The sequence below is a fragment of the Mesocricetus auratus genome, unplaced genomic scaffold (genome assembly GCF_017639785.1).
Source record: "Mesocricetus auratus isolate SY011 unplaced genomic scaffold, BCM_Maur_2.0 Super-Scaffold_100038, whole genome shotgun sequence".
In the NCBI taxonomy this organism is placed as follows: Eukaryota; Metazoa; Chordata; class Mammalia; order Rodentia; family Cricetidae; genus Mesocricetus; species Mesocricetus auratus.
This window is the reverse complement of record NW_024429216.1, coordinates 2,910,041-3,043,741: the sequence shown is the minus strand read 5'-3', so window position 1 is coordinate 3,043,741 and position 133,701 is coordinate 2,910,041. Positions and strand designations below refer to the sequence as shown.

The following is a 133,701-nucleotide window of genomic DNA, read 5'->3' as shown; positions in this document are numbered from 1 at the left end:
CATTCAGACACCATCAAACAGCTAGGAACTTGTGGCTGTGCTGGGCACTGGCCCATGAGAAAGATAATGTCTTTCTAATTTCTGAACTTAGCCAACCAAGTCTGGGGCTCACAACTCCTTTCTTCATGTAGAAAGTACTTGAGGTTGCAGGGGAGGCCTCGGCAATTGAGGGTGCTGGTTACTCTTCTAAGAAACTGGATTTGATTCCCAGCACCCACATGATCGCTTACAAACTCCTGTAATTCCAGTCCCAGGGGATCTGACACCTTCTGATCTCAGTGGATTCCAGGTATGCATATATGCTTGGTATACACATGTGCATGAAGGGAAAACCCCCTTCTGTATTGAAAAGACAGGCTTTTTAAAAAGAAAAGAGTACTTAAGTATGTTTGCACTTGGAAGATGCTTGCATCTACCTTTGCTATGAACTAGGTTGTGGCTTCCTGCCATTGAGCAATCTTGTTGCTTTTCATGGGTCCTGCTTTTCCCTTTTACAGTGTGAAGGATCGTGGTAACACGTCACTCCCCATTTTCATGTTAGAAATTGTTGTGTTTTCTCTTTGGTTTCTAAGAAATAATATTTTAGTAACATTTTATTTTAATTCCTGAAAGAAAATTGCCACTTGTTTTCTTCAGTTTCAAGTCATGTTTCTTAGATCCCCTCCTGATGTAGAAGAAATTTCTCATTTTAAAACGCATGATCTTTGCCAGACAGGCCAGCACCATTTGAGCATGGGCCTCCCCAGTGGGGTTTTGGTGCTCGGCAATGGCATGAACTCGCAAGGAGCAGCTAGCCATGGGAGACACCTGTGATGATGGGTAGCAACTGACTGCTTGCTGACTTGCTGCCGTTGTGACCACAGATGTTTAAAAATAATTTGTAGGCAAAAGCAGTGGTGATGTTTGTGTCTATGCAGCACTCTGTTATCAGTGATAGACTTGAGAGATCACAGTCATTGAGAAAAGAGGAAGGCATTACCATCCAGGGAAGAGGGGTAATCGATCCTCCAGCAGCCTCAGTGATGAGAAGCCAGGTGCTTTGCGCAGGAAAACAGGCCAGAGGCTGGGTGGTTTATGAAGCCGGAGTCATGGTGTGTCCTAGTCGTCCCTGGTGGCATGCTTCAGTGACTGTTATCTTCATTTCCACACAAGGGCAGATTGCATTCCATTCTCACAGAGAAGTCTGAGTCTGAATGGCTGGCTGCTGTCAGAGTAAACTGAGCAAAGCTGTATCCCCAGTACCTGTTTAAGCATCACCTCGAAAGCACTGACTCTGTTTGGTGGCCCTGATTGTGAGACCGAATGCTGCCAATGGAAGGAACCATTCTTTTTTTTTTAAGATTTATTTATTTATTACATATACAGTGTTCTATCTACGTATCAGAAGAGGGCACCAGATTGAATTGTAGATGGTTGTGAGCCACCATGTGGTTGCTGGGAATTGAACTCAGGACCTCTAGAAGAGCAGTCAGTGCTCTTAACCACTGAGCCATCTCTCCAGCCCAGGAACCATTCTTTTATCTGATCGTGAGGAACTCTGGGATCTTGTCTTACTAGCTTTCAAAGATGGGGAAATGGAGAGCCTCCACAGTCAGATGCAGTAATAATGAGCCACACTGTCAGCCACTGCCTTGTTTTTTCTTTGCAGGTCATGTCCCCTGCCCCCACTTCCAGCATCTGCCTGCGCGCTGTTGACAAGCCCCGGTCCCAGCTGCAGTCCTTGTTAGGGCCTCACATCTTCCCTCTGACTGTCAGATAGCAGTCACGGGAATGTCCTGTGCCATCTTCCCTCTCCAGTGTGGTTGGCAGAGAGCAGCAGATGCCCAGATTCAAGGCCACGTGCCACTCAAGTGCTGGGCTGGAGAAAAGACTCCCTTTCCCTGCTGCTTGTGACCAGGCAGAGCGGGAGGAGTGTGGAGGCCTGTCATGGTAGTTGTGTGACTGCCGTGCACTGGCCAGGCTGTACGTAGCCCACACTGCTCCCCTTTGTGAGTCGCCTCCTTTTGTTTTTCTTCATTAATTACAATCTTCTTACACTAGTTAGAATGTCCCCGTGAGAGGTAAGAGTCACTCGCGCATCATTTATAGAGGGAAAATAAACTTGCTGGCAGAGACTGGAATCTGAATGGGAGTGTCAGATTTTAATCTAATTGATGAAAAAAAAGTGACTACAAATTTACAGATAACATGGTGGTGAGCATTAGTGCGTAAGCAGTCAAGGGCTACATGACCTTGGGTGAAGAATCTGACTGGCCAGGGCCTCACTGTAGGTAGGCCTCTAGCTTGTAATGACCCTAGCGCTTAAGAGTAGATGTTTATTAGCATGTTTTGTGTGAGTCACTGAGCTTTCCTGCCCCTACTGAGCACTAGATGGGGTGCAGGTCCTCTGCTTTTGCTTGAGTAATCTCAGTGTAATTTGATAGGCAAAAAGGGCATCTTATTTTGAGTCATTTCTGAGAATCGGACTTCTCCTTAAACCATCAACAGCTTTCATGTGGCTGTCTGGGAGTTTTTCAAAAGCAAGTGAGAAACTGACAAGAGAAGCAGTGTCTTTCCCTCTTTTGAGCTGATTCATCCTAAGGTCATTGATGAAGTTTTATTGAAGAGATGAAAGGGTGAAGCGGTAGCTTCTGTCATTATAACACATAACTTGAGGCAGTAGATTGTTTATAGAGAAAAAGACCCCAATATGGTGGCACAGGGGAGGTATAGGCAGGAGGGTAGCTGCAAATTCTGGGCCAGTATGGCATGCATAGCCAGTTGGAGACCACCAGGGCCGCATGATGTAATCATCTCACAAGGAACAGGTTTATATGTGTGGGGGCGGGGATCCAGTCTCTTAGAACTGACCATCATGGGTGTACATAGTGAGCAAAGCCATTCACATGTCATAGCCAGAAGCAAAGGAAGGGAGATTTGGATTCCGTACTCCCTACCAGGTATACCCTTAAAACCTACAGACCCCCCTAGTCGTGTAAGCTAGGAGCCAAGACTTTGTCATGTGAGCACTTACAAAAGTTGTGGGCAGGACTTGGAGGTCACACAGGGCATCCGAGAGTCTTCAGGGAGACCACTGTGCTCTGTCTTCCAGCAGGGGCTTGTGAGTATGTTATTTGTGGATTGTAGGGTCCCATCCAGGCCAGGGGTAGAGACCTGGGCCCGAGGAGTGTCGTGAAATAAATACACATATGTATGGGCTGACGCTGCTGAGACTGGACTTGAAGTCCGTAGGAGAGCACTGGGCACTGATCTGAGCAGGTAGAGATGCCGTGAGTCGTAAGAGTCAGAGCGAGCTCATGGTAGCCTCCAGGGGCCCCGTCCTCCCCCTGCCTCTAAGCTTCAAGTACAACATTGGCCTCACGGGACGTGTTTTTGAGTTATCTGAAACAGGGTCTCCTGTCATCTATGATCCTCTGGGAGGGAGGTGGAACACTCCGTTTGCTCTTCTGCCCAGCACTGGCCTGAGCACCACTCAGTACACATGAACTGAACGGGGGTTGACTCAATGTCAGGCCTGCTGGAGGAAACCCAGTGTGGTAGTATAGCCCGCATTCCTAGTTACTTGCAGGATGAATTAGGACCGGAGGTCCAGGCCAGCCTGGGCTGGGCTGCGTAGTAAAATCCCATAGGAAGACAGATAGAATATCAGTCAGCCTACTGGAAATGTGTGCTTGCTTCCCAGCACAGAGAGGAGGCTGAGGCAGGGGAATCACTGGTAGATGAGTTTAAGACCGTCCTGGGTAATAATATATTGACACCAGTTGGGGGTGGATGAGTGTCTTATCTCAGAGAGCACTAAGAGAATGAGGCCAAGCCGGGCGTTGATGGCGCACGCCTTTAATCCAGCACTCGGGAGGCAGAGGCAGGTGGATCTCTGTGAGTTCGAGGCCAGCCTGGTCTACAAAGTGAGTTCCAGGACAGCCTCCAAAGCTACAGAGAAACCCTGTCTCGAAAAACCAAAAAGAAAAAGAAAAAAAGAGAATGAGGCCACCGTTTCTGCCCAGAAAAGCCTGGGGCATCGGTCAAAAGATTTGGGGTATCAGTTCGATGTAAGTTCAGCTCCCCGCCCTCAGCTGAGCTAATTTTGAAGGCTATGCTTGTGTCGGGGCTAATTCATGGCGTGTGTCTTGTATTGAATATTTGTGTGAGTACTGCTTTGTTTTGAGTGGCTTTGGTGCTAACATTAAATACCACAATGTTTGACTTACTGGGTCTGATTCTGTGGTGGGGATGGAAACCTTGCCCCTGCTGGATAAATACGCCATTAATGGGTGTATTCCTAGCCCCTGTCATAATAACACTGTATTCATTTTTGACTTTTGAGACAGCGCCTTACTAGGTAGCCCAGGCTAGACTTGAATGCAGACCTATCAGTGATTTCTGCCTGTGTCCCCACAGCTGCTGGTAGCACTGAGCTGATGTTCTGAATTCAGATGGGTTTTGAGTAGCTTTAGATATTTTTGCAGGGGTTATGCTATGTTCATTGTACACAGGTTTTCTTTGAAATAAAAGGAAAATTTTTTTGTTTTGTTTTCGAGACAGGGTGTCTCTGTAGCTTTTGGAGCCTGTCCTAGGACTTGCCCTATATAGACCAAGCAGGCTTTGAACTCACCTGCCTTTGCCTCCCAAGTTCTGGGATTAAAGGCGTGTACTGCCTGGCTTGTTTTGTTTTTTCTGAACAGGGTTTCTCGGTGTAGCCCTGACTGTCCTGGAACTCACTCTATAGACCAGGCTGGGCTCAAACTCAGAAATTGCCCATCTCTGCCTCCCTAGTGGTGGGATTAAAGGGGTGCGCCACCACTGCCAGGCGGATACTTGTTTTACAAAGTTTATCTTTTCCATTATATCGACTAGTCCTAAACTTAAGCAGAGACATCAGTCCATCTCCATTGGTAGATGTCATTATCCCGCTGGACTTGGGCCACCTGAAATAGTTCAGATGAAGTTAATCAAGTTTGGAACTCTGATTTTTGTAGTGTTTTGATATTATCCTATGAGTCATCTTTTGGCAAAGCAGTTCTCCATCACAGTGTTTGATCTGAGCGATTATGACCCAAACTGGTGAGGAGGTACATTTCAGAAATGCAGAGTCAACAGCCGTGCTCGTGTGTGGCTGGCTGTTTAAAAGCAGCAGAAAGCAGAACAAAGAGCAGAGTGTAATCAGAACTAGTCAGGGACTGGGGTCAGTCCCCGAGGCCACTGCCTTTCTGGAACATGAGTTTCTTCCCACCCCCTTCACCCCCGCTAATGAGTGCTGACATTCGAAAAAGAGGGAAAAGACAGCTTCTGTTTGCTTTGCTGTAAGTAAGTGGCCCTACCGCTGGCCGCCTTCCCAGTGGCCCTGAGAGTACCTCAGATGTGGTCAGTGAGGTATGTGCACGGTGCCAGCCTGCTGGCGTCACCCAGGCACCCTGCACCCGAACGGCCAGGCCGCTGCCCGCCGTGTGCCTTTGCTCTTCCTCTTGGTACCACCTGGTTGCTTTCTGAGGTGACGCTGATGCCACTCTGAAGACACGTGAGCGAGGGTTTCTGCTTCCTCTCTTGCCCTCGGATGTAACTGCTTGCAGTGGATGTTACCTTGTGAGCATTCAGGACCATCTGGGAAATGCAACTTGTAAAATGTAATCCAGTGCGGCAAAGGGCCAGACCACGGGGCACCATTCGTGCTAGGTTCCTTCAGGGTTCTGCCACTTTTGGACTCCAGAGTCGGCCTGTGTTTACACTTCTGCTCCTTTCCCCCAGCAGTTAAGAGAGCCTTCTCTAACTGGGTGTTTCTTCCTCCGAAAGTGATGGTTCTCACCATTCTCTCGGGTCATTCTTGGGAAGATGATGTTCATACGTGTAACATGTTTGATGGCTCCTTACACGTAGCAGGGTCTGTCACTGTTTAACCTTTTTCCCAGAGCTGTCTTTTGTAACATTCATGGTGAAGACTGAAAAATGACTGATACTTCCTGGACACTTGTCAAGTTGGTATCCCGGTGTGACAGAGGAAGGAGAGGCCTGTGCGCTTGGCCACCACTGCAGGACTGCTTGCTTCTCCAGGAACCTGCAGGCTGGCTTTCCCCTGCTGCCATGAGCCACTGGGCCTCAGCTAACTAACTATCTGTCATCACGTCCAGCCTCGGTGCCACTCTGGGTGCTGGTGCCCTGTCTTCTCAGGAGTCACTGGCATTGTCCAAGGGCCACCCAGAGAAATTGCTGTGACTAGAGTGGCGTGTGTCTGGGTTTCATGGGGTCTTGGGGAAGAGGCTTTCTGCACACCAGAGTACAGCTGCCACTCCCAGTTCCCAGATGCCAACTCCAGTGCCTCCATGACTCATCTGGTGTGCAGTTAGTTAGGAGCTGAGCTCGCTCACGTGGTGGCAGTGCGTGGGGACTGGCCTCTAGCTTAAGTGCTCAGACAGCGCTAAGGGGTCACTTAGAGAGGCTGACTTACCAGACCACAAACAATACCCTGAGCAAGTGATAATTGGGACAAATAAGAGTTGTCAGAGAGCTAGCCAGTGGTGCAGGCCTTTAATTGGGGGGGGAGGGATAGAGGCAGGTGGATCTCTGTGAGTTCTAAGACAGCCAGGGCTGCTAACACAGAGAAACCCCATCTCAAGAAAAAACAAAACCACTCCCCCAAAAATTGCCAGAGACATGGAGACTCAATATTTTCTTAAGCAAAGACACTCCAGAAATCAGTCTTCTACCTGTGCTCTGTGGTTTGTGATTTTCTTGGAAAGCCCAATGGCCTCGTGAATTTTCTGTCATGAATGTTGCCCCAACCATGAGCTTTGCAGATGCAGAAGTCAAGACCACCTGCTAGTGGTGTACTTTCAGACCGTTTGCCTAGCACCAAGTAAGTTCCTCTGGGGCCGGTCAAATACGGAGTTTGTGCTGCTTGGAACCTGGGGCTCGTTCTTGGGTGCTCATTTACCAAGTTATTTGTCAGTCTCAGAGTAATAGGATGTGCTTTAAAAAAGAAAAACCAAAAACTTGGGGCTGCAGAGACAGCTCAGGGGGTTAAGAGTACTTGCTATTCCCCCAGATGACCGGGGTTAGGTTCCCACCACCCAATTCAGGTGCCTCAGCCATCTGTAGCTCCAGGGGGTCTGACACCTGGCTTCCCCAGGAGCCTGCACTCACTGTACACACCTGCATGCAGGTGCACACACCTACCATAATTTTACGTCTTAATTTTGAAAACAGGAATATTAAGAGCCAGGAGCAACTGGCGATGCTCAGCTTTCCTGCCTCCGTTAGTCCTAGGGAAGAGCCTCTGCCCTGCGGGGCTAACTCACTGACCACGTCCTCTTCCTCCCTTGGTGTGCGGAGGCTAAGACTTAATGAGCATGCTTAGCAAACAGTAAAGTGCCCGTCCAGGTAAGTGCTGCCTAGAGCACCCAGAGCTGAGGCTAAGAAGCCAATTCCTGTGTCTCTGCCTCCACTCGGAAATACCCTGTGTGGTGTAGGCAAACTGAGACGCCCGATCGTCTCTCCAGGAACAGCAGCAGCAGAAAGCGTTCGTGTCGCTTCTGTTTCATCTGGACTTAGTTCTAGCCGTGTTGGGGTCTCCTTACATAAGCCTGGTGCCAAGATGTGGTTGGAACTTTTCCCTACTTCCTTGGTTCTTGGAGGTTGACATAGTTCTTGTATTGAGGGAGGTTTGTTTGCAGTGACCTGCCTTTCTGGTGAGTGAGTATTTGCTTATCGTTTCTGGCTGAAGCAGCCCTTTGAACTGATGCCTAGAATGTGGGCCTCCCACCCCAGCCTCTCCTCCAGGTCCCAACAGGGCCTTCTGCTGTCCTTTTCTGCCCACAGACGTTTTACTTGTCTCCTGTGGCCTGGGTCAGATCCACCACCACCACACTTGTCACGGAAATTTTAGTTGTTGTCCTTCTGTACTTGCCTTTCTGACTGCGTTTGTTGGATAAATGAGGAGTGTATTACCTTTCACTTGGCCCGCGTTTTGATTAATGTATTGTTTCCTAGAGGTGAATACAAGAAAAAAGACACTTTGGGTTTTCCTTGTATTTGAAGTGAGATCAGAGCCTTCATTATAGGAGAGTGGCTCTCTAACCTCCCTCTTCCTCTTCCCAGTGCTGCTGAAATTCCGCACAGATAAAGGGAGAGATCCCAGTTGTGATAGCTACAGCGAGGACGTGGAGCTGCTGCTGCAGATAAGAAATGATGTGCTTGACTCACTGGGCGTCGGTCCTGACCTGCTTCCCGATGACTTTGTCAGGTTGGTATCTGCGCAGACAGACTTCTGGTTTTGGTGTTTGTCTTCATGGAGGCCCAAAGCCTCAAAGGGGACTCCTGTGCCACATCTGCTAGCTGCGTAGCCACCCCCTGCCTGTGCTATAAGCAGCATTATGAAGGAAGTGAAGGCTTGTAGGTTTGGCTTTCGTGTGGTTGAAATGTAAGGTGCCGTGTGGTCTGTTAACATGATGTGTCCTTTCTGTCTCACCTCAGTCCTGAGGGTTAGTCCATGCATCGTTGCCTCTCCTGTCGCAGGTGGAGGACCCCAGCATAGGGAGCACTACATAAGCTTTCTGCAGCCCGTGCTCGCTGGCCTCGTGTTCAGTCTTAGCAGTGTAATGCGGTAGTGTGTCTCCTGGGGTCGTATGCTATCCAGATTCAGCCACAGGATGAATGAGCAAGTTGGGAGTTGCTGGGTCTAAAGGTATGATTGGTCACTTGATAGATATTGCAGTCGTTATTTGTCATCCGGCGGCAGATAGATATCAGCAGAGACCACAGATCCAGTCCCCGGGCTCTGGGAAGCTAGCGTTGGCAGTCTCCTGCTCCTGCACAGTCAGACGTGAGGTGTGTGCAGACCAGTGGCCCTGAGTTGCTTCCAAGTATAGCCTAGGAGTTGCGAGCCGTTGAGCTCATGATGTGCCTTAGTCCTCAAAGCGCTGCAGTTGTAAGTGAAGCACGGAGAAGCGCGGTGACTAGTCCCACGCCAGAGGGCTTTCTCTTCAGCGCTGTTTGTCACGGAGCTCTCTTGATTGTATATTATTTCCTCATTATTTAAGTGAAGATCTAGAGAGATTCAGTCACATGCATCCCTTCTGGTACCCTCTCTTCCTGGGCTCCTCATAGCCACCAAGCCAGCATCACTCAGGTAGGAGCACCATTGCTCTTCAACTCCCTGGGTAGGCATGAACTAAAAGGCTCCGAGACAATCTTCGAGGTACTTTTGCAAGGGTGACATTATCAGAACAGGCCTGGCAGTATTGCCAGGAGGAGCAGGTATCGCTTGCTCTGTACCTCGCAGCCTGAGGAGCACCCAAGCCCACCAAAGTGGTCAGCAGCAAGTTTGCTGGGCCGTGAACGCACAACCAACTGACTAATCTGAGCGTTTAGGGTGATGGACTGGCAGCAGAATTAAAGGCCCTTCTTCCCAGAAGGGACATGACCTAGTGGACTGCTGGCTGTCTCTTCTCTTCCCTGCTGTCCCCTGGGGAAATCACATCCCCTGTTTAGGTGCGGTGTGTTCAGCTGCTTCTCCTATTGGCTTCTAAGTAAGAGGTGTTCAGAGGCCTCTTGAAGCTGTCTGCTGGCAGGCTGGAGAATGGGACAGGGCTGCGAGGGAGGAAATGAGTCTCCCACTCTGGGCCGAGCTACCTCCTACAAATTGCCTGATACTGCTGCTGAGCAGGGACAGCTGTGCTTGCATCTCTGCCCTTCATCTGGCCTGCGCAGCTCAGCGTCTTGTTTGAGTGCTGGTTCTCAGACAGCCTTGTTTCTTTTCTGATGGGAAAAGAGCCGCCGCCGCCGCTAACGTCTTTTGGTCTGCAATCACAGGTGTTTTTTCTACTGTTTAACTATTAGGGTGGATAGTCTTCAGTTGTCTCTTTGCAGTATACCATGCAGTCATTCTCCACCTTATGTTCCTGAGACAGGGTCTCTCCCTGAACCTGGAGCTTGCTGATTGGGTTAAGCTAGCTGACTGGAAAACTCTGGGTGCCCAGCTTTCACATGGGTGCTGGGGATTAAACTCAGGTCTTCATGTTTGTATGCTGACTGTTAGAGAGCCACCTGCCTCTGCCTCCCAGTGCGGGCGCTACAGACAGCCACCACAGTCAGCCTGAAGCAGCACTACTTAAAGAGGAAAAAGCAAAGCAGTATGGAAGAATGTAGGTGTGAGTGGTTTTTTTTTAACAAGCGGGGTGGTAGCCCATCCTGTAACATCAGTTACTCAGGAGGCAAAGGCAGGAAGATCACAAGTTCAAGACCAGTTTGGACAACTTAGTAAGCTCTTGTCTCACAAAGTAAAAATAGCCTGGCAGTGGTGGCCACGCCTTCAATCCCAACAGTTGGGAGTTTGAGACCAGCCTGGGCTACACAGAGAAACCCTGGGGGGGGGGGGGGGGATAAAAAGACATGTGTCTCAGTGGTAGAGCTCCTGTGGCATGCCCCAGACCTTGGTTTAGTGCCCCGCACATAGAAACAAAGAAGAAGGCTGGAAGTGTATTCATACTCACTGTCAATCTCTAGTTCTCCTGAGGCTGAAGTGGGAGGAGTCTAAGGCTTGGGCCAGCCTGAGCTACACAGTCTTGTTTGTTTCCTTTTGTCAAAAAAGGAACATTGTTACAGCACCTAGTCATCAGGTTTACCTTATTATCCTCTGTGTGCTGCAGACCCTTCTGGAAGAAAATTTAGCAATGTATACACAATATGTAATCGTGTTCTTTTAGGAGACACCTGAAGCTCAGTTACAAGGTGAATGGTTCATGCATGGGCACATTGGGAGCCGATGCTGAATGTGTTTTGGACTCAGGATGGTGATTTGAGGGTTGACTGGGTCTCCTCTGAGAGCCCAAGCCAGGCCCAGAAGGAAGGAGCTCTTCCTAGGAGGTCATGCAGACTGCTGCACGCCATACTTCCCGTCTTGCCTGTGTTAACACAGCCTGCTTGCCCATGGTTCTGGGAATAGCATACAGAAGCTCGAGGCCCGTGCTAGAGGAGAATTGCGAGAATGTCCTGGGGCACTCAACATCTGGTATGTGTAGGGCCTTATTTTTAGGAAGCACAGATATAGCCGTTCCTTGAACTTTAAAAATCATGCGAAGGAATTCTTGCTTTCCAAAGTGAAAGGTCTTTCCCACCCATTTAGGAGCCCTGGGGTCAGATTTGATTTTCACGCCTGGACGCCAGGTCTAGCACTGTCCTCGCTGACTAGGACTTTCCTACAGGATGGCCTCCAGTTAACCTTCCCGTTGCCCCTCCCCCAAAGAAGTGCACTGGTACTATGTTTTACTTTTCTGTCTTCTAGGTACTGCTTCTCTGAGATGGCCCCCGTATGTGCTGTGGTTGGAGGGATCTTGGCACAGGAAATTGTGAAGGTAAAAATGAACGTGGAACCCATCGCCAGCTCCCTGACTACACACTAACCGAGCCAAGGGCTGGCTTGGACCTTCCTGATCTCTTCCCAGCTTTCTTCCTGTCCCATCCACGGGCCGGCCAGCCAGCGGCCTCAGAAGTTTCCTCCAGTTGCCACTTTTCTGCTCTACCAGCTGTGTGGGTAGATGGAGATTCTAGATGGAGGGAAACATAGGAAACTCCCAACACCTGTGCTCTTAACCTGCCTCCATCCCGGTGGTGTCATTGTGTCCCGTTTGGTCCAAATGCTGTCGGCATCTGTAGAGAAGGTCTTGGGGGCATATGGTCTGCCAGCAGCTGCATGACGTTCTACAGTGACCTGCGACTTCCTGCTGTGGGCAGTTAATGTCTTACAGACAATGACTATTGGAGACTTGGATATTTGTCCAACTTTGTTAAATTTGTTTTACGTAGGGCTGGAGTGTAGCTCTGGGGTAAAGTATGTGCTTAGCATGCTCAAGGCCCTCAGCCAGTCCCTAGAAACTTGAGGGGGGGTCTCAGTCTATAACCCAGGCTGACCTTGAACTCAAAGTCCTTGTGGCTCAGCCTCCTGAGTGCTGGAATTACAAGCATGAGCCCCCATGGCAGCTCCTCTCTGTAGAAATCTCTTAGCCTTGTCCTTGTCTGCTGTGGACAGAGGTTCCCACATCTCTGCAAGTAAAGTTCCGACCACAGAGATGTTGCTCCTTCACTCCCGCTGACTGCTGACTGGCTCCCTGTCCTACAGTACTCATTTGCCCAAGCCTCACTGCCCCTGCACTGCAGACCTGGGCATCTCTTCAGATGGTATCCTGCAGGTGGCGCCCTAGCACAGCCGTCCCGAGACTGGTGTGGCACTGTTTGTCCTGGGGGTGGAGAACGGAGCTTGGGGCAGGTGGCCCGGAGCCATTGTTGGTGATGGCTTCTGCGCACCCCTGTCTTAGCGCTGCCCCCTCCTTCCTGCCTGTTGGCACAGCTGTTGCTCAGCGTCTTGTTTCTGTTTACCCCAGACAGTCAGCGCACTCCACATTCTTGGTTGCTGGGTGTGTTTGGAATCTCGTACCCCATCTTGTTGGGAGGCGCTTTACCTTTTGCCCCGGGTTCACCCTGTGCCCCTTCATCCCCTTCATCCCCTCCACTCCCTCTGCTTGCAGCACTGGCCAGCTGGCAGGATGGCCTGCATCTGAGGCCTGCTCTCCGAGCACCTATTAAAAGTACATAGGAGGAGCCAGAGTGAGGGGGCGAGTGTGAAAGTCCTACAGATCAGCTTTCCTTCCTCCCCCTCCCCCCTTCCCCCTCCACCACTGTCCTGGAAGGCTTCAGTCCTCCCGGTGGTCCATGGCTTTCTGCACACAGAGGTAGAGGCAATCGTGCAAACTGTGTGTTAGAACACGGGCATCTGCAGGAGACTGGACCTCTGAGCACAGGATTCCGAGGCTGCTGCCTAGACATGGGTTACCTCTACCTTAGGCTCTAGGAGTGTTCTGTCTGTGGCATCCTCAGACAGTGCTCCCGCTCTCCCCATGGGTAACACACTCCTGATGCTCAGAATATGCCCTGAGGAGAGGACAGGAAAGGGGTGGCAGTCAGAAGCACTTCCAGACATGCCAGTGGCTCCTGGAACAAAGGTTGCCTGGCCCCAGTTGAGGAACACTGGGTTAAATCACTTGTCTATAGTTTGGTTTGGACTGTGTAGGCCTAGCTGGCCTTGAACTCACAGAACTGAGTTCTGAGGTTTGAAGCCTGTGCCATCACCCTGACTATTGAACTCTGTGTGTGTGTGTGTGTGTGTGTGTGTGTGTGTGTGTGTGTGTGTGTGTGTGTGTGTGTGTGTGTGTGTGTGTGTGTGGACTGCATGCAGGAGTTTTGATTCTCTCTTTGTCATGGGGGGAGGGCACCAGGAATTGAATTCAGGGTGTCAGGCTCCTCTTGGCCCTTATTTTGTGATTTTTGTTTATTTTTCCCAGTTCACTTTTAGAAGGCCTGTCAGTTTGTTGTTGTTGCTCTGGTGTCTCAACACTGAAGTTGAGCCCTCTTGTGTCTTCGTAGGCCCTGTCTCAACGGGACCCTCCTCACAACAACTTCTTCTTTTTCGATGGCATGAAAGGGAGTGGAATTGTGGAGTGCCTAGGTCCCAAGTGAGCCTGAGGTACGGCAGCCCAGAGGTGTGTGCCGGCGTGCACGCTCCAAGCCCACCTGTCACCTGCCATCTTCCCAAGAAGGCATGTTTGGATTACAGATATTCCTAGAGCAAGTAGGCCGGACCGACCTCATCCTGCTTCTGTCCTAGCCACTGTCGGGGACCTGCCAGCTCTGGAGTACGACCATCGCCTGTGCCTAGACCCCTCTGGCATTGCTCACTGTGCTGCCTTTGGGGACTGACAGTGTCTGCCAAGAGCTGCGTCCGTGCTTGATGGTGTTGGAGTTTCTTGCACCCATTTGGACTTACTCCCTTCCGTAGTCAGCAGAAAGGAGCAGGTCTGCAGCAGGGGTACAAGGGCACTTCTGCCAAAGCCCGAAGGACCAAGACCAACCCACAGTTACTGGGCCTCCATCAGGCTGTAGCCTGGGCTGTGGAATGGCAGAGACTGCCGCCCAACTATGTTGCAAGTTAAACCTTAGTGTGGAAGTGTTCAGATCTTTTTTGGCTGTGGACCTATTAGCTTAACCTTTAATGGCGGAGCCGTCTGTCACCCCAAACTTTTTTTTTCCCCTGAGACAGGGTTTCTCTGTGTATCAGTCCTGACTGTCCTGGAACTCGCTCTGTAGACCAAGATGGCCTCGAACTCACAGAGATCCACCTGCCTTTGCCTCCGGAGTGCTGGGATTAAAGGCATACGACACCACTGCCATCTGGCCCCACATTTTTATTTCTGAAAAAGCAGATCCAATGCCAGAGACCATGGTGTGGGCCTGTGATCCTAAAAATTGGGATGCAGGGTCAGGAGGATTGCTGTGAATGTGAAGGCCACACTGGTCTACATAATGTACCAAGAACCTGTCTCAAAATACAAAAGGTGTGTTCCAGAGTTGGGGTGACAGCTCTCCCGGTTCATGGTCCTGGGCACCTAGGTCCTCGGGTGAGAGGGCTGGGTTGGGTTGGATCTTTTTTTGGGGTGGGACAGCTTGTCTTCTCTAGTTCGTAGATTCCCTTGGTTGTTTGTGAGGAGTGATAATAAAGTAATCATACTTGAGTCTCAAGCTTGCCTGTCTCTCTGTTGTAGAAACTTGTGGTTGGCTGGTCTCCCCTTTTCCCCAAACCTGAAGAATCTCTCTCTCGTGCTTCAGCACGCGCAGATGGTGATGTTCTGCCTGTGTGAGGAGCTCAGCTGTGTGGTGGCTGCTCTCGGCGGGAACAGCTGGATGAGGGAGTGGAGAGCAGAGTCCTGTGGCTCCTAAGGTGCCACCTTCCCTGCAGCCATCTCTTGCGGTTCCTAGCCCTTTGTGTTCTGGTTGGTGCAAACACACAGTTCCCGCCCTGTCCCCACACCCGTGCCAGGTGCAGCGAGGCCCTGTTGGAGAGGACTCCCCTTTCTGGGCACCATTAGTACAGCGCAGGTGCTGGGCTGGGGTCAGCAGTCATGAGTTTCAGGGAGTACGAAAAGGACAAATGACACCTTTTCAGTTGCAGTGTAAAGCCTTGGTCGCTAGGGGGAGCAGATACTGGAGCACGTAGAGAAACAAACTTCACCCAAGAGGACCTCTGGGGAATTGAAGCTGCCAGCCCCAGGCAAAAAATGTCACTAAGCTTTCAAATTCTCCATGCAGACTTCAAACTACAAGAAGTGGATATCATCTTTACGTCTCTGGGGAAGTTCTCAGTAAAGTGGTGGCTTCTAGAACCTCTGGAAGGTGCACAATTCTCTTGGGACAGAAGACCTGATTGTGGGGGTGAGAGGGGGCAAACTGGCCAGAACCACACAGTGTCGGCACCTTCCTACCCATCCTTCTCAAAGCATGCTGGACCACAGGCTACAGAAAAGACAAACCCACAGGGCTGGGCATGGCAGTGTGTACCTACACTCCCAGAGCCCAGGAAGTGGAAGAAGGGGACCATGAGTTCCAGAACCACACAGAGATACCTTGTCTCCAAAGAAACCAAAAGTCATAATAAAGCGAAAACTATCATTCGTAACGCCCAGACTTAGCATCTCTTTTGGCTTTTTTTTTTTTTAATACTCTGCATTTTACTGAATATGCGTGGTAAATGTGTAGGCACACACACCACAGCACTCATTCTAAGGTCAGAAAACAGATTTATAATGCGGCTGAGTGGTGGCGCACACCTTCAATCCCAGCACTCAGGAGGCGGAGAGAGCTAGGTTTCCGTGAGTTCGAATTCAACCTGATTGACAGTTTCACAGCAGTCAGCTACCCACTGAGACCCTGTATCCAAAAATAAATAAATGTATGCTTTTGCGGTTGTCTGAGGCTATAGTTATGTTCAGTGCAATTATAACATGGTTATTGTTTTCTTTTGGGTTGTGTGTCACGTTGACAAGGGATGAACTTGTCATGGCTGTTCTTGCGTGTCAACTTGGCTACATCTGGAGTTAGCTAAAACCCAAGCAACTAGGTATACCTGTGAGGTGTTTTACTTAAATCATTTGAGATGGGAAGGTCCGCCTTTATCTGGGCCACCCCTTCTACGGTCAATTGTGGGTCCATTCGTCCACCTTGTGAGTCAAAGGAATCAACTCAGATCATCAGGATTGGCAGCAAGCAGCTTATTTCGAGTCATTTCACAAGCTCTGCTGTCTTCAAAATCTTTCGACTAAAGCCTATATTTCCAGCTGCTCCTGAGGCAGGAGGATGGGAGTTCAAAGTCAGCTGGGGCTACACAGTGAGAACCCATCTCAAAGAATAAACAACAAAAATCCTCATTGCATCAGGCAGGCAGCCTGTCAGCCTGTCAGCCTGTTGGGCTCACTCATAAATCCAACAGCTGTCCTCAGGGCTAAACTCAGGATTTTGGAGAGAAACGTGAGATGCTTTTTGGATGTGTTGACGATACCCTCCCCCAGGTCACCCTCATAACTGTTGAGAGGGAAGCCTTCCAGATGGCCAAGTTCCATTTAGAATCGACCCTGCAGCTGTATGACCATGGGCAAAAGTTTTCGTGCCTCAGTCACTCAGTTTGTGTGATGAGCTTAAGAATAGTATGTTATCCCAGCACTCGGGAGGCAGAGGCAGGCGGATCTCTGTGAGGTCGAGGCCAGCCTGGTCTACAAAGTGAGTTCCAGAACAGCGTCCAAAGCCACAGAGAAACCCTGTCTCGAAAAACCAAAAAAAAAAAAAAAAAAAAGAATAGTATGTTAGTTTTGGGGCTGGAGAGATGGTTCAAAGGACCTGGGTTTGATTCCCAGCACCCACATGGTGGCTCATAACCATCTGTAACTCCAGTTCCAGGGGATCCGAGCCCTGCCTGATGCTCAAGTACCAGGCATTCGTGTGATACAGGGACAGACATGTAGGCAAAACATGTTTAAAATATATACACTCTGCCGGGCGGTGGTGGCGCACACCTTTAATCCCAGCACTCGGGAGGCAGAGGCAGGCGGATCTCTGTGAGTTCGAGGCCGGGCTGGACCGACAGCCTCCAAAACAATACAGAGAAACCCTGTCTTGAAAAACAAAACAAAACAAAAAAAATATATATATATATATATGTGTGTATATATATATATATATACACATATATATATTTTAAAAATAGATAAAATTTTGGTTGGGTGGTGGTGGAGCATACCTTTAATCCCAGGCACTCTCTCTACAGCCCAGGCTGGCCTCAGAATCACAGAGACCTGCCTGCCTGTGCTTCTCCAATGCTGGGATTAAAGGCGTGTACCACCACCGCCCAGCAAATACAAACTTTTTGAAGGGAATTAGAACTCAAAATCTATTCCCAAAGCCCACATTTGGTGCTAATGCCTGTACCTCCAGCTCCAGGGGGACCTGATTCCTTTGGCCTCTTTGGTCCCCTGCTCTCAGGAGGGTACACACACACACACACTAAAACTATATGTATCAGAGCAGCAAGGATATGCCAGCAGGTAAAGTGCTTAGCCAAGTCTGATGAGTTGGGTCCCTGTGTCAGGTATCAAAGAGTGCTTGTGGGAGCCAGGCGTTGGTGGCACACACCTTTAATCCCAGAACTCGAGAGGCAGAGGCAGGCGGATCTCTGAGTTTGAGGCCAGCCTGGTCTACAAAGCGAGTTCCAGGACAGCCCCCAAAACAATACAGAGAAACCCTGTCTCTAAAATAAATAAAAATAAAACAAAACAAAAAAGAGTACTTACGGGGGTCAGAGGACACTGCAGAAAATTATCTCCTACCATGGGGGTTCCAGGAATCTTATCTGCTGAGCCATCTCAATGGTCCCAGTTCAGTGATTTTATTTTGGATTTGTAAATTTTGTGTCTATGCTTGTTTTGCATATGTGTGTATCTCACATTTGTGTCTGGTGCTTACAGAGGTCAGGATGGGTCATCCGATCGACTGGACTTTGGGTCTCTGAAAGGTAACATGTGTGTGCTGGGATCCGAACTCAGGCCCTCTGCCGAAGCAACAAGTGCTCTTGTTGGTTTGGGAGGGTGGAGGGCACAACACAAGATTTGCTTTGTAGACCAGACTGGCCTCGAACTCTGGAACTCTGGAACTAAAGGCGTGCACCACCAACACCCGGCTAAAAATAAATCTTTTTTTTTTTTTTTTTTTTGAGACAGGGTTTCTCTGTGGCTTTGGAGGCTGTCCTGGAACTTGCTTGGTAGTCCAGGCTGGTCTCGAACTCACAGAGATCCGCCTGCCTCTGCCTCCCGAGTGCTGGGATTAAAGGCGTGCGCCACCACCGCCCGGCCTAAAAATAAATCTTTAACAAAAGTAGGCTGAACAGAGGCAGAGGTAGGGCAGATCACTGCTACATAACGTTGAAGGTCAGCCTGGAGTACGTGAGAACATTTTATTATTATTATTTATGTATTTATTATGTATACAGTGTTCTGCCTCCATGCATCCCTGCACACCAGAAGAGGGCATCAGATCCCGTTATAGATGGTTGTGAACCACCATGTGGTTGTTGGGAATTGAACTCATGACCTCTGGAAGAGCAGTCAGTGCTCTTAACCTCTGAGCCATCTCTCCAGCCCCCCAAAGACCCTTTTCTAATTATTATTATTTATTTGCCTTATTGATTTGCCTGCTTGTATGTCTGTGTGAGGGTGTCAACTCTTCTAGTTTCAAACAGTTGTGAACTGCCATGTGGGTACTGGAAATTGAACCCAGGTCCATCTGGAAGAAGAGTCAGTGCTCTTAACCACTGAGCCATCTCTCCAGCCTGAGACTCTTAGAAACAAAAGTAAAAAGAAGACGTACCTGGTATCAGCAACACATGGTATAAAAGAACCAAATAGCTGGGTGTTGGTGGCGCACACCATTAACCCCAGCACTCGGGAGGCAGAGGCAGGGGGATCTCTGTGAGTTCAAGACCAGCCTGGTCTACAGAGCGAGTTCCAGGACAGGCTCCAAAACAATACAGAGAAACCCTGTCTCGAAAAACCAAATTAATATTCTAGGGCTACAAAGCTGTACTCAGTAGACCTAATAGGATGGAGGTGAGAATCATTGAGTTGAAAACAGTAAGAAACTTTGTAGCCCGAAAAAGTAGGAAAAGGGTCAGCAAGATGGCTCAACCAGTAAAGGAGCTTGCGGCCAAGCTTAAAGAACAGAATTTGTTCCCCAAGACTCCATGATAGAACACAAAACCACCTGAATCTGTGGCGCGCTCTCTCTCTCCTGTCTCTCCTGTCTCTCCTGTCTCTCTCTCTCTCTCTCTCTCTCTCTCTCTCTCTCTCTCTCTCTCTCTCTCTCACACACACACACACACACACACACACACACACACACGAAAAAGAACTTCAGGCAGGTGGATCTCTGTGAGTTCTAGGCCAGCCTGGTCTACAGAGCGAGTTCCAGGACAGCCTCCAACCTCCACAGCTACAGAGAAACCCTGTCTGGGGGTGGGGGTGGGGTAGTTTTAAAGGCACAGTGCTTCAGTGCAGGTCAGAGAACAACTTGTGGATTGGCTCTTTCCTTCCACCATGTGAATCTGGGAGCTGAACTCAGGTCCTCAAGCCTGGTGGCAAGTTTCTTTATCTGCCGAGCCATCTAGCCGGCGCTGAACTTACCATGTTACATTTTCAGACTGGTTGGACTTTCCCGGAATGATGGAGCTAACTGTGCTATTCTCCCATGTGACTAGATCAGACTGGGTACTTTCGTGTGACGGCCACGCTTGGACTCTAGCGCACACACTTTCCTCTGATGGAGGTGCCCGGAAAGGGCAGTGGGTGTGGCTTCATCGGATCCCCACTCTGGGAGCCCACAGCCCCCAAGAAGCTGGTTTCCCGTTTCCCATGCGCTTCCTTTACTATATCTCTGGTCACCAGAAAGGGGCAGGGCCAGCAGCCGAATTCGGTGACTTTATGCTTTGCACATCTGCTTCTCCCTGGGGTCATTGCGAAGCTGACACAGGAGACAGCTCAAGGACAGCACTGGGCCAGTCAGGTCTCAGGAAGTTAGCGGGGGTTGGAGGGGGACGACGACTCTCCTTCTTCATAATAACTCTCCTTCTTCATAATAACGCCAAGTGGACTCTAAGGGCCAGGCTGGCGGTGGCCTTGGCTTTAGGGCAGAGATACAAGCTGAGATCTCTTTGATCTTAGCTCAAGGTGCCACAGAGGAAGCTTGGGTGTGATCACAGGGCCAGGCTTGGTGTCTTGTCACCTAGGACAGGGTCTGGGGGATTCTAGGCAGAGGCTCTACCACTGAGCCACACCGCCAACCCCTCACTGGGAGATTCTAGGCAGGGCCTCTACCACGGACTGAACCACCCCCCTAACCTTCCTATCACTTTAAAAGAACTTACTTATTTTTATGTGTATGGAGACTCCTGGAACTCGCTTTGTAGACCAGACTGGGGTCTACAGAGATCCACCTGCCTCTGCCTCTGCCTCCCGAGTGCTGGGATTAAACATGCGCCACCACCGCCCGGTTCCCATTACTTTTTTCAGGACTTGGCTTCTCTGAGTTGCTCAGGCCTCCCAAGTAGCCGCCAGATTGCCTTTTAGTAGGCCTACCCCTGAGGAGCCCCAAGAGTCCTGACCGTGCCCTCACAGGCCACCGCCCTGTCACTGGTAAGGTTGACAAAGAGTGTCCACTGTTCAATCTGATTTTATTGAAAAGGAAACATACAAAAATCATGTACAAAAAAAATTAACCAAACATGTACAGAAAATCCATTCCGGTATATGTACAGCAGTGCATGTACAGTATTTTACAGGCTGGGCCGTCCCTCCCCGCTCCCAGACTCCTCCCGTTTCTGAGATTTCCCCCCTCCCTGACTCCCCATCTTCCCCCCCCCCAGCGCTTTGCCCTGGGGACTAAGGCTGAGGTGGCTTCCGCCAATATCTCCCACCCCCCAAATGAATGCCAGTGGTCACACGTGCTCTCTCTAAACCTATGCAATGGGATGGATGGGGACTGGGGGGGTGGTCCCGGGGCAGAGCACAGGATTCACAGTCTGGACCCCTCCTGGACACCCCCGGATGAAGGTGAGGCAGGCATCGGTCACCGCCCGCGGCGGTTCAGGGAAGATGGCACTGGGTTGAGAAGGCCGTCACAAGCCCCCTCATTCTCTGGCTCCAGGAGGCTAGTGGTCAGGTTTGGCTCATCTGCTCTTCACAGACCCCCTCCCCGGGAGGAGGGGGGGAAGCACCAGGGGCCTGAGGCGAGGCCAGGCCCAAAGTGAAGGCTCACTGGGGACACCCCCAGCGTCCCCCCTGCAGCTGGAACGGGCAGCCAGCACCAGCAGCCTTTCCTGAGATGGTGGTGGGCGGCAGAGGCAGGCGGCTGGTTCCCCACCCCCTCGGTCACCATGAGTCCGTCAGCCCTCCCTCCCCTGGCTTTCGGGAGGCCAGGGTCCTCCAAGTCCTTGTCTCCGTCAGTGCACCCAGGCTGCCTGGGCTCGAGTGGCTTTCCTTGCGCGCCCCTGGGACAGGCAAGGCTGGCAGTCCAGTATGCTACATGGTGCAGAAAAAGTCCCCCGCGCTGGCCAGGGTGTCAGAAGGCGGAGGGGGTCCTGCCCCCCAAGTCCCCGACGTCCCCCGGGCGGGTGTAGGCACCTAGTTGGGCTCCATTTCTGGGGCTCCAGGATCCCTGGGTAAGGGGAGGAGTCCCATGAAGAGATTGTACATGACCCTCCAGGGCGACGGGCGGTGTCGATGTTGCTCTTCTTGTCTCTGGGGAGAGAGAGAAGCGGGACTTAGCTTGGGCCTGCAAACAGTAGGTGAGGGGGCAAAAGGTGTGGATTTGCGACTGGTCCCCAAAACGGATCGCAACCCTCTTGCCAGCCTTGTTCCAGACTCCCATTCACCTGGACACACTTTCCCAGGACGGGAGGGAAAGGACAGTGGGCAGAATCATCACAGCCTAGCACAAAGCAGCCAATAGCTCTGGCTTGCTGTCACATCTGCACCCATTCACCTCCTGTTGCCCAGATAAAGTCACCCGCAAATCACAAGGGCTCTAAGGGGCGGGCTGAATTGCAGCCCGTTGGAGGGGAGAGACAGGTATGGAGGCTCACACTCCTACATCCTAGCCCCTTCACAGGCTGAGGCTGGAGGGCCACTAAGTTTGGGCTAGATTTCAGGACCCTTTCTGGGAAAAAAACAACCAAACAAAAAGGCTGTTGGGACATGGAAGGGAACAAAGGGGCCCACAGCTTTAGCATTCCTAGAACAGCCTAGACCAGCGAAGAACAGCCTGCCATCTTGAAAGGCTGAGAGCAAGGGTCTTTTGGTTGTGCTGGGTTCAGTGAGACCTTGTTCTCTCCCTGGTGGCAGAATAAAAATGTGACACTGCTTTTAGAATCCTCTGCGATGGCACAGGCCTGTGATCTCAGCCACTCAGGAGGCTTAGGCAGGTGGGTAGAAAGCTCAAGGCATACCTGGGCTACAGAGTGATTTAGTTTAAAGCCAATCTGGACAATTTAGTAAGACCCAGTCTCAAATGGAGGAAGAGAGGGAGAGGAAGGGAGGGGGGAAGGGAGGGGAGAAGGAAGGAAGGAAGGAAGGAAGGAAGGAAGGAAGGAAGGAAGGAAGGAAGGAAAGGAGGAAGGAAGGGAGAGAAAGAAAGAGAAAACAAGCTGGGCGTTGGTGGTGCACATCTTTAATCCCAGAACTTGGGAGGCAGAGGCAAGCGGATCTCTGAGAGTTCAAGGCTAGCTTGGTCTACAGAGTGAATTCTAGGACAGCCAAAGCTACATAGTGAGACCCTGTCTCAAAAAAGGAAAAGAAAGAAAACAAAAAGCTGCTTTTAAACCAGGCGTTGGTGAGCCCGCCTTTAACCCCAGCACTCGGGAGGCAGAGGCAGGCGGATCTCTGTGAGTTCGAGGCCAGCCTGGTCTACTGAACAACTTCCAGGACAGCTTCCAAAACAATACAGAGAAACCCTGTTTTGAAAAACAAAAAACCAAACCAAACCAAAAAAAAGCTGCTTTTATTTGGTTCCTCTACCTGGTCCACGGCAAAGCAGATTCACCTGGCTCACCCTCTCGGCTGCAGAGGCTATAAGCCACTTGACAGATGTCAGGTTAATGACTCAATTGGAGTCCATGCCCAGAGCTAGCTGGGGCTTCCTGAGCCCTCCTCCTCTTCACCCTTGCAGCCGGGAGAGGGTGAGATTGGTGGGCACCACCTTCGAGGCCAGCCTGGTCTACAGGGTGACAACCCTGTCTTGAGAAATCAAAAACAAAACCACAACAAAAACCATCACACAAAACTTTATATTTGAGACAAAGCTGCCAGCACACTCTGGACTGGGGAAGGAGCTTAGTGTCTGCTGGGCAAGGACTCTACCAACTGAGCTACAAACTCCTAAACTTAAACAAAGCTTTATTGAACGGTCTCCCTCGGAGACCACAGGGAGTCTGATCCCCTACCTCCCCAAATGGATCCATAGGCAGTTGTGAGTTGGGAACTAGGCCATGGCCCTCTGCAAGAGTGCTCTTAACCACTGAGCCCCACCCCCACCGAGCCCTATATATTTGTACATATATAATATCACATGTAGATATACACATGTTTTATATGTATTGTGTGTGCCATGTTTATTATGTGTGAGCAGCGCTGCGCAGGAGTTGACTCCATCATTCAACTGTGCGGTCCTAAGGATTGAACTCGGTTCATCAGTTTTGGTAGCAAGAGTTTTTCCCCTCTGAGTCATCCCAAAGTCTCTTTCTTCTTCGTTTCTGAGGCAGGGTATCACTAGGTTGCCCAGGCAGGCCTTGAACTTCCTTTCTCCCTCCCTGAGTAGGTGGGAGTACAGGAAGCTGCCACCAGGCCACGCTACTTGACTTCCTGTCCTCAGTGGTAACCAGTGAAGGGGATGGAGGACTTTAGAAAAGCTGCAGTTGGAAGACGCCAGAGCCAGGATGGAAGCTAAAAACAATGCCCCTGACCGTGCAAGCAAGCGGGTGCAAAAAACAAAAAAAAATAAAACACCTGCTGAGAGCGAGCCCCTTTACAAGGAGGTTGGAGACCGGGGAGCAGAGCCTCCTCCATCCAACAACAGCCAGCGGGCTCGCTCTCTCTCCTCGCTTTTCCTCCCTGTTGCCATCAGCAAACAATGCAAGGGCCATGTGCAGAGTGCACAGCGCTGGGGGGGCCGCGGGTGGCTGGAGGGGCGTTCCATGGGGGACTGAGACCTAGGGGGGGACCGAGCGGCGGGCCTGGCCCGGAAGGTGCAGGCGCGGAGCAGCCGGCGGGGGGCGCTGCGGGGCGCAGCTCGGCGGGGGCGGGCGCGGCGCGCTGCTGACTCACCGGCTATAAATAGCCTGGGATATAGGAGCCGCCGCGCCGAGCGCCACGCTCAGTCCCCGCGGCCGCGGACTCCGGGCTGCACCGCAGCTCCGACCGGGCCTGGGGATCCCTCCGGTCCCGATCGGGCTCATCCCGGATCCCAGCTTCTGGCCGATTCCTCCCGCGCACACCCCCATCTGCCTGTCCCCGGCGCGACCTCGCGCGCGCTGGGCCAGCAGCTGCGGCGCATCTGGCGGAGGGGCGGGGGGCGCGCGGGCCCCCCCTCCCTCCCCACCTGCCCGCCGCCCTGCACTCACCCGCCGCTCGTACTGCGCGTTGAGGTCGTCCGCCATCCGCCGCAGCTGAGCCCCGATCTCCCGGGCCCACTCCTCCTCCTCCCCGCGCACTCCCGGGGCTGCTTGGGTGGGGCCGCCCGCCAGGGCCTCCGGGGCGCTGGGCACGGGCGACTCTAGGTGCTGCTGGGCCGGTGACAGCGAGGGCTGAGGACCTGGTAGAGGGGAAGGGGCGTGGTCACCACCCACCCAGGCGGCCGGGAGGCGTCCCGGAGGCACCCGAGGCCTCGCTGCTTTCCTCCGCTCCGCCGACCCGCTCTAGACATCTCTGACACTCGGAAAGGGGCCTTGAGGAAGTGGCTCTGGGGTCTCCTGGCCAGCCGGCCGGCTACCCACTGAAGCCCGTTTATCAGTGTGGAAGTTCCTCAACTAATCCGACCTAAGTACCCCTCCCTCTTGTGATACGCGGTGCTTCGGTGGACGGACAGGGAAACTGAGGCCCCACCCCGAGAGGAGGCCAAGGTCACCCGGGGACACGGCCACTGACCCCACCCAGGCAACTACTCTCAGGTCTCCAGCTCACTCCTGCCCAACCACAGCGCGGGCCCCGCCTCCGGATGTGGCATTGGCCTGATGACCAGAAGGCCAGGCCGGGGCTGCCCTGGAGGACCGGGGGTGGGGTGGAGGTGGCAGAGGTACTAGACTAAGTCTCCCTGCCCCACCCCCTCGGGCCTGCCATCCCAGGTCCTCCCGGGGCCCCGGTTTTCCTCCTCTCTGAATCTAGTCCCGAAACCCGGGGAAAGTTGTAAAGTTTTCCTCTCTTTAGTCCTGGGTTCAGGAGGCTGGGGGTGGGAGGGAGATGGAAAGGGAACCCCAGATGGTCACACACACACACACACACACACACACACACACACACACTCACTCACTAGCCGGGCACCACAGGGTTAACAGCCCATCAGGCAGGGGACCTTTAACCCTTCCCTCCCTGAGCCTCACCCTCTCCCCGAGGGGGACTTTCCCAACACAATGGCCCCTCCCCCCTCCCCTTCCTCCCCGGGGACTGCGGGCCAGCCCCGCTAGTGCCAGGGAGAAGCAAATAAAAGGGAAAGGCCCTCGACCCCTCCCCGAAGTCCGGAGGTGACAATCCTCCCGCTAGCCGCACTCCTTCCGACTGCGATCCTCGCAGGGGGTGGGGGTGGGGGGGGCCGCCCAGGGACCCGGGCCGGGGGAGGGGAGCTGAGAAACAGCTGTTGCCCGAGGCCCGGGAAGGGACGTGGGCTGCAACTCGGGGGACTGCAGTCAGATTCCGAGAGGGACTTCCCACTCGACCCGGCCCCTCCAGCCCTGTCTCCCACTCGGTCTTCCTGCTTCTTGCTACACAAAGACCACACTGGCCACACCCTCCCGGTGGCCCCACTCCGCTGCGCTCCCGCTTCAGCTTCCCCGGGTGCGGGGTGGGCACTCACCGTCCGGGCGTGGGCCTCGGGGTCGGCTGCGGGGACCCCCAGGCCAGCGGGGGCCCCCCCAGGGCGGCGGTGACGGCGGGCGGGGCGGTGGGGGCGCAGAGGTAGGCGGCCGGCAGCAGGGCGGGGGCAGCAGGGGCGGCGGGCAGGCCGGGCTCGCAGAGGCCGCAGGACACAGCGGAGGGCACCAGGCGGCCGAGCGGGAAGGGGCGCGGACTGTCGCGGGCCAAGCCCTCTACGGGCTCCGGAGAGCTGCCCTCCTGGCGTGCGCGGGCCATGGCGCTCCCTGGAGCCTGCGGGACACGGCGGCGGGGAGGTCAGCGGGGCGACTGCAGGGGGGCTGCAGGACCCCACCCTGCAGACACCCCGCCTGGCGGTCACTCACGCCCACGAGGGGGTGACCCCAGGGGGCAGCCTGGCCGGGACACCTGGTGATGGGCGCACGGGGTGGAGGGCACAGACTGCGTCTGGGGCTTGTGGCAAGCCCTCCAGGCAAACTGCCTAGGACTCAGGGCTTGGGCCAGGGAGAACTTTCCCAACACAGAGGAGCGCAGCAGGGGTGCTGGGGCTTCCAGGACACACTGGGCTGTCGCAGGACCCGAGTGTGTGCGTGCGTGTGTGTGTGTGTGTGTGTGTGTGTGTGTTGGGCACACGACTCAGACACCAAAGAACTCACAGAACTGCTCAACTTGACCTCCACCCCACCAGACCAGTTAGGTGGTCCACTCAGAAACACGAGGAGACACATTGAGACATGCACACACAGCCATCCAGAGACCTCCTCCTGCCCTAGACACACATTTACATCAGTCCCACACCGACCCAATGCTGACATGCCCGCGCTCATCCATCCACAATGCAGCCTTCACACAGAAACACAACAGACACAAGTCTTCAGCGTGTTTCTCCTGCATACATACACACAGCCATCCCAAGATACAAGATACCCCTACTACACCGTAGCGCGCGCGCGCACACACCATTCCAAAACACACCTGAATGTGCAACACCCCCCTCAAACTCTGAGCTCCCAGGACGCAGCGGCTACACAGACACATGTCATCACAACCGGATGCATCATCCCCTCGCATGCGGGGCAGCAACACCGGGAGGCACCAGACACAGCTGGGAGAAGCCATCGGTCCAGTCTCTTCTCCCAGCCCCAAAACACCAGAGCCAGTTGTCAGCCCGAGAACATGCAAGCACACACCACACACACACCCCACACACCTAAAGCAGAGACAGAAAACACTGGCCTCACGTGACTGGTATAAACACTACAGAGAGGGGGAGACAGAGCGAGCCACATGACACATATGAGCCAGGGATCGCAGTGACAAGCCCCTCAGACCCAGCACACACACACACACACACACACACACACACACACACACACGGCATGCAGACAGGCTGCCACTGCACCGCCTAGATCCTCCCCCTAGCGCTCTATCATCAGCGCGGAAATAGCCTTGTGTCCCCTTGCCACTCAGAAGTCACCCAGGGAGCGAACAGGCACTGGGTGGCACCCCATCCCAAATGCTGGGTGCAGCAGATGAATGTCTTGGAGACACCCAGAGACAGCGCGCGCGCGCGCGAGAGCACACACACACACACACACACACTCGAGCGAGACCCCAGTACACCAACACAGCTCACTCAAACGACACACAAACACACAGCTCAAGTGTCGCCCCCACCTCCCATTGCCCGCACCACCACCAAAAACACCAGGCAGGCGACAGATTCCCCTCCCCGTCACCCCTCAAGAGCACACAACTCTGGTGCGTGTGGGGGGTGGCCACCCACACCCGTAAACGGACAGGTGCACCCCACCCCGCAGACACACGGGCAAGGACTCACGCAGACACCCCTCCGGGTGACAAACGCCAACATCTCGGTGTGGGGACACAAACTCGGGAGCCAGACACGAGCACACACACCCAGGCGAGACACCTGCAGATCCACAGCCCCGCACGCGCGGTCCCCGCCGCCCCTCCGCTGTCACAGCCCACCCCCCCCCGCCCCACGCCGCCACGTGCGCCCGCCCCGCCCGCTCAGCGCGCGCGGGGCCAATAACCGGCTGTTGCTGGGGCGCAGCCCCCGCCCGCGGGAGCCGCAGCCTCCGCCGCCCCCTGTCGCCGCCCCCGGCGGGCGCGCGCCCTGGGTGTGGCCGATCCTCGGTGCCACCCCCCCACCCCGACCCTCCCGTGGTGGGACTCGGGGGACTCGAGCGAGCCCGGGGCCACGCTCCTCCCCGACCGCACTGGCCACCAGGGGGCGCGGGCGAGCGCGAACCCCATTGTTTGTAAACAAACCCGCCAGACCGCTGTGGCACCTGTGCGCCCAGACCGGGCGCCCCGAGTCCCAGGTGCTTCCTTCCGGCCCAGCCGGCCCAGTCCTGGTCCCAGTGATGAAAGCTGGGGCACAGGCAGCGGGAACGCCAGGAGACCGCTCGCTCTGCCCGTGCATCCCGTCACCTCCTCCGGGGAGCCCTCCCGGCCTGGCCGCTCGTGAGCAGCGCCGGGAATCCGGGGTGCGCACTCACCCCGGGGACATGAACACGCCAGAGGAGGGCGGCGATGGGGTGGCGGGCGGGCCGCTGCCTTCTGGAAGGCGCGCCCGCGGAGTCGCTTGCTACCGAGGCTCCTGGCTGCTGCCGCCGCTCTAACTGCAGTGGCTGCTGCTGCTGCGACTGGCGCGTCCGCCGTCTGCGGCCGGATCACCACCGCTGCTCACTCTCTGGTGTCCCCGTCGCCTCCCGGGTGCCCCGCTCGCATGTGGCTCCGCGCCGCTGTCTCAGGCCGCCCGGCGATATCCCCGGCCCCCGGCTCGCTCGGCGGCAGCCCCGCCCCGCCCCGCCTCTCGCTGGCTCCCACGCCCCGCCCCCGCGTGACGCCAGGGCCCCGCCCGCGGCCGGGGACAAGTCGGGGCTTGCAGGCGGGCGCCGCGCCCCCTACCTCCGCGTGGGGGGGTTTCCCTGCAGCCGAGTGGGCGGGCCGGGGCCTGGCCAGGGCAGGAGGAGCACGGTGGGGACAGCCTAGACCCGGGGTGGCCTGACACACTGACACACTGACTGGCACCCACACCCACACCCGAGGAGTAAGCTCTCAGACCGACCCACGGGCGCACCAGGGTGCAGCGAGCCACAGGGACGGGGGGAGTCAGATAGACAGACACCTTGCCACAGGCACAGACGCGCACTCCGGGACAAGGGCATGGATGCACAAGCTCACCCCCACCCCACCCCAACATACCCTGACGGGGGTCACAGGGACACACACGGAGAGTGACAGTCCCACACACAGTTACACAAACAGCATCCAGGCAGGCTCAGACTCACAAACCCTGTCCCCAGGTGCCCACAACATTCGCACCACACTTGAGAACAGCTTCCTGCCAGGTCCCGTCAGACACCCCCATCCCAACGGCACCCCGAGACTGACACCCCTAAACACACCCACGAGATTGCCCTAGCTGGATTGGAAAGGGACCCTCCAAACCAGACCAAAGCCGACACAGAAGAACCTGACCCCTGACCTGTGCTCACAAAGTCACTCCTGTGACGGGGTCCTGCCAAGTGGCCCGATGGTGGGACACGCTCATGAACCCGCACACCTGGCCCGGCGTCCCACCAATCTGGCCCTGGCCCCGTGGGGAGGAGGCAGCGGTGAGCTGCTGGCACTGACATGCCCGGGCAGCCCCCCGGTACCCTATTCCATCCTGTCTGCTGTTTCTGTTCCCTTTCCCTTTTCTGTTTCTAGCTGCCATTTCCCTCCCCTTATAAAACAGAGTGACCTTTGGTCTGCCTGCCACCTGACAGGCTCTCAGGGTCTCACCCAAACCCGGTCACCTCACCAAGTATATGACTCACCTGTGCCCAGCACTGGGATGACCCACAAAGAATGTCACACCCACACGGGAGAAAAGACACTTGTAAACACGGACCTGGGGGCCTGAAGCAGGAGGTTGGAGCCAGCCTGAGACGTGCAGTGAGTTCCAGGCCAGCCTTGAGCACTGAGCACAGGTCTTTTTCCCAAAGTGAACCAGGTGCTGGAGAGATGGCATTGGTGGTGAACACCTTTAATCCCAGTAGTCCCAGCACTTGGGGAGCCGAGGCAGACAGATCTCTGAGTTCAAGGTCAGCATGGCAGGTGACTCCAAAGACACAGTGTCTTCCAGACCCAGCAGGACTGTGACGCCACCCACACAGGTTCACAACACCAAGTAGGGGAAGTAGACACAAGCTCCCACTTCTAGCCAAGAAACTGTTTGCAACTGACACATTCGGGAAGAGGGAAAACAGTTGTCTTCGGCGGAGTGTCACTGGGCTGGTCCTAAGGCCCAGAAGTAGTGGCCAACACCAAACAGGCTGCATGGTCTTTTGTGTGTGTGCTTTAAAAAAAAATAATTTATTTATTCTTATTTTATATACACTGGTGTTTTGCCTACATGTATGTCTGTGTGAGAGTGTCAGATCTTAGAGTTACAGACAGTTGTGAGCTGCCACGTGGGTGCTGGGAATTAAATCGGGGTCCTCTGAAAGAGCAGTCAGTGCTCTTAACCACTGAACCTCGAACTCATAGATCTGCCTGCCTCTGCCTCCCGAGTGCTGGGATTAAAGGCGTGCGCCACCAACGCCCGGCTGAATTTAGTTTAGTTTTGCGGTTTTATTTTTTATTTTTTTGTCTTATTGGTTTTTTGTTTGTTTGGATTTTCATTTGTTGGGTTTGGTTTGGTTTTGCTAAGACAGAGAAAGAAAGAATTGGGGGTGGGGAGAAGGATATAATGAAAACATACCAAATAAAAAAAGAAATAAATAAAAATAGCTAGGTATGGTGATGCACACCTTTAGTCCCAACGCTAGAGGCTGAGGCAGGAGGAGCTCTGTGAATTTGAGGCCAGCCTTATCTATATAACAACTTCTAGGCCAGACAGCTATATAAAGAAATCCTGTGGTAGAATAATAACAGCCTGGGGAAAAAAAAAGCAAAACAATAGAAAAAAGGAGGAAAGGAGAGAGAGACATACAGAGAGACAGAAAGGCCAGATTCTCAGACAAAACTACCCCAGCACTAGGAACTTAAATCTGGCAAACAGGGTTCAGAATCTCAGAGAGACAGAGCTTCCTACTTCCAATATCTGAGACTGTTACCGACTTCTAGACCCCTCCTCTCCTCTCCTTCCTGCTTGGTCCTTTCTTTCTCCCAGGGTTTTCTGTTTTGGGCGTGTGGACTAGTGCAGGGTGCAGAGCCGGGGGTGGGGGTGGGGACGTCACTCCAATCCTTTATCACCGAACAGCTCCCAACCCCAGCCCCCCACACCTCACCAACTTATACTGCAACTCATTGATAAACATTTGCAGGCAATAAAAGGCACTCTTTGGGGGACAACAGGTTTGATGAGTAGGAGTCTACACTTCACTGGGTGTGGTGTCTGAACCTGTCATCCCAGCCCTGGGGCTGCAAAGGAGGGGGGCTCCAGAGTCCAAGGTGAGGCCTGCAAGGTGAGGCCACGCTTCAAAAACAAAGACAACACGTGCCTAGCAGACACAGGGCCCTGGGGTCTATCCCCAGCACCACACATACACAAAATAGCCAAATTAATTAACTCAACTAATTGATTAAACTCGTTAATAAATTAATAACTGAACAAATTAAACAAAAAGCCCCAAATGTATGTGGCTGAGGATACAGCTCAGCTGGTGGAGTGCCTCGGTAACATAAATAAAGTCTTAGGTTCCATCCTCAGCAACAGCATTAAACCAGACGGTGGTGGCAGTGTATACCTGTAATCGCAGCCCTTGCGAGATTAAGCCAGGAGGATATGGCCATTAGCAGCTACATAGGAAATTTGAGTCATGCCTAGGATATATGAGACCCCTCCCCACACAAACCAGCAAACCATAATGAATGGTAGTAGATGCAAATCTTTTCTTCCTTCCTTCCTTCCTTTCTTTCCTTCCTCCCTCCCTCCCTCCCTCCCTCCCTCCCTCCCTCCCTCCCTCCCTCCCTCCCTCCCTCCCTCCCTCCCTCTCTCTCTCTCTCTCTCTCTCTCTCTCCAGTTTGTTTTTCAAGAAAGGGTTTCTCTGTAGCTTTGGAGCCTGTCCTGGAACTGACTGTGTAGAGCAGGCTGGCCTCGAACTCACAGAGATCTTCCTGCCTCTGCCTCCTGAGTGCTGGGATTAAAAGCATGCACCACCGCCACTGCCTGGCTTCTTTCATCCTTTTTTGTTTCTATTTTTGAGAGAGGGTTTCTCTGTGTAGCCCTGACTGCCCTGGAACTCACTCTGTAGACCAGGCTGGCCTCGAACTCAGAGATCCACCTGCCTCTGCCAAGGGAGTGCTGGGATTAAAGACATGTTCCACCTTGTGTCGGCTGTGAAGGGACATTTCTAACGGTAGGTCATGCTTAGAGGCGTCAGCGCAGCCCTGCTTTCAACTTATCAAATGAGCTGTTTCTAGGAAGTCATTAAATGCAGCGTCTGACACGAAGGCCTAATCAGTATTTGCTGTTGTCATTAGTAGGACTAATTAGCTACAGTGTTTGCTCTGGGCCTCAGAGTGAAGTAACTGGGAAGGGGGCAGGCAGGCCCTTGCCTTTGCCTGTTTTTCTGCCCTGAGCCCTTCTGTCACCTCGGGCTACCAATATGTGACCCAGCAGCAGACTAGACTGGCCGGAATTAAGTATGGAAGGGATGGGAATCTGACTAGGTAGAGATACTGTGTAGAGCCAAGCCTCAGCACCTCTGTGAGTTCGAGGCCAGCCTGGTCTACAGAGCGAGATTCAATACAGACTCCAAAACAATACAGAGAAACCTTGTCTCGCAAAACAAAACAGAAATAATAATTATAATAAAATTAAAAATTGAAATGAGGGGCTGGATAGATGGCCCCACAGTTGAGAGCGCCGACTGCTCTTCCTGAGGACCTTAGTTCAATTCCCAGCACCCTCATGGCAGTTTACAACTGGCTTTAGTTCTAATCCGAAGGGATCCGACACCTTCACACAGACATGCATACAAGCAAAACATCAATGAGATTAAAATAAAAAGTGAAATGAGAACTGGAGATAAAACTCAGCTGGGGCCATCAACTTAGCTGCTCAGAGGAGGGTGGGGATGGCCTGTGCCTTCTCTTTTTCTCTGGAGACAGGGCTTCTCTGTGTAGCTCTGGCTGTCCTGGAAGGCACTCTGTAGACCAGGCTGGTCTTGAACTCCCAGACTTCCGCCTGCCTCTGCCTACCGAGTGCTGGGCTTAAAGGTGTGCATCACCACCACCTGGTTTAAGACAAGGTCTCTCACTGAGCTTGAAGGTTACATATTGGCTACACTAGCTGGCTACTGAGCCTGGGGTCCTCTTGTCTCCGCCGCTCAATGCTAGAGTTGCAGACCCACACCACAGCGCCCGCCTTTATGCGCATGTGCTGGGACTGAACTCTCCGGTCCTCATGCTTATGTGGTAAATACTTTACCCACTGAGCCGTCTCCCCAGCTCTGAAGGGCTTCGTTCTGAGACTGCTTTACTCTCGGACAGTGCCTCTCAACCTGTGGATTGCAACCCCTTTTGGGGGTCCAATGGCCCTTTCACAGGGGTCACCTAAGACCATCGGGGAAAACACAGATGCTTACATTACGATTCACAGCAGTAGCAAGATTAGTTACGAAGTAGCAACGAAAATAAATTTATGGTTGGTGAGTCACCGTAACACGAGGAACTGTATTAAAGGGCCGTATATCATTAGCAAGGTTGAGAACCACTAGGGTGACAGAGAGTGAGTATAGATGCCACCCCCATTTTCGTGTTGAGGCTGTCTTCACGCATCCTAACAGGACTCCCTCCCCGAGCATCTCCAGGGAGGTTCAGAAGCTTGAAGGAGTCACAGATGAGAGACAGAGGTGAGGTGCCTACCCAGCCGACAGAAAGAGTCCAGTGCCACGAGAGTGGAGGGAACCTAGGAGGCCAAATGGGAAGAAATAAGAGAAGGCTGGAGGTAGAGTACTTGGGCAGAGAGTTATTCCAGGCTCAGGCTTCTTCTCCTCAGCTCCATGGATTTTACGACTGAATACATTTTTGTTGTGGGGCATTGCAGCATGCTGAGTGATATCTGACCTCTCCGCCCACAGGATGCCACAGTACCTCTCCAAACAAGGCAGAATGTTCCCTGGAGGAAGTGGAGGTGTGGCCCAGTGGTAGAGTCCCTGCCTAGAATCCCCCAGTGAGGGGCTGGGGATATGGCTCAGTGGTAGAGTCCCTGCCTAGAATCCCCCAGTTAGGGGCTAGGGGCATGGCTCTGTGGTAGAGCCCCTGCCTAGAATTCCCCAGTGAGGGGCAGGGGTGTGGCTCTGTGGTAGAGCCCCTGCCTAGAATCCCCCAGTGAGGGGCTGGGGGCATGGCTCAGTGGTAGAGTCCCTGCCTAGAATCCCCCAGTGAGGGGCAGGGGTGTGGCTCAGTGGTAGAGTCCCTGCCTAGAATCCCCCAGTGAGGGGCAGGGGTGTGGCTCAGTGGTAGATTACCTGCCTAGAATGCTGCAGTAAGTTAAACTGAAAAGCTAGTGCAGCCCCTGGTGCAGCTCTGTAATTTCAGCACTGAGGAAGCTGAGACAGGACACTCAGGAGGTCAAGGTTGGCCTGATCCCCCTGCATCCCTTTGTGTCCTTCTGGAGACTGAAGTCAGGGCTATGGGTGCACTCGTCTCCACACTCCATTAGGCAGCTATATCCCCAGCCCTTATTCCTACTGTTTGTTTATTTGGCTTTATTCTCCGAGACTGGGGTCCCACTTTGTAATCCAGCCTTCAGGCTGCCCTGGAACTTGTCCCAATTCACCTGCTCAGCCTCCTAAGAACTAGTATGATGAAAGTGAGCCACCGTGTCCAGCTTGCTTTTTTTTTTTAATGTGTGTCCAGCTTGCTTTTTTTTTAATGTTCATTGGCGTTTTGCCTGCATGTATGTCTATGTGAGGGCATTGGATCCTTGCGACAGTTATTGACCTGCTGGGAATTGAGCCTGCTCCTCTGGAAGAGCAGCTAAGTGCTCTCTCTCTCTCCCTCCCTCCCTCTCTCTCTCTCTCTCTCTCTCTCTCTCTCTCTCTCTCTCTCTCTCTATCTCTATCTCTGTGTGTGTGTGTGTGTGTCTGTCTGTCTGTCTATCTGTCTGTCTGAGGCAGACTTTCTCTGTGCAACCCTGGCAGTCCTAGAACTCACTTTGTAGACCAGGCTGGTCTCAAACTCACAGAGATCCGCCTGCCTCTGCCTCCAGAGATCTGGGATCAAAGGCGTGAGCCACCACAGGCAGTGCTCTTAACTGCTAAGCCATCTCTCCAGCTCCCCATACCTAAATTGTTTAATTTTATTTTGCTTTTTGTTTTTGAAAAACAGTCTCTTATGTAGTCCAGGCTGGCCAGGATCTTGAGACACTCCCTCTGCCCCCACCTCCCAAATGCTATGATTACAGCCACACTCTACTGAACTGGTCATGGTTCTCATTCTGAATGTTAAGGCTCCTTCAAGGGCCTCCTGCATAGAGCAGTGGACGAGGCCCCAGACTCTGAAGCCAGCTTCCCAAAACACTTAACAAAGCAGGCGTTGGTGGCCACATGCTTAATCCCAGCACTCGGGAGGCAGAGGTAGGCGGATCTCTGTGAGTGAGTTCCAGGCCAGCCTGGTCTAGGGATGGAGTTCCAGGAGAGCCAGGATTATGCAGAGGAACAAAGTATTCCTGCCTCTCTTTTTGTCTTTCTTTCCTCATCTGTCCCGACGTGGAACAAAGGTCTGTGTGGACTTTGGAGTGCTCTCCACATGTTGAGAACTCATCCAGCAGTCACACATTCCCCGTGAGATGCTGGCTCTAAAATTCAGATGTCAGTGCTGGGAGGCAGCTCTGGGTTCAGTTTCGAGCATCCCATAAGACTGGATGTGACGGGGCTTGTCTGTAGTCCCAGCACCTGGGAGAGGGAAGAAGGCGGGTCAGAAGCTCAAGGTCATCTTGGACCATGGAGCAAGTTCTAGGCCACTCTGGGCCACATGACACCCTGTCTCAAGAAAAATCTATCTTAAATGAAATAAACAGACGTCAACCCAGCATGTCGCTTCCACCCTGTCATCCGGGCACTTGTCAGGCTGAGGCAGGAGAACTGTTGTAAATTAAGAGGCCAGCCTTGGGTTGTATGAGAGCGTCTCAAGAATAAAGTCGAACAAGCCGGCTTTGATGGCGAAGTTCTTTAAACTCAACACTCAAGAGGCTGAGGAGGGCAGATCTCTGTCAGTTTGAGGGCGAGCTGGTTGACACGGTGAGGTTCAGGTCTGCCAGGGCTAACGGAGTGAGCCTCTGTCTCACAAAAACAATAAAAAGTAAGAATAAAACAAGCAGTTGTTAGCTCAGTGTGGTGCACCCTTGTCATCCCAGCACTTGAGAGACTGCGGCTGGGGGATTGTTGTGAGTTGGAAGCCAGCCTGGGCTGCATAGTGAGAGCTTGGCTAGAAAATAAAGATGAAAAACATTTTGTAAAAGCAGGAAACTACAGCTCAGGAGTTGGGAAGGACTTAACTTTCCACCGCAGGGCCCTGGTCCGGGTGGGGAGCGACATCCTGGGTCCCCAAGTGGGGGATTCATGGGGCGGCAGGGCGTCCCAGCGTCCGCAGGGTCCGGGCTGCGCCTGTGAAGGTTACAGCTCCGCGCGGGGCGGGGGCCGCGCTGTTGCTGGGGTCTGCGGGGCCTGCCTGCCTGGGCCCTGCCTCCATCTCGGCCAGCCAGTGAGCGGTACCCGCCGCCGTTGCCAGGGGGAAACTCGCCGCCCCGTTACCCAGCAACAAGCCTGGCCCAACCAGGCGCGAGGAGCCCCCAGGCCCCGCCCGCCGCTGCCCATCGCGTGCCCAATGCCAGGCGGGCAGAGCCGGCCCGGCTCCCGGAGACGGCGAGAGCTCTCATTGGCCGCCGCCAAAGTCCTCCCGGATCTGGGGGAGCCCTCGGTGCAGGGCGGGGGGGGGGGATTGGTGGTGGTGCGGGGGAGCCGGACCCCGGGGAACTGCGCGCTGCGCGGGGCCTGCGAGCCAATGACCGGTTGGGGTGAGACCTCTGGCTCTCCATGCTGTCCTGCGCCTTTGCAGAAGAAGGATGTAGGATGCTCAGTTAAGATGGAGTGGAGACAGGGGATGTGCAAAGTGTCCCCCCCCACCCCACTGCTGGAAGGTCCCATGGAGTTGGTCTCAGAAAAACCTCCAGCAAGTATGCCCCTTCCATAAAAAGACCTTTGCGTGGCGCCCCCCACCCCACCCCGTAAGGCGCAGGCAGGGAGTGACTCAATCCATGCTCTTAACAGAGTTCAGAGTCGTGGCCGTGGAAAACAAGTTGGGAGATTTTCCAGAAAAGAAACCCAACTGTGGCCTCACAAAAACAGTGCCATGCAGGATAGGGTGAGGCTCCCCTCTCATCCCAGCACTGCACAAGCTGAGGCAGGAGGATTGCCAGGAGTTTGAGGCCACCTAACTACACGATCACAAACAGAAAGGCAACACCCCCCCCCACCCCAACACACACAACGGACTCAGCTATGTCTGGAATCATAAAAACAGGGACATTGCTGGGCACGGTGGCACCTACCTTATTCCAACCCTCCCCAGATGAGGCAGAGCCAGAGGCAGGAAGATCTCTCTGCAAGTTCAAGGCCAGCATGGTCTGCATTGAGAGTTACAGGACTGCCTGGGCTGCATATTGAGCTCTCCTTTCAAGACCCAAAACAAACAACACGGGGCGGGGGGCAAAAGAAACAAACACGGACATGAACCTGAAATGGCAGTGTTTGGAAGGAGAAGGCTGGAGGATTCGAGGCCAGCATGGTCTAAGTAGGAAGGTTCAAGCATAGCCTGTGCTACACACAAAGCAAGTATACAATCCCCAGGGAGTCCAAGCCCCAGGAGGTAAGGCTTGAGTTCCATCTAAAAGGGAGCCAGGCCTGGTGGGGAGTGGGAGAATGAGCCTCAGCTCAGAGAGGGCTTGCGGGTGTGCATGAAGTCCTGAGTTCCATCCACGGCACCCCGTGAAGCTGAGTATAGTGGTCCATCCCTGAAATACCCAAAACAGGGAGGTGGAGGCAGGACGGTCATGCGTTCAAGGTTTTTTTTTTTTTGGCTACATAGTAAGTTTTTGGGGCCTGCCCGGATCTTATGAGAGAGACCCTGGTAGGAAAAATTGGGGGGCGATGAGGGGGTTAGGACGAAGACTCTCACCTCATCCCACAGGACATAGAGACTAGGGTGTTTGGGAAGTAGACCTTAGGAAGCTCGAAGCCTGATTTATCACACTGGTGCTGACAGCCATGCCCCCCCCCAGGTCTCCAGACTCTCAGGGGGCTAGTTCATCCATCTGGTCACGGGCCTTTTCTCTCCCGAGAGCACTTGTTCCAAGGGTCCGGCTTGCTGATCTCCCAGAAGCAGGGCTCCTGACCTCCTATCTGTGGAATACTCCTTAGCACCCACCCCATCCTGTGCCTAGGGTCCCAGGCCTCAGAACACCAAGGACCCTGTACAGTCTCTGCCCTCAAACGTGGGTCAGAGAGAGCAAATCCAACCCTTAAAGTGGACGTGGGGGGGGGGCTTCTTGGAGTCCTCAAGGCCTTAGAAGTGAATGGATGTAATTCTAACACCCAGGAGGCTGAGGCAGGAGGATTGCTAAGAGTTCCAGGTCACACTGGGCTACAGAGTGAGACCACATTTTCATGAAAACACAATGATACAGGTCTGTTATTCCCAGCTACTTGGGAAGCTGAGGCAGGAGGATAGAAAGTTTATAGTGTGTATGGACTATAGAATGATTGCAAGGCCAGCCTGGTGACTTAAGCGACGATTCCATCCTTAGGGGGCAATTCTGTCTCAGAAAAAAGAAAAATGTGTGGGGGCAGTCGTGGATGTGGATGCGGCTTAATGGTGGATACCTTGGTGACGCTCTGACCCCGTCCCCAGCATTGATAAATAAATGAACAAATAAATAAACAGAAAGCAAAAAAAAAAAATCACATCAGACACAAAGCAGCAGGAAATGAGTGAGCATTAACAAAAAGACCCCAGGCCTAGAAGCTCCGGAAGTCTGTCACCACCGTTGTAGGGCTGGAAGCCCCCAGTCTCCAGGGACCCTGATACGCGTTCTTAAGACACTTTAGAGAGGCCTAGATTCCTCAGTCCCCACCCCAGGGACACCCAAGGCGCCGAGCTTTTAGCTCCGGACCCCGGCTCCAGTCCTCCGTGGAGCCCAGGTGCAGTCCGCCCCTTCCCTGGTACCTGGGGGGAGGGGGGCGGAGACTAGGATTACTCAGCCTCCAGAATGAGGCGATGACATCATCCTGGGGGGGGGTGACTAATGGCCGCACTGGGGGGGGAGGCGGGAAGTTTACCCGGTAACAGCCGCAGCCGCTTGGCCCCGCCCCCAGGAAGTGCAGGAAGGAGGAGGAACTGCACACAAATACACAAACACACGTCCTCTCTGCGGCTCTCCCCCAGCATCCCACGTGCACTTAGCTTCCAGGGACCAGGGCAGGGATGCTGCGTGTGTTTGTGTGAATGACAGTGTCCTCTAGGTGTGTGGCCAGTGTGTCAGGGGGTTGTGTCAGGGGGTTAGTGTGTCAGCGTGGTGGTTCCTGTGGTCTGCGTGCTAAGCATGGCGATACGTGTTTGTCAGGCTGTTTTTGAGTCCTTGAGCTATTATGGGATGCTGCCCTGTGACAAGTGTGCAGATACAGGCAACGGGGCCAGCATATATATATATATATATATATATATATATATATATATATATATATATATATATATATGTCAATGCGATAGCACCTGTGTGGGGCTGTGTTTGTGTGACACTGGAATTGTGTCACAGCCACGTGTGCGGGAAGGTTTGTGGATACGTTGTACCCCTGTACTGATGTCCGGGTGGTGGTTGTGTGTGTCACTCTGATGGTGTCTGCCATGCAAAACACCGGTAGGATTGTGCGTGCGTGCGTGTGTGCGTGCATGCGTGTCATAGTGATGAGGTGTGTTTACGTGTTACACACTGCCACCAGGCACACATGCTATCTATACCGTGACACAGGCCATTGTGATTATGTCACTGTGGTTGTATATGTAGGTAGGCTTGTGTGTCCCCGGGACTTTGCACACATTAGTGAGGCTGCGTAGATTATTATGTCTCCCTCGTGTGCATGGTTGTGATAGTGTGGGTGGGGGTTTATGGCTGTGTCAGTTGCTTGTGGCGAGGACGTTGTGTGTCAGTGTAGAGGTGTGTGTGTGTGTGTGTGTGTGTGTGTGGACTGTGCATTGCTTCACTGACCTCGGAACGCTGTGTGTAGTGCTGAGTATTCCTGGTTGTGTGTGTCTGTGTCTTGACCACTGCGCATGCCCGTAGGTGTGTGTGTTAATGTGTATACGTGTGTGATTGTGTATATATATTTATATATATGCATGTGTGGTGTGTGTGTGTGTATGTGCATGTGTGCATTGTGTATGTGCATGTGGACCTGTATACAGGTGCACGCGTGTGTATATGTGTGCACGTGTGCGTTTATATGTGCGGGGGCCTGTATGTGTGCATGCTTGTGTGTGTGCGTAAGTGCATATCTGTGTGCACGTGCGAGTATGAATGCGTGTGCATGCGTGTGTGGATGTGCATGCGTGTGTGTGTGCGTGTGTGTGTCTGGGCGGTCTCCGTGTGCGGGCCACCGTGGCGGGGAACTCGGCGCGGCCGCGGGACAGCGGAGGCGCGCGCCACCGAGCCTGTGTCAGCGGCTTCCTGGGTGTGGGAAGGTGCGCGTGTCTCCAGGCCTCCAGCCCGAGAACAGCGGCCCCGCTCGCTGATTGGCTGCGGCCTCGCCAGTCAGAAGCTCCGGAATCCTGCGGTAATTTGGTAACTTGGTAACTGGCCCGCGCCGCCGCGGGGCTGGGGGGCTGGGCGGGCCCACGACGCGCCCCGTGCTGCAGGGCCTGTTCCCTGCCGTCCCCAGCGCGCCCACAGCCCGTCCTGCCTCAGCACCCCGGCCACTCGCTCGGTCCCTGTCGCCGGGGTCTCTCCCTAGTTCTGTCTCCTGCGGGCGTCTCGCCTCTCCTCTATCTCTGTTTTCCCTGCTGTCTCCCCCACCTCTGCCTCAGTTTCCCTATCTTTGTCGCTCCCAAGTCTCTCCCATCCGTGTCCGTCTCTCCTCTCCTTCCCTTCCTCCCCTCCGCTTTCTCTCCATCCCGCAGCTAGGCTCAGAATTCACTTTCTTTTTGATTAGGCTGCAGAGACAGCCAGGGGACCGTTCCCCACGTCTTCCCTCTGCCCTCCCCGCAGTGCCCTGACTCCTGGCAGCAGGTCCCATACAAGGCAGACTTCAGGAAGGACTTCCCGCCCTCGTTCCAAACTAGAGCGTTATCGCTCGGGCCAGACGGCCCCGTGGCTTCCGGAGGCGCCCGGGCGGGATGAGCTCACTGCAAGTTGGCTAGGATTTCATCAGCTTCCTCCGCCTGAGTTGCCCCAGTGCTGGTCCCGCGCCGCGAATCCGGCGTGCGGCTGCTGCCCCCTAGCGGCGTGAGGCGGAAGCGCAGGCACCTCCTGGCTACGCAGGGGAACTTGAGTCCTCAAAGTAACCCCGGGATTTAGACTTGGTTCCGTGGTGCTGGGACTCGAACCCAGAACCTCTACCACTGTGATGCACTACCAGCCCTGAACTGACTGCGTATGTGGTTGAAGGTGTGTGTGTGTGTGTGTATTTAGAACTTCATACATCCTGGATAAGTCCTCATACACTTAGAACTGCATCCCTAACCCATTACAAATAAATAAATAAATACATAAATAAATAAAATTGTGCTTAGGGGCTAGAAAGACACCTCAGTGGGTAAGGCAATGGCTGATCTTTCAGGGTTGGTTTCCTAGGACCCACAAAGGTGTTCATTTATTACTCCAGTCTTGGTGATCTGACGCCCTCTTCTGGCCTCTGCCAGTACTGCACACAGGCAAAACCACAGACAAAATACTAAAACACTTTTTAAAATCTAAAAGGTGTGTGTGTGTGTGTGTGTGTGTGTGTGTGTGTGTGTGTGTGTGTGTGTGTGTGCATATGGCCAGGAGAAGGGATTGCAATTCCCTTGTGCTGGAGTTACAGGTTGTAGGTGCTGGGAACCAAACTCAGGTCAGTGGAGGAGCGGTACTCATTTTTGACCCAGGAACCATCCCTGCTGCTCATTTTCAGCTTATTTGTAACTTTTGTGTTTACGGAAAAGAGAAATGCCTAAGCTGCTGCAAACTCACACTGTAGCCCAGGGAGGCCTTGGATTTCCCGCCTTCCTTTCCCAATTGCTTTCCACTCTATTTATTTATCTTTCTTAACATTAACATGTGTTCACACAATCAAACTTGGGGATGCCAAGGCGTGTGTGTAAGTGTGAGCACAAATCAAGAACAACTTCTAGGGCTGGGTGTTGGTGGCGCATGCCTTTAATCCCAGCACTTGGGAGGCAGAGGCAGGCGGATCCCTGTGAGTTCCAGGCCAGCCTGGTCTACAAGAGCTAGTTCCAGGACAGCCTCCAAAGCCACAGAGAAACCCTGTCTCGAAAAACAAAAAAACAAACAAACAAAAAAAAAGAGAACAACTTCTAGAAATAGCTTCCTGCACTCGTGACCCAGGCCTCCAACTCAGGTTATCGGTCTTGGTGACAAGAGCTTTTACTCACAGAGCCACCTAACTTGTTTTGTTTGTTTTTCGCGACAGGGTTTCTTTTTTTTAATATTTATTTATTTATTACATATACACCAGATTGAATTGTAGATGGTTGTGAGCCACCATGTGGCTGCTGGGAATTGAACTCAAGACCTCTGGAAGAACAGTCAGTGCTCTTAACCTCTGAGCCATCTCTCCAGCCCCGCAACAGGGTTTCTTTGTGGCTTTGGAGCCTGTCCTGGAAGTAGCTCTTGTAGACCAGGCTGGTCTCGAACTCACATAGATCTGCCTGCCTCTGCCTCTGCCATCACCACCCGGCTAACCTAACTTTTTCATCAAAGTTGGCTAGTGAGCTCTCCAGGGACCTACCTGTCTCTGCCTTCCTAGTTTGGGGACTACAGACATGTGATGTAGTGTTTGGCTTTTACCTTTTACCAGGGTCGTGGGGATCTGAACTTTACTGACTGAACCATCTCCTAGGACCCTAATTTTTATTTTTTGTTTCTTTGCTTTGTTTTTGACACGGGGTGTGTCTGTGTAGCCCTGGCTGTCCTGGAACTCACGAGGTTTATTGGAAGGGGGGAAAGAGGGAAAGAGCGAAAAGCCATGGAGGAAGGAGGACATGAGAGAGGCGGGCAGACAGACAGACAGACAGGGAAAAAACCAGAGGAAGAAGACGCAAGAAAGGAAAGGCGAAGCAAAACCCCTATTTTTTTTTTGTTTTTGTTTTTGTTTTTGTTTTTCGAGACAGGGTTTCTCTGTGGCTTTGGAGGCTGTCCTGGAACTAGCTCTTGTAGACCAGGCTGGCCTCGCAAAACCCCTATTTTTAATTTTAGTGTTTGAGACAGGGTCTCATGTAGCTCAGGCTGGCCTTGCACTCATTATGTGGCCAAAGTCAATCTTGAAGCTCAGATCCTCCAGTCTCTGACCTGGGACCATGTGCCAGGCTTCCAGAATTATTTGTTGAATGAGAGTCTGGTTTCTAACTGCAGACACCGCCCCCTGGTGGTGAGTGAGGAGCATCACAGTTGCAAGGTTCTCAAAGTTTCGGCGGCGGCATCTTGTCAACCTGTTGGCAAGTGTGCAAACTAACCGAACTAACTCTTCCTTCCGCAAAGAATTCCCTATGATTTTTTTCTTGAACATTGTGTGTGTGTGTGTGTGTGTGTGTGTGTGTGTGTGTGTGTGTGTGTGTGTATGTGTGTGTGGTGTTGAGGACTGATCATAGGGCATGCACTCTAGCACGGAGTTGAGTTACAGCTCAGCTCTTTCTTCTTTTTCTTTTCGAGACAGGGTTTCTCTGTGTAGCTTGACTGTCCCGGAACTCTCTCTGCAGACCAGGCTGGCCTTGACTCACAGAGATCCACCTGCTTCTGCCTCCGGAATGCTGGGCTTAAAGACGTGCGTCACCACCGCCTGGCCTCAGCCCTTTTTTTACTTTTTATTTTATAGCAGGGTCTCAGAATGTAGCCCAGGCTGCCTCAGCCTGCCTCCACCAGTGTCTGAGATCCCAGTACTACTTTGTCACTGTTTTGTTTTAAAATGTTTTTATTAATTTAATTTGTACATTCCAATCCCAGTTCCCCCTCCCTCTTCTCTTCCCCCTCCCCCCACTCCCTTGCTCCTCCTCCCTGCCCATCTCCTATCTGTTCCTCGAAGAGTTGTTTTTGTTTTTTTGAGATAGGATTTCTCTGCGTAACAGTCCTGGCTGTCCTGGAGCTCTCTTTGTAGACCAGGCTGGCCTTGAACTCAGAGATCTGCCTGCCTCTGCTTCAGGAGTGCTGGGACTAAAGGTGTGGGTCACCACTGCCTGGCATTTTTGTTTCTTTTCTTTTTTAAAGATTTATTTATTCATGTGAATGTTCTATTTGCATATGTGCCTGCATTACAGAAGAGGACATTCGATTCCATTATATTGTGAGTCACTATGTGGCTGCTGGGAATTGAACTCCTGTTCTCTGGAAGAGCAGCCAGTGATCTTAACCACAATGCCATCTTTCCAGACCCACTTTGTGACTTTTTTTTTTTTGTTTGTTTTTTTTCGAGACAGGGTTTCTCTGTGGCTTTGGAGGCTGTCCTGGAACTCGCTCAGTAGACCAGGCTGGTCTCGAACTCACAGTGATCCGCCTGCCTCTGCCTCCCGAGTGCTGGGATTAAAGGCATGTGCCACCAACGCCCGGCACTTTGTGACTTTTTTATATATAACTTTTTCCTTTCCCTTTTTTTTTTTTTTTGTTTGATTTTTGGTTTTTTTCGAGACAGGGTTTCTCTGTGTAGTTTTGGAGGCTGTCCTGGCACTCGCTCTGTAGACCAGGCTGGCCTCGAACTCACAGAGATCCTCCTGCCTCTGCCTCCCGAGTGCTGGGATTAAAGGCATGCGCCACCAATGCCCGGCTTGCCTTGGGTCATCTTAATGTCAAGTAAATGATATAGAAATCTGTGTGCTTGGGAATAATAATAATGATGTTCGCCCATTGAGAATTTGTAGTTTGCTTTTCTTTTCTTTCTTTCTTTCTTTCTTTTTTCCTTTTTTTGAGACAGGGTTTCTCTGTATTGTTTTGGAGCCTGTCCTGGAACTTACTCTGTAGACCAGGCTGGCCTCCAACTCACAGAGATTCCCCTGCTTCTGCCTCCCAAGTGCTGGGAGTAAAGGAGTGTGACACCAATGCCCGACTGTCATTTGTTTATCTATTTCTTTTTCTTTTTTTTTTTTTTTGAGCTAGGGTCTCACTATGTATCCCTGGCAGGCCTGGAAGTCCGTATGTAGATGAGGCTAGTTTTGAACTCACAGAGAAATGCCTGCTTCTGCTTCCTATGTGTTGGGATCATAGGTGTTTACCACTATTCCCTGCCTGTGTGTTCTTTGGAGCAGGCTTACAGATTATTTACGGTAAAACATGTGTGTCTAATAAAAACATTGCATAGTTCAGGTAGTTAATAGAGAAAAATGTGAATAATCCTAGAGGGGGTGGTGGTAGTGGTGGTGGTGGTGGTGGTGGTAGTGGTGGTGGTGGTGGTGGTGTCGGCGGCGGCGGCGGCGGCCGCGGCGGCGCACACCTTTAATCCCAGCACTCGGGAGGCAGAGGCAGGCAGATCTCTGAGTTCAAGGCCAGCCTGGTCTACAAAGAGAGTTCCAGGACAGCCAAGGTTACACAGTGAAGCCCTGTTTCTAAAAAAAGGATATGTCAATTACCGTGATCTGATCATTGCACATTGTTTATTAGAATCAAAATATTATCATATGCCACAACTGTGCACAATTATGTGTCAACTAAAACAAAACAAATCCTTAGGCTGGGCATGGTGACCACTACCAATAATCCCAGAACTCAGCAGGCAGAGGCAGTTGGATCTCTATGGGTTTGAGGACAGCTTGGCTTAAGATAGCGAGTTCCAGACGAGTCAGTGTTACACTGTGAGAATAGATCTCAAAAATAATTAAAATAGTTTATCCCTGCATCCCACCCCCACAAAACAAAAACAAAAAAGCAAACAGGCAAGTGGAATGATTTGGTGTCTACAGGAGCCTACTGCCCAGCCTCTATGTCTGAATTTAATCCTTCGACCCCATGTTGTCGGGAGAACCAATTTCTGCAGGTCGTTCTCTGATTTCCACATATGTGTCATGGCATGCATGCTTCCTTCCTATCCCAAAATTCAAACAATGAATAGCTCACATCTGTAAATCCCAGCACTCAGGAGACAGAGACAGGGGAATCGCCTGGAGTCCGAGGGCAGCTTAGAAACACAGGAAGAGCCTGTCTCAAAAAAACTAAACCAACAAATGAAAAAAAAAGTTGCGTATTGGGACTGGAGAGATAGATTATCGGTTAAGAGCACTGGCTGCTCTTCCAGACCTCCTGAGTATTCCCAGCAACCACATGGTGGCTCACAACCATCTATAAAGAGATCTGGTGCCCTCTTCTGGCCTGTAGGGTTACATGCAGGCAGAATGCTGTATACATAATAAATATATCTTTTTTAAAAAGCTGCATATTGGGCTGGGCATTGGTGGCACACGCCTTTAACCCCAGCACTCGGGAGGCAGAGACAGGGGGATCTCTGTGAATTCGAGGCCAGCCTGGTCTACAAAGCAAATTCTAGGACAGCCTCCAAAACAATATAGAGAAACCCTGTATAGACCCCCCCAAAAAAAGTTGCATATTGGCTTAGTGGTTAAGAGTGCTTGATACTTTTGCAGAGAAACCGGGTTCAGCTCTGAGCACCTACACAGTGATTCACAACTACATGGGATTCCAGTTCTTGGGGACCATCTGCCCTTTGGTCTCTGAGGGTTTCAGGCACTCATGTGGTGCACAGGCAAACAACTCCATACACATAAAATTATACATACACACATACATACAGAGCAAATTCCAGCACAGGCTCCAAAGCTACTCAGAGAAAACTTTTGAAAAACAAAAACAAAAAAGACCAGGTAGGACAAATTGTGGCCATCTATCTGATGGGCTACCTCACAGCAGTTTGAGATGGTCAATTTGGTGATCATAGCCATTGAAGGTCTGTAATCCTACCTCAGTACTGAAGAGGCTGGGGCAGGAGAATCAGGAGTTTAGGGACAATCTCAACAGAGATTTTTGTTTATTTGTTTACAGGGTTTCTCTGTATAGCTTTGTAGCCTATCCTGGCACTTGCTTTGTAGACCAGGCTGGCCTCGAACTCACATAGATCCGTCTGCCTCTGCCTCCCGAGGGCTGGGGTTAAAGGTGTGCGCCACCACCGCCTGCTCAACAGAGACCTTTAAAAAAGAAAGTGTTAATAAAATTCAAATGCCAGCAAGTTGCTTAATAGAAGGGGTCAAACTGAGGTCATCAGGATTGGCCTCAAGTACTTTTTTTTTTTAAGCCAGGAGCTACTTAGTCCTGACTGGCCTGGAACTGTATATATCGATATTGATATCGATATAGATATAAATCTCTTGCTGTTCTTAACCTTGAGGCAATCCTGCTTCAGCCTCCCAAGTGCTCAAATTAGGGCCATGTGCCACCACACCGCCCAGCTTTGGTTACACTGCTGCTTCCTAAAAATTTCAAGTGTCTTTTTTATGAATCAGTTACAGTTTCTAAAACTAAGGTTTCATTGGCAAGGTGAGGTGCTGGAACCAGTTACGTTTCCAAGGGTCACTGTATGATCATGATATCTGGCTCTTAATTACTAAAATAGAGAACCAGTGGCTAAAGAAGTCTGAGCAAAAAAAAAGGAGGAGTACAGAGATTGGGGGACACTCGTCCGTTTGCTGGAAGGACACGGAGGAAACAAACGTGCCTCGGCCACCACAACCCTGCAAAGCCTGGGGGGGTGGGGTGGGGGGTGCGGTCCCTTTAAGGCAACCGGAAATGGGCTGTCAGGACCGGACGTGGCCCTCTTTATTTCCTCTTTTCACGTGGAGCGGACCAGAAGTGACGTGTGAGGCCCGGGAGCTGCGGACGCGGAGGCGGACGGAGTCCGAGTCGCAGACGCCGCGGGGTCTCCGGGACAGGTGACCGGGGGGGAGGGGGCCGGGAGCGCGCCCGGGGAGGGCGGGGCCTGTCCGCCCACGTGGGGGGGGGCGCGAGAGCGCGCGCGCGCAGACGGGGAGGCGAGCCGCCGGCGGGGGCGGGGTCAGGCTCCTCCGTGGGGGGCGGGGACAGGACGCCCACGTGGGTCGCCGGAGGGGCGCCGCGGGGCGGACCGTGAGCCTGTGGGCGGGGCCGGACGGGCGTGCGTGCGCGCGTGTGGGCGGGTCCTGAGCCCTGGGGGCTGCCCGGGCGGGGCGGGGCTTCAGAGTTGAGTCCGGGCTGGGGCGGGGCCAGAGTCTTGGCGGGAGGACTGGGCGGGTCGAGCAGCCCCGGGACGTTGGGAGGGGGTGCTGGGGGCGGGACCAAGTGTCGTGGGGCGGGGATAAAGGGCGGGGTCTGGGCGTTGGCAGGAGGAGCCGGGGGCCGGGGCTGGAGTGTTGCCGGGGCGGGGCCGAAGGGGGTGGGGTTGGGGCGGTGGGCGGGAGAGCGGGGGCAGGGCCAAAGCGGAGTGGGGGCGGGATAAAGGAGGTGGGTGGAGCTCCTGGGGGCGGAGAGCCGGGGTATTTCCAGGGGCCTTGAGGGTCAGGGTCTGTAGTCAGTGAGGAGAGCCCCGGGGGCGTGTCTGTGAGAGCCAGGCGCGGAGCCGAGACCGGGTGGAACTGCTTTTGGCGGAGCCAAAGTTTGGAGAGGTGTGGGAAAGGGGCAGGGTCTGGGCGTTGGCTGGGTGAAGAGGTGAAGAGGCCGCGCCGGGACTGGGGCTTTGTGCCGGGTTGTGCCAAGGTGCTGGGGGCGGGGCCAGAGCGTCGCTCTCCGTAGGGGGCGTGGTTTGGGGGCAACTTGATAGTCTTGTTGGGGCGTGGTTAATTTAGGGGGTGGGGCCAGGGCGGAGACACCTTGGGCAAGCCGGGAAAGTTTCTTGGTTTTGGAAATGGGTCCTGATCATTGCCCAGGAGCTAGGGACGGGTCCAGGAGCTGTCTGGAAGCGGGGCCAAAATGTCAGGCAGTTTTCGGGTGGGGTTAGGAAGCTGGGGAGGATAATGGTGGGAGTGGAGCCAAAAGTTTTTCCTTCGACATGAACGCCTCGGAAGCTGGAGGAGGGGGCGTGACTCAGAGGCGGGGCCAGAATGGTGACCCGCACGTTGGGAGCGAGGCTATAGGGTTAAATTGGAGGCGGAGCCGTATTATGTGATTTTTTTTATGGGCGGGTCCTGCAGTTTCATCCAGGTCAGGGGTGGGACCAGGGAAGTTTGTGGAGGCCAGGGGCGCGGCTGTGTGTGGCTGTCAGTTTTCTCTTATACGCCTCTGTAGAAGTTCTGTCTTCGGCACTGAGTATCACTATGGAAGTCAAGTCCGGTCCAGGAAACCCGCTGAAGTGGATCCTGGGCCTGCTTGCAGAATCTTTTCAGGCTTGGTAGGAGATGATGAGTGCCTTTTCAGGATGCTGGGGTCCGGGCTGACCTAGCGTTAGGGGAGCCATGGGTTAAACTTCTCGGAGTGTTGGAACTGCTTTTCATTATGTTTTATTTATTGTGTGCACGTCTGTGTGAGCACACGGAGGTCAGAGGTCAGCTGGTTGAAGTCAGTGTTCATATTCAGGCATCTGTACTGACCTGTCCTTGAGGTTCTGACAGGATGTACCCTCAGCTGCAGCCACTAAGAGCATCTCCTGTGCACATTTACTATATTCTCTTTTAAAAGGGCCGTGCTCACCTCCTCCCTCCCTCCCTCCCTCCCTCCCTCCCTCCCTCCCTCCCTCCCTCCCTCCCTCCCTCTCTCTCTCTCTCTCTCTCTCTCTCTCTGATCTGTCCCCCGCCTCTTTTCTGCTGCTCCTGTCTCCGGAGGCCTGTATCCCCCCTCCCCTTCCCCCTTTTCCCATTCCCTTTCTCCTAATTAGAAAACCCCCGTCATGTGAGCTCTTTCCCATGCTGTCTTTCTCTAGCGCGCCACTTTTTTGTTTGTGTGTTTTTCGAGACAGGGTTTCTCTATGGTTTTGGAGGCTGTCCTGGAATTAGCCCTTGTAGACCAGACTGGCCTCGAACTCACAGAGATCCACCTGCCTCTGCCTCCCGAGTGCTGGGATTGCAAGTCAGTAAGTCAGTTCTCTCCTTCCACTTTGTGGGTCCTGAGAATTGACCTCAGGTTCTCAGGCTTGGCGGCAAGTACCTGTATCCCCGGAGCCACCCCCTTGGCTCTCTAGAAGTTACTTTTACTGGTTGTAGCTGATCTTCTGAGATCCCGGTCCTGACTAAAATTATAGGTTGTGGAATCTGGGCTGACATCTTTGTTTGGAGGAATTAGTATTAGGTACTGAGGTGGGGTGGGAATTTTCCCAGGGCGCATCTGACTAATTGCATGGGTGGATCTAAGACTGAAGGGCAGGGTTTTTATTTCTTCAGGAAAGAGGCGAGACTAGTACTTGAGAATTCCCTTGATGAAGCAGAAAGCAGAAGTGTTTTTTTTTTTTTTTTTTCCTTCAAGACAGGGTTTCTCTGTGTTGTTTTGGAACCTGTCCTGGAACTTGCTTGGTAGACCAGGCTGGTCTCGAACTCACAGAGATCCGCCTGCCTCTGCCTCCCGAGTGCTGGGATTAAAGGCGTGTGCTGGCAGCAGAAGTGTGTTTGCAGTAGAGGAGAGGAGCCAGCATTTCAGAATGCCGTTGGTCTTAACCTACTCTGCTGCTCTCTCTGCTCCCAGGTTCCCCCGGTGCTACATTTAGCGTCTGTGAGGGAGACCGCAGCTGATGAGATGGTAAGCTGCACAGTGGAGAAGTGGGCTGGGGAGGTGGGGTCCTGACACCCAGCACTCAGATCCTGGGGGAAATGCCCTTCATGGGAAGATCATTCTCCCCAACCCCTCGACTGCCTCCCCACCACAGGCTACCACACTAGATTTGAAATCAAAGGAGGAGAAGGATGCTGAGTTGGACAAGAGGATCGAGGCTCTTCGTCGGAAGAATGAGGCCCTCATACGGCGCTACCAGGTGCCCTAGCCCTGCCCTGGGAGACCCCATCCCCTCTCCCCGCAGTGAGTTTTTCCCACCTCTCCCTTCAAGCTTTCTCATGTTTCCTCTTCATTCACAGGACAAAAGCCGGAGGCCTTAGTCTGGCCTCCCTTCATCCCATCATCCATCCATTCATTTATTCATAATCTGCTCCATGAAGTCTCCAGAGTCCTAGCTCTGTGTTGTGTGGTGTTAGGGATATATTCCCTAGACTTCTCTTAGGATTCACTGTCCAGTTTGGGACATAGTTGTCCTCCATGATGGCACAGACTAGACAGGCTGGGAATTAATAGGTCTGTGGGAGTCTAGAGTTCTCCCTCTAGCCTGAGGATATTAAGGAGGGCTTTCTGGTAGAGGGGATTCTGAGAACTAAACTGTGCCTAGATATTAGCTAATTGGGAAGGAGATGGGTTATGTTTCACACAAGATGGACAAATGTTTGGATGCAGAGAGGACTTGGAAAGTCAGTTGGTAGAGAACTGATCTAGAGAGGTCATCAGGGGCCAGCCGTGTAGATTAGGACCTAGTGAGGCCATGGAGGGCTTTGAATAGTAGTGAAACCTGGCCAGAATAGCTCTTTGCAGGGACACTCATTTTTTCTGTTTGGCGTGGATGAGAGGAAGCCCAGACAGTAAGAAGACAACTGGGGTCGCTGCTCTAGTTGGAGGGGACAGGCCTGGTTCAGGACCAGGTTGTTGACAGAGTCTTAGTGACCAAGGGCATTGGGGCTGTTGTGGGAGGGGGAGGAATTGTCCAGAGCAGGGCCCAAGAGGAGGTTGTGGGGCTGGGCTGTCTTTATGAAGGGACCTGGGAGGAGGGCGGCCTCATTGACTCATTGTTCGTGCATTCATTCATTAAAAATAAATAAGTAAATAAAGCTGGGTTTGATTGTATGCCAGGCAGCACTGTAGGCTGGGGTGGGGGTGTGCATCAGTAAACCTCCTGACAGGTATCCTCATGTTTTACCAAGCAGGGGATGAGACCAGAAAAGAAAGAGTGGCAGGGAGATGGTGAGACATTTGGAACCTGAGGAGTTACAGGGTCACGGGACTCACTCTGGCAGAGGAGTGGCTGGTACTGAAACCCTGGGGTGGGAGCCCAGGACAGGTATGAAGCCTGGGGAATAGCAAGAAGGCCAGAGTGGGTGCAGGAGAGGCCCCACGTCAGGGAAGCGTTTGGCTCTTACGGGGCGCTTTGGAGCAGCAGCACATGTGGGCTTTAGTGGAAGGTGCTGTGACCGGTGTCTGAAGCTCTGGAGAGAAGCCTGAGTGGAAGCGTAGGGAGAGTGTAGAGGACTGTGGGAGTCAAGCTGGGCCACAGGGACCCTAACACCCCATCCGCATGGATACTTGCTCCTAGGAGATCGAGGAGGACCGGAAAAAAGCTGAATCGGAGGGCGTGGCAGTGACAGCCCCTCGGAAGAGCCGCTCCATGGAGAAGGAGAATGTGGCCGTGGAGGTGGAGAGTCCAGCATGTCTCAATTCTCAGGATGGGGAGGGCGGAGAGGCCTCAGGCCTGGGACCCACAGCTGCCAGCTGCATGCATCTGGGCCTGGGATGCTCCAGTCTGCCCTTCCGTTGACTGGCTTCTCTCCCTTTCCCTTTTCAGGAGAAGGGCCTGGGTCCCTCTCGGAGGACTCCTGGGACCCCCCGGCCCCCAGGGACCAGCAGAGGGGGCCGGACACACCCTCAGCAGGGAGGCAGGGCAGGTGGAGGCCGGACATCCCGAGGCTGGGAGGATTGTGCTGGGGAGCAGCTTCGAGGAGGAACTGGGGGTCGGGGCCGGAGAGGCCGGGGTCGGGGATCCCCTCATCTCCTAGGGGCAGGAGACAACCCAACCTCTGACCGCAAATCCAAGGTAGGCCATGAAGCTTGAGCCAAGTTTTTTCTGTCCCCTGGTATTCATTCATTCATTCATTCATCATTCATTATTCATTCATTCATCCATCATCAGCTTTCTGGCCTTGTGTGTGTTAGATGAAAGCTTTAGCACTGAACTGCATCCTCAGCCCTTAGCTTTTACTCAGACTGGAGCTCATTCACTAGGTTACTCAGGCTGGCCGTGAACTTGGCGCCCTCCTGCTCAGCCTGCTTGGGAAAACAGGCCTGCACTGCTGTGCCCAGCTAGTTCGTTTCTTTCCCTCTGCCTTTTCTGCATTCTTGCTTGGGCGGGCTCCTCCCTGATCCTTGGTCCTTGTGTTCCTCACCCTCACCTCCAGCTGGGCCCCCTGAGGGCTTCTCCCCCCCCCCCCCAGCGCTCTGCGTCTGTCTCAGGTTCGAACATTCCAGCTCCTCTCGTGCCCTGTGCTCACGCCGTGTGTGTCTGTATGCCCAGATTTGGGGGGGAGGGTTGGCCTTACTGTGACCCCTGCACTAGCAGCAGGCAGCTGCAGGGCTGTGGCTCACAGCTTTGGATGCACTTGGGTCCAAGCTGGTTCCATGAGGTGGCTTTCTCCCTGGGAGTTAAGTTCTTGCTCTTTTTTTTTTTTTTTTTTTTTGGTTTTTCGAGACAGGGTTTCTCTGTGTTGTTTTGGAGACTGTCCTATCCTGGAACTCGCTCTGTAGACCAGCCTGGCCTTGAACTCACAGAGATCCTCCTGTCTCTACCTCCCGAGGGCTGGGATTAAGGGCCACCACTGCCAGCCTCTCAGTTGGCTGTTCTTCATCAATTCTGTTAGTGTTGCAGATGGGTGGGGTAAAGATCGTGGTGGTCACTAGTTGCTTGCCAAGTTACTGTTCCCATGCACCATTTCTGTAGTGGCTGAGGTGTGCCAGGGTCCCCTGCATCCAGACAAGCTCCAGGCCAGGCATCCCTTGTCACCTGCCTGTCCTGGAGAATTTGGGCTGCCCTGTCTTTCCTGCACAGCTAAGTGTGTCGTTCTCTCTGACAGTCACATGCCATCTTGTCTCCCCAGGAGTGGGAGGAGCGACGCAGGCAGAACATCGAGAAGATGAACGAGGAGATGGAGAAGATCGCTGAGTACGAGCGCAACCAGCGGGTCAGCAGCGGGCAGCCTGGGGGTGGGCTGAGTGGAAAGGCACCCCCGTGCCTCCCAGCCTGCCCACCTGCCAGCTCTTCTGCTGCAGGAAGGGGTGCTGGAGCCCAACCCCGTGCGCAATTTCCTGGATGACCCCCGGCGTCGGGGTGGACCCCTGGAAGAGCCCGAGAGGGATCGCCGGGAGGGCAGCCGCCGGCATGGCCGCAACTGGGGAGGCTCTGACTTCGAGCGGGTGCGCTCTGGCTTGGAACACGAGAGACAGGTGGGCGCTGCAGCTTCCCAAGAGCTGTGCTTTGGACTGGCCGGGTGCTGCTTGATTTGGGGGCTTTTGAGATAGGGACTCAGGCTGGTTTGGATCTTGCTATGTAGTTTGGGTTACCATGCTTGGCCAGTGTTTCCTGTTTTTTTTTTTTTGAGATGAGGGTCTCACTGTCTAGCCCTGGTGACCTTGAGCTCCAGGCCAGCCCGGTTTATGTGGAGTTCCAGCTTTAAGCCCAGCACACAGATGCGCCTGCTTCTACCCCGAGAGCTGATCTTAGAGCTGTGCACCACCAAGCCCTGTTGCCAGTGTCCTCATGTTAGGCCTTTTTTTCTTTTTGTCGTGCTGGGACACTGTACAGGGGCTTACACTTGCTGTGTAAACTATCTACCAGTGAACTACAGCCTCAGTCCTTTTATCTTTATTAAGTTGCTCAGGCGGTCTTGAACTTTTGAACCTCCTGCTTCAGCCTCCCAAATGCTGGGATTATAGGCCAGGGAAAAATAACTTGTAAGACAGAGCTGTACTGTAATCCAATACAACTGAACGGGTAAACATCTAATTAAAGACTGGGTATTATAAAATGTCATCACCTCAAAGAGCGAGGAACCGTCAGGGATGTTTCTTAAGAAAGATGAGGAGACCAGGCGGTGGTGGCCCACGCCTTTAATCCCAGCACTCCTGAGGCAGAGGCAGGCAGAACTCTGTGAGTTCGAGGCCAGCCTGGTCTACAAGAGCTAGTTCCAGAACAGCCTCTAAAGCTACACAGAGAAACCCTGTCTCAAAAAACCAAAACCAGCCAAACAAACCAAGAAAGATGAGGAGAGGGCTGGAGAGATGCTTCAGTGATTAAGAGTGCCTGAGTGATGCTGGATGGTGGTGGTACACGTTTTAATCCCAGCACTCAGGAGGCAGAAGCAGGCAGATCTCAGAGTTTGAGGCCAGCCTGGTCTATAAAGTGAGTTCCAGGATAGTCATGGCTACAAAGAGAAACCCTGTCTCAGAAAACACAAAAAGAGTAGTCTAAATGCTTTTCCATACTTTGGCATATACAGAAAGATAATGAGAATATATCTAAAAAAAAGGAAAGACGGGGGGATGGGTGAGTGGGTAAGCGTGCATGTTGCATGTATTAGGACCTGGGTTCGAATCCCCAGCACTCCTGTGAAAAAAAGGCTGAGCAGACTCCAGGCATGCCTAGGAACTGTGCTGGCTGCTAGCCTAGGTCAGATTCCATGTGCTCAGAGAGACCCTGCTTCAAGGGTTAATAAGGTGGGGGGCAGTGACAGAACACTCCTCTGGCCTCACATGTACGTGTGCATGCAACGTACACACACACACACACACACACACACACACACACACACACACACACACACACGGAAAATGGACTGTTTAGCCAGGCGTTGGTCATTGGTGGTGCACGCCTTCAATCCCAGCACTCGGGAGGCAGAGGTGAGTTCAAGACCAGCCTGGTCTATTGAGCGAGTTCCCAGACAGCCTCCAAAACAATACAGAGAAACCCTGTCTCGAAAAACCAAAAAAAAAAAAAAAAAAAAAAAAAAAAGGACTGTTTAATTAGAAAGAAAGATGAGACCCAGCGCTTGGAAGGTGGAGGCCCGCCAATGTGGTGTGGGCATTTCTCACCTGAGGATCCCTCTTCCCAAATAACCCTAGTTTGTGTCAAGTTGACATAAAACTAGCCAGCACACGGGTTTAAGGCCATCCTTAGCTCTATAGTGAGTTTCAGGCAGCCACTCTGGACTGGGAGACCCTGTCAGAAACCAAAAATAAATAGATAAGAGACAGATCCTTTCTGAGGAGGCAACCTCAGCCACCCACCTGCCTGCTGCTCGTCAGCTCTGTCCTGTGTGCCCTGAGGGGGGCCCTGTTTATGTCTGGGGGGCAGGCTGTGGAGGGGAGCTGGGGTCTCACTGCCTGTGGTGCCTGCAGGGCCGCAGGGCTGGCCTGGGCGTTGGGGGAGACATGACGATGTCCATGACGGGCCGAGAGCGGTCAGAGTACCTGCGCTGGAAGCAGGAGAGGGAGAAGATCGACCAGGAGCGCCTGCAGAGACACCGCAAGCCCACTGGGCAGTGGCGACGGGAATGGGATGCCGAGAAGACGGATGGCATGTGAGTCGGCCCTCCTGCGGGGCCTTGGCTCGAGCCACTCATCATTGTGGGCATCGGTGACGTTGGCTACAGCATGCCAGTCTTGGGGGTGTGCCTTTCTTCTCCCTCTGGTGCTGGGGATTGAACGTGTGGCCTTTGTCGTGCACAAAGCTGAGCTAGGCCCTCAGCCCCTCACTAGGGGATTCTAGACGGGTACTGTACCACAGAGCCACACCCTTAACCCTCCACTGATGGATTCTACACAGGTGCTCTACCGCTGAGCCATTTCCACAGCTCCATTCCCCACCTTTAAGATACTAAAAAAAAATACGGGTATTGTTCTGTCTGCATGCATGTTTGTGTTAAGTGTGTGTGCCTGGTGCCCATGGATGCCAGAGATGGTGTCAGATTCCCTGAAACTGCAGTTACAGACGGTTGTGAGTTACCATGTTGGCACTGGGAAATGAACCAGGGTCCTCTGGAAGAGCATCCAGGGCTCTCTTCTGCCCTTTCATCTTTTACTTTTTGAGACTGTGTTACCTAGGTTGGCTTTGACCTTTCAATCTTCCTGCCTTACAGACAGTTGTGAGCTGCAATGTGGGTGCTGGGAATTGAACCCGGGTCCTCTGAGCCATCTCTACAGCTCCTTATGCAAAACTCTTTATTGAGAGAGGCCACAGAAGACAACTCGTGGGAATTGGTTCTATCGTGTGGGCCTGGGTGTGCAGCTCCGATGGGCATGGAATCGAGCATCCTCCAGGCTGGGCCTCAGAGTTCCCAGCTTGTATATGAAAAGCTTTTTGTCCCTTGCTCATAGGCCTGCTGGGCTACGTTGACTTAGGCTGGCACAGAACTCTTGCCCACTTAGGTCTGTATCTCCCTGCACAGCCAGCAAAGGGTAAGGGATAGGGAAGCCCTCAGCTGCTGGTCCAGAGTGGCTGGCTGGCTTGGACTCACTCAGAACCGTCTGCTTGCCTGGAGATGGGAGTTGCTGGTAGTGACAAGAGTTTCCATGTTTATTATTGCTTGTTTACTCTTTGTTTCTTTTTTTTTTTTTTTTTCTTTTTTTGGTTTTTACGAGACAGGGTTTCTCTGTATTGTTTTGGAGGCTGTCAGTCCAGCCCAGCCTCGAACTCACAGAGATCTGCCTGCCTCTGCCTCCCGAGTGCTGGGATTAAAGGCGTGCGACACCACCGCCCGGCCTTTTTGTTTTTATTGTTGTTGTTTTTGGTTTTTCAAGACCGGTTTCTCTGTGTAGCCCTGGCTGTCCTGAAACTAGCTCTGTAGACCAAGCTGGCCTCCACCTGACTCTGCCGCCTGAGTGCTGGGATTAAAGATCTGTGTACCACGGCTGGCTACTTTTTGTTTCTTTGAGGCATGTAGCCAAGGTTGACCTTGATTTGCTGTGGAGTCAAGGATAGCTTGAACCCGATTCTTCTGCCAATCCGTCTGAAGTGCTGGGGTCCCAGATATGTGGCACCATGCCTGGCCCACAGGTTATGTCCTTGCTCTTGTTTTGAACATGGATGAGTATTCATTCTGGGGTGCAGGCTGAGGGCACCAACCCCAAGGGACTTCCCTGTCTTGGGTGGCTAGATGCTCAAGCTGCTGAGGTCAGTGGGGGAAGTGAACCATCTCTCCAACCCCCACGTTTTTATTTCAGAGGCCACATTTGTATCTTTGTCTGGTTTTGTCCCTAGAAAGCTGGGTTTGCCGCTCATCCCTTATCCCGTCTGACCCCATTCTAACCAGTGGCCCCTTTGGTGCTTCTTTGCTGTCATCTGTCCCTGTCGCCATCTCCCTGGCTTTCTCTTGCCTCTCCTTGGTTCCCGAAGCTATTGCTTGATTTGCTCTCTCTTCCTAGGTTCAAGGATGGGCCAGCTCCTACCCACGAACCGTCCCACCGCTATGGTGAGTAGTATCTTGGAAAGGGTTAAGCAGTGGGCTTTGAGCGTGGCTTGTGCTCTGTCCCCCTCTCCTAAGTCCTTGGATCTGGGTTTCTGTTGTAGATGACCAAGCTTGGGCAAGACCCCCTAAGCCTCCCACTTTTGGAGAGTTCCTTTCTCAGCACAAAGCAGAGGTCAAGAGCCGCAGAAGGAGAAAGAACAGCCAACCCCAGGCCAAGGTGGCCCCACGTGCCTATAGGTGGGGTGCCCTCCCTGGGATCTTCCTCCCTTTCTCAGTGTGTCTGGGTACCTGGAGTCCTCTCTGGCTTGAGTTGGAGGGCACACTGATCTGTCTCGGCCCTGTTGGCGTCTACTGTCCTCTTTGTCCCTCAGTGCAGCGAGACAGACAGACGCTCTCTGAGAAGTCCATCCCTCACCCAGGCCTTACCCCTGTGCTCTGTCCTTTTCAGTGATCATGATAATCGCTGGGAGACGAAAAAGGAAGCTGTGTCCTCAGCCCCTGAGTCCTCTCAATCCACGCCCCTGGAGGAGGCGCCCACGCAGGTAAGGCAGAGCAGGGATAAGGGGATGAATGTTGGTGGGGGGGGGGTGTTCAGACCCCGAGCCTTTCCCTGATCTGCCTGTGTTCCCAGCAGCCTCCGGAGACCCCAGCCCCAGCCCACCGACCTCCTGAGGAGGATGGTGAGGAAGAGGAGGGGGAAGAGGAGGAGGGAGAAGAGGAGAGGGAAGATGATGAGGATGAAGAATGGGAGGATGTTAGTGAAGATGTCACGGAGGAGGAGGAGGAGGAAGAGGAGTTTGAGGAGGAGGAAGAGGGTCCTAAGGAGCAGGAAGCCCCAGCTGGTCCCGATCAGCAGCCTGGAGAGGCTGAGCCTGCTGGGATGACCACCTGTGAGCAGGCCAACCCTGCACCTGCCGGGCCCCAGGAGTCGCTGTCCCCAGACCCTGTTGAACCTCCCAGCCCCTTCTCGCCCGCTGGGGACCACCAGCCTGTGTCCGACTGGGGTGAGGAGATGGAACTGAATTCTCCCAGCACTGCCCACTCGCCTGGTGCCCACTCTGCGGGTGAGGCCTGGCCTTTTGGGAATGCATGAAACTGGCTGTGTGTGTGTGTGTGTGTCTGCGTGTGTGGGGGTGCGTGTGCATATGCTCCTCTGAGCTCACAAGGGTGTGGCTGTGCCCACACCTCCCCCAGCCCCTGTGGCAGGGAAGGGCAGTTGGTGGTCACCCAATGCCCTCAGCCCATTTCCTATAGCCTGCTCTTGCTGGTTCAGAGCCTCTCTCCAATAAAAATTTCACTTCCTTAAATGGCACACCCCCACTGTGTCCTTGAGCCCCCCTCAAGTGGGGAGATGTTTGGAAAAGGAGGGGCTTGACTGAGCCTCCCCTTCTCCAGGAGGTGACCAGTCAGCCCTTGCCTCCTTGGAGAGTGGACCAGCCTTGGCAGGAGCCCCGAAGTCTGAAGAAGAGGGGCCAGAGGCATCTCCAGGTGGGGTGCATGAGGCTGGTGGAGGTGGGGGCTGCTTGCATTCCTGGGGGGAGGGAAGGGCTTGGGGACAGAAAATTGGCGGGGCTTGTGGGGTGCTAGGGGGACAGGGCATGAGGTGAGTCAGGTGCTGTGTTGTGTCATGTCTGGGTGCATAGAGCTGGAGTCAGGGTGATCTGTAAGGCTCCAGCCAATAGGAATTGTGAATAGCACTGGGCCAGGAAGCCAGGCTCAGGGGAAGCTCAGTGAGGTAAAGGGCTTAGGAAGTAGCTAAGGGCAGGATTCGAAATCTGAACGACCCCAGGGGAAAGAGGCTGAATTTGTAGTCTTGAGTTTGAGACTAATTCTGGTTAGGGACCTTGTAAAAGCAAAAAAAGGTAGGAACGAATGAATGAATGGAGCCGACTTTAGGCTTATCTGAGGGCGGGGTTAGTGTTTAGGGGAAGACCTGGGTGGAATTTTGGACCCCACAGAGTAGAAGCAAGAGGCTGATCTTGGTTGCCCTAGCGTGGAGAGCCGGGTTTCTGGCCTGTTTCTCTTTCCCTTCCTCTCCAGTGGGCAGAGCCCAGGAATGACAGTCAAATGAGTGGTGGGGGTGGAGGCTGAGGGAGGGGCCAGGCCAGACAAAACCGTTTGGGGTCCTGGGAGAATGACAGGTATCATTACACCAGCGCTTCCCAGCGGGCTTAGATTGGAGGGGGCTATGGGCCTCCTGTGGGTCGCAGGTGGCTGGACAGGGCGGGTCTGGCAGTCTGGTCTTCCATTTACCATTTTTTATCTCCTCAGAGGTGGGCCATGAGGGCCAGGAGACAGCGGAGATCACAGACTTCCAGAGGGTGCGTTTCTGCAAGGTGGTGGCGGCTTCGCCGCCGCCGGGGGCTGCCCGCTGACAGCACCAGCCCACCTGGGCCTTGGCACTCCGCACCAACCTCCAGCCGCTTCGCTCCTCTGCTTCTGCTACACTCCGGCCAGGACAGGGTTAAACGTAGGGGGGAGGAGTCAGGCTAGCGACGGGCCGGGGGAGTCCCCTAAGTTCGCTGAGGAGTTGTACGATACTCGGTTGGTGGAGACCTCCGAGCCAGCCCCTGGGTGTGCCGGACTGCAGCTAGGGCCTGAAGCTCTCTGGAGGATCTGAATTAAATGCGTGCTCCCGCCAACCCTTGAGCTGTGCTGCTGGCGGGACAGGTTGGGCTGCTGTGCTTGGCGGGCTTTGCTGTGGCGGAAGAGGCGGGACGAGGGTGTTCTTCGCCGTCCTGACGCCTCTCCCCTCCCACCCCGCAGGCTCTCCCGCAATCGTGAAGACGCTGCCGGGAGGGGCGGCAGCGCAGGTTTGCCTGGCTCCCGGGCTAGCTGCTCTCCTCCCTGCAGCCCCCTTTGGACCCTGCGCCTCTAGGGAGCGGGAGAAGTTACGCTGGTGCGGAGTTACGGGGGAAGGGGTCAGCTGGGGCGACAGGCAGAGCTGGGTCCTGCAAACGCCAGTGATGTGAAGCAGGGAGGGGCGGGGCCCGGGCTCGGTGGGCGGGGCTAGCGCTCCCAAGCTCTGTGGGCCGCCTGCTCCAATAGACTGGGAGCCTGACCTCCAGCGGCCAGAGGGTGGCTCGTGTGCCGAGCTGCACTCGGAGGAAGAAGGGAGGGCTCGGACAAGCTGGGAGAGGCCCAGGGCGGGGAACACGAGTCCCAGTTAGGGCGCTTGGGGGACCAGGCGGGTGTGGCCGCGGAGGGGCGTGGCTAAGGATCTTTTCTTGGTAGTGGTTGGCCCGAGGCGGTAGGGGCGTGTCTAGGATGTGAGGGTGTGGCTGGGTTTGGCGCGGGGGCGGTGACTTAGGGCAGGGAGGGAAGGTCTTGTGGAGGGGGCGTGGCCCCTGAGGGGGCGTGGCTTGCGTGAGGTGGTCTCGGGCGGGGCCGGGACCTCCGTGGGGCGGTCCCGGGGTGGGGGCGGGGCCAGCGCGGGTGGTGTAGACGGCGCGATGCGGGGCTCCAGCTGTGTGGGCGGCGGTGGCGAGAGCCCAGGCGGCGCCGGCTTGAGCGAGGGCCCCCGCGGCCGATGGCTGCGACTTGCCCCGGTCTGCGCCTACTTCCTGTGTGTGTCCTTGGCCGCCGTGCTGCTCGCCGTGTACTACGGGCTTATCTGGGTACCCACGCGGCCGCCCGCGGGCCCCGCAGACCCCCTGCCCAGTGAGCCGGCCGCTCCTTGTGCCCGTGTAGCGCCACCCGCCCCACCTCCTGCCGCCTCCTGCTTGCTTGGAGCCTCCGGTGGGCCGAGGCCACAGCCGGGACTGCCACGGAGCCGTCGCCACAGCCACCGCCCAGCACCGGGAGCGACACCGGAGACCGCGCGCCGAGCGCCTGGATAGCCTGGCCCGCCCCCATTGTGGCCTGCACCAGCTCCGTCTGCACCTCTGGGCCTCGCCTGTGCTGTGCGCGCCTCCTCTCCCCTGGCCGCGGTCCTGATCCTGCCCGACTTCATCACACCCCGCTCCTCCCCGGGGCTCAGCGTTCATCCGCAATAAACTCCAGCCTCAGCTGCGCTTCCCTGGTCTGTGGTCGTCTGCAGCGCGGGCTGGTCCCCTCTAACCCTGTGGCCTGGCGGCCTTACAGGCTTTTCTCTTCCTTTGCTCTCATGTAAATTTTGGGTTGGAACGGGGAAAAGCGGCTTGGCAGTTTCGGGGCCATTGAAGGTCAGAGACTGTGAGGGCCTTATCAGTTTTCCGGGTGTCTCGAGCCCTTGCATAGCGTCGGAGACAATCCTGTGTGCTGGGAACTGCTGTTGGTATAGTTTACAGTAGCAAGGATAGAGGCCATCACCTGTGCTCTCATGCCCTGGCCAGGGATGCTGTAGCTTTTTCCTGGGGTCTGAGAGATGAACCCAGAGTTTGGGTGACGACAAGACACCATTTGCTGCTTTGCAAAGTGTGTGGGTACAACCTCTGGTCTGCGCTGCTGTCGGTACTGTGGCTGAGAAGCTGGTATAGCTTTTGATAAGGAAGTCAGGCGATTGAGTCCGTTTTCCCCTTACCCGTGACTGCGGCCTGGCCCTAGGCAGGCCTGAGTTACCCTGCTGCGAGAAGAGGCTCTCCTGTCTGGCCTGCCTTCCCTCTGAGCTGGACAGCATCCTAGGAAGGGAGCCTCGTGTCCACGGGAGTGTGTCATCTACCCTGCTGGCTCCCTTCTGTCCCACCAGCATTCCCCACAGGATGATGCACAGCCATGTACTTAACCTCTCTGGTCTTGTGAAACGAATTAAACTAGTGATCCAAACCTGAAAACGCGTTTGCTGCTCCCTGTCTCCTCCACCTTGTCCTCCAGCCCTTTCAGAACCACAGCTTGCATTTCCCTGGGTGGCCTGGTAGCTCAAAGTGCCACACACCAGCAAGTAGCAAGCAGTGAGTTGAGAGAAGCCCTCTTCTCTGTCCCTGCTGGCTTCCCTTTCTACTCCCTTTTTCTCCCAGCCCCATGGTCCTCAGCCTTTCTTGTCTCCCTCCACTGTCCTCTCCCTGCTTTTCCCTTTCTCTTTCTCTGAAGTGTCTTTATATGTTGTCACTGTGCTCCGTGTCTACTGACTTACTCTGTCTCCATAGCGCTCTGCTGCTGAGCCTGGCCCTCCCAACCCTGGGGTTTGGGGCAGGGTCTCACTACCATTGCTCCAGCTGTCTTCGAAGTGTTGGCATTACAGATGTGGGCCACTATTGGCCAGCTTGTGGATTTTGAATTCTGACTGACAACTTTAAATATTTTTTGGGGGGTGGGATAATTTTACCTCACTCTCACATGGTGACAAATTAACTCATACCAAGTGATATATTTTTGTCTAACCCTTCCAGTATGTTCACACATTTTGCTGCAAAAAGATATTACCATGCCTGATGGGGGGCGCGGACAGCGCCTGCCTCAGACCCCTGGGGCTTTGCATAATAGGTGCAGAACGGTTTTTCTAAAATTGGATCAGCCTTGAGTTCTGAAACGCATCTGTCCCTGAAGACCTCAGCTAAGGGATTGTGGACCTGCAATTTGGCACACTGTCAAACCTAGATTTATCTTAATTACTAGTCCAATATTATTTAATGTTTTTGGAAAAAAAACACTAATTTCCTTTTTTTTTTAAATCTCATATAGCCCAAGTTGGTCTTGAACTTGCTGTGTAGCAGAGGGATGACTTAACTTTTCCTGGGGAGACAGTAGCAAATGTCTACTCACCCCCCCAGACAGGGCACAATCAATTGAGTTTTGGGGGGGCACATTAACGGAGAATATGGGTGACTCAAGCAAGGCAACCACATCGTTGAAAAGCTGTCTCTGGCAAGTGACTGACAGTCATGAAAGGGAAGTCCCTGGAGCTACCTGAATGATCCACAGGCAGCTCAGCAGACGAGTCTCATGTTGCTACTCTTTGGGTCCAATTCACAAGCTGGCCAAAGTCATTCAGATTTTCCAGAGCTCCTCAAGCCTTGAGGATCACACCATGGGCCCCCGGAAGGGCCCTTAAGACCTGTGCCATCCCAAGCCCCCTGTGGAACCCACCTCTTGCTGTTTATTAATAGTCACGTGTGTGCACAACACGTGGAGGTTAGAGGGCGGCTTTTAGGACTTGTCTTTCTCCTTCCGCTGTGGTACCCAGGCATGGAACTCAGGCCCTCAGAATTTTTTTTTTTTTTTTTGGTTTTACGAGACAGGGTTTCTCTGTATTGTTTTGGAGGCTGTTGGTTCAGCCTGGCCTCGAACTCACAGAGATCCTCCTGCCTCTGCCTCCCGAGTGCTGGAATTAAAGGCGTGCGCCACCACCGCCCGGCAGGCCCTCAGAATTTTGCCACAGACATCTTCCCTCAGTGAGTGTTGGCAGCCCCGAATCTGTTTAAATGATGTGACCGCTCCATGATATGGTTAAGGGGAATGTTTCTATTGTAGGGGAGAGAGAGAGAGAAAGAGAGAGACAGAGAGAGAGAGAGAGAGACAGAGAGAGAAGCATCTGGAGGGGAAGAGCAGGGAGAGAAAGAAAGCAGTAGACTGAACATGACCAGGTCCCGTCACCTGGTCATGAGAAGTGGGAAGCAGGCCAGAGCAGAGCAAAGAGAAAAGAGATGTGTGTGTGTGTGTGGGGGGGGGTAGGATAAGACAAAGGTCAGGCAAAAAAAGGCAGGGAGCATAATCAAAATCGGGTCACAAGGCGAATGAATAGCTGGGGGAGGAAGCTCATGGCTGAGGGAGTTTAGGGTAAGAGAGGGCATGAGAAGATCTGGAGAAGATGCTACCTAGCCAGCATGGACTCTGAAATGCGTAACTGGCGCCCGAGAGACCGAGGGAGCCTGGAGGCCAGCACACGCCTTGGTATGCCAAAGGCACCACAGATAGCCGTTTGTCCTTTCTGCCAGTGATAAGGAAAATGGCTCCGTTTGGTAGAGGGGGAGCCTTCTTCACAAGTTCCCGAGGAGCGCGGGCTTCTGTCCAACACCAGGATTTGGGGAAACGGAGGCAGGATCGTCTTTCTTAAGTCTCCCATGAACAGAGTTCTGTCTGGCCCGGTGAACGGAGCATTAGATGTTCTTTTCACGCTGAGTTCCCTCATCAATGCCAATCATTCCTCTTCCCCGAGACCCCGGGGGGACCTGTGCCCCAGCGTCCCATAGAAGCCAGCCCATCGGGGACCGCTTTTCCTCAGATCGTCCCAGCTGACGCCGCCTTTGTCTTGAGGAGGGGCGGGTAGCTTCATTGCTCAGTTTTCTTTTCTTCCTGCCTCCACAGCAGCCAGACTGCGTCCGCACGCCCCCATGTCTCACAGTCTCACAAGCCAGGCTGTGACAGGCTCTTTCATTGCTTGTTTGGAAGTCTTTGCCAATTCGAGCAGTTTGGGGCGCGGAGTGTTCCCTGCCTGCCAGTGTCTCCCTGTACTGTCCATTCTTGTGTGTTGGATCCCAGATTCAGTTTCTCACTAATAACGTGGGACCTGAGGGCCAGCTCCTGTCACTCCCTCTGTCCTCTTCCCCATTCTGGTTTCTTTTTTTTTTTTTTTTTTTAAGATTTTATTTATTTATTATGTATACAATCTTCTGGCTACATGCCAGCAGAGGGCACCAGATCTCATTCAAGGTGGCTGTGAGCCATCATGTGGTTGCTGGGACTTGAACTCAGGACCTCTGGAAGAGCAGTCAGTGCTCTTAACCGCTGAGCCATCTCTCCAGCCCCCATTCTGGTTTCTTTTTTTTTTTTTTTTTTTTTTTGGTTTTTCGAGACAGGGTTTCTCTGTGGCTTTGGAGGCTGTCCTGGAACTTGCTCGGTAGACCAGGCTGGTCTCGAACTCACAGTGATTCGCCTGCCTCTGCCTCCCGAGTGCTGGGCCATTCTGGTTTCTTTATGGGTTCCAAGTTCCAGCAGCCGCTAAGCACCCTTCTAACCTATTCGCTTTTGGCTCTCCAGCTGTGGAAAATGGCAACCCAGCTCTCCTCCATCTCCTCCTCCCTTTTGTATCAGATTTACCCTGAAGTATCAGAAGGCTGGCCCACCTGCCAAGTCAGAGGCTAATACGGAGGATGCAGGTTGCCCGTCCATCCCACTGAGCAGCCATCACCAATCTTATTACACACAAGAGTGGTCACACACACAGCCGGGCGTTAGTGGCGCACACCTTTAATCCCAGCATTCGGGAGGCACAGGCAGGCGGATCTCTGTGAGTTCCAGGCCAGCCTGGTCTACAAGATCGAGTTCCAGGACAGCCTCCAAAGCCTGTCTCAAAAACCCAAAAACCAAAAAAAAAAAAAAAAAAAAAAAAAAAAAGACAGCCCACCTTGGTTCCGTAGCCCATCACCCATCTGGGGTCATAAGACCACCACTCAGTAAGGAGACATGCCCCCCCATGCTGTAAAGAATGGAAGCTACTGCTACGTGGAGAAGTGAGTATCCTTGCCTTACCCCGTACCCCCCATGACGGTTAATACAGAGGAGAGCCTGTCTCTGCAGGAAAAGCAAACAACAACAAAACAGGGTTGCTGTACAGCGCTTGCCTAGCACACACGGAGGAGCCCTGCTGCGCCCATCTTGTCCCCAACCTGATGCGACCTAGTGTCACCTAGGGATAAGCCTCTGGGTTATCATCTAGGTTACCCGAGATGGGAAGACCGTCACACGGTGGGATTCTGGCCCTGGATACAAAGGGGAAAGCAAGATGAACACCATTATTCATCTCTCAGCTACCTGAGTGGGAACACGTTCGTGATCAGCTGCCTCAAGATCCTGCCGCCATCACTGACTGTTCCCCAATCAACCCTTCCTTCTTTAAGTTGGCTTTGTCAGGCACCAACTAGGCATGGTGGGACACACCTGAAATCCCAGCTCTCAGAAAGAGAGGCCGAGTTCAGAAGTTCAAGGTCATCGTTGGCCACACTGCTGAATTTTATTTTGTCTTTGTTTTTTGAGACAGGGTTTCTCTGTGTAGCTTTGGCTGTCCTGGATCTCACTCTGTAGACCAGGCTGGCCTCAAACTCAGAGAGAGCCCCCTGCCTCTGCCTCTGGAGTTCTGGGATCAAAGGTGTGCGCCACCACCGTCTGGCTTACACTGCTGAGTTTTGGGATCAGCTTAGACTGATCCTTTCTCCAAACTCAAACCAAGACGGAACAAAATCCAAGTCTCTCAACTTCTGCATTACTGAAGTTGTTCACAAGAGGTGTTTATTAACCACTTGAATACTTTATAGAAGGGGAAAAATGTCATCTTAATTGTTAGGCATTCTGTTTCATCTTAATTTCAATAAGTAAATATGAAAATGATACCAGGAAAAGTCACCCTCCCGTAGGGAGGATGCTATTTAAAGTTAGCAAACACTTTCTGGGGAAGACTACCACTGTGCTGCTTAAATCCACTTTGGTAAGCCGGGCGTTAGTGGCACACGCCTTTAATCCCAGCACTCGGGAGGCAGAGGCAGGTGGGTCTCTGAGAGTTTGAAGCCAGCCTGGTTTACAGAGAGAGAGAGAGTTCTAGGACACATAGGACTACACAGAGAAACCCTGTCTCAGAAAAAAAAAATCACACTAAGTGGTGGTGGTGCACACTTTTAATCCCAGCCCTCGGGAGGCAGAGGCAGGTGGATCTCTGTGAGTTCGAGGCCAGCCTGGTCCACACATCGAGTTCCAGGACAGTCTCGAAAGCTACAGAGAAAGCCTGTCTTGAACCCTCCCCCCAAATCACATAAAAACATGCATACATGTGAATTTGCTCCTGCACACATGTGATCATGCACGGGCGCACATACACACAGAATTTCTTGGTGAGATAAAGGTGGTACCCCCTCTCTCTAAAGCGGGACTACACAGAGGTTCTACATCAGACCCAGGATAAAATGATCTGAGTAGAGAGGGCAAGACGGCTTAGTAGGTAAAGACACTTGTCGCCAAGCCTGAGGATGAACGTGGCGGATAGAGAGATCTGGCTCCCTCAGATCATCCTCTAACCCTGGCTTGCGAGCTGTGGCACGCACACCTCCTCCTCCACAACAGGTGTAAAAACGCAATCTGAGAAAATCAGATATAAATGAGTTCGTGAGGGTACCAGCTTTCCCGCGTGCCATATGGAAGCCGGCATGAATATTAATAACCCAAACAGCTTGTTCCGTTCTTTGCGGAAAGGAATGCATCTTGGAATTATCCCCGTAGCAAAAGGTCCTGGGAGCCTGGGGGCGGGGGGGGGGGGGTCGGGACGGGAACTGAGAAACCAGTGAACGTGCCCTATGAACGTGCCCTGTGAACGTGCCCTTCCAAGGGGAGCCAGTTACTCCATCTGTCCATCTCTCAGGGCCATGCATTGCTTTGGTGTTCTCACGAAAGGCCCCGCCATGTAGTCACCGTTCTCCGTTGCCTTAGTAACGGGATGCCCTCCTGAGGAGGAGGAAAGTGATGAACGCAGCGAACTAAACACTGGCGGGCTAGCCAGGCGAGGTAGTCCACACCGTTAATCCCAACAGTCTCAGTGAATTCGAGGCCAGCCTGGCACACAGCAAGTTCCAGGCCAGCAGAGGCTACATAGTGAGACCCTGTCACACACACACACACAAAAAAAATTAGCCAGAAGTGGCAATGCACACCTGTAATCCCAGCACTTGTGAGGCAGAGGCAGGCAGATCTCTGTGAGTTCGAGGCCAGCCTGGTCTACAGAGCGAGTTCCAAGACAGCCTCCAAAACAATACAGAGAAACCCTGTCTCAAAAAAGAGAAAATGCTGGTGACACTGAGGATTTGTTTGGACTGAGGAGGATTCTAGAGCAGCACTGCCTATTAGAATTAAAGTACATCTCACCCAAGTAATTACAATTTAGTTGGCATGTTAAAATAAAAAGCTGAAATTATTAAGTTAGACTTTAAGGATTCATTTTTATTATTTGTGTGGCTGCACCACAGAGGCCAGAAAAGGGCATTAGATCCTTGGAACTGGAGTTACAGGTAGTTGTGAGTCCCCCTCGTAGGGAGAGAGCAGTATGTACTCATAACACTGAACGATCTCCTCCAAAACAATACAGAGAAACCCTGTCTCGTAAAAACAACAAACAAACAAACAAAAAACCACTGAACGATCTCTCCAGCCCCTCATTTCTTTTTTCTTTTGCAAAACTAGGGATTGAATTAAGGCTTCACATATACTAGACAGGAGCTCTACCACTGACCCACACACCAGCCCCTCACTGGGAGATTCTAGGCAGGGGCTCTACCACTGACCCACACACCAGCCCCTCGCTGGGAGATTCTAGGCAGGGGCTCTACCACTGAGCCACACCCCTAGTCCCTCACTGGGAGATTCTAGGCAGGGGCTCTACCACTGACCCACACACCAGCCCCTCACTGGGAGATTCTAGGCAGGGGCTCTACCACTGAACCACACCCCCAGTCCCTCACTATTTGGCACTTTCCAAATAAACTGCTGTCCCTAAAACTATTACCTCAAGAGACTGCCACTCTCCCGTAGATTTTGTATATACTGATTTTTATTATTTAGTTCCACCCAGTCCTTTTTATCGTCTTGGGAGTGTGCTCAACAGCTCTAGGTAGGGTGAGAGACTAGCAGCTTGTGGTGTGGACCATTTGCTTAGCAAAAAGGAAGCCCAGGGCTCCATGTTCATCCGGCACTACACAAACCTGATCCTGTGGCAGTCTCCTGTAACTCCAGGTGGAGGCAGAAGGAGGAAGTTCAAGGCCATCCTCTACTGTATAGGGATTTTGAGGCTGAAAGCACAAATTAGAGAATATAAGTTACTTCCTTCCGAAGACAACCTTTCTGTCTTCGTTGGAGATTTTCAGTAGATTTCAAACCCAACCATTGAGGTGTGGCTGTCGGCAAATGGTAGTGTTCTTGTCCAGCATGCGAAAGGTATGAGTTTGAGATTGATTCTCTGAGCTACAAAGCAAACACTCACACACACACACACACACACACACACACACACACACACACACACACACACACACACACACACACACACACAGTCCCCCAGGGTGCTCATACGGAGTTTCACAACCTTCTGTAACTCCAGTTGTGTGAGATTCGACGACGTCTTCTTATCTCCTTTGGTACTAGGCACACACGTGCTGCTGCATAGAGATGGGTGCAGGCAAAGAACTCAGACACATTTAAAAAATAATATATACGTATTTAAAGCAAAGCCCCATGCCATAAACTGGGGTGAGCCCTGAAGAGGCGCGTGATTAGTACACAGCCACATGGGGGCGCTAGCTGCGCATTGAGAATCAGACAAACACTTAGCCAGGTCTCCAAGCGGGATTCCCAGGCTGAAATCAGAGCTGCGGGGCAGGCGCTTTCTTTTCTTCTTACTGTCTTTGAGACAGGGAATCAGATGGCCCCGGGTGGCCTTGGATTGATGTATACAGAGGGCGGTCTTGAGCTCCAGATAGTGCTGGCACTTCTCCGAGGCTGGGATTACAGGCACTCGTCTGGTGTTATGTGGTGCTGTGGCATCGAACCCAGGACTTCTTGCATCCTAAGCAAGCACTACACCAATTGAATCACATCTCCAGGTGTCTCGCCTGCATCCCTTTCCCACTCAGGAAAGGCCAGTGCAGAGGCTGTGGGATAGCAAGCAAGAACCTAAGACGACCCAGGGTCCATTTACCCTGCTCACATTAGGCGTTCAGAGTCTGTGAGCCTCCTTCTGGGGACAATAACAAGAGCATGCCTTGAGAAGGGCTCTCCATGGGCTGGAGAGGTGGCTCAGAAGTTAAGAATATTGACTGTTCTTCCAGAGGTCCTGAGTCCAAATCCCAGCAACCACATGGCAGTTCACAACTGTTTATAACTCTAGTTCCTGACACCCTTACCCAGGCACACACATGCAGGCAAAATACCAACATATATAAAAAATAAATGGATAAGTATTAAAAAAGAAAAGGTCTCTACTTTGGGGAACAGTTTGGTTCATGGAGTTGCTTGAATGGTAGCCTCCCTCCCCCCAAAAAAATAAACAGCCCAAGCCCACCTAGAAGGTATGGATGTAACCTTTTATGGAAAACGGGGCTTTTTTTGGGGGGTGTCGAGACAGGGTTTCTCTGTGGCTTTGGAGGCTGTCCTGGAACTAGCTCTTGTAGACCAGGCTGTCCTCGAACTCACAGAGATCTGCCTGCCTCCCAAATGCTGGGATTAAAGATGAGCACCACCACTGCCTGGTTCTAAAAGGTTTTTTTTTTAATTAAAGTTTTATTTATTTATTATGTGTCAGTGTTCTGTCTTTACATGTATGCTGTAAGTCAGAAAAGGGTACCAGATCTTATTACTGATGGTTGTGAGTCACCATGTGGTTGTTGGGGATTAAATCCAGGTTCCTCTGGAAGAACAGCCAGTGCTCTTAACCACTGAGCCATCTCCTGGGAAAGGGGACTTTGTGGATAAAAGGACAAGTGCCGCTAGAAGAGACAGTGGCCATCAGAAACTGGAAGAGGTCTAGAACATTCTGTAAGACAGTCCTGGGTCACCATGACTTTCAGACATATGGATTCTGGAAGCGTGAGATTGTAACTTTTCAATCTCATTAGCCACAGGTCTCTGACTGGTGGTTATGGCCAACACACGAAACTAACACAGTCTACTGTTATGTAATTTAGTTAATTTTTTTTTGTTTGTTTTTCAAGACAGGGTTTCTCTGTATTGTTTTGGAGGCTGTCCTGGAACTCGCTCTGTAGACTAGGCTGGCCTGGAACTCACAGAGATCCACCTGCCTCTGCCTCCCAAGTGCTGGGATTAAAGGCATGCGCCACCAACGCCCGGCCAGTTAAATTTTTTTTAAAGTTACGTTTTGCTGTTGTTTTGGAGACATGGTTTCTCTGTGTAGCCCCAGCTGTTCTGGAACTCTTTGTCTGTACCTCCTGATGAGCTTGACTGTGCTCATCACCACCGCCCTGCTTTATATTTTATTTATTTATTTATTTATTTATTTATTTATTTATTTATTTATTTATTTTGTGTGTGGGACCATGGTGCATGGTGCCGAGTGGAAGTCAGAGGACATCCTTAAACAGTCATTTCTCCATTGTTGGCACTTCCCACAGGCTCCGTGTGTGTGTGTGTGTGTGTGTGTGTGTGTGTGTGTGTGTGTGTGTTTCAAGACACGGATTCTCTGTGTAGCCCTGGCTGTCCTGGAACTCGCTCTGTAGACCAGGCTAGCGCTGGAACTCACAGAGATCCACCTGCCTCCATTAAAGATTTATTTACCACATGTACAGTGTTCTGCATGCAGGTACGCCTGCAGGTCAGAGGAGGGCGCCAGATTTCATTGAGCGCGTTCTTAACCCCTGAGCCACCTCTCCAGCCTCCTGTGTCTTGGGTAGAGCAGACACTAGAACCTCTTGCAAGCCCACCCGTCTCGAAAAACCAAAAAAAAAAAAAAAAAAAAAAAAGCAAATAAATCTTTAAATAAGCAAATAAACAAACAACCCCCCCAAAGGCCACTTGATTCGGAGGCTGGGGCTGTGGTTACCACCCCTATTCTCTGGAAACCCCAGGAACCCTGAGACTTCCTTCTGTTGAAGTAGAGTGCTCTTAAGATGAGGGAAGAAGGCCTTTTTCCCTTCCGGGGCCAGAGACTTCCTTATTTTTCCAAGCCTGACTTTTCTCCTTGGCTTGGGTCGCACTGGGTAGTGCTCAGGGCTTTCTGGGTGAGCACCAGTGGAGGGAGCCCCAACTAAAATGGCCAGTGTGTGACCAATGAGCATCTCAGAGGGACAAGACAGTCACTTCCTCCCAGCTGCCCACATCTCTTCTTTAAAAAGCACGGCTCCGTCCACAGGAGGGACATTCAGGCATCTGCCGTTGGTCACCACAGAGCCCGGGAGGAGCCGAGACATGGTGAGTGGGTTCCTCTCTCCCCTCACGCTCCCGGTTGGACTCCTTCTGCCCCTTCCCTCCTTCAAGCTGTCTTCATCTGCCCTCTACCACCCGCTCGCCGAGCTCGGACACTGGGGATGGGATGTGGCCAAGGACTAGGAGGAGCAGCGGGAACCACAGTAGCCTCACAGGGCTGCAGACCCGAGAAGGTTCTTCAGGTCAGAAAACCCTGGCGCTGGCTCTCCTAAATGAAGAGTTCTAGCAGTTGGGCGTGGCAGCTTACACCTGTAATCTAAGCCCTCAAGAGGCTGGGGTAGGGTGCTGCATGCAGTTCGAGGTCAGCCTCAGCTACATAGTGAGCTTCAGGCTAGCCTGAGCTACACTGTAAGCTATTGTGTTAAAATTGGAGGTACAGCTCAGGTATGCTTGGTGGGAGTGCTGTGAGCCCTGGGTCTAATTACCAGCACCCTGTAAAACAGGGTTCAGAGGTACATGGAATCCCCATGTGGTGGTTCATGTATGTGATCCCTGCACTCGGGTGGGAGCACAGGAGTTGGATGTTCAATCTCACAGAGTGATTTTGAGCTTAGCCTGGGCTAAGTGAGACCCAGTCTCAGAAGAGCAACAACAAAAACATAATTTTACAAACTACCCACCGTGGTGGTGCTCACCTGCTATTCCAGCTCTCAGGAGGCAGAGGCAGGTGGATTTCTGAGTTCGAGGCCAGCCTGGTCTACAGAGTAAGTTCCAGGACAGTCAGTGCTACAGAATGAGACCATGCCTCAAAACAAACAAACAAACAAACAAACACCCAAAAACAAAATAAGTCTTGACAGCAGTTTGGAAGAATGGTCACTCCTGGAGAAGTTAGAGGGGGAACTGTGGCCCAGAGTCTGTGTCCCTCTAAGCAGGTCTCTTTTTAAAATTAATTAACTTTATTTCTTTAATTAATTGAGCTATACTTTTTTCCCTCCCACTCCCCTTCCCCCCTCCCCTCTCCCCCCTGCCCCCCACACTCCCAATTTACTCAGGAGATCTTGTCTTTTTCCCCTTCCTAGGTGAATCCATGTGTGTCTCTCTTAGGGTCCTGTTTGATACCTAGGTTCTCTGAGGCTGTGGTCTGTTGGTTGGTTGTTATTTAACTTTATTTTATGTGCATTGGTGTCAAGGTGTCGGGTCCCCTGAAACTGGAGTCACAGACCGTTGGGAGCTGCCATGTGGGTGCTAGGAATTGAACCCAGGTCCTCTGGAAGAGCAGCCAGGGCTCTTCACCGCTCAGCCGTCTCTCCAGCCCCAGGGGTCCCTTTTCTGTGCCTGAGCCCTGAGGTTGGGACATGGTACTAGGAGAGTTGCGATCTGGCACCTCTGTGACAGAGGATACGACCTTGCTTCATCCACACAAAAGAGGAAATGGAAAAGTCGGTGACCGGGGAAGTTGCAAGCTTTCTTCATCCCTGGGTCCCATGTCATCCTCTGGCCCTGCCCTGACCAATTGGGGTTTCCAGAACAGGGAGGGCTATGATCGACTGTTCTTTTTCCTTTCCACACAAGTTCTGGAACACCAAGGCACTCTGTTGACCCCTGACCTGTAGAGTCCCCAGCCCCTCACTGGGGAATTCTAGGCAGGTGCTCTACCACTGAGTTACATTTCTGTCCCTGATCTTTTAAGACAGGATGCTACTAGCCCAAGATGGTCTTAATTATATGATTCTTCTCCTTCAGCCTCCCCAGTGCTGGGATTACAGGCATGTACCACCACCATGCCTGGTTCCTTTACATAATTTTCTCCTCCTCCTCCTCCTCCTCCTCCTCCTCCTCCTCCTCCTCCTCCTCTCCTCCTCCCTCTCCTCCTCCTCCTCCTCCTCCTCCTCCTCCTCCTCCTCCTCCTCCTTCTTTTTGGTTTTTTTGAGACAGGGTTTCAAAGAGAGAGAGAGAGAGAGAGAGAGAGAGAGAATACTTGAAATTCGAGTAGTGAAAGCTGGCCTAGTGGCACACACTTGTAACCCCAGATAGAGGCAGGAGGATCAGGAGTTCAAGGCCAGCCTGGGCTACACGAGGTCTTATCTAAAAAAAGAAAAAAAGCATGTAAACTTAGGAAAGAATAATACTGTGTCCCCACATTGCTGAGTTGCACAGCATACGACCATACAACTTCCGGTGCTGATGTTCAGGTGCCCTAGATAACCAGTGCCGATCCACGCAGCAGCCGTCAGCCTTTCTCTCTATTCAACTAAAATTACATTTAGGAGATCATTTCCCCGGATACTCCAACGCCATCTTCAAAGCTCAGTGCCCACATGTAGCTGGCGGCTGCCATCTTGAATCTCACAGCCGAGAGCATCTCCATCTCCATGGAAACGCCTATCAGAGAGGGAGGTCATTTCCTCTCTTCCGGGTGTTCTCCTGGACCACTCCTGGGTTCTCTTAAACGCCTCCTCCCCACCCCGCTCCCACTTCTCAGCCCAGTTACTTGGTTAGTATCTGCTTGAAAAATAAATAGTCTTGTTACCTTCCCAAGAATTGCAGATTGGTTAGCACGCAAGTCTCCTTGGGTGCCCGTAGGGGACTAACCCTCAAGATATACCAATTCAGAGAGGCTTCAGTCCCTTAGCAAAATAGACAGCGTATTTGCATAGGCCCTACATACATCCTCTGCACCCATTAAAGGTTCTCCAGGGCTGGGCAGATGGTGGCGCATGCCTTTAATTCCAATATTTGGGAGGTAGAGGCAGGTGGATCTCAGTGAGTTTGAGGCCAGCCTGGGCTACAGAGTGGGTTGCAGGACAGCCAGAGAAACCCTGTCTCCACCCTTCCCCCCAACAAAAAGCTTCTCCAGACCCTCATTAATACCTTTGTGATCTAGATTTGTGGAAATAGCTCCTTAAGGAATAGAACAAGAAAAAATGTCTACACATCTAAACTACACAGGTCTTTCTTTCCTCATAGGATTTCTCTGTCTTCTGTCTTTCTCTCTCTCTCTCTCTCTCTCTCTCTCTCTCTCTCTCTCTCTCTCTCTCTCTCTCTCTCTCTCCCTCCTTCTCTCTTTCTTTCTTTCTTTCTTTCTTTCTTTCTTTCTTTCTTTCTTTCTTTCTTTCTGTGGATGTCACCAGAGCTTGAACCTAGGGTCTTGTACATGCTAGACAAGCATACTACCACTAAGTTACATCCCTCAGACCTATATTATTATTATTATTTACTACTGTTATTTTGAAACAGATTCTCCTGTAGCCCAGGCTGAACCTAGGACTTACTATGTAGCCAAGGATGGCTTAGACTTCCTTCCCACCTCTCTACTATCTATGTGTAGATTTTTTTTCTTGTCGTATTCCTTAGGCAACTATTTTTGCATCATTTATTTATCTGTTTTGATAAGATTTGGTACTCTCAGAGGGCAAAAGATGGTGTTAGATCCCATGCAGCTGGAGTTACAGGCAGTCGTGAGATTCCTGGGGTTGCTGGGAAATGAAATCAGGACCTCGGCAAAAACAGCCGGTGCTCTCCATTGCTCACCGTCTCTCCATCCATTTTTTCCCCAATTATTTTTCTCCTTTTTTTTCAAATATTTTTTTAATCTCATGATAGTTGCCTCCTCAGACATGGGCACTGCGTATATGGTGAGGCAACAGATTCTTGTACAATACTGTTTCGGGAGGAGGCAGCGTGTTCCACGTCCAAGAAGAACCATACGTCACAGGGAGAGCTCTCTCAATACCTGAGTCCCCGTCCCTTCCTGAGAGGCAACCATTACTATAAAGCATGTGAAGCTGGTCTGTGTATGCAGACATGAATGAACACATGCACACACACACACACACACACACACACACACACACACGCACGCACGCACGCACATGCACACGGAGTTCATTCTTCCTTTTGTAGGCAATATATTTGTGCGTTGCTCACTCTTATCTCCTGTTCTTTAAAAAGATTTTTCCTTTGATATCGCAGATCTTCCTGCATCTGTCTATTAGCGTCTTCCTCATTCTTTTGAACAGGTGCCTAGTACAATGATGCCTAGACGTCATTACTCTCTTACTCAATCCCTTTTGTTGAATAGAATAGTTTGGGTAGTTCCAAACTACTTCCTCTTTTTTTTTTCTTTCCTCCTTTTTTTTTGTGTGTGTTTGTTTTGTGTGTTGAGACAGAATTCGGGGAGCCCAGGCCGGCCTCAAACTCAAGATCCTCTTGCCTCAGCTTCTCAGGTGCTAGGATCGCAGGTGCGCCCCCACTCAACCGATCTCCCCCTTTGCGGGGACTCTGTCAAGGCCGATGCTCCCTGAGATGTTTGTGTCTGGAAGCTCCAGGAAACAACTGAGCTCAGTTTCAGCATCTTTTGCTCTGAGGACAGCGTGGTGAGAGCACGCCAGGAAGGGAGGTGGCAGGCCGACAAGCGTCAGAGACAAGTGTCAGGGTTTAGAGAGGGCCGCAACAGAGGTCTGAGTCATCGCAGTAAGCATGGTGAGAGCAGAAGGCAGGGGAGGCGTTGGATCCCTCTCCGGGGGAAGAGTACCCTGGGGGGCAGAGTGTGAGGTTATCAGTTGGGCCTAAAATTAATCCTCTAATGACTTGTGTATGGGACCTTAGGTAGCAAGGTCGAGAGTAGCAAATAGGAAGATATGGAGCTGAGGGTAAGCCAGAAAGAATAAGGCTGGGGCCAGGCTTATTTTTCAAACTTTTATTTATTTATTTATTTATTTATTTATTTATTTATTTTGTTTTTTGAGACAGGGTTTCTCTGTATTATTTTGGAGTCTGTTCTGGAACTCACTCTGTGGACCAGGCTGGCCTTGAACTCAGAGTTCTGCCTGCCTCTTTCTCTGGAGTGCTGGAATTTAAGGCATATGCCATCGCCACTGGGCTACTACAAGAAGTTTTATACTTATTTTCTTGTGTTGTTGTTATTATTTATTATTACTGAGATGGAGTGTAGCTATTTAGCTCAGGCTGGCCTTCAACTTAATGTATAGCCCAGGCTGGTCTAGAAGACCTCTTTTTTTTTTTTTTTTTTTTTTTTTGCCTCAGCCTCCCCAGGACTGGGGTTATACAGGCACATATCACCATACCTGGTTCAAAGCTTCCTCCTAATTCCTGATTTTGTTTTTGCTTTTCAAGACCAAAGGTGGGCTTTTTTGTTTTTGTTTTTGTTTTGTCTAGTTCTGGCTGTACTGGAACTTGCTCTGTAGACCTTGAACTCATAGAAATCTGCCTGCCTCTCCTTCCTGAGTGCTGGGATTAAAGGTGTGCCCCACCACCGGGATCCAATTCTTATTTATTTTTTTAAAGATTTATTTATTTATGACATATACAGTGTTCTGCCTACATGCCAGAAGAGGCACCAGATTGAATTGTAGATGGCTGTGAGCCACCATGTGGTTGCTGGGAATTGAACTCAGGACCCCTGGAAGAGCAGTCAGTGCTCTAAACCTCTGAGCCATCTCTCCAGCCCCTTCTTTCTGTTTTTAAAAAAGGGTATTTATCAGCTTCACGGGTACGTGTGTATGTATGCGTACCGTGTGGCCGCAGGAGCCTGCAAAGGTCAGAAGAGGTCAGATCCCGGGGCTGGAGTCCTGCACAGTTGCGAGCTGCCGCTTCAGGGCACGGAACTGAACAGCTCTGGTCCTTTACAAGAGCAGCCAGGACTCTTAATGGCCGAGTCACGTCTCCAGCACCTTCATTCTTAATTCTGATTTTGCCTTCTGCTGGCCCCAAACACGCACCTGCTTCCAACTCTTGAATTCCAAAGCTTTAGGGTTTGGAAAACGGGTGGATTGCTGGGCTGCCAGGGAGATAATGAAGGAAGGGAGCGAGGCTCAGAGCAGGAGGAATTTGCAGAGGCTCATGTGTGCTTCATGTAGGGCAGGTGGGGTCTGGACTCTAGGAGATGACTCCAAAGCCAGTATCCAAAAGACAGCTCACCCTTTGCTGGTGAAAGAGTCATTGCCTGCACCCCTCCTATACTAACTAAAATACTGCACTTTGTTTGTGTGTCTCTCTCTCTTTCTTCCTTCCTTCCTTCCTTCCTTCCTTTCTTTCTTGTCTGGCTCTGGCGGTACTGGAACTTACTATGTCAAACAGGCTGACCTCAAACTCATAGAGATCCACCTGGCTCTGCCTCCTTGAGTGCTGGGATTAAAAGCATGTGTCATGCTGGAGAGTGGGGGTGCACTCCTTTAAACCCATCACTGGGGAGGCAGAGGCAGGCGGATCTCTGTGAGTTCGAGGCCAGCCTGGTCTACAGAGTGAGTTCCAGGACAGCCAGGGCAACATAGAGGAAGCCAGCCTCAGAAAAAAAAGAAAGAAAGAAAGAAACAAAAGCATGTGTCACCATGCCTGGCATCTGTCTACCATTTTAACCAAAGAGGAAATTTAATCAAATCTTTTTCTTGAGGCAGTCTCATGTAGCCCAGGCTGGCACGGGGCTCACTATGAGCTGAGGGTGACGTCGAACTTCTGATCCTCTTGCCTCCGTCTCTCAAATTCTGGGGCTGTGAGCCACCATTTCTAGTTTTATATTGTGCTGGGTTTGGAGCCCAGGGCTTCAAGAATACCAGGCAAGTACTCTACCCGCATTCCCAGACTCAACTGGTCCCCAGCTGCTTTTCTTTTCTTTGAGAACGGATGCCACGCAATACAGGCTAGCATTGGTTGCCTCCATCCTGGATCCAGCTGCTGAATGCCACACAAACCATCCAGGCTGGTTTAAGAGAAGATCTTTTAAAGCAGCGGCTCTCAACCTTCCTAATGCTGCAACACTCCAATACAGTTCCTCATGTGGTGGCGGCCCGAACCATAACATTATTTTCATTGCTACTTCATAGCTGTAATTTCGGTACTGCTATGCATGGCAATGTAAATATCTCCCGATGGTCTTAGGCAACGCCCGCGGAAAAAAAGGGCTGTTCGACCCCAGAAGCCATCGACGTGTTGAGAACTGCTGTTTTGCTGTTTTAAAGGAAAGCCACAAAGCCACAAGACATCCACCGCTGTCCTTCAAGGCCCACATTGCCCAATATACTTACACATCACGGCCACACTGTCACTCGGTGTGAGCACTGTCACCCTGTGGGAACCCACCCGGTTGGGCATGCCAACCACAGAATGAAGCTTCCCTTCCAACAATGAGGTGTTTTGAAATGGATGACATCGTCCTATCTCTTTTTCGGCTTTGGATATTGGTTCAAATTCAGGGCTCACACCTGTAATCCCAGCACATGGGAGGTAGAGGCAGGAGGATCCATAGTTTAAGGTCATCTTCAGCCACATGGGGAGTTTTAAGAACAGCCTGGGGTATATCGGACTCTGTCAAAAAACTAAACAACAACAAAATCATTTGTGTGTGTGTGTGTGTGTGTGTGGTGGGGGGATAGGGTCTGGCCACATAGCTCAAGCTGAGTTGAGCGCTTGACAGTCCTCATACACATTTTTTTTTTTTTTGGTTTTTTGAGACAGGGTTTCCCTGTGGCTTTGGAGGCTGTCCTGGAACTCGCTCGGTAGACCAGGCTGGTCTCGAACTCACAGTGATCCGCCTGCCTCTGCCTCCCGAGTGCTGGGATTAAAGGCGTGCGCCACCAACGCCCGGCCCTCATACACATTTTTATTCTTTAAAATATTCCACTGGGGCCAGGCGGTGGTGGCGCACACCTTTAATCCCAGCACTCGGGAGGCAGAGGCAGGTGGATCTCTGTGAGTTCGAGGCCAGCCTGGTTTACAAGAGCTAGTTCCAGGACAGCCTCCAAAGCCACACAGAGAAACCCAGTCTCGAAAAAACCCAAAAAGAAAAAAAAAAATATTTCCCTGGGATCTGGAGAGACGGCCCAACAGTCAAGAGGAGTTGCCAGAGGTCTGGGAGTTGAGTTCCTAGCTCTTATGCAGGGTAGTTCACAACCACCTATAGTTCCAGGGGGTCCAATGACCTCTTCTAGATTCCTGGGGCACCTGCACTAATACACACACACACACACACACACACACTACTCATCAGTAGTGAGATGGGCTTAGCAGGTAAAATGCTTACCCCCAAAGCCTGGAGAGCTGAGTTCTATCCCAGAACCCACATAAAGATTGAGGGAGAGAACGCACTCCAAAGAGTTGTCATCCGACTTCCACGTACATGGACACACATGGAACGGCACATGGACACATATATAGACAATGATAAATTAAAAAAGCATCCCATTGGGCAGATATATTAAAAAAAACATCCCATTGGTGAGGCATAGCAGCGCGTGACTTTGATTCCGTCTCTCGGGAGGCAGAGGCAGGCTGATCTCTGTGAATGAGAGGCTAGCCTGGTCTACAGAGCGAGACCCCATCTCAACTCCACTCCTCTGCCCCACCAATATTGCCCTGAAGATCAAGTATGGCGGGCCTCGCCTATCCTCTCATCACTGGGGCAGCCGAGGCAGGGGGACTGGTATGATTTCAGTTCGGCCTAGGGTACAGAACGAGTTCGAGATCAGCTTGGGTAACCTGCAGAGACCCCGTCGCAGAATAAAAACTTTAAACTGGGCTGATTACTCAGACCTCCAGTATCCCCGTGGTGGAGCTGACTCAGAGCAATAGGGCAATGCTGCACCTCCCTGGGGATGTGTCTGCCATCTCACACACCGTCTACCCCTTTGGTTCTGCTTAGGATTCCACCAGCAACATCTCCGATGACTACAGCAACTATGATTACCCCAGTGGGACCTATAACCCTGACATGCCTGTGGATGGTCCCATCGTTGAGCGGTTTCATCATGAAGATATTGCAGCCCTGCTCATCTTCTCGGCTGTGTTCCTGGTGGGAATCCCTGGGAACATCCTGGTGGTGTGGGTGACAGCATCCGAGGCCAGACGTACCATCAATGCCATCTGGTTCCTGAATCTGGCGGTGGCCGACCTCCTCTCCTGCTTGGCACTGCCTGTCCTATTCATGGCCATCATAAAACACGACCATTGGCCTTTCAGCCACCAGGCCTGTACGGTCCTGCCCTCACTCATTCTGCTTAACATGTATGCCAGTATCCTGCTGCTGGCCACCATTAGCGCTGACCGCTTCCTGCTGGTATTCAACCCCATCTGGTGTCAGAGGGTCCGGGGGCCCGGCCTGGCGTGGATGGCCTGTGGAGTGGCCTGGGTCTTAGCGCTACTCCTCACCATCCCATCCTTCATATTCCGTCAGGTGTACCAAGACCCCTTCTCCGATAAGTTGATGTGTGGCATTGACTACGGGAAGGGTGGCATCCACAAGGAGAGGACGGTGGCCATGATGCGCCTGCTACTGGGCTTTGTGTGGCCTCTGCTCACTCTCAGTATCTGCTACACCTTCCTCCTGGTACGAACCTGGAGTCGCAGGGCCACACGCTCCACCAAGACGCTCAAGGTGGTGGTGGCCGTGGTGGCCTGTTTCTTCGTCTTCTGGCTGCCTTACCAGGTGACAGGGATGATGATTGCCTGGCTTCCCCAGTCCTCGCCCACCTTCGTGAAGGTGCAGAGGCTGAACGCCTTCTGTGTGTCCCTGGCCTACATCAACTGCTGTGTCAACCCTATCATCTATGTCGTGGCTGGCCGGGGCTTCCAAGGGCGGCTTCTCAGGTCACTCCCCAGCATCATCCGAAACGCCCTCTCAGAGGACTCGGTGGTCAGGGACAGCAAGTCTTTCACTCGCTCCACGGTGGACACCTTGACCCAGAAGAGTCAAGCGGTGTAGAGGAGACGCCACCCTCTTCCTCCTTCTCTCCTTCCTCTGCCTCCGTTCTTGTTTTCCTTTCCTCCTCCCTCTCCTGCTCCCTCCCTTCCTCCCTCCCCTCTGCATGTTTAAATTCATGAGACTCTTTCTAAGTCGCCCTGGCTAGCCTTGAACTCAGGATCCTCCCAGATGCTGGGATTACAGGCACGAATTCCTTTGAAGAAAACCATCACATTAAGGTGTTACTTGGCTTTCGTTTCTAAGGGAGACCTTTGCTGTGCTGTCCACTCTGCAGTGGCCGGGCAGATACTCGTGTAATAATGGTGACTTCCGGGGACAGCGTAAGCAGAGAACAAGAGAATTTCATGTTATTCGTCACTGTCATTTGTAACAAGAGGGTCTTTGTCCCGGCGGGTCCTGCTGGTCTTCAGCCCCAAATGAACACACGGATGCTATGTTAGTTATAAAACTGTTGGCTGGTGGCTCGGGCTTCTTACTGGCTAGCTCTGTCTTAATTATTAACCCATTTCCATAAACCTATGTATTTCCATGTGGGTCTTGGCTTACCGGAGAAATGCCCAGCACGTCCTGTCTTCCCGGGCTCTACATGACGACTCTGGCTGCCTATGTTTCCCAGAATTCTCCGTGTCTCCTAGTCTCACCTATCTTCCTGCCTCATTGGCCAAATAGTGTTTCATTCATTAACCAATAAGAGAAACATATATATAGGACAACCCCCATCAGTTTTTTTGTATGTTTGTTTGTTTTGTTTCTTTCAAGACAGGGTTTCTCTGTGTAACAGTACTAGCAGTCCTGGAGCTTGCTCTGTAGACAAGGCTGACCCTGAATTCACAGAGATCCACCTGCCTTTGCCTCCCGAGTGCTGGGACTAAAGATGTGCACCACCACCACAGTTTTTTTTTGACACAAGGTCCCAGTAGCCTCATCTGCTTTGACCTGATCCTCCTGCATCCGTTCCTCTAATGTTGTGATTATAGGCTTATACCACTGTGTCCAACCCATCCTTTATGCCTACAACGATGTCTGTTCACGACCAGTGTTCGGTGTGATTCCGGCTTTGTAAAAACAGCTGCCTGTGGCTTACACAATAAAGATTTAAAAATGAAAAGGTACCAAAACATGTTATTTAGTTTTTTAAGCATTTATTTATTTACTTTATGGGGACGGATGGTGCTGGGAACATGCCACGGGGTATGCGTGGAGGTCAGAGGACAACTTGTTGGAATTGCTTCTCTCACTTAAACCTTGAGGGTCCCGGGAATTGAACCCAGGTCATCAGGCTTGTCTGCAATCACCTTTCGCTGCTGAGTTATATGGTTGGCTGTAAGTGCATTCTTTTATGATGTGTGATCTTGCCTTAGAGAAAATACGTACAGACCAACCCCAGAGGCAGTTGGGTGAATGGTTTTGAATTTTCTGGTCAGCACACTAAAAAAAAAGGGAAAAAAAAAGATTCAGTAAGGGAAAAACTGGGTGTGGGGTTGCAAGCCTGTACCCCAGCACCTTGAAGCCTCAGAAACCAGAACTGAGAGCATTCGAAGCCAGCCTGGGTTACCCAGGGAGACTTACACAGTCTCACAAAGTCCAAGCCAATAAAAAATATAAGTAAAATCCTAGAGTTTGTCTCTGTTAGACCCTCCCTACTGCCCATGTTGTGTTAGTGACACTTTCTATTTGGTGACACCAACTTCATCAGAACCTTTTTTTTTCTTCTTTCTTTATTTTTTGAGACAGGGTTTCTCTTCGTAGCTCTGTCTGTCCTGGAACTTGCTTTGTAGACCAGGCTGGCCAGGAACTCACAGAGATCCACCTGCCTCTGCCTCCTGAGTGCTGGGATTAAAGGCGTGCGCCACCACACCTGACTTCATTGTAATTTCTGGATGGCGTCTGTGGAGTTGAAATTTTGTTTTGAGACAGGATCTCATCTAGGTTAGCCTTAGGCTGGATATATAACTGAGTCTGGTTTTGAACTCCTGATCCTTCTGCCTCCACCTCCCACACGGTGGGATTATAGGTGTCGTTCCCACCCCACTCCAAGTGGTCTCGCTGTTGTGACTGTCTCACTCCTGACCTCCTCACCCATGCCCCAGACACCCTCTACAAACCTCTTCCTCCCCTTGCTTCTCCATTCCAGGAAAAACCACACGGGCCACCTGCTCACCCACGCCCGTTAAGCCCACCCAGTGGAGAGCAACCTCCTTCCTACTACCCACCGGGCAGTTCCATCCTCTGGCTTCTCCCTCTTGTGTCCATGCCTCCCCTCTCCCCGGTCTGCTTCCCACGAGCACCCCTTCTTGGTTCAGAGAGTAAGTAGTAGGTAGCGGGTCACCTTCTGCCCAGCTCCATCCAGAATGAGGTGCTGTTTTAAGAGCCTGGTCTGAGCCGGGCGTTGGTGGCACATGCCTTTAATCCCAGCACTCGGGATGCAGAGGCAGGCGGGTCTCTGTGAGTTCGAGACCAACCTGGTCTACAGAGCGAGTTCCAGGATAGCCTCCAAAACAATACAGAGAAACCCTGTCTCAAAAAACCAAAATAAATAAATAAATAAATAAATGAGAGAGAGAGAGCCGGGCCCAGGATAGGATGTATTTCACTAGGTAGAGTGCTTACCTCGAATGCATCAAGCCTGGGGTTCAGTTGCCAGCATGGGATAAAACCCCGGATGGTGGTATGTGCCTTTAATTCCAGCGCTCCAGACACAGAGGCAGAGGAGGCCCTCCTAGTCTTTATAATGAGTTCCAGGCCAGCTAGGGATACACGGCAAGACTTGGTCTCAAAACAAAACAGCAAAACAAACACACACATTCACACATGCACACACACGCATGTGCACACAGACATACAAAACCCTGCATGATGGTACACACCAGTAACCTCCATGCTCAGGGGGTAGAGGCTGGACGCACGACTTTAATCCTAGCACTTAGAAGGCAGAGACAGGTGGATCTCTGTGAGTTTGGGCTACACAGAGAGACCCTGCTTCAAAAGCAGTATAAAACAAAAAGAGGGACTGGAGAGACATCTCAGTGGTTTAAGAGCACTGGCTGCTCTTCCAGGGGACCCAAGTTTGGTTCCCAGCATCCACGTGGTGGCTCTCAACTGTCTGTAACTCTAGTTCCAGGGGATTTGATGTCCTTTTCAGGTCCCCTAGTCGTGCATGTGGTCACAGATACACACACAGGCAAAATACTCATGTACTATAGGGTGAAAATAAATTAATCTAAAAAACCCCAAAAGATCTGGACGTGCGACAGGTGATTATCACAGAAGGGATCTAGGTGGTGACCCCAGCAGCTGGGGTAAACCAGCCCTGCCCCAAACAGAAGTTGGCCACGGGGCCAGAGGATTGCCAAATGTGTGGCCTGTGGAATCTGCTCTGTCAACAGAGTTTGGAAGGGGAAGTGGCCAGGAAAGGAAGTGGGCTGAGAGCTCGGTGGACTCTAGTGCGTTCCCTCCCCTCCCCCAACCCCCGCCCTCGACAGGCATTGCGTACCCATCTGGTCTTCAGATGTCGGGCTGCGAAGTCTGGGGCCAGAACCTTCCCATGTCCCGGTGAGCCCTGGGAGCCTCAGACTTCTTGCACCCTGGGAGCGTATTACACTTATCATTAGAGTCTTCCGAGATGAAATACGAGGGGGCCTGGGAGACGGCTCAGTGAGCCAAGTGCTTGCCATTCAAGCATGAGGGCATGCGCTCCAGCCCCAGAACCCGTGTACAAAGGTAGGCTCTGTGGCGTGTGCTCTTGTAACCTCAGCACGGGGGAGGTGCATCTCTAGGGCTGGCAGCTGGCCTAGGCCGGTCCCATTGAGAGCCCCTGTCTCAAAAACCAGAGTGGAAGAAAAGGAGGAGCCTGCAAGGATGGTTCTACAGCCCCAGCTTCTGTCCATATATTTTATTAACCTATGCAAGATAACACTTTTGATGTGTGATCTGCATAAAAATATCCTTTTAAAAAATAATTTCTTCTTACCCCATGTGCGTTAGCGTTTTGCTTGCATCTGTGTCTGTGTGAGGGTATCAGATCTCCTGAAACTAGAGTCACAGACAGTTGGGAGCTGCCATGTGGGTGCCAGGAATTGCACCCAGGTCCTCTGGAAGAGTAGCCAGTGAGTGATCTTAACCACTGAGCCATCTCTCCAGCCCTCAGCGTAAAAATATTCTTGAGTCTGAGGGTGTGACTCAGTGGTAGAGCCCCTGCCTAGAATCCCCCAGTGAGGGTCTGGGGGTGTGGCTCAGTGGTAGAGCCCCTGCCTAGAATCCCCCAGTGGGGGGCTGGAGTGTGGCTCAGTGGTAGAGCCCCTGCCTAGAATCCCCCAGTGAGGGTCTGGGGGTGTGGCTCAGTGGTAGAGCCCCTGCCTAGAATCCCCCAGTGGGGGGCTGGGGGTGTGGCTCAGTGGTAGAGGTCCTCCATAATATGCTTAGGTCCTGAATTTTAAGGGTATAACTGGAAACACTTGGTGGTTTCATATGTATTTCCACCACAGTCCTCAATATTTTCTTTTTTTGAGACAGGGTTTCTCTGTGTAGCTTTGGAGACTGTCCTGGAACTTGTTCTGTAGACCAGGCTGGCCTCTCGGTCCTCCAATACTTGGTGTCTACCGCTGAATCTTAACCTCCTCACTGTCTGTTACTGAGGAAAGTTCCAGGTAAGCTCTACTGTTGCACCTGCTGTGCGGCCTGCATCCGAGAATGTAGCGAGGTGGTCGGGATAGATGACACAGAGACTGGTCGGTTGCTTTAAGAAAACTTTATGCTTCCCAAGTCAGCTTAGGAGGAGATTCCAAGTCCACTTAGGAGAGAGAAGTCTCAGGAGAAGTCCCTCCAAGAAAAAAGAGCTTCCCTTTTTAAGGACTTTTGCCATCCATTTACATACCATTCTTTCCACTTCTCACCCTCCTGGCTGGTGGTTTAATCTCCGGCCCCAGAATCCCGGAGACACCGCAGGGGGCGGGGACAGGAAGAGGCATCTAGCCATAGGGGGTGTGAAAGTCATGGTATCTCAGTGAGCGAGCCCTTATCTGAGCCCTATCAAGAGCTTTAAAGCACTGAATTGTTTTCAGTAAACATTACACAGATGCCTGCTCCCAGGCCGAAGGGGAAGTGGGTTTCTGCTCAAGGTCTGGTGTCCCCACACTCTACCATTTGACCAGTTGGTGGCGCTGTTTGAAGGGGTTACAGATCCTTGCTGGAGGAAATAGGTCTCTGGGGGTAGCCTCTGGGAGGGGGATTTATATTCTTACCTCACTTCCTGAATTCTTTCTCTGTGTTCCGTGTGTGGGTGAAAATGTCATCAACCAGCTTACTGCTCCAAAGCCTGCTGCTAGGGCCTCTTGATTTTATTGACTAATCCTCTAGAACCATCAGTCAAACTAAACTCTTTCTTCCATCAATTGCTTTTGGTCATGGTATTTTATTACAGCCCAGGAAATTAACCAATACACTGGGGGATTCTAGGCAAGTGTTCTATCCCTGAGCCACACCCCTAGTCCCTCACTGGGGATTCTAGGCAGGGGCTCTACCACTGAGCCACACCCCCAGTCCCTCACTGGGGATTCTAGGCAGGGGTTCTACCACTGAGCCACACCCCTAGTCCCTCACTGGGGATTCTAGGCAGGGTTCTACCACTGAGTTACACCCCAGCCCCTCACTGGGGAATTCTAGGCAGGGGTTCTACCACTGAGCCACACCCCCAGTCTGTCACTGGGGAATTCTAGGCAAATACCTTAACACTGAGCCACGCTCTGGGACTATCACCATCTTAGCACATTTGTTAACCAGTTAAGTTCCCATGAAACTCTACTTGAGGCATAGAGGACACAGAGGCCTGTCAGGATGAGAGAGGCCTGCATCAGATCACAGAGTCTGCAGATTCTTGACCCAGAGCAGCTTCCTCTAGCAACGTGACTTAACACTCTAAATACCAACAGAAGAATTCATGACCACATCCCCTCAAGGCCTTAAGCATGGCTCGGAGAGAAACAGGACCAACAAAAACTGCTGAGTGAGGAGATTCAAGGTCAGGGTTGAAGTCATGTCTTCTTTTTTGTTTGTTTCTTTGTGTTTCCAAGACAGGGTTTCTCTGTGTAGCTACGGATATCCTGGGACTCACAATGTAAGCAAGGCTGTCCTTGAACTCCCAGAGATCTGTCTGCCTCTGTCTCCCAAGTGCTGGGACTAAAGACTCCTCGTGCCACCACTGCCTGGTGAGGTCATGTCTTCTTGCTTAGCATCCTAAGCCTGCACCCCATGTGTGAGGTTGTGTATTTGGAGATAGTGTACTATAGAGTTGGGGACACCTTTAACCCCAGCACTTGGGAAACCGAGGCAGGCAAATCACTATGAGTCTGGAGTCTCTCCAGGCTACCGGTGACCCTGTCTCAAACAGAACAAGACAAAACCAAGAACAGTCAACTATGGTCAACTTCTTTTTCTGTTGTTACTATTTTTTTTCTTTTTCGTTTTAAGTCTGCATGCACACAGGCCTGAGAGTCACAGTTTAGATCTGAAGGGTCAGAAAACCTTCAACTTCTGCTTTGGTTGAGACTGTCTCCTTCTGCTTGCAGTGGCAGAGACCAGACTAGCTGGCCCAGGTGTTTCCACGGGGTCTCCCATCTCCCCTGACTCTGCAAATGCTGGAATGACATACACGTCTTACTGCACCCGACTTTCATGTGGGTTCCAGCAATTCAAACTTAGGGTTCACATGTGTGTGACAAGCACTTCCCACCTACTCATCTCTCCAGCCCTGTCGGTAGCATTTTGCGACAGTGTCTTCTTGCTGTGTAGACCAGACGGGTCTCCGGCTTGAGATGTTCCTTGCCTCTGCCTCCAGAGCGTTGGGATGACAAGCTTGCTTTCCCATGCCTGCTATGTCTTTTCCATTTTACAGGTGGAAAAAAACGGAGGTCCAGAGAGGGGCAGGACTTGGCAATTTTAGGTTCCGTGGAAGTCTCAGGGCCTGGGAATGGCTTCTTGATCTTTCTGAGTGGGGTTTTTATGTTATGTTATGTTATGCTATGCTATGCTATGCTATGCTATTTATTTATTTATTTATTTTGAGACAGGGTTTCTTTGTGTAACAACAGCCCCGGCTGTTCAGTTTTAGAACTCACTCTGTAGACCAGGCTGGCCTCAAACACAGAGCACTGGGATTTAAGGCGTTGGCCACCACTGCCTGGCCTGAGTGGGGTTTTAACTCTGGGCTGTCTTCTTCAGAACATTTGAGGAAGGAAAAAAAATCTTTGAGAGTCTGTGGCTAACAGACAGGAGAGGCAGAGACCAGAGCAGGAGGTCAGGTTTGGGTCAGCTGGGAGCTAACTAGTATTTACTGCAGAGCCTTAGGAGCCCTTCAGGGCTGGCAATGGGTGGGAGTTGGTTCCAAAGACAACCCTCTAGACCCGTGTCCACACAGATCTGGCTTCCAGGAAGTTGGTGACGGTGAGATTAAGGGTGGAGACACTGTCCAGCTCGCCACACTTTAGACTTTTCCAACCTTTTCTGTCCACGGGTTAATTTGTGACTCACGGGAGGAAGAAGAGACAAATATTCCCCTGAGGCAGGGAGGAGGCCACACCCACTTTTCCCGGTTAAGAAGATTTCACCGGAGCCCTCAGAGAATCCCATAGGATCTGGGGGAACAGGTCGGGTCCGGATCGCTGAGACTCACTAACAACTGTCCCTGGTGGAGACAGACCCTGGGCTCCCTAGCAGCTGCCAAGGCCTGACACTGCGCTTGTAAAACTGCATTTGGCCAATTTGAGACGAGTTGGAAGAGAAGAAGGTAAGGAGGAAGACATGACGGAGGGTGAGAGGAGTTTTATTATGACTTTGACTTCCTAGAAGTACTCACTTTGAAATCTTGGGAGTAAGAATTCCAGATTGGTATTTTATGTTTTTTTTCTGAAGTAAGATCTCATGTCGCCCAGGCTGCTCTCAAACTCACTGTGTGGCAAATTGTCCTGCCTCCCTGCCTCCAGAGTGCTGGGACTGCAGGCACGGGCTGTCATACACAGTTTCTGCGGTGGCTGGGAGAGAATGCAGGACTTCATGCATGCCGAAATGCACTCTGCCACACCCTCAGCCCTCCAGATAGACATTATTATCACGGCTCGGGGAAAACACGTCAGAGCCCCAGATCCGTGGTACTATCTAGATCAGCCCAGTAGAAAGTTCGAGATGAAGCAGATAGGTATTGTTACACCCTGCGGTGCAGGACACGCTGTCCCTCAGGGATCCCTAGGTTGGGGCCAGTCCTCCAAAAGCCATTGTGTCTGGTGGGCAGCTCTCACATTCCATGTCACTACATCATTGGACAGCAAGGGTCACTTTAGGCCAAGGGTGAATTTACTCTTGCGCACAGAGGTGTGTGAGGGTTGTCACGGGGCTCCTCTGGGGTTTCTTGTAAACTGAGCACATTCCGTAAGAGTCCGTTTCCCAGCATAAGCATATTGCCAGTCCGATTCTTATTTCTAACACAGAGGCACATTTTGTATTATTTTTTTTCTTAACAATTTGTTCGTGTGCAGCCGGGTGGTGGTGTCACACACTGGTGATTCATCCCAGCAGTCGGGGCGGGGGCAGAGGCAGGAGGATCTGCCAGTTCGACGCCAGTCTGATCTACAGAGTGAGTTCCATGACAGCCTCCAAAGCTACACAGAGCAACCCCGTCTCAGAAAAAAAAAAAGTTTGTGTGTGTAGCAGCACAAAAGTGTACCTTTCTTTCTTTCTAAATTGCATTTATTTATTTATTTATTGCATGTGCAAACGGGCATGCATACCACAACCTGCATTGAGAAGCCAGAGGACAACCTACAGAACTCAGATCCCTGCATGTGCCAGGAATCGAACTCAGGTCGGCAGGCTTGCGGGTTGAGCACTGTATCTGCCAAGCCATCACTCTCAGACCCGAAGCAGCCGTAGCTTAGCCTCCTTCAGGTTTCACTTTCCTAATTTATTCTTTCACTCACCAAATATGAACTCTAAGGACTTTTCTAGATGCCAGGAACACACTGGAGGCCACACGGGTGGAGCCCAAGTTCTGGGAAATCGGGGTAATTATAAACCCCACGTCTAGGATGGTAAGGACAGTCATTTCTGAAACATAATACATGCACAGTGAACATCAGTGCTCTCTCTCTCTCTCTCTCTCTCTCTCTCTCTCTCTCTCTCTCTCTCTCTCTCTCTCTCTCTCTCTCTCTCTCCTTGAGACCAGTTGGCCTCAAACTCAAGTGCTGAGGTTACGGGGATGTGTCACCATGTCCTGTTTATGTAGTATCGGTAAACACTCTTCCAGCTGAGTCTTGTCCTCAGCCCTATTTTCTAGTTTGTCAGAGACAGGGTCTCATGGTATGGTGTAAGCTGACCTGGAACTTGGTATGTAGACCGGACTAACCTCACACTCATGGCAATCCTCCTGCCTCAGTCTCCTAAGTGCTGTAATTTCAGGAATGTATCCCATGGCCAGGCTTTCCCATTTTATTGCATTTTTTGTATATAAAATAGCATGTTTCCAGCACTCGGTAGGCAGAGGCAGGCGGATCTCTGTGAGTTCGAGGCCAGGCTGGACCGACAGCCTCCAAAACAATACAGAGAAACCCTGTCTCGTAAAACAAAAAACAAATAGCATGTTTCATTATGACAATATATCTGAGATTTGCTCAGATCCACACCCACCAACCTCTCTCTTCTCATCAGCTTGTATATTACTATTATTATTTTGGTTTTTTTCAAAACAGGGTTTCTCTGGGTAGCCCTGGCTGTCCTGGAACTGGCTCCATAGACCAGGCTGATCTCAACCTCACAGAGATCCGCCTGCCTCTGCCTCCAGAGCACTGAGATTAAAGGTGTGTGCCACTATGCTTAGCTTGGGGTTGAGGAGATGCCTCAGTGGTTAGGAGCACGTACTGTTCTTTCAGAGGACCTGGGTTCTGTTCCCAGCACCCATCAATCATATCAAGTGACTCACAACCACCTGCTACTCCAGCTCTAGGGAATCTGACTTCCTTTCCTGGTCCGCACAGGTAACTGCACACATGTGGCGCACACTTGAACAGACACACGCAGGTATTCATGAGTAAAAATTAGAAACAAGTCATGTGTGGTAGACCAGGCTTTTAACCCTAGCATTTAGGAGGCAGAGGTAGGCAGATCTCTGTGACTGTAACGCTAGTCAGTCTGCATAGAAAATTCCAGGCCAGCAAACAAACAACAAACAACAACAAAGTAGCAATTTGTGGGACAAGATGACTCGATAGGCAAATGTATTTGCAGCCAAGCCTGACAACTGGTATTTGATCCTGGGATCCCACTTGGTGGAAGGAAAGTGCTGACTCCCTTTGACCTCCACTGTGAGCTGTACCATGCAAGCATGCTTGTGCAAACATGTTCACACACACACACACAGGCATACATAAACATGAATAAATACATATGTAAAAACAGTGGCAATACTATTTTATGTATAGTGCATAGAATCAAACAAATATAACTGATTTATTGTAAAACACAATAATTCAGCCAGGCAGTGTTGGTTCATGCCTTTAATCCCAACACTTGAGAGGTAGAGGCAGGTGGATCTCTGTGTTCAAGACCAACCTGGTCTACAGAGCGAGTTCCAGGACAGCCAGGGCTACACAGAGAAACCCTGTCTCAAAAAACAAAGCAAAACAAAAACCAAGCCAAAACAAAATGACAGCGATGCCACTGGGTGCAGCAGTGTCCATTTGTAATTCCAGTACCAGAGAGGAAGGTCTCTGGTGCTTCCTGGCCTGTCTGTTGATCCAGTTGGCAAACCCGAGGTTCAGTGAGACTCTCTGTCTCAAGAAATTGGAAGGGCTCAGAAGACGGCTCAGTGGTAGAGCACTGAGCTAAGTGGGAATGGATGAGAGAGAGAGAGAGAGAGAGAGAGAGAGAGAGAGACAGAGACAGAGACAGAGACAGAGAGAAAGAGAGAGACAGAGACAGAGACAGAGACAGAGACAGAGACAGAGAGAATGATTGCCAGGAATCTTCCCTATCTCTCTTCACAGACAAAAATACCACGGACTGATAGTGTCTGGGTACAGAAACTGTCCTGGATTGCTATCAGTAAGAGCTGTACAGGAGGGGGTCAGAGAAGGGGAGAGAGGCTGTGTATATACCTGATAACAGCAGCTATAACACACACACCGTCAGGCACACACCCATTGCTTGCTGATGACCAGCACTGTAGCAGTCACTTTCTCCATAGCAGATCTATTGAGCACATAGAACATTCCCAGTGTTCTCTAAGGTGGGTTATTTGATTATTCCCTTTTACAGACCGAAGCACAGAGAGGTTAGGCTACTCGCTGAACGCCACACAGCTGTCCAAGCTTTGAGTTTTTTTGTTGTTCTTTTGCTATGTTTTTGTATAGCTTGTTTTGTTTTTGTTTGAGACAGGGTCTGGCCTTATACTGCAGGTTGACCTTACAATCATGGCATTCCTCCTGCCTCAGCCTCTGAGTGCTGGGGTGGCAAGTGAAGTTTTAAAAACCAGATGCATGTTACTTTTAAGGATGGAAAAATACTCAGAAAAATTGCTTGACTACCTGGCAGAGTTCGGAGTGTCCCAACTTCCTCTGTGTCCTTCCTGTTTTGACAGTGTTGGCCGAGGCTCTGGGCAGTGCCAGGCAGCCCATAATAGTCAGATGAGAGAAAGTTGCAGGTTCCAGTCACTCTGACGTGTCCCCTCCCACCCAGGTCCTGTCCTCCCCAGTGCACTCTGTGTCATGCGTGTGTTCCTCATGCATTAACTCTGAGATCCCACTGCACTGGTGAGGTGGGTCCCAGGAAAAGACATGGACGGAGCCAGGCTTGACTGCCATCCATCTAGCTTCGGATCTGGGGGTGGTAATACTTCAGGGCTTGATGATTCAGTTCTGTCTTCTACTTTAGCTGACTCATTTTTGTTGTTGTTGCAGTTGTTTGTTTTCTTTTTCAAGACAGGATTTTGTGTGTGTGTGTGTGTAGCTTTGGAGCCTGTCCTGGAACTCGCTCTGTAGACCAGGCTGGCCTCGAACTCACAGAGATCCACCTGCCTCTGCCTCCCCAGTGCTGTGATTAAAGGCGTGGGCCACCACCCAGCTTAGTAGGGTTGTAAGTATCTTGTTCACCCACTCTGTGCCTAGGTCAACAGTAGAAATCAGTTTACCAAGACTGTATCAAAACTGGAGTGTTGATGGAATGCTTAGGAGATACAATGTTGAAAGATGTTTAGGGCCATGCCTGGATTATACACAAAATACTCTGTGAACCGTACCTTCTTATGTGCTAGAACTGTTATTGTTGTTGGATCAGGTCCTTTTGTTGCCGTTTTTAAACTTTAAAACCACGTGTGTCTGTGCACCTCAGTGCATGTACCCATAATGTCCAGGAAAGGGCGTCCGATCCCCTGGAGCTAGAGTTACAGACAACTGTGAGCTGCCCAGCGCCCCCTGCAGGACCAGTAGTTAAGAGCACTAGCTGCTCTTCCCAGCACCCTCATGGTGGCTCACAACTGTCTGGAACTGTCCAGGGGATCCAGTGTCTTCTTTTGACTTCCATGGACTCCAGGCATGTATGTGTGTGGTTCATATACACACATGCAGGGAAACGTTGATACACATCAAATAAATAAATCTAAGAACCTCCAAACAAACAACAACAACAGTTAAAAATGGGGGGGTTAGGGTAGGAGCGGGATACATGGCTCAGTTTTGAGCCCCCGTGGGAGTGCTGGCACAGAACCTGGGTCCTCTATAAGAGCAGCCAGTGCTCTTAATCATGGAGCCATCTCTCCAGTACCTCCCCCTTTGACACAGGGTCTCCTGTAGTGTGTAGCCTAGGGTGTGGCTTTGAACTCCTGATCCTCCTGCCTAAGCCTCCCAAGATCTGCAGTTACAAGAGGGCAGGACTAACCATGCTTCACTGAGACAGCATTTTGCTAATGTAAACCCTGACTGTCCTAATAATCACTAAGTAGCCAAGCTGGCTTGGAATTCATGACAATCCTCCTGCCTCACATTCTGAGTGCTGAGATTACAGGTGCATGCCATCATGCCTGGCTTGTTCTCACTCCCTTTATTTCTTGCTGTTCTTTGAACACAGCCGTCATGCATTATCCTCATTCTAGGTCCTCATCGTCTCCCTTAATTCTTTTAGTTTCTGCTCAAATGCTACTTTCCCTTACCATCTGTGTGCAATGCCGCCACAGTCTTCTCTGGGATTTCTTTCTCCCTACAGCAATTTTTTTTGAGGCAGGGTCTCATGAAGCCTAGACTGGCCTCTAACTATACAGCCAAGGCTGGTCTTGCCGTCTTCCTCTTTCAACTATTATGCTTTGGAAAATACGGCAAATCTCTTGTGTCCTCACTTCTTGGTTTTTCCCATTGGGATGTCAGCTTCGAGGAAACAGATTTTGGACTGTGCCTCTGTCCTTGGATGGACACTCAGAATAATCACAAAAATGTTCGAGGGCTGGGTGTGGTGGTGCCCTCTGGAAATCACTCAGATGGAAGCAGCAGAAGCTCATAGTCATCCTTGGCTACCCAGCACATGTGAAACTAGCCTGAGCTACATGAAAACCCCTTTCCAAGAACAAAAAGTACCCAGGAGCCGTGTTTGTGAGTAAATAAACCATGGGGAACACAACATTCCGTTCTTCCTGTGTTTATACTATTGAAACAACTGCTCCAGGTGGATTTTGTTTTTATTTTTTAAGAATTTATTCCTGTATTTATTCACTGAGCTCACAAGCATGCTACCATTCTATTGCCCCCACCCTTCCTTTCTTTCAAGACAGGGTTTCTCTGTAGCTTTGGAGGCTGTCCTGGAACTCGCTCTGTAGACCAGGCTGACCTCCAACTCACTGACCACCGCCCGGCGAATCTTTCATTTTTTTGCATTCATCATTTACACGTAATTCCAAATATTTAATATTCTCATCCTTAGAAAGTATCTCAATGGCATGTAAACTGCCTTCCAGAAATGACATTCTATCAGCTAGTTTGTCATTGCTCTCAGACATGGAACAAATCTTTTCTGTTAGCATTTCAATCTTATGTTCCAGTCTTTGTAGTTTGCTAGTGAAATCATCAAACATGGAACAGTTTTGTTGGCTAAATGTTTCAACATTGTGTTCCACTTTTTCTATTCTATTTGTTGAACACATTTTTCCTGAAAGTAATTCAATTTTGTGTTCCGTCTCTTTAAACCTGTTTGTCAGACCTACATTATCATTTTTAATATCCTGAATACTTTCTACCAAACCTTCCTTACTATCCTGCAAGGAATTTCGCATTTCCTGAATTCTTCGTATTAGGATTTCATAACTATCCTGCGATGACCGTATGACCTGTATAAGTTTCGTCCTATTTTTGAACCATTTCTTTAGCAAAATTATATTGATTATGAAACTAATAATCACCATCGTGGGTAGGAAGTACCTTTCAGGTAGGTCCTCAACCCTTTCTAAAATCCTATCCATACAAAAACAAGAAAATTCTTAACATCCTGCATCGTAATGTTAGCTGACATTGTATAAAGCAGTTAAGTTTGTTACCAGTGGAGTTTTATTCAGGCCGAAATCAGTAGGCTGCCGGCAGGTAGAAGGTACTGGTTCCCGGCGGCAGGAATTGTGCCTTGCAGAGAGAAGTGGTGGGGAACTTAGCGAAAGGAGAGTCCACGTGTGCCTGGTTGGGCCAAGGAATAGCTGTTTTTCTGGGCTCCTGGATCCAGATTCCGAAACTTCTCACACCAAATGATGCTGTAACGATAAACAGCACACTTACTGAAAGTAAAACTAAGTATTTATTGTAGAAATTACTCACAAGATACCAAACAAGTAACCCAGATGAGCAGAGTAGTTTTCCGCTGCCAAACTGGAAGCTGAAAGCCAGAAAAAGAGACCAAGACTTCCATTGTTCAGTCTTTTATACCTTCCCTCGTAACGCCCCTGGCCATGCCCAAAAGTGGGCCTGGCTAGTGACATAGTTCACCACCTACATCCGTATACGTCTTTAGTTATGCCTAAAGTGGGTGTGGTTAGCGGTGTGGTAAACTGCTCTTTTATTACCTCATCTGTATGCGCCTCTAGTAAGTCACATGGTTAATGGCGGTATTGTTTTCCTCCTACACAGAGGCAGGCAGATCTCTCCAAGTTCGAAGTCAGCCTGGTCTACAGAACGAGTTCCAGGACGTCCAGGACTACCCAGAGAAACTCTGTCTTGAAAACCAAAACAAAACTAAATGGAAACATTAGTGGTGAATGTATGTCATTGCCCAGAACACTTTTCCCACTTATTTTTATTTCATTTAAAAATCTTTGTGTGTGTGTGTGCCCGTGTGCCCTTTGGCACATGTGTGGAGGTCAGAGGATAACTTTTTGGAGTCAGCTCTCTTTCACCATGTGGGGGGCCTCAGGGATTGAACTCAGGCCATAAGCCTTAGTGGCAAGTTCCTTCACTGCTGAGCCATCCTGTTGACCACAATCCCAGTCAGGTCCCTCCCGCAATTAATATGGATCTTCTCACATCAGTTAGCACAACAAAGATAGACCCCATCTCCCAGATGCTTCAGAATCTGTCAAGTTGCCAGCTGACAATAACCATCATAGAATGTTGGTACCCTGGAGTAGTGCAGGCACCCTAACATCACAGTATTGGTCCCTCTAGTAGGGAGCACCTGGGCTGGCCCTGTCCCTGAGCTGTGGGGGCCAGCCCTGTCCCCAATTTGCTGGGCTATCTCTGCCCTGAACAACAAGGCTCTTGAATTTTTCCCACTGACTTGTCCTCCTGTCTGTCCCTTGCAGGTGTCTTGGGACAGGAAGTATTATACCACCATCGATGAAGGCGATTATGAGTATGATTATGAATTTTACAGCGGACTACCACTGGATGACCCCGTAGACTACCCAGCTGGCGGTTACATCTCCAGTGATGTCTACTTCATAAGTCTGCTTCTGCTGTATACAGCCATTTTCCTGGTGGGTGTGCCAGGCAACGCCATGGTGGCTTGGGTGACCTGGAAAGAGTCCCGCCACAGGCTGGGGGCCTCTTGGTTCCTGCACCTGGCCGTAGCTGACTTGCTTTGCTGTGTGTCTCTGCCCTTCCTGGCTGTGCCCATCATCCGAAAGGGTGACTGGCCATTTGGGGCAGTAGGCTGCTGGCTGCTGCCCTCAGTCACTGTCCTGTCTATGTACGCCAGCGTGCTGCTCCTGACCGCTCTCAGCGCTGACCTCTTCCTACTGGCTTTCAGGCCCTCCTGGAAGGCAGCTGACCACCGGACACTCTCAGTGCGGGTGGCCCACGTCTCTTCCTGGATGCTGGCCCTGCTGCTCACGGTGCCCTCTGCAGTCTACCGTAGGCTACATCAGGAGTACGCCTCTTCCAAGCTTGCATGTGGCATAGACTACAGGGGATCATTGGCGGCAGAGGCCACCATCACTGCTGTTCGATTTCTCCTCGGCTTCCTAGGGCCATTGGTGTTCATGGCCGTTTGCCACGGCATCCTCCAACGGCAATTGACCCGACGTCACTGGCCACTGGGCACAGCTGTCGTGGTGGGGTTTTTCGTCTGCTGGACCCCTTACCACATCCTGAGGATCATAATTGCGGTAGCTAAGCCATTCTCCTTGTTCCTTTCCCGGGTCTTGTTTGCTGAGCCTCTGGTTACAGGCCTGGCCCTTGCTCACAGTGCTCTCAATCCTATAATGTTTTTGTATTTTGGAAGGAAACAGCTCTGTCAGTCACTCCAGGCTGCTTATCACTGGGCCCTGAGGGATCCGCAGGATGAGGAGACTGTGGTGAGCAAGGAATCCACCATCCATGAGGTGATATCTGAGGTGGTGCTGTAGCCAAGAGGGATTTGAACTGCCTAGGCCGGTTCACGATTGTGCAGCTTCAGGCACGCCTGGGGCCAGGAGCTCAGTGACAGCTTTGTTCTTCATTCTGATGGGGAAGTCCTATGTATATGTCAATAAAGCACTGTTGGGCCAATAGGAATTTAGATAGTTGGGACTAGGAGTCCAAGAGGACTCTGGGAAGGAGAAACACAAGAGAGTCAAGATGTAATGCCATGGGGTAGGAAGCCCAGAAACTTCTCCGGTAAGAGACATACTTAGATTAGCAATTATGGGGTAATTACTTAAGTCAGAGCTAGCCAGTAAGAAACAAGCAAGGCCAACAGCTTCATAATTGATATAGCCTCCTGTGTGTTTATTTGGGACTGATGCGGCTCTAGAACCAGGCTGGCGGGAAGGCTTCTCTCAAGGAAAAAGCCTCCCTTTACATCATTCAAATAAACATTGCTGTGCAAAGCCCTGATATATGGGTGCTGGGTGTGGCAGTGACCGGAAACCAATTCCTGTTCCCCAGGGATGAGCGCTTTGCAGGGGAAGACAGAGAGAAAGAGTTGAAGGAATATGGAATGTGTCAAGGGTGAGATGTTCCCAAGAACCTAAAGAGGGCGCTGCAGTGCAAACAAGAGCACCTGTAGGCATGCCTGTAACCCCAGCACTGAGGGAACCGGTGGGTCCTGGGGGTCCTCTGACCAGCCTGTCTAGCCCAGTTAACAAGCACCAGCGAGAGACCCTTTCTCAAGAAACAGAATGGAGTGGGCATGGTGATGATACCTTTAATGACAGCACCTGGAAGGCAGAGGCAGGTGGATCTCTGTGGGCTATCCTGATCTACATAGTGAGTTCCAGGTGGGGAGCACTAGATGAAGATATCCAACCTTGACCTTAGGCTTACACACACACACACACACACACACACACACACACGCACACACACACACACACGCACACACACGCACACACACACACATGTGCATTTGCAGCCTAGGTCACCCAGACTAGCTAGCATCCCGAGAAAAAGGTAATGACTGAACCAAAATCTGAATAATGGAGACGGGATCCACGCTTAAATCTGGGAAAATATTCCAAACAGAGAGAGCAAGCACAAAGAGCTTGCCCTTGGGTGCCTGCTCCAAGAAGCCCTCCCTCACTCACATCCCTCTCAGGGACAAGGGCTCCTTCCTTTCTTACAATCTCTTTAACAAAAATGCCCAGATAAACTATAAATTCCCCCCAAATGAGAGCTGGACTTAATCCATCTTTAAAAATTTTGTATTATGTGTAATTATTGTCTGTGTCAGGAAGGGGCAGGGGTGGGGGGGTGTCACGTTGGTCCCAAGCCTTGAACTCTGGTCGTCAGGCTTGGTTGCAAGCGCCTTTACCTGCTGAGCTGTCTCACCAGCCCCAACTACTTCCTCAGTCTTATCTCTTCTCCCATCCCCTGGCTTAGAAAGCACTGTATTTTCTCTGTCTAAACTCTAATTTTTCCAGCTAGTCTGTGGTCTCCTTGATGTTGCTGATGCCATTTCCTGTTTGTTTTTGAGGATCTTTATTGTTGTTGTTGTTATTTTTCGAGGCAGGGTTTCTCTGTATTGTTTTGGAGGCCGTCCTGGAACTCGTTCTGTAGACCAGGCTGTTCTTGAACTCACAGAGATGCGCCTGCCTCTGCCACCAATGCCCAGCGTTTTTGAGGATCTTTAAGCAACTTTTAAAAATACAGAGGTAATATTGTACCTTGAGCAGATCCCCACCCTTACCCAGGGTTTCCAGGATTTTAACACCATGGTATGTTGTGTCCACAAACTCTGCACCACAAATCCACAGGGCTTGGTTTTGGTCTTGGTTGTCTTTTTTATTTTTGCTAGAGTCTCATAAAGCTCAGGCTGGTTTTGAACTTGATATGTAGCTAAGGATGACCCTCAGCGTCTCTTGAGTGCTGGAATTATATAGTCTGGTACCACCACACCTGATTCATACAGTCCTGAGGGTCAAACCCAGGGCTTCATGCACGCTAGGCAAGTACTCACCAATGGAACCTCATTCTCAGTTCCTCACCAGGGACTCCAGGCAGATGCCCAGCACTCAGACATGCTTCCAGGGTGCTTCCTCCTCTCTGGGGGATTCTAGGCAGATGTCACCTCACAAACCTCCTTACATAATGTATACCCCTGTCTGAAAAGTTCTAAGAATTTCTGTCAATTTACTGGGACCAGGGAGCCTTTCAGAAGGGCCTTTCTCCATTTTTTTATAAGACACATACTGAAAATTTCCATTTAAATTCTTTGGCCTTAAAAAAAATGGAGGAGAAATTTCATGACAGCTTCTAAGTGTATTTCTGTGCAATTCTATATTAAAAATCTCTTGATGTTGAAGATGCTGGTTATTGATTATTGTAAACTTTCTCTTGTCCAGACTATTATGTAAACATTTCTCTAAACTGAAATGAGAAGTAATCCTTAAGAGTCAGGGAGTAAACAACTCACAAGTCTCAGGATGTTCCTGAAACTGAGCAGCACACACACACACACACACACACACACACACACACACACACAGGTCCCTTCTTCCTCAAGTGTTCTAATTTTCTTTCTGCTGCTGTAATAAAGTGCTCTGACCAAACACAATTTAGAGGGGAAGAGTTTACTTGGTTTACACTTCCAGATCATACGCCGTTATCAGGAACTTGAATACAGGAATCATGGAGGAACACTGCCTGATTGCTAGCTCTTTGCTCGTGCCCTGATAGCTTACTTATACAGCCCAGGACTACCTGCCCAAGCATGGTGCAGCCTACAGTGGGCTCAACCTTCTCACATCGATCAAGGTGATCTCTCACAGACATAGCCACAGGCCTACTTGAAGGAGGCAATTATTCAGAGGACTCCAGATTGTGTCAAGTTGACAGTAAAAGCTAACTAGGACACCAACATTATATGAGCAGTGGGAGCTGATGAGAATAGCTCTCTCTGACTTGTGTTGCTGCCTGGAAGCTATGCAGAGAGCTCCAGGGGCCTCACCTTCACAAACTCATCATGTGATGCATCTCCCTGACTGTCCATGCTTCTCAAGTAACTCCACACCCATACTCCCCTGTAAGTAACCCCCAAAACTCATCGGTTCACCAAGTAGGACTTTAGTGACATTCTTATTTAGAACTGCCATCAGTTCCCTATCTGGAGAGAGTAGACATTTGTTCATGTCTCTGCAAGTATAGTGCCACTCCACAGAAACTAAAGCAGTTTATTTATGATTGTGTGTGTGTGTGTGTGTGTGTGTGTGTGTGTGTGTAAAGTCTTTGTGCAAGCATGGGTGTATATGGAGGAGGGTGGAGGTTCACATTGGGTGTCTTCCTCTATCATTCTCTACCTTACAAATAAAAAAAATATTGGGGTTGGGCATTTAGCTCAGTGGTTAAGCATTTGCCTAGCAAACAAACACAAGACCCTGGGTTCAATCCTCAGCTCCAAAAAAAAAAAAAAAGACAAAGTCACAAATAAAAAAATTTTGAGAAAATTTTATGCACCTTGTTCTGCCTATATGTATGTCTGTATGAGGTGTTGGATCACCTGGAACTGGAGTTACAGATAGTTGTGAGCTGCTATGTGGGTGCTGGGAATTGAACCTGGATCCTCTGGAAGAGCAGTAGTCAGTTCTCTTAACCACTGAGTCATCTCTCCAGGCCTCCCCTCCAAATTCTTTATATTTATCAGTGTGTGTGTGTGTGTGTGTGTGTGTGTGTGTGTGTGTGTGTGGTGTCACCCACGTGCTGTAGGCATAAAGGACAGCTTCCAGGAGGTGGTTCTCTTCTTCCATTCTGTGGGTCTCAGGGATTGAATTCAGGTTGGCAGATTTGGCTGTAAGTACTCTACGAGCCCTCTGGCCAGCCAGCCCTCTCTGCCTTATTTTTTGACCGCGTCTCTCCATGAACTTGGGGTTCACTGACTCAGCTAGACTTCTTGAACCGTAAGCTCTGGGCACCCTCCGGTCTCTGCCTTCTCAGTGCTGAGACTGCAGGTATGTGAGATGGTGCCTGGCTTCTTACATCAGCGCTGGGGATCCACACTGAGGTCCTCCTGCTTGTGTGGCAAATATTGTACCCGCAAAACCATCTTGTGTCCCCTATTTGTGTGGTTTTGGAAATCTGTGTGTTCTCTGAGACAGCGTTGCTCTCTCTCTCTCTCTCTCTCTCTCTCTCTCTCTCTCTCTCTCTCTCTCTCTCTCTCTCTCTCTCTCTCTCTCTCTCTCTCTCTCTCTCTCTCTCTCTCTCTCTCTCTCTCTCTCTCTCTCCCCCCCAGACTTCCAGCAGGCCTCCTTCTCCAAGTAAGCACAGGGTCACATGCTCACACCACCACATCTGGCTTGTGCCAATTTCTTTTTTTTTTTTTTTTTTTGGTTTTTCGAGACAGGGTTTCTCTGTGGCTTTTTGGAGGCTGTCCTGGAACTCACTTTGTAGACCAGGCTGGCCTTGAACTCACAGAGATCCGCCTGCCTCTGCCTCCCCAGTGCTGGGATTAAAGGCATGCGCCACCAACGCCCGGCTTTGTGCCAATTTCTTTACATAAAAATAGTGATTTCCTTTTCAGTGAATCACAGCTCAGTGATTTTCCAGGAACTGCCTGCCGTGAAATGGTGCTGACGGTGGGTGGTGGCTTCCTACTAACTACAGATTTGCCATTTATTTCCTTCAATTTTCTTTTCGTAAAAAATGTAGTTTGCTGGGAGGTGGTGGTGCACGCCTTTAATCCCAGCTCTTGGGAGGCAGAGTCAGGAGGATCTCTGTGAGTTCAAGGCCAGCCTGGTCTACAGAATGAGTTTCAGGACAGCCAGGGATACTCAGAGAGATCCTATCTCAAAACAAACAAACAAACAAACAAATAAAAATGAAAAAATGTAGTTTTTTTGAAAGATTAAAAAGTGCTTAGTTTATTCTGTCTTTTGATGATTATATCAGTTTGGCTCCTATGTGAGTTGTTTTCTGATTTTTTTTTACTTTTATGTGTGTGCGTGCATGCATGTGTGTGTGTGTGTGTGTGTGTGTGTGTGCACGCGCGTGCGCACACGCACATGTGTACCGTGCCCTCGGAGGCCAGAAGAGGATGTCGATCCCCTGGAGCTGGGTTACAGGTGGTTGTGAACTGCCTGATGTGGATGCTGGTGCCCTGTTTTCCAAATGTTTGATACTAATGTCTAAACTGTCACTCTGCATCCATCCCTGTCTGATCTGGTAGTTTGAAAGATACGTCTCACCGAGGTACACTTCCTTGAACACCTGATGCCCAGTTGGTGATGCTGTTTGGGGAGTCCACAGAACTTTTAGGAGGCGGTGCCTTGCTGGAGGAAGCCCGTCCCTGGCTGCAGCTTGGAGGAGTCCAGGCTCGCTCCACTTCCAGTTAGTTCTATTCGCTGTTGAACATGCGTCCCCCCAGCTCTGGCTGCCGGCTGCCATGCCTCTCCAGCCACCCTGAACACGGGGTTTGAAACTGAAGCCAAAATAGCACCTCTTCCATAAGTTGCTTTTGGTAGTGCTCTTTTTTCATAGCAACAGAAAGACAAAGACTTCACGTGGAAATAGAAAATCCAAGATGCTCCAACATCCAAAAATTGTTTTGCTTTTTTGAGACAAGGTCTTATGTAGGCCAGATTGGCCTAAAACTTGATATGGAGAACAGCTTTGAGTTTCCAACTCTTTGCCTTTTTTTTTTTTTTTTTGTGGGCTTCTCTGTGCAGCCCTGGCTGTCCTGGAACTCACTCTGTAGATCAGGCTGGCCTTGAACTCAGAGATTTGCCTGCTTCTGTCTCTTGTGTTCTGGGACCAAAGGAGTGTGCCACCACCGACCCATTTGTCCAGTGTCTTAGTTCCTTCTTTTGCTGTGAAGTGACACCACAACCAAGGCAACTCTTATAAAAGAAAACATCTAATTGTGGACTGGCTTACAGTTTTGAAGGGTTAGTCCATAATCAAGCCAGAAAGCAGACAGACTTGGTGTTGGAGCAGAAGTTGAGAGCTTTACCTCCTGATCCACAGTCAGGTCAGGAAAGAGAGAGAGACAGAGAGACAGAGAGACAGAGAGAGAGACAGAGAGAGAGACAGACAGACAGACAGAGACACAGAGAGAGAGAGAGACAGAGAGACAGAGACAGAGACAGAGACAGAGAGAGAGACAGACAGACAGACAGACAGAGACACACAGAGAGAGACTGGGGTTGCTGTGGACTTTAGAAAGCTCAAGTCCTACCCCAGTGACATATCTCCTCCGACAAAGCCACACCTTCTAATCCTTCCCAAACAGTTTCATGCAAGTCTATGAGTTTATAGGGATCATTCTCAATCAAACTGTCACACCTAGTTTATGCACCGCTACGGGCAGAACCCAGAACCTGTGCAATAGTCGGCAAATGTAACACAAAACAATAAAAGCCCAGAGACAGATATTGTGGTTAAAGCTGAAGATCAGAGAAGCAAGAAGCAAATCGGCCATCCTCTAGAGTTCCCTTCTCTACCAATGCTCAGACCCAAAGGGCAAGCCTGTCCTCAGACTGCACTGCTCTCCATAAAACCTCAGACTCACTCAGCTCCTGTCTCCTTAGCCTTCTATTCCTCTCTAGTGCTGGGATTAAAAGCATGCACCACTACTGCCTGGCCTCTGTGGTTAACTTGTATGGCTAGCTTCGAACTCTGATCTTCAGGCAAGTCTTATTACAGTATAAACAAAATATCACCACAGGCAAATGTTCTACTAACTGAGCTGCATTCCTGGGCCACCAAAACATTTTGAATGCCGACTAGAAGGACAAATGGAAAATCCCACACCAGATCTCTTATGACAGTTCTCAAAGCAGAGACTGGAGGGCGTGACTCGTGCCTGTAATCAGAGCACTCAAGAGGTAGATGCAGGAGGATCAGAAATGGTACATAGTGAGTTTGAGCCAGTCTATGGTACTGGAGACTATCTCAAAAAGCAAAACCTGAGACTAGAGAGATGGCTCTCCAGTTAGCACTGGCCATCCTTCCTGAGGATCTGTGTTCAATTCCCAGCACCCACATGGTAGCTCACAAACTCCAGTATCAGGAGAACAGTGCCCTCTTCTGGGCTCCTTGGGCACTGCATGCACAAGGTGCACATAGAAACATGCAGGCAAACTCTCATACATATAAAATAAATCTTGCAACACAAAACAAACTCCAAACCTAAACCATAAGCAAACCAACCAAACGTTTTCCTCCCTCCCTCCCTCCCTCCCTCTCTCTCTTCCTCCCTCCCTCCTTCCCTCCCTCTCTGCCTCCTGCTTTTGTATAAGATGTGAGCTCTCAGCTACTGCTCTAGAGCCTGCATGTCTGATGCCACGCTCCTAGTCATGATGGTCATGGACTCCCCTCTGGAACTGTAAGCAAGCCCCCAACCAACTGATTTCTTTTTTTTTATTTTTATTTTTTGTTTTTGTTTTGGTTTTACGAGACAGGGTTTCTCTGTATTGTTTTGGAGGCTGTCGGTCCAGCCTGGCCTCGAACTTACAGAGATCCGCCTGTCTCTGCCTCCCGATTGCTGGGATTAAAGGCGAGCACCACCATCGTCCGGCTCTGATTTCTTATATACGTTGCCATGGTCATAGCATATCATCACAGAAAAAGTAATTAAGGCAAGGATTTATGTGTAGGGGCATATGAGGTGGCGATTCTGGTATTTAGGCCAAGTTACCTCATTTTATATATCGACGTTAATATCCCAAAGTCTGAAAGAAATCCGAAATACTTCTGGTCCCAAGCATTTCGGATCAAGGATGCCCAACACACATGCACCAATGATTTCCCCATCTCTTCATCTCAGTGGTCACACTTCCAGTCGCTCAGGCCCACGTTTTCACCATCTCAACCGTCTCTCTGGCTCAGCAGACATCACCGCTCACCGTTCCGGAGTGACTACCCTGGCCTTCGTTTTCTAACCTTGGTTTCCGTGATAGCCGCTCTTGCTTATCAGCTTGATTAACTCGGGAATGAACTGCAATCCAGAAATGGAGGGCACACCTGCGTGGGACCTGTTTTGATTGGTTTGAGGTGGGTGGATCCACTTAGGGTCTACCTTCAAAGTAGGAAGACGCTGGGCGTTGGTGGCACACGCCTTTAACCCCAGCACTCCGGAGGCAGAAGCAGGCAAATCTCTGTGAGTTCGAGGCCAGCCTGGTCGACAGAGCGAGTTCCAGGACAGCCTCCAAAACAATACAGAGAAACCCTGTCTCGAAAAAACAGAAACAAACAAACAAAAAAGTGGGAAGACACACGCCTTCTGTAAGGATTCAGGCATATGCTGGCCTGCCCCTGTCATAGGCAGAATGCACTCAGGCAGTGCCCTGGTCAGCCCAGGGTTCCATGGTTGCATAGTCTGCACGCAGGTGCAAAGGACCCCTTTAAAAGAAAGGCCCCGCCCACCTACGCTCTCTTTCTGCTCTCTCCCTTTCTCGTCCTTGTGGCTCGCCTGGGGCAGACAGTACGTTTCCTGTCTCCCTCTTCTCTTCTGTCCTCTCTCTGTGTGTGTCTTTACCTCTTTTCTCTTTCCTTTCTCACTAAGCTCTGTCTGCCTGCCGTGTTTGTCCCTCCGCCTCGGTCGCCCTCGCCTGCCATGGAGTCTGCCTTAAATCCGGATCCCGAGACAGGAAGACACACCTTTAATTTGGGCCACACCTCCTGCTAGAAACCCATATAAGAACATGGAAGAAGGAAGCTTTTGCTCTTTCCTGCCTCTCGCCTTGCAAGTCCACCCCTTCACTGGCATCAGAATCTATTTTTGCAGGATTCCGGCACGTACTGAGGACCTGCTGAGACATCCAGCCTCGTGGCTTGAGCAACTTCTAGATTCTCGGACTTTCCATTCATAGCCAGACATTGTTGGATTAGCTGGACCATAGCCTGTAAGTCATTCTAGTAAATCCCCTTCCTTGAACTCAGAGAATCACCTGCCTCTGCCTCCATGAGAGCTGGGATTAAGGGCGTGTGGTGCCACCACTGCCTGGCTATATATATATATATATATATATATATATGTATATATGTATGTATGTATGTATGTATATATATACAATTTTCAGTGGTTTATTTTGGCAAAAGGTTTGAAAAAACAGGTATTCTTAAGTTATAAATGGGGAAACTGAGGCTCAGTTCCCCAGTGATTGGTCCATCTAGGAGTACTGAGTAGTTTTCTCTAGAGTCTTTTCTTACCCACTTACTCATTAATTCAACATCTGTGGCTCTGTAGCAGGCTTTGAGGGACACAGATTGGCCCCTGACTTCAGGGTGCTAGGGTCAGATCTGACTACTTATTACTGAGTTATATTAGTAGAGCAATCACATGAATTTTGTTTTGTTTTTGTTTTTGTTTTTTGAGACAGGGTTTCTCTGTATTGTTTTGGAGGCTGTCCTGGAACTAGCTCTGTAGACCAGGCTGGCTTTGAACTCACAGAGATCTGCCTGCCTCTGCCTCCCGAGTGCTGGGATTAAAGGCGTGCGCCACCAACGCCCGGCTTCATATGAGTCTTTTATTAACTTAATTTTTGAGACAGCTCAGTATGCAGTCCTGGATGACCTGGAACCCACTATGTAGACCAGGCTGGCCTTCAGCCCTCAGCGATCCTCCTGCCTTTGCCTCCCAGGTGCTGGAATTAAAGGCGTTCACACCGCGTCCCGCCACTGGGCAGTTTTAATAGTTCAGAGCTCCCTTGCTAGCACCAAACCGTGCCTTTGCCTAAATCCTGAGGTGCAATCTGCTGCGGGGAAGAGCAGAGCCAGGGCTAGGCAGCTACCTGTAACCCCGCTCCGGCCTCTAGAGGGCGCCAAATCGCCCGAGATGCTGCCTGAAATGAGCAGCCCCACCATTGGCCCGCCCCCTTCTCCCTATTGGCTCCTGCCCACGATTGGCCCACCCGCCCCTGCTTCCTATTGGCTCCTTTGTACAGAGAGGCAAGGTCGCGCGGTAGCGGGCTGCTGCGCAGGCGCAGACCACTTAGGGGCCGGAAGTTGGGGCGTCCGCCGCTGTGTCTAAGGTAAGGGGCGGGGCGTGCGTGCGTGCGGGGCGACTGCGTGGCGGCCGTGCCCTCCGCGGGACGTGTTTCGGGGTGGTTCGGAGCCGGCCGGGCAGTGGGGAGAGCCCCGGTCTAACGAAGGGCTGTGCCGCGAAGCCGGGACCCAGGGAGCCCTGGCGGCGTGCATGCGGAGTGGGAATCCGGAGAGGCCCGGAGCTGAGATGGCTGGGAGCGCAGACAGACCAGGGGTCCGCGGCTGGGGAGGAAAGGGGGCCCAGGGTGGTGGGAGCCTCCCCGCGAGGCTCCCGAGGGCGCCGGGAGCAGGTTGGGAGGGAAGACTGGACGGCGGTGAGGACCACACGTAGGGGAAGACGGAGTTTGGAGACAGCCCTCCGACTTGGGAGGTGACGGAGAGTCGTTCTGAAAAAGGACGCAGAGGAAGAGATGCACCCCAAGTCCACGTGTCTCCCGCCGCTTATTTAGTGTAGTTAAATAGAGTGGGGATGGCGTTTTCTTAATGCCGAGAAAAAGCGAACCTAAGTGTGTGCATACTTGGTTGGGAACACACACACAGAAAGAGACCAGTGCGACACTACACACACACACACAAACCAGTGCATACGTACATGGTTGAGACTATACACACACACATACACACAGAGACCAGTGCATACATGGTTGAGACTACACACACACACACACACAAACCAGTGCATACATGTTTGAGACTATATACACACATACATACACACAGAGACCAGTGCATACATGGTTGAGACTACACACACACACACACAGACCACTGGGAGATGAAAGTATTGAGTGGAGCATCGTAGACATAAATGAGGGCCAGGCACCAGGTGTGGCTCTGAGCACAGGAGGCTGAAGCAGAGGACTGTGGGTTAACCCAGACTACGGAGGAAGACTCTTGTCTCCAAAAACAAATAAAGCTTAAGAAAAAGCAAGTTAGCCAGGCAGTGGTGGCGCACTTGAGAGGCTGAGGCAGGTGGATCTCTGTGAGTTGGAGGCCAGCCTGGTCTACAGAGTGAGTTCCAGGACAGCCTCCAAAGCCACAGAGAAACCCTGTCTTGAAAAACCAAACAAAAAAGTGATGTACTCTGCTACAGTGCCCAGTGTCTGTCTAGGGGAATCAACCCTGCCACTTCACAAGGACTTCCTCACTGGAAGCCAAAATGTAGCTCCAATAGATCCTAGGATTGGACTAGGTCCCCACCCTCCCACCCCGGCGACGGCATAAAGCAAACCCCTAGCCTCTGAGACTGAAGGCTGAGTTGTGGAAATTGCTAATGTCATCAGGGGATGATTTGTGGCCTTGTGTAATCCCCCCAGATTGGATGCCACTCTGTCTTTGATGTTTTCCAAGTGTTGGAATCTCTTATTGTGGGGAGAAAACACTGAATTTGAGTAATAGTTTCTCTTTTGCTTCTTTGCCAGTGTTTTGGTATTTGATGACTATTGCCTCCGTTTTATACATGAAGAAAACCACTTTAAATAAATTTATTTGCTCATGGTAAATGTCAGATTCAGACCTGATGATCTATTTGTTGCTAGGTTCTTAACCAAGGAAGTGTGTGATTCCTTTTATATTCATAAGCAACCCCTTTATTACGTTTTATTTATTTGTATGTGTGTGTGTGTTTGAGAGAGAGAGAGAGAGAGAGAGAGAGAGAGAGAGAGAGAGAGAGAGAGAGAGAATTCGAGGGTAGGAACCTGATTGGCTTATGTGTCCAGTCTTCTGACCAATCACTGATTAAAAGGGGAGAAAGAAGAGTACCGTGATTGGCCAGGCCTTTGTGGTTTGCCCAGCCCACCAGAGCCATGTGGATGTGATGGGCTGTTCTCTGAAGGAAGGTGGAAACTTACCAAAGGATGGCATGTGCCAGGCAGGCAAAGCCAATCCCTAGCACCATAGAAATGTGTTTTCATTTTCAAATTCAGTTTCTGTTAGAGGAATTCAAATTCGACGGGCAGTGGTGGCGCACACCTTTGATCCCAGCACTTGGTAGGCAGAGGCAGGCGGGTCTCTATGAGTTCAACAGCCTGGTCTACAGAGTGAGTGTCAGGACAGGCTCCAAAGCTACACAGAGAAACCAAAATAAATAAGTAAATAAATGAAATTCAATTAAAAAATTCAATTTCAAGGGGTTTCATTCAGTGTTGTGAAGCCCGACACCGGATGAAAAGTCCGTTCCCCATTTTCACTATTTCTGCTATTCCTTCTTACAAGAGTCTACATGTGGTAGCATTCACAACCTCCCCTTCCTAGTCCAGTGCTTGAAGAACGGCAGGCTTTTTTTTTGTTTTTTTGTTTTTTTTTTGGTTTTTATGAGACAGGGTTTCTCTGTATTGTTTTGGAGGCTGTTGGTCCAGCCCAGCCTCGAACTCACAGAGATCCACCTGCCCCTGCCTCCCGAGTGCTGGGATTAAAGGCGTGCGCCACTACCGCCCGGCTGAACAGCAGGCTTTTAATCGATTTTCTAAAAGTGAATGGGTGTCTTCTCCTTTCTTCTCCAAGCATCCAGGACCTGGCAGTCCAGGATGAACCTACGTCCTCCTCAGAGGTCCCTGCAGAAGTCATGAGGTACCTTGTACATCCCCAGCTCCCCCAGGCCCCTGGGTACCCAGCCTGCCATCCACCACAGTGCTCCCGTACAAGGAAAGGGGAGTTTGCTTTTCTAGGAGATGGAGCATGGGGTGTAGGTGAGGACACTCGGTCGAAGTGAGCAGAAGGGAGACTGCTTCTGACAGCACTGTGAGAGGCCATGCCTCCTCCCAGGACAAGGGAGGAGAGGGACCACCGAGACCGACACCACCATCGAGCTCCCAGGGAAGAAGAGGCCGCCGAGAAATGGGACTGGAATTGCCCTGAGACTCGTCGCCTCTTGGAAGACGTATTCTTCCGTGATGAGGATTACATTCGCCGTGGTTCTGAGGAATGCCAGAAGTTCTGGGCCTTCTTTGAACGCCTGCAGAGATTTCAGCACCTCAAGGCCCCTAGGAAGGAGGAGAAGGACCCTGGCCATCCCAAACGCGGCATCCCTGCTCTGGCTGATCTACCTCGCGCATATGACGCACGCTACCGCATCAATCTCTCCATCCTCGGCCCGGACCCTCGGAGTTGTCAGGGGCCGGGCAGACGCTTGCCCCCTGAGAGAGTGTCCGAGTTCCGTCGGGCACTGCTCCACTACCTGGACTTCGCGCAGAAGCAGGCTTTTGGGCGGCTGGCCAAACTGCAGCGCGAGCGGGCCGCGCTTCCCATCGCCCAGTACGGGAACCGCATCCTGCAGACTCTCAAGGAGCACCAGGTGGTGGTGGTGGCTGGTGACACAGGCTGCGGCAAATCTACTCAGGTCCCCCAGTACTTACTGGCTGCAGGCTTCAGTCATGTGGCATGCACTCAGCCGCGGAGAATCGCCTGCATCTCACTGGCCAAGCGGGTCGGCTTCGAGAGCCTCAGCCAGTATGGCTCCCAGGTGAGTGGTGCGGCTCGCCAGGTTTTCCAGTGAGACCCCAGGGAATGAGTTGATAGTCCTCACGGCGATGTGCATTAAAGTTATCACCTAGGCACTGACTCAGAGATGATTCTAGAACTCATATCTGCATGTCAGGTTGTACAGGGTCCAAATGACAGCGGCGCTAGCATTATCCAGGGTAGCAACCCTAACCACCAGACAGGTGGGAGCATCCGTAATACTCATCTATCTTATTTCCTAGCAGCCATTAGGAAATTCTGATTCTGTGGGAGTGCTGGGGGTTGAGCTAGGGTTTCATCCATGCTAAACAGTTGCTCTGTCACGGGGCGGCATCCCTAGCCTGTAACTCTCCATTACCCTGATGGTCAGGAACCGCCCCAGACACTGTGTGATCATAACCACACATAGGCGTGTGCCTCCAGGGAAGGAAATGCGGTCTCTAGGGTGGCCTTGTGTGCCTAGGTAAACGGCCTCACAGCAGAGCTGTGATTCCACGCCAAGCCCACAGGACTCGAGTCTATGGCACAGACACGACTTTGCCTCAGACCGCCGTGTCGGACAGGGAGGATCTCTGGTGCCAAGACTCTTCCTTCTGTCCTCACACCCCCCCCCAGGTTGGCTACCAGATCCGCTTTGAAAGCACACGCTCGGCGGCCACCAAGATCGTGTTTCTGACGGTCGGGCTGCTCCTACGCCAGATCCAGCGCGAGCCCACCCTGCCCCAGTACCAGGTCCTGATCGTGGACGAGGTCCACGAGCGGCACCTGCACAATGACTTCCTGCTGGGCATCCTGCGCCGCCTGCTGCCCGGGCGGCCTGACCTCAAGGTCATCCTCATGTCGGCCACCATCAACATCTCTCTCTTCTCCAGCTACTTCAGCCATGCCCCTGTGGTGCAGGTTCCTGGGAGGCTCTTCCCCATCACGGTGAGCCCTGGCTTCCCCGCCTCTGCTCCCCACTACCGTTTCCCGTCTCTGCAGCCTACAGCGGCCTCTCCCCTTAAAGCATCTGGTCCCTGAGCATTCCGACCTGCTAGGGCCCGCTATGGGAGAAGCATATTTTTCTTGTAGGAAATCCAGCCCTTCCAGGTGTTGTGCCCAAATTCTGAACCCCAAAATCACTAAGAGACCCATTCCGATGCAAAAACAGTCTTTTATTATTAACCAGTTAACTGCCTTAACTCGGACCCTTCAACTGTTTATCATGGCAGGTGGAATGAGAAGGACCCAGGGAAACTGAGGCAGGGAATTTATTGGGGTGAGCAAGGGGAGTGTCTAGGGGTATGCAACAGTCTCAGGATTGGTGCGCTTCCTGACTTGGGTGACCTGTGTTGATTGGTCAACTGGTTGCTAGGGCCTGTAGGCCCTCCCAGGACGGTTGCTGTGCTCGGCAGTCACTGTTATGACACTGTTACCGTAAAGCACGTCCAGAGCCCGCCAGCTAACTTCTAATTGGTTCCTTGCCACTGGAGGGCATCTGACTTCCTGTGACTAGGAGGTCGGGTAAGGTCAGGCAAGCACATCCTGCTGGGTCTTTTCTGCAGCCTGTCATGGCTGCTAAGCAGGGGCTGGGGAGGGTCTGGTCCCTTGACAGGCGGCAGGCTGCTCTGCTCCATGTGGTCCCTCAGGGACTCGGGCACCTCCTTCCTCACAGCTCTACCATCTTGCAGGGCAGGGACTGTCATCCTAGGACCTCTCACTGCATCCCTCCCTCCGTGCATGCGTGCGTGCGTGTGTGTGTGTGTGTGTGTGTGTGTGTGTGTGTGTGATGTGTAACTGCATCCCTCCCTCCGTGTGTGTGTGTGTGTGATGTGTAACTGCATCCCTCCCTCCGTGCGTGCGTGCGTGTGTGTGTGTGTGATGTGTAACTGCATCCCTCCCTCCGTGTGTGTGTGTGTGTGTGTGTGTGATGTGTAACTGCATCCCTCCCTCCGTGCGTGTGTGTGTGCGTGCGTGTGTGTGTGTGTGTGTGTGTGTGACTGCATCCCTCCCTCCGTGTGTGTGTGTGTGTGTGATGTGTAACTGCATCCCTCCCTCCGTGTGTGTGTGTGTGTGTGTGTGTGTGATGTGTAACTGCATCCCTCCCTCCGTGTGTGTGTGTGTGTGTGTGATGTGTAACTGCATCCCTCCCTCCGTGTGTGTGTGTGTGTGTGTGTGTGATGTGTAACTGCATCCCTCCCTCCGTGCGTGTGTGTGTGCGTGCGTGTGTGTGTGTGTGTGTGTGACTGCATCCCTCCCTCCGTGTGTGTGTGTGTGTGTGATGTGTAACTGCATCCCTCCCTCCGTGTGTGTGTGTGTGTGTGTGATGTGTAACTGCATCCCTCCCTCCGTGTGTGTGTGTGTGTGTGTGTGATGTGTAACTGCATCCCTTCCTCCATGCGTGTGTGTGTGCGTGCGTGTGTGTGTGTGTGCGTGCGTGCGTGTGTGTGTGTGTGTATGTGTGACTGCATCCCTCCCTCCGTGTGTGTGTGTGTGTGTGTGTGTGTGATGTGTAACTGCATCCCTCCCTCCGTGTGTGCGTGTGTGTGTGTAACTGCATCCCTCCCTCCGTGTGTGTGTGTGTGTGTGTGTGTGTGTGTGTGATGTGTAACTGCATCCCTCCCTCCGTGTGTGTGTGTGTGTGTGATGTGTAACTGCATCCCTCCCTCCGTGTGTGTGTGTGTGTGTGTGATGTGTAACTGCATCGCTCCCTCCATGCGTGTGTGTGTGTGTGATGTGTAATTGTATCCCTCCCTCCCTCTGTGTGTGTGTTTGCAACTGCATCCCTCCCTCCGTGTGTGTGTGTGTGTGTGTGTGATGTGTGACTGCATCCCTCCCTCCGTGTGTGTGTGTGTGTGTGTGATGTGTAACTGCATCCCTCCCTCCGTGTGTGTGTGTGTGTGTGTGTGTGTGTGATGTGTAACTGCATCCCTCCCTCCCTCCATGCGCGTGTGTGTGTGTGTGCGTGTGTGTGTGATGTGTAATTGCATCCCTCCCTCCCTCTGTGTGTGATGTGTGACTGCATCCCTCCCTCCATGTGTGTGTGTGTGTGTGTGTGTGTGTGTGTGTGTGTGTGTGTGTGTGTGAGATGTGTAACTGCATCCCTCCCTTATGTGTCAGATGTGCTCTCGTCCTCCCGTTGGAACGGTCCGGATTGTGTAGTAAGGCTCTGTCCTCTTTGGCGCAGTCAAGCGCTCTCGGGCAGGGTGTCTTTGTTGCTAGGAGTTTGTTGTTCTGCATGCATGCCCATGAAGATGCTTCCTAACACGTCCTGAGTGGGTTCCTCGCAGGCTCAGCTCTCGCTTGTGCAGGGTACGATTCTGTAAGAGCGTATGTGCTGTTGCCCAGTTCGTACACATTTGTTGTCACCACCTAGATTTTACACCCTCCGGCACTGCCAAAGCCAGCCTTCGTGTTACCTCACTGCTCTTTGATCTCACCGTCTCCTCCAAAAGTCGCCCACCTTGAGCGTGCCGCCTGCCAACCAGCTGTGCTGTGGTCGTGTGTCCCCCCCCGTGAGCCCACGGTCCCTGCCACATCTCTGCTCTAGAGTGACAGTGCGTTCCCGCGCCGGCTCTCTGTCACAGGTAGTGTACCAGCCGCAGGAGGCAGAGCAGACCACGTCCAAGTCCGAGAAGCTGGACCCACGTCCCTTCCTGCGAGTGCTGGAGGCCATCGACAATAAGTATCCCCCCGAGGAGCGGGGGGACCTCCTTGTGTTCCTCAGTGGCATGGCAGAGATCAGTACGGTGCTGGACGCTGCCCAGGCCTACGCCAGCCTCACCCAGCGCTGGGTGGTGCTGCCACTGCACAGCGCTCTCTCTGTGGCCGACCAAGACAAGGTACTGCGTGCAGCCTCCCGGGCAGGGCTGGTTGGAGTCTCCAGGGCAGGAACCAAATGTGCCTACACACAGCGCTGGCTGTCTCCCCCAGCCCCAGGACCGTGGGCTTGTATGGGGTTACAGCCATCAAATGGCCGAGCAGCCCGTAAATCCGGGAGCTGTGGCCCTGGCGATCTTAACCAGGAGTCGGCATATTTTCTACGAAAGGCCCGAAGGTTCTGATTTCAGGTGTGTAGGCCATGGGCTCCCTCACTGAGTTCCAGGGAAATTTTATTTATAAAGACACATGGCAGACTGGATGTGGCCATGGTTGTCACTCTTAGCCATTGTGCCTAGCCTAGAGAAGGGCTTCTGCAAAAGTGGCCTTGGTGACAGCCTGAAGAAGTCAAGAGAGATGGGGCTGACGGGTGGGGCTGGACCACAGGGCCTCTGAAACCTCAAGTGTAGTGGCCAGACTTCATCTCCAGTATACTGGGGAGCCAGGCTGAACAGTGTGGGGACGTGGATGGGCGCGTGGGTTAGAGTGCGTTTAACTGGAACCTGGAGGCCAGAGAGCAGTTCTGTGGGCTGAGGGTAGAGATGGAGGGGCCTGGACTAGGGGAAAGGGCCAGGGCTTGGGGATGGTGAAGGGGTTCAGGGAACTAAGGGGCTAAGGGAGGGAGGCCTAGGATGGCTCAGGCGATGAACAGAGGATGAGGTGAGTTGCAGGGAGGATGCTGAGGCTGTTTTCGGCCGTCGGTGAAGTGTTCCTGGAAGATCCAGAAGGCTGTTGAGCAAGCAGGTCCATCAGGGCTGAGTTAGTCACTCATGTGACCTCCTTCCTCGTCCCAGGTGTTCGATGTGGCTCCAGCTGGAGTCCGGAAGTGCATCCTGTCCACCAACATTGCTGAGACCTCTGTCACCATCGACGGGATCCGCTTCGTGGTGGATTCTGGTAAGGGTGGCACTCAGTGCCCACGCACCACCATGAGGACCCGGGAGAAACGTAGGCCCAGCGAGAGAGGCACAGATGCGGCCACAGGGCTAGGACACTGCAGGGCGGAGGCGGTGTTGAACTGTGGAACCCAGGCAACACCCCAGTGTCCCTCAGACATTCCAAGCTTACATCTATCTGCTATCTGCTAAGATACATCAGAGCTGGCCAGTGGGGTCTTGTCATTGACACTTTTGTACGACGGAAATAGTAACAACACCATCCTTAGGTTGCAAGAAAGCGTAAGTCAGGCTCCTGGTACAGTGTGAATGCCCAGGAGCCTTAGCAGTTAGTGGTGGCGTGTAAAACGCCCCATGATACCACGGGCCCACGCACCACCACGAGGACCCGGGAGAAACAGGCCCAGCCAGAGAGGCACAGATGCGGCCACAGAGCCCCAGGCCGCACGGCAGGGCAACGGTGGAGCCCAGGCCGCACCCCAGTGTCCCTCAGCGTCTGCTCCACCACAGTCCCTCCCTCGGGAGCGTGGCAGAGCGGCTTGTGTGGGGTTGAGCAGGAGCCTAGCTCTTCTTGATGATGTTCCCCGGCACCCACTCCTCCCTCCTCTTGGCCCAGGGAAGGTGAAGGAGATGAGCTACGACCCCCAGGCCAAGCTGCAGCGGCTGCAGGAATTCTGGATCAGCCAGGCCAGCGCGGAGCAGCGCAAGGGCCGAGCGGGCCGCACGGGCCCTGGTGTCTGCTACCGCCTCTATGCTGAGTCTGACTACGATGCCTTCGCTCCATACCCAGTCCCAGAAATTCGCAGGGTGGCCCTGGACGCACTGGTACTTCAGGTGAGGCCCCCTGACCTCGGCTGCCAGGGGGGAGTGGGGAGGGGCTTTGACCCAGTCAGGGCTGTCCACACCCTGGGAGGCCACATTCAGGTTGGATCGCTGCTCCTCAGATCCAAGGGCACAGACGGGGCTGTGGCTGGGAACAGAGCTCAGTGCAAAGTAGCTTTTGACACTAGATTCCTTAAGACATTGAAGTCACGCCGGGCAGTGGTGGCGCATGCCTTTAATCCCAGCACTTGGGAGGCAGAGGCAGGCGGATCTCTGTGAGTTCCAGGCTGGGCTGGACCGACAGCCTCCAAAACAATACAGAGAAACCCTGTCTCGAAAGACCAAAAAAAAAAAAAAAAAAAAAAAGACATTGAAGTCACAACCTTTGTCCGTTAGGGTAGCTTTGGTTTAGTTACTGTGACAAGGATCCTCATGGGATCTTACTCTCGTTCTCTCTTGGGTGGATCTCTAGTTACTCCTGGATCGTCTGGAATTTACTGTGTAGCCCAGGCTTGCCTTTGTGTGTGTGTGTGGGGACATGTGTGGTTTGGGGGCAAGGTTTCTCTGTTTTGTAGACCAGGCTGGCCTTGAACTCACAGAAATCTGCCTGCCTCTGCCTCCTGAGTGCTGGGTTTAAGGCACTGTGATCACAATCAGCTCTTCTAGGCTGGCCTTTGACTTGCAGCTGTCCTCCTGCCTTTGCCTCCAAGGATGACAGCACTTGTCTTCATGGGGCGTTTCATGGGAGAGGAGCCTGGGTTTAAGACAGGCAGGCGCGGGACCCTGATACAAAACCCAGCACTGGGCCCCGTGGCGGCGGCGCACGCCTTTAACCCCAGCACTCGGGAGGCAGAGGCAGGCGGATCTCTGTGAGTTTGAGGCCAGGCTGGTCTACAAAGCGAGTTTCAGGACAGCCAGGGCTACACAGTGAAACGCTGAGCAGGGGTGTGCAGAGTCGCAGCAGGACCGAGGCTGCTGCTCGGCTGGAGAGCACCTGCCTGCCTGCCGTGAGTAGAGCCAGCATGGCGGCCGCACCTGTCACCCCAACGCTCTGGCGGTGGAGGCGGAAAGGTCGGGTCCAAGGCACGATGATCTAAGCTGTAAGTTCCTGTCGTAAATTGAAAAGTGGAGAGAGCTGGCAGTCGAGCTCAGACGTAGAACACGGTCTAGCCCGTGTGAGGCCCCAGGTTCACTGCCAAAGACTGAACGAGAAAGAGGAGAGAAAGCCTTGGTTCCCAGGCTGCCCAGGCGTGTCTGGGCGTGGCACAAGCCGGTGCCCTTCCTACAGGCGCACACTCTGGCATCTTCTATTCCGACTCAAGTTTGAAAGGGACTTTGATTGTGACACGACTCAGATCCCTTGACTCACTGGTGACTTGTCCATCTGGCTTACCGGGGGGAGGGGACATGCCTGGAATCCCAGCACCCAGGAGGCTGGATTAGGAGGATGTAGAATTTGTACAGCTCGGGCTGTACAAAGAAACCCTATCTGGAAGTCAGCATACAAACTCAGAAGCGCTGGCCTGGCAGGGTGGGAAATCTAAAGCAAAACGCCCCACTCTTCACTTTCGCTCACTTTCTGAAATTTTATTTTCAAGTCTTCGTGTGTGCGTGTGCGTGTGTAGGCAGGATCTCACTTGATAGCCCAGGCTGTCCTTGAACTCCGAATTCTCCTGCCTCAGCCTCTTGAGTACTGGGATGACACTGTCACGTTTTTACTCATTAGACATTCTTTTCAACAACGTCAGGCGACGGGGTGGAGGTGGGGTGGCCAGGTGGACGGGCAGAGTCTCCAAGCCCCAGATGATCCAGGCATGCTCTCTGAACTCTCTTGACGAACCTCCTTTCATCTGCTCTCCAGAGAGGTACTTGGCTTGTATGCCGAGATGAGCCTAGCTTGTCACATTCTCCAACACTGTCACAGGTGTGTCACTGTCCCCTCAGAGGCGGCCTGCCCAGCTGAGGGGCAGTTCAGAGAATGAATTTTCTGCTTTGGTGTACCAGTCTATGTGGTACATCAACCCGGTCACTCTAGGCTTCCACCCAGCCCCCCAACCCCCCAGGGTGTCAAGGACGCTCCAGCTGCAGTGGTTCTTGTCCCAGGGACATTTTCAGATTGGCCCAGCTCAGTCACATGCTCCCCGGAAGTCAGTCGGTCACATGCTCCCCGGAAGTCAGTCGGTCACATGCTCCCCGGAAGTCAGTCGGTCACATGCTCCCCGGAAGTCAGTCGGTCACATGCTCCCCGGAAGTCAGTCGGTCACATGCTCCCCGGAAGTCAGTCGGTCACATGCTCCCCGGAAGTCAGTTGCTTTAGTTAGTGGGTTGAGGGGTTGCAGTTCCTCCCGTGTAGACATTTTGGAGTTTGGTAAAATTGATACCCTGTCACCCGTGTGCCACAGTGGCTCCTGTGTCCCCTAAGGACGTCTGCTTCTCGTTTCAGATGAAGAGTATGAGTGTGGGAGACCCCCGGACCTTCCCCTTCATCGAGCCCCCTCCACCTGCCAGCCTGGAAACTGCTATCCTGTATCTCCGAGACCAGGGGGCCCTGGACAGCTCCGAGGCCCTCACCCCCATCGGGTCTCTGCTGGCCCAGCTGCCTGTAGACGTTGTCATTGGTAAGGGTCCCCTCCTGCGGAGCTCACTGACCTGCTCCTTCTGAGTGGTCCAGGCCTTGCCAGGACATTCCGTGTCATACAGAAGCTCATTCCCGAGGGTCCAGCGCCTGGAGCTGGGGTGCGGCGGTGAACACAACACCCACAGACCAGGAAAGTGAGCGGTGTGCTCAGGGGCCTGATGGCCCAGGTGTGACAGAGAGAGACAGGAGGTGTTGGGACAGCCAGGCCCCACTGTCACTCGAGGGAAGCCAACAGTTGTGTGCAGGGTGGCGATGAGGGTGTGGACAGTGTGGGCAGTACATTCCCAGCGTCAGCCAGAGGTAGCATGACTAACTTCAGACTCAGCAAACGGAGACAGGGGAATCCGTTTTTGATCATTCGCTTTGCTTAAACAAAGACACCCAAAGCATGCTTGGCACAAAATGGTTCACAGTATTTATGTGGTTTCTTCGCGTACGGCTGGAAGGTCCACTATGCCAGCACACGTGTTTGGATCAGCCCACTTGTGGCTAGTGGCTACCATGCTGGACAGTGCGGCAGAAAGGCATGTCAGGCCGAGGGAGCGGCCAGTGCAGACGCCTGTGGTTGGAGCCTTCCGTTGTGATCGAGGAAGCCTGTGGGGCTGGCAGGGGAAGAGGGCGGATGAGGTTCAGGGAGGAGAAGGCCTCAGAAGGCCAAGAGAAGGAAAACAGGAGGCGGCCACTGGGGCAGGTCAGGGTCCAGCCCCGGTATGCATGCCCCGGCAAGACCTGACCACATCTCTGCAGCCCCTTCCTTCCCTCCATTCTCATTCCAGCCCTCCCCGCCTAGGATTTAAAGCCCTCCATCGAAATGTATGTGGCAGAGAAAGCAAAAACGAATAAAGCCCCAACATCGTGATGCTGGGGCCTGAGCCCTTTGAATGTCATTCCACTAGAGGCCCACGGGCCAGTGTGACACAGTAAATTGCTCCCTGGCTTCCAGCAGCCGAGGTGTCCCTGCAACAGTGTTAGCCACATTGTTAAATGCCACGGGCTAGGAGTATTCTAGAAGCCAGTGGGACAACGATGCTACTCTCATGGAGATCACACTTCATGCACGGGAGGAGGGCAGGTCTACTCCTGCAGGGACACAGCAGCACCGCCTGGGAGGGCACTGGGTGGCGGGGGGGGGGGGGCACGCTGGCACTCAGGCAGACACGTGATGTCAGACATTGCTCTGTCTGTCTTGGGGTCAGTGAGAGGCTCTGGGTGAAGGACAGGAGTGTTTAAGGGCTCTGCTCTATGGGGCAGGAAGCGAGTAGAAAATGAAGAGGTCAGCCTGCTGAGTAAGAAGGCTAGGAGGTCCAGGCCCATCGGGGCCCTTGTCACCTGCTCCACTGTTGAGGTCTTCAGTGGCTTGGAGCAGATGGAGCGAGCCTGTCTCCACCCGTGACCAAGAGGGGGTGTTTGCCCTGAGGGACCAGGCCCATGAACTCTGTCGGGCAGGCAGTGACACACTGTTAGGACACGCCGTCTTAGGGCAGTTATCGCACTTCAGGTGCTAACGTTGGGAGTGCCTAATTGAGCAAGAGCTGCTGACAAGACAGGCCTTTAGCCACTGTCACCCTGAGGCAGGTCAGGCAAGGCGGCCAGGGCTCTCAGACACAGGTCCACCCTCTCGTCTGCACAGCCTATCCCCTCTCTGCCCTGGTGGCCCTGTTTTGTCACCGGATGTGTCAAGCAGGCTGTCTCTTCCTCTTGCTCATTCTGAGTCATTCCCGTACCTCAGCTCTCCTGACTCACCAGGCCCTTTCCACCACAGCCCACAGTTTGCCGCCTCAGCAGGGCCACCCACACACCACTGCCCACAGCTGCGGCTGAGGCGATCCTTCTCGGGCCCAGTGGAGCGGCCCTGGGAAGCTGGCTGCCGTGGTCTCGGAGGCCTCCAGGGCCTACCCAGATGGCTGGCTTGTCTGTCGAGAGGGAGTCAGACAAGAGTAAAGGAATCAGCTGAGGGCTAAAGGGCTTTCCTGGGGCTCCTGTCATGGGAGCCTCAGGCCGTCCTGCATCTCCTCTGAGCCTCCCCAGGATGGGTGAGGAAGCAGGCTCAGCAGGGGAGCTGGCATGCCCCACGGTGTCTTCAGGCGAGCCACCTCCTGAGGTGGGAGTCTCTGACCCACGTACGCCTGAGGGAAAGCGGGCACAGTGGCAGAGCAGCGGGTGGGCGCGAGGCCCAGGCGGCCCACGGTGGCTGGCCCTGAGTGCCCCACAGTGAAACCCAGATGGAGCCAGGGCAGTCCCCAGAAGCCCATTGTTCCGTTTCACTGGTGAGTGGCAGGGACCCGGTGCAGGCCTGGCCCTGCCCAGCCCGGCTGCAGCCTCGCTTCGGTGCCTCTCATTCCATGGGGCCAGTGTGTGACGGGAACTGGAGGAGAGCCGGCCTGAGCTCCCGGAGAGTCCTGTGTCTGCACAGGTCTCCAGAGCCATGGGAGTCCCTGCTCTCCAACGATAGGCCTGCATGTAGGGACACTGGTTTCTTCTCCTTTCAAGATTTATTTACTTATTTTGTATACAGTGTTCTGTACCACATGTTTGCCTGCCTGCCAGAAGAAGGCAGCAGATGCCATTACAGATGGTTGTGAGCCACCATGTGGGTTCTGGGAACTGAACTCAGGAACCTCAGGAAGAGCAGCCAGTGTCCTCAAGCTCTGAGCCGTCTCTGCAGCCCAAGGAAGCAGGTTTCTACAGCGCGTCCGCCGCACTGAGTTCCGTGCCCACCGCTTTTCTCCCCATGGCCTCCCGCTCCCCTTCACCTCCCTTTTAAACCCCTTTCTCCCTCTACTACCCCCCTCTGCCTCCTCCTTGTCCTTGGACTAAGTGAAGGCTGCAGTAGTTTTATTCTGCAATAAGCACGGTCATCTCCAGAACAGACCAGGGCAGGCGGTGCAGGTCTCCATTGGCCATGGAGAGCCAAGGAAATCAATGAGGCAGGGCCAGTTGACGCCGTTGTGAACACACAGGTAGCTCAGAGTTATTGGCCAGCACTAACCAGAGCCCTGCGGGCGGGCCTAGGGGATAGGAACTCTGGTCACCTCCAGCGGAGAGATGGGGAGACAGAGGCTCAAGCCAAGATTACGAGATCACAAATCCTGGCCTGTGGGTTTGAATCTGCCCATCTGGTTCCGGAGGCCAGGGGAAAGGAGGTACGATGAGGCCGCTCCAATCCCCCAGAACACAATGGTTGCTCTCCCAGGGCCTGGGAAGACTTAGCTCCGCCCTGCCGCCCACAGGGAAGATGCTGATCCTGGGCTCCATGTTCAGCCTGGCAGAGCCTGTGCTGACAATCGCTGCTGCCCTCAGCGTCCAGTCACCATTCACCCGCAGCGCCCAGAGCAACCTGGACTGTGCCACAGCCCGGCGGCCCCTGGAAAGTGACCAGGGGGACCCCTTCACACTCTTCAATGTCTTCAACGCCTGGGTGCAGGTGAGGCTGAGCTGGGTGGGCGGGGCGCCTTGGTCCTTCTACCCAGTTGGAGGATCTTTTGAAGCTGTAGTGTCCCCATGAGTCTGAGCCCTGAATCTACCTAAGGGATCTCTTGTCCCTGGGGCCCAGAGACAGCCAATGCCTAAGCCCAGGATCAACCCGGAGCTGGAGATCATCAACTCTGACAGAAACCAGTGCTGTCTGGAGAAAAGCCAGTCAACCTGGGGACATTGTATTCCCTGTCCGCCATTCCTGATCCCTCACCCGTGACTCTTGGCGCCTAACCCAGTGGGGATCAGCGCTGAGGCTGAGTCCTGGGTGGGTGGGGGGCTTCAGAGCCTCCTATGCTGGGGCTCCCTCCCCGAGCTGGCCAGTCCCTGACCCTGAGGTATCTGCCCCTCAACCAGGTGAAGTCTGAGCGGAACAAGAACTCTCGCAAGTGGTGCCGCCGCCGGGGTGTGGAGGAGCACCGGCTGTACGAGATGGCCAACCTCCGGCGCCAGTTCAAGGTGAGGAGCAGACCCTCCTTGGTGACCAGGGCCTCACCGTATCGCTGTCTAAGCCTCCGAACAGGACTGGGGCGTCCTGGGAAGGTGTATGGGTCCCTGGGCTGTGTGGCATCCTGATGGTGAAGGCCACTCTGGGCCCTCAGCTTAGGCTAAGTGCTGGGGACCGTGGAATATATGATAAGACAGCCAGTGTGTCTGGAGCCCAGCGTCGTGCAGCGTGTCCGACTCTGCCACGTTCTGACTGTGACAGTGTGGCTGCGGGCACATGCTGTCCTTTGGGCCTTAGCTTCCCCCTGGGAACCAGAAGAGGAAAGCTGTGACAGTCTTGCAACCTCCATGAATCCTAGCGAGCAAATGTACGTAGCTCACCAGATGGCTGCCTGACAGGCACGTGGGTGGCTGTGTGTGTGGACAGTGCGTCACTGCGGTCACTGGAGATGAATGAGAACAGAGCATGTGCTCACCATCGTGAGCCTGGACCCCGTGGTCCTGTGGCTTCTGTCTCTCCGTCATCGCTTACAGGGAGCTCAGACACACTGAGCCATGCTGGGCCCAGTCATTCCCTCCCCATGCCGTGCCTGCAGCTTCCGGAGCTGTGATTCCGCCCTTGTTGCCCCAGGCACTGAGAGACCCTATCAGGGCGGGGAAGCACTTGGATGAGCACACACACGCCAGCTGTGTTCTCAGGCACAGTGGGACACGGGGCCATGAGATCGAATCCTTTGAGGACTGTTGAAAGTATAGCCAGGGTGGTGGTGGTGGTGGGGACTCGGGTCTTTCCATCTGGATTCCCATCACCGACTCCCACTGCATTCTGGAGTAGGAAGGTCCAGATTGGTGGGATTTGGCTCCCCCCCCTCCTTCCCTCCCTCCCTCCTTCCTTCCCTCCCTCTCTCTCTCTCTCCTCTGTAGACCAGGCTGGCCTTGAACTTCCAGAAATCCATCTGCCTCTGCCTCCTGAGTGTTGGGATTAAAGGCGTGCGCCGCCACCGCCCTGCTCTTTTTGTATTTTTGTGGTGCACCCAATAGGTAAGTGCTCTGTCGCTGAGCAGAAACTCCCAGTCCCTCTCTTTTTCATAGGGCCTTGTTATGTAGCCCTGGCCGGCCTTAAACCTGTGATCCTCCTGCCTCAGCCTCTTGAGTGCTGGGACTACAGGTATGCATGGCCATGTCTGGCTTGAGATGTGGCATCCCTGATAGGTTCCCAAGCGCAGTCCAGCTGTGAGAGGAATCTTCTGGGGTCAGAGGATCTGCAGCCTACTCTAGCCCTCAAGTGAGCCTGGGGGCAGCTCTGGGAGCATCTGCCATGACCCCCCTGTGAGCCACCTGTGCCCGACTAGCTCCGTGGGGAGCTGGGGCACCCTCTTTTTGCACCGAGGCGAACACGGACCCTATGAGCCTATGCCAGCCCAGGGCCCATTATTAACTGTGCCCATTCACCTGTGCCCTTCCTGCCCGCAGGAGCTGCTGGAGGATCACGGGTTGCTGAGTGGAGCCCAGGCAGAGGCCCCGAGGGACAGCTACAGTCGGCTGCAGCAGCGCCGAGAGCGCCGGGCCCTGCACCAGCTGAAGCGGCAGCACGAGGAGGGTGCGGGCCGAAGGCGCAAGGTGCTGAGGCTGCAGGAGGATGTCGGCTCCAGTGATGAAGACCACGAAGGCCCCGCCTCCCAGCGGGCTGACAGCGTCGACATCCAGGTGGGACAGCCGGGCCATAAAGGGGTGTGTGACACAGGAGAGGCAGGGTTGAGGGGTGCCTTGCTGTCACCCCGATGATTTCCATAGCCCCTCCCACCCCGCGCAGCCTAGCACAGCGCCGTCGGGGGGAGTGTGCGCGCCCATCCTTAGAGTCACCACGGGGCCACCACCACCAAATCCTTGTCTCTGCAGGATGTGAAGTTCAAGCTTCGGCACAACCTGGAGCAGCTGCAGGCAGCAGCCAGCTCAGCCCAGGACCTGACCCGAGACCAGCTGACCCTCCTCAAGCTGGTGCTGGGCCGGGGCCTCTACCCACAACTGGCTGTGCCCGATGCATTCAACAGCGGCCGCAAAGACACGGACCAGGTGGGCTTCCCTCTCCCTCTGTCCCCGAGTCTGTCACTTAACATGTTTCCTGAGTACCTGCTGGCTTCCGGGAGCTTTGTGTGACAGAAGGACCCTTGGGGGTGCTCTGCACACGGGAGGGGGGCATGGCAGGGCTGGAGGGGGGGCGGGGCAGTAGGTCAGACCCAGCTTATGCAGGGTCCTGAGGAGGTCATGGGTGAGGAGGAGGCATGTGCGTGCAGTCATGAAGGAGGGCTCTGGTCCCCGGGGGAGGAGAGGAGGGGTCTGGGCACTGGTTGGAGCGGGTCTGTGGCCTCTGCCCCAGTGCTCGCCTTTGGCCTCTGCAGATTTTCCACACCCAGGCCAAGCAGGGCACCGTGCTGCACCCCACCTGTGTCTTCGCCAACAGCCCTGAAGTATTGCACACACAGGGGCAGGAGGCCTCGGGCCGTGAAGGGAGCCAAGGTACAGTGACCCTGGTGGCCTGTGAGGGACGGTGACGCTCCAAGCTCAGGTCCCGCACTCGGGTGTCCCCCAGGGCTCCTTCTCACACCCCAGTCTGTGGCCTTGCCAGGTGGCTGTGGGCAGCATACGGTGGTGAGCTTGTGGGCCATCGCCCGAATCCAGCCGGCCTGTGAGAGCCTCGGCTCCGCCTGAGGAGGGAACCTCCCCAGCTTTTGTGAAGACCTGCAGGCCGAGCCCCAGGGGCCCAGCCCCAGGCTGCCGCTGTGTCCCTGTAGCCTGGCTGCAAGCTCAGGAGCCAGGTCACCCTCTTGGGGTGTGAGGGAAGTGAGTTGATCACTGACAAAGACACGGCTTTCGGGGGGCGGGGGCGGGCGTAGAGTCAGCTTTGCTGAGCACCATGACCAGGCACGCCCCCCCCCCCACCGGCTCTGTTTCCTTCCTGCCTTCCTTTTTGTTGTTTTTGTGGTGCTTGATATTGAGCCCATAGCCTCGCATAAGTAAGGCCCTGTTCAGCGACGGCCTCAGCTCCTCCTCTTCTCTCTTTTTTCCATCTTGAAAATTTCCAATCATATAAGGTAGTGATGAACCCTGTGTGCCCTGGAGCAGCTCAATAACTGTCACCATTTGTCACCCCCTCCCTTGTTACCTTCCTCCTGGAGTATCATGTTCACTTTGCTGGAGCATTTTATTTGTTTGTTGTTGGTTTTTCGAGACAGGGTTTCTCTGTGTAACTTTGGAGGCTGTCCTGGAACTCCTGTAGACCAGGCTGGCCTCGAACTCACAGAGATCCGCCTGCCTCTGCCTCCCAAATGCTGGGAGGTGGGCCACTACCGCCTGACTGCAGTGTATTTAATTTTACCAGTAATAATTTTCCTTTGTTTACTTTGTGTGTGTTTTAGGGCAAACATGTTACCACATGCATGGGGAGGTCAGTTTGTGGGAGTCAGTTCTCGCCTTCAATCGTGCGGGTCCTGGGAATTGAACTCGGGTCCTCAGGCTTGGCGGCAAGCCCCTTTACCAGCCAGCCACCCCACCCGCCCTTGCTGGAGCATTTTAAAGCTCATGCGAGACTTCAGGTCAATTAACAACAAGGACTGTTTGTGTCAGGACAGTGCTGATGGCACCGTCAGGGTGGACAGCAGTTCCTTAGCGTCGGGCAGTCTAGAGCGCTCATGAGCTGTGGTGGAGTGTGTCCTCACCCGAGGTGGGCATGCTTTCTGTGTGCCGTGTGCCATCAGGCCCCGAGTGACGGATGGGTGGTCGCGGGTGTGCAGCTTGGGAGTCAGGGGGGCTGAGCTGGCCGCTTGCTCCCACCCTCCAGATGCCAAGGACCAAATGAGCTGCAGGCACCAGCTGCTGGCCTTCGTCTCCCTGCTGGAGACCAACAAGCCATACCTGGTGAACTGCGTCTGCATCCCGGCCCTCCAGGTAGGCCTCCGCCCTGACTCGGGATGGACGGTCGCCCACGCTGGCATCTGCGGCTGTGGGTGGTCCTTGTTTGTGACTCTCTGCCATGGTTACTTGCTGAGTGTCTGCTGGTGCCGAGCGCTGTTCCCAGCACCCGGTGACATACTGAGGGTTAGACCCTCTCCTGCCCTCCTGGGCTCACAGTCGGGGAAGCCCATGTCGTGTCTCCGAGGGAATCCAGGAGTACAGGTGAATGCCTGTAACCCCAGTGGGGGGCTCATGAGTTTGAAGCCAGCCTGGGATATTTGAGGTCGTGGCTTTTTTTTTAGTCACCAGGGAAAATAGGGTCGGGAGAAGTGGTGGCGGACAGCAGCTGGTACATTAGGAGCTGATGAGGCGTGCTGAGTGGCTGCCATCCAGAAGGGACCGTGTCACACTCCGAGGGGGTTGTCTTTAGCAAGAGGGCCAGCGTGTACCAAGGCCCCAAGGCAGGCGTGTGCAGCTGTGTGCGGCTGGAGACTAGGGCAGGCTTTATGTAGTGGCTGTGGGCAGCCGAGCCTAGTCCAGGAGGGAAGTGTCACTCCTGCCCACCGTCGCCTCCATGGCCTAGGTGTTCACTCTGTGCAGAGGCAGCTGAGGTCACACCATCACCTGAGCCACTCACAGAGGGAGTAGCGACCACAGACCTAGGGTCACATGCTACCCCAACTGCTCCCCTGTCAGATGTCCCCAGTATTCAGACCCCTCTGGTTTGGTTCCCGGAGACAGGAAAGAGACTGCGCAGGGACTTCAGGAGGTTGCGACCCTTGACCTCCACTGAGGCCTTTCCCTCGAGCCGTGGGTGCCAGCCGCAATTGCAGGGGGGCGGGGCGTCTGTGCCAGCCACATGGGGCTCGTGTACGGGGGAGACAGTGCAGCCAGGGCTCTTGGGCAGCATGGAGAAAGGGGTGGTGTGGTGGCCAGCCAGATGGAGGGAATGAGACATTGGCCATTTGGGGTGATGCCTGGATCTCCTTTACCGCTCGTTCGGGATACAGACTCTCAAATGGGCATCACCTTCTAAGCCCTGTGGTACCATCACCAGCCTCCCGCCCATCCACCCGTGAGCAGCCCTACCCTTCCTGTGGGATTGCCCCCAAAATAGCACCAGTGAACACCACCCAGGTGGTTCTGGCCCTGCCCTGGAGTCAGAGACCCACGTGCCTGTGTCTGGGGTCTTTCCAGCACCCCATCTTCCTGCCTCAGCCTCCCAGGCACTGGGTTAAAGCATGTGTCGTCAGTTTGTTACTCCCTCTGACCACACCCACCCCCTTTCCGTGGCCCCCGAAGATCCCTTGACTCCCGGGACGTTCTCCCCTTTCATTTTGTGTCTGCCTCTCCAAGCTGGATGTTGGCTCGTGGTGGGGCTGGCGCGTGCTGCTCTCCAGCCCCAGAACGCGCAGAGGAGGCCTGCAGGGCTGTTGGGTGTTTAGATTGAGTAGACGGGTGGAGGATGGGCAGGGGGAGGACAGGTGGGCGGTGGATCGGTAGGCAGACAGGTGTGGGTAGACTTGTGCATGGGTGGGCAGTCGGCACATGGATGGACAGGTGGACGGGTACAGAGATAGGACAGATTAGTGGGAGGGAGACATTGGGGACAGGCAGGTAAGGGATGGACAGGTCAGTGCGTTGAGTGAACAAGCAGACGGACGGGTTGGGAACGATGGGTAGGCAGGGCCATAGCCAGGTGGGCACCCTGAGCTCCTGGCTCCTGACTCTGGTCTCTTTCAGTCCCTCCTGCTGTTCAGCCGGTCCATCGACACCAATGGTGACTGCTCCCGCCTGGTGGCTGACGGTTGGCTGGAGCTGCAGCTGGTAGACAGTGAGAGTGCCGTCCGGCTCCTGGCCACGGCCCTGCAGCTCCGTGCCCGCTGGGAGAGCGCCCTGGACCGGCAGCTGGCCCAGCAGGCCCAGCGACAGCGGCTAGGGCAGGAGGAAGAGGCGGAGTCTCCAGCAGTCAGCCCCCGGGAGATGGCTACCCTGAGCAGGGAGCTGCTGCAGTTCATGGCGGCCAAGGTACGGTGTGACCAGAAGGGGCACCACTTAGTGGGGGTTCACTTAAGGCTCTTCAGTGCAAAGAGGCTAAGTGGTACCCGAGGTCACATGGCTAAGGGGAGGCACTCGCATTTGACTCCAGAGGCCCACCACTCATTGAGCAAATGGTAGGCGCCTTCTGCTCATGGTGTGACATAAGGATAGTGGTGTGTGAGGGCTCCGGTGTCCCCTGTGAGGACAGAGAGGGCCATGTGGGTAGGTGGGAACACACAGCTGCTTCTGGTCCTGCCCCGTGGGAGTCCAGGCAGAGGGATGAATCTTAGGCAGTTGGGAAAAGGGGAACAAGCCTGAGCTACCTTGTGGGAGGGGCCAGGTGCTTCAGGCCTGGCTGTGGTCTCATCAGCAAGAAGGAGCAGAGGACAGCCTGGGGAGAGGAGTTGGAGGGGCCACCGGGGCCACAAAGGCCTGAAGGCAAGTCGTGCGTGGCCCCATGCCCACAAAATCCAAAGGAGGCTTTTGGCAGAGCTGGCTCTGGGGGTGCGCACCCCATCTCTGTCTCTGATCTCTCCTGTAGGTTCCCTACAGCCTCCGACGGCTCACTGGCCTAGAAGCCCAGAACCTCTATGTGGGACCCCAGACCATCACGACCGCCCCGAGTCTGCCCGGTCTCTTTGGAAACTCTACCCTGTCCCCCCACCCCACCAAGGGGGGCTACGCTGTCTCTGATTTTCTTACCTACAACTGCCTCACGGTGAGTGTGCTGATGCCTAAAGCCTCCTGCTCTGGAGGTGGGGTTGGAAGCTCCTGGCTCTCTCTCTCTCCTTCCTTCTTTCCTTCTTTCTTTTTTTAAATAATTCTTTTTTAATGATTTCTTTATTTTCATGTGCATTGGTATTTTGCATGCATGCATCTCTGTGTAAGAGTGTTGGATCCCCTGGAGGTAGAGTTACAGGCAGTTGTAAACTGTGGGTACTGGGAATTGAACCCAGGTCCTCTGGAAGAGCAGCCAATGCCCTTAACCACTGAGCCATCTCTCCAGCCCTAGAGTAGATTTCCGAATGGGTTGTAGCCCCAAGGAGCCTGGGAAGCTCCTCGTTGGTGAGGCACAGGTCCTAATGCCTTCGCTCTGCCGCAGAGTGACACCGACCTGTACAGTGAGTGTCTCCGCTCCTTCTGGACCTGCCCACACTGTGGCCTGCATATGCCCTTCACACCCCTGGAGCGCATCGCTCACGAGAACACCTGCCCCGAGGCGCCCAGGGAGGATCCAGGCGAGTCTGGGGAGGGGCTGGGGCGGGTGTGGGGTACGAGGATTCCCGTGCCAAGCATGACGTCCTTAACCGCTGTCCGTCACACATTGCTGCCTGTGTCTGGCTTGCTGGATACTGGGGACCAACAGCCCAAGACCCTGGCCCTAGCTGGCGCCACCCAGGATCCTTGAAGGCCAGTCAGGGCACAGGGGACCTAGAGGGCCTTCTGGTTTTCTCTTGGGTGGCTGTCATGGTTTCTTTGTCACACAGCCACCTCTTCCTGAGCATGCTGCAGTCACATCTGCCACAGACTGTGACTGGGTGTCCCAAACGCTGGCACCAGGCCCCCGGCTGGGTGGGAGCCATAACCATCCCTTTCCCCCACAGGGTCTGAGGAGGCTGCTTCTGCAGCACCGCAGAAAGCCTCGGCGCTGCAGAGACCCTACCACTGCCAGCTGTGTGGGGAGGATTTCCTCTTCACTCCCACCGAGGTGCTGAGACATCGCAGGCAGCACGTGTGATCCAGGAGCTCCAGGGAGCACCCCAGGTGCTCCAGGCCAGAACTCCAGGGAACACTCCAGATGGGGGGCAGTGGGGTGGGTGTCCGTGTAAATAAAGCAGACTTTGCATCTGAACCTGTACCTCCCAGTGGCGAGAGCCACAGTCGTGGTCCAGGGCAAGCATCTGACTCTGGCATTCACACCCCGGAGGGGCCCTGGGCAGGGCAGGTGACAGCGCTGGGCCTCTGAAGTCCCTGTGGGAGTTTCAGAGCCTAGCAGCTCTGCCAACCCCCCCCCGTCTGCTGCCCCAGGTTTGCCCTCCCTCCTGGGTCTCTGAGAGTTGGAAGGAGAGATGGGGCACGTGTTAATGTTCACGTGGGACAGTAGGCTGTACATGGACGCTCCCTGCCCCATGCTGCTGGGTATAGCTTTCAGAGGCCTCTGCTGGACTCCTAGTCACACCCCGCTACATGGTGTCTTCTCTTCCCTCACTCTTCCCTGCCCTGCGTCCCTCCTCATCCCCGGGGGAGCTCCTCCAGGCCCTGCTTTCTGCCCAGCGGCTTCTGACTCTTGATG

At 52.6% G+C, this 133,701-nt stretch overlaps 7 protein-coding genes and 1 long non-coding RNA gene across 24 annotated transcripts in view; 6 read left to right on the top strand and 2 right to left on the bottom strand.

Annotated features, from left to right (window-relative positions):
- Nucleotides 1–14,552, top strand: part of Sae1 (SUMO1 activating enzyme subunit 1) — a 49,822-nt gene extending 35,270 nt beyond the window's left edge. Inside the window, exons 7-9 of one of the 3 annotated variants that reach the window (XM_005086437.4) lie at nucleotides 8,089–8,233; nucleotides 11,273–11,342; nucleotides 13,408–14,552. In XM_005086437.4, coding sequence (XP_005086494.1) covers nucleotides 8,089–8,233; nucleotides 11,273–11,342; nucleotides 13,408–13,500 — 308 coding nt within the window. In that variant the 3' untranslated portion in view covers nucleotides 13,501–14,552. Of the gene's footprint in view, nucleotides 1–8,088; nucleotides 8,234–11,272; nucleotides 11,343–13,407 lie in introns of those variants that run through there. The other 2 variants (XM_040734271.1, XM_005086438.4) reach the window with 2 other exon arrangements.
- A 6,018-nt stretch (nucleotides 14,553–20,570) lies between these two features.
- Nucleotides 20,571–27,955, bottom strand: Bbc3 (BCL2 binding component 3). Its single transcript, XM_013125514.3, is given in 5 exon segments — nucleotides 20,571–21,653; nucleotides 24,530–24,720; nucleotides 25,975–26,032; nucleotides 26,034–26,264; nucleotides 27,832–27,955. Coding segments are annotated over 5 exon segments (630 nt in total). The 5' UTR covers nucleotides 27,865–27,955; the 3' UTR covers nucleotides 20,571–21,536.
- A 20,043-nt stretch (nucleotides 27,956–47,998) lies between these two features.
- Nucleotides 47,999–61,725, top strand: Ccdc9 (coiled-coil domain containing 9). 10 transcript variants are annotated; one of them, XM_040734370.1, is made up of 15 exons: nucleotides 47,999–48,143; nucleotides 50,857–50,910; nucleotides 51,038–51,142; nucleotides 52,523–52,621; nucleotides 52,772–53,020; nucleotides 54,078–54,161; nucleotides 54,250–54,423; nucleotides 56,374–56,555; nucleotides 58,399–58,445; nucleotides 58,544–58,679; nucleotides 58,891–58,984; nucleotides 59,074–59,506; nucleotides 59,838–59,930; nucleotides 60,714–60,763; nucleotides 61,209–61,369. In XM_040734370.1, the coding sequence occupies exons 2-15, from the start codon at nucleotides 50,908–50,910 to the stop codon at nucleotides 61,224–61,226; spliced, it is 1,767 nt and encodes a 588-aa protein (XP_040590304.1). In that variant the 5' UTR covers nucleotides 47,999–48,143; nucleotides 50,857–50,907; the 3' UTR covers nucleotides 61,227–61,369. The 10 variants fall into 10 exon arrangements, with proteins under 10 accessions (XP_040590304.1, XP_040590307.1, XP_012980980.1 ...); XM_040734373.1 differs by lacking the exon at nucleotides 59,074–59,506 and having other exon boundaries at nucleotides 61,209–61,725; XM_013125526.3 differs by lacking the exon at nucleotides 61,209–61,369 and having other exon boundaries at nucleotides 59,077–59,446; nucleotides 60,714–61,084.
- A 60-nt stretch (nucleotides 61,726–61,785) lies between these two features.
- Nucleotides 61,786–63,193, top strand: Inafm1 (InaF motif containing 1). Its single transcript, XM_013125498.3, has one exon. It carries the CDS (start codon nucleotides 61,895–61,897, stop codon nucleotides 62,279–62,281), a length of 387 nt encoding a protein of 128 aa, XP_012980952.1. The 5' UTR covers nucleotides 61,786–61,894; the 3' UTR covers nucleotides 62,282–63,193.
- Nucleotides 63,194–73,041: 9,848 nt separating this feature from the next.
- Nucleotides 73,042–83,651, top strand: C5ar1 (complement C5a receptor 1). Of its 2 annotated transcripts, none has more exons than XM_013125510.3 (2): nucleotides 73,042–73,253; nucleotides 81,868–83,651. In XM_013125510.3, exons 1-2 carry the CDS (start codon nucleotides 73,113–73,115, stop codon nucleotides 82,924–82,926), a joined length of 1,200 nt encoding a protein of 399 aa, XP_012980964.2. In that variant the 5' UTR covers nucleotides 73,042–73,112; the 3' UTR covers nucleotides 82,927–83,651. The 2 variants fall into 2 exon arrangements, with proteins under 2 accessions (XP_012980964.2, XP_040590395.1); XM_040734461.1 differs by lacking the exon at nucleotides 73,042–73,253 and adding an exon at nucleotides 73,302–73,450.
- A 400-nt stretch (nucleotides 83,652–84,051) lies between these two features.
- Nucleotides 84,052–86,559, bottom strand: LOC121135529. The gene is made up of 3 exons (XR_005872637.1): nucleotides 86,420–86,559; nucleotides 85,537–85,673; nucleotides 84,052–84,354 (listed from the first exon to the last, which is right to left on the bottom strand). It is a non-coding gene; the product is annotated as an uncharacterized LOC121135529 (long non-coding RNA).
- C5ar2 (complement component 5a receptor 2) lies at nucleotides 86,519–99,994 on the top strand. 3 transcript variants are annotated; one of them, XM_040734489.1, is made up of 4 exons: nucleotides 86,519–86,646; nucleotides 87,439–87,572; nucleotides 98,061–98,190; nucleotides 98,732–99,994. In XM_040734489.1, exons 3-4 carry the CDS (start codon nucleotides 98,170–98,172, stop codon nucleotides 99,773–99,775), a joined length of 1,065 nt encoding a protein of 354 aa, XP_040590423.1. In that variant the 5' UTR covers nucleotides 86,519–86,646; nucleotides 87,439–87,572; nucleotides 98,061–98,169; the 3' UTR covers nucleotides 99,776–99,994. The 3 variants fall into 3 exon arrangements, with proteins under 3 accessions (XP_040590423.1, XP_012980965.2, XP_040590424.1); XM_013125511.3 differs by lacking the exons at nucleotides 86,519–86,646; nucleotides 87,439–87,572 and adding an exon at nucleotides 90,230–90,706; XM_040734490.1 differs by lacking the exons at nucleotides 86,519–86,646; nucleotides 87,439–87,572 and adding an exon at nucleotides 90,230–90,730.
- A 9,734-nt stretch (nucleotides 99,995–109,728) lies between these two features.
- On the top strand, nucleotides 109,729–133,260 carry Dhx34 (DExH-box helicase 34). 3 transcript variants are annotated; one of them, XM_013125523.3, is made up of 17 exons: nucleotides 109,729–109,810; nucleotides 112,326–113,283; nucleotides 113,898–114,209; nucleotides 116,849–117,103; nucleotides 117,935–118,037; nucleotides 118,653–118,870; nucleotides 121,302–121,476; nucleotides 124,727–124,920; nucleotides 125,328–125,429; nucleotides 126,891–127,124; nucleotides 127,317–127,490; nucleotides 127,817–127,934; nucleotides 129,256–129,362; nucleotides 131,112–131,396; nucleotides 131,950–132,126; nucleotides 132,511–132,646; nucleotides 133,013–133,260. In XM_013125523.3, the coding sequence occupies exons 2-17, from the start codon at nucleotides 112,573–112,575 to the stop codon at nucleotides 133,144–133,146; spliced, it is 3,435 nt and encodes a 1,144-aa protein (XP_012980977.2). In that variant the 5' UTR covers nucleotides 109,729–109,810; nucleotides 112,326–112,572; the 3' UTR covers nucleotides 133,147–133,260. The 3 variants fall into 3 exon arrangements, with proteins under 3 accessions (XP_012980977.2, XP_012980978.2, XP_021078902.2); XM_013125524.3 differs by lacking the exon at nucleotides 109,729–109,810 and adding an exon at nucleotides 109,844–110,037; XM_021223243.2 differs by lacking the exon at nucleotides 109,729–109,810 and adding an exon at nucleotides 111,044–111,320.
- The last annotated feature ends 441 nt before the right edge of the window (nucleotides 133,261–133,701 follow it).

Coding starts and splice junctions, on each gene's coding strand:
- Dhx34 (XM_013125523.3), top strand. CDS start 112,573: ATGCCTCCTCCCAGGACAAGGGAGGAGAGGGACCACCGAGACCGACAC. Junction 121,477..124,726: donor GCCTGTAGACGTTGTCATTG/GTAAGGGTCCCC, acceptor TGCCGCCCACAG/GGAAGATGCTGATCCTGGGC. Junction 124,921..125,327: donor TCTTCAACGCCTGGGTGCAG/GTGAGGCTGAGC, acceptor CCCCTCAACCAG/GTGAAGTCTGAGCGGAACAA.
- Ccdc9 (XM_013125530.3), top strand. Junction 53,021..54,077: donor CCTCTGACCGCAAATCCAAG/GTAGGCCATGAA, acceptor TTGTCTCCCCAG/GAGTGGGAGGAGCGACGCAG. Junction 54,424..56,373: donor GCTTGGAACACGAGAGACAG/GTGGGCGCTGCA, acceptor TGGTGCCTGCAG/GGCCGCAGGGCTGGCCTGGG.
- C5ar1 (XM_013125510.3), top strand. CDS start 73,113: ATGAGCATCTCAGAGGGACAAGACAGTCACTTCCTCCCAGCTGCCCAC. Junction 73,254..81,867: donor CCGGGAGGAGCCGAGACATG/GTGAGTGGGTTC, acceptor GGTTCTGCTTAG/GATTCCACCAGCAACATCTC.
- Inafm1 (XM_013125498.3), top strand. CDS start 61,895: ATGCGGGGCTCCAGCTGTGTGGGCGGCGGTGGCGAGAGCCCAGGCGGC.
- C5ar2 (XM_040734489.1), top strand. CDS start 98,170: ATGGAAACATTAGTGGTGAAT. Junction 98,191..98,731: donor TGGAAACATTAGTGGTGAAT/GTATGTCATTGC, acceptor TGTCCCTTGCAG/GTGTCTTGGGACAGGAAGTA.